The 144,179-nt window shown below is 37.1% G+C and overlaps 3 protein-coding genes across 4 annotated transcripts; 1 reads left to right on the plus strand and 2 right to left on the minus strand.

The window, feature by feature from the left end:
• Positions 1-12,531: 12,531 nt before the first annotated feature.
• On the minus strand, positions 12,532-13,284 carry LOC110716093. The gene has a single exon (XM_021894727.1). The coding sequence runs from the start codon at positions 13,282-13,284 to the stop codon at positions 12,532-12,534; it is 753 nt and encodes a 250-aa protein (XP_021750419.1).
• Positions 13,285-35,326: 22,042 nt separating this feature from the next.
• On the minus strand, positions 35,327-51,318 carry LOC110716013 (light-mediated development protein DET1-like). 2 transcript variants are annotated; one of them, XM_021894647.1, is made up of 11 exons: positions 50,861-51,318; positions 49,744-50,171; positions 49,327-49,555; positions 38,758-38,916; positions 38,461-38,568; positions 38,314-38,370; positions 37,995-38,075; positions 37,706-37,870; positions 37,488-37,583; positions 36,016-36,115; positions 35,327-35,876 (listed from the first exon to the last, which is right to left on the minus strand). In XM_021894647.1, exons 1-11 carry the CDS (start codon positions 50,930-50,932, stop codon positions 35,737-35,739), a joined length of 1,635 nt encoding a protein of 544 aa, XP_021750339.1. In that variant the 5' UTR covers positions 50,933-51,318; the 3' UTR covers positions 35,327-35,736. The 2 variants fall into 2 exon arrangements, with proteins under 2 accessions (XP_021750339.1, XP_021750340.1); XM_021894648.1 differs by having other exon boundaries at positions 35,328-35,876; positions 38,461-38,529; positions 50,861-51,317.
• A 29,099-nt stretch (positions 51,319-80,417) lies between these two features.
• On the plus strand, positions 80,418-81,545 carry LOC110716094. Its single transcript, XM_021894729.1, has one exon. The coding sequence runs from the start codon at positions 80,418-80,420 to the stop codon at positions 81,543-81,545; it is 1,128 nt and encodes a 375-aa protein (XP_021750421.1).
• The last annotated feature ends 62,634 nt before the right edge of the window (positions 81,546-144,179 follow it).

Consider the following 144,179-nt stretch of genomic DNA (forward strand, 5'->3'; position numbering starts at 1 on the left):
CAAGTATAGTCCACACACTTTTTTATTTTTAACTCGAGTTGTGCACCATGTCATTTATGATCGTACACTAGGTTCATGCATGTGTCTCTTTTTTCTGTCACAATAAAAAAGAGTGGAGTTTTTCTTACCGGTTTTCAAATGTCTATCTTTCCCTCCTCCGTCCCTATTTTGAACAGTGAGTCAGACCATTAAGTGAATTTGGTTTATATCGCAGTACTTGGTTAAGAAGCAAGGGTAGATTGGTACAATTCGAGTCACTGCCACAACAACCTCTTATACCTAAGAGGTGTACAAGGAAACCACCACAAGCGTCTTCACAAAGCTCATCTCCATCTCTAGTTTATTTTCAACTCATGGCCACTAAGAATATATTAAGGGAATCCACAAGTCCATTGAGGCTCTTATGGCCATGATGCAAAAGCTCACTACCCAAGTCAATACCATAGAGCAAACCAAGATCACAGTTGCTGCAATTGATAAGATAAAAGAGCAAGTGAGCAAGATTTCTGAAGAGTTCACCTACATAGAACAACCTTCCACTCCTTTAGATGTGAAGGATAAGCTCCTTGAAAAGTTCTTCACTTCTGACATACCCAAGTTCAAACACACTGACAATCCAATATTCCACTTGAAGGCGTTTTCTACAACCATGGTTCTCAAGGGATTGGATGTAACACTCTTCCCTACGGCGTTCCCTTTCTCCTTAGAGCATGCCCGCCAACAATGGTTTTATTCTCTAGATGCCAAGCACACTACAACTTGGCAAGATGTCACTGAAATTTTCATGAATCGTTACAAGTGTAACAGTCAAGCCAGAACTCCTAAACGTGAACTCTCCATTCTCAAACAGAAAGAGAATGAAGGCTTCACTGCTTACCTAAACAGGTGGAGGGAAACAGCTGCACTCTTGGTAGATCCCCCCAAATAAAGAGAGATGGTTCGCCTCTTCATACAAAACCTAACTTACAAGTACAAGCAACATCTTAGGTTCTTGCCTTTAAACACTTTTGAAGCTGTATATGATATCGAGATTTATGTCGAGGACGAGCTAATAATGACTGCTGGTAGTATCAATAATAACGCTTGGAAAAACAAGAAGAACGACCTTCCTTCTTCTTCGTCTTCTAAGCCCAAAAATACTACTAGCAATATTAGCTAAGTGGATCTCAATGAAGTTTTAGCTCTTAATGCTCCCCTTCAAAAGAAAAGGAGAACTTACAGTCCTTTGGGAATGACATATGACACCGCCTTTAATCGTCTTTACGGTCAAGGTTTGATTACACCAATTAGGCTATTTATAGAGCCAAAACCTGAACAAAGGAGTGCTAGGTGGGACCCCAATGCTCACGGTAAGTACCATCAAGGAAGGGGTCACTCCACCGAGCAGTGTTGGTACTTAAAAGACGCTATTCAAGATTTAGTGGATGCCAACAAACTTCTTGTCCCTCCAGGCGGCAAGAAGTGATAAGCAGCAATGAAGACAAGGTGCACGGCGAGCCCTTTATCCAAGTTTCATGATGTTTTCTTCCCTTTCCCCAATTCAAGTCTAGCATAGATTTCCATTTCTGTAATTTGATCATTTTGTTAGTTTATTCACCATTTTCATCGATAAAATGAGCATTATTCCTTTACATCTCGATCAGGTCTTGTAAAGGTACACCAATGATTAGAGGCACCTTTGTAACCTATTATTCCCATTAACCATTCAAGCACATATTCCATTTCTTCACTATTATGTTGAGCCTCGTCTAACGTTTGGCCTTCATTTCTTCAACCCACATTCACCTAACCCTGGGATGGGAAGGTGTGTAATTTGTGTAACAGTCAAAAGCAAGTTTAAAAAAGAAAAAAAAAATAAGAACAAAAATTCAAAAAAAAAAATGTGTGAAAAATAAAATTTGCAAATTCAAATTTCAAATACACAATTACACATTTTGGGGGGATTCTCTCGGGTCTTTAGCCTTTTACCCTTTTCTTCTTTAAACCATCAGCTTAACCACATTACAACCCTTGAAAGACCACTTTGTGGTGTACAAACACTTGTGCAAAGTTCGACTAGAGCTACGTTCGGCCTGATTCCTAACGGATACGTAGGCAACCTCACATCGAGGTACGACCACATTCACATTCATACATATATGATCGAGTCAAAACATTTCCAATGCTCATCCCTGTCCATCTAGACCTAGACTTGGGGGTTTAAACCCACATCACTTAGCTTACCTATCCTAAGGAGTCATCATCTTAGACTCTTCTCACATCTATTCCTATCACCATAACCTTCGCGGCCAGCCTTAGTATCACTTTCACACACTTCATTCACATATTCATGGTCATATTCTCCTTCCCTTTAGGAACCCCTTATCATGAAATCTTGTTCCCTCAGCACGCATGCTTCATGATAACATCCAGCAAAATCATCATCATTCGATAGCATTATCACAAATGTACTTAGCTTCTTGACCTAGGTACATTTATCAAGATTTTTGTAATACTATCGCTTCCAGACCAAAGCAATGTCCAAGATTGTACACTATAGCAACATACATAGACAATAAACTACGATTATACTGTGCTTAGCTTCATGACCTAAGTTCATTAATCGATCGTTGCACATGATGTAATTGTCCTTAGCCTCCTGGCTTACGAACATTCGTCATGTATACATTATTTGATAAGAAGAAAATCCAAGCGATTCATCTCTCTTTGCTCATCGAGGAAGTTCAAAGCTTCTTCCTTTTTTTTATTTTTTTTTATTTTTTATTTCTAATGTCTTTTCTTTTGGGGAAGTTCAAAAACTTTTTCAAAACTTTCTTGGAAAGGAAATACAATACTTCTTCTATTTTTCATCTTTTTTCTTTTGGGAAGTTCAAAAAATTTTCCAAAATATTTATCGAGGGAAGTTCGAAAACTCTGACTTCATTTTTCACGTGTTTCTTTTTCGGGAGAAAGTCAGTACCCTCCGCTCATGACAAAAAAAATGACGGAAATATTTTGAATTTTTAGTTGTTGGTGTCTACACACACTCAAATCATACATAAACACACACTGACACACAATGACAAGTCATGCACATGTCGTGTCAAGTCAAGCTTGGTCAAGTCAATCACAGTTTATGCGAGTCCTTTGGCAAATCCCATTTTGTAAATCTCATCTACAGCCTACGTTCGGGGACAATTGAACCCTTATCATCTATAGCCCACGTTCGGGGACAATCGAACCATCTACATCTAAAACCCACGTTCGTGGATAAGTTAACCATCAACCCACGTTCGGGGATAAGAGAACCATCTACAGCCCACGTTCGGGGTTAAGCGAACCATCTACAACCCACATTCTAGGATAATCAAACCATCTACAGCCCACATTCAGGGATAAGCGAACCATATACGGCCCACGTTCGGGGATAAGCGAACCATCTACGGCCTATGTTCGGGGATAATCAAACCATCATTCTTCAAACACCTAGTGATCATCCCGAGGTGTGGAAGATCGTCATTTAGTAGGCTGCTCGAGGCGTAGCAGTCTACGACATTTTTCCTAAGGCGCAAAAGCTTGTCATTTTTTATTTAGTGGATCGCTTGAGGCGCTTTGATTTACGATAGAATTCCCAAGGCACAGAAGCCCCTCATCCGATAGATTTCTCGAGGCGCAGAAACCTACCAAACATATTTGCTACTAGCCCATTGGTGTCAGATACGCATTCTACCCCTTTACTATTTTATCTGTGGAATTAACGTTTTTCTGCAGGTATCGGCGTATATAAAGTGATTTAGGATAGCAGAACGTCTTAAATCATTCTCCGCCCCTATCGACTACTTTGAATATCATTTTGGAAACTTACGTTTCTACAAACTCAGTCAAAGTGGGGGCTTTTGTAGACACTTAAAAATGTCTCCCCAAAACAAAACACGATGATGAACAACTTTTCACCGCCATTATTGGTCGGGTTGAGTATTTAATCTCAGGAGTGCTTAAAACCCATATTCAGTCAAACATATTCAACCAAACCATTTATTAAAACTCAGTCCAACTCATATCCTAGACCAAACCCTTTTAATTCATTTCGTGTTAGTTATTAATTAAGCCTGCTTAATAAATAATAAAAACCCTAAGCCTGAAATTAATCCGGAATAGCTGAAACGGCGTATAGTATATCACGTACTTAATTATTAAGCAAGGAATAAATGAATCTAGACTGTTTTCAGGAAAACATGTGCACCGTGTCACAGCAGACACACCGCGTCTTGGTATTCCTCCCCATGTCGTGGTATATTTCACCGTGTCACAGTATTCCGTGTCGCAGCACACATGCCGTGACGCGACATTTTTCTAGGGTTTCTCCGCGGCGCCTTATCATTTCTGGGGGTTCTGTGCTTCACCCCTCTTATTTTCTCTGTAAATACGAACCTGATTTCTCCAGTTTCAAGACACAACCAATCATTCTCTTCTTCATAGCCTAAACACTAGCCACCCTATTATCTCATAATACTTCCCGTAAGCACTCCAAGGAGTCCATACTTGACCCGAAGTTCTATACTTAAACCAAGGCGTGAAAGGTAGAATTAACTGAGGGTTTGGACCAAATCAACTCTACTTTTCATTTAGTTTAATTCAATTTGATTTATTATATATTGAAGTTACTAACAGCTTATTCATGATGTAGCAATTCAAGGAAACGCGAAATGTGAGTAGTTAATTCACTTAATTACTCTTTTTAGTATTCTTGTTGCTAGTATCATGATTAGGTTTATCATTATTTGATTTAGCTAACGTTATTATGGTTAAATTGCTTCCAATGTTGATGTTGATGTTGATTCTATTATATTTATTGATCACCGTATTGCATGTTTAAAGGGAATATGTAATTGAATATAACGCCTAATAACATAATTTGGACGATTTGTTTAAGTTCCTTTTTAATCTTGTTGTTTAATCAAGTGATCACAATATTTTAGAATTATGCTTTTACATTAGTATTCAACCAATTTAGCCTAATATTAGTTTGAATCTTTTTTTGCATGCCTTTGAAATCGCAGGAATTACTTTTCGCAATAAGAATCGAGTAGTGGCCACTACGGGCAAATGTGACTCCATGACTCACTTCGTACCATTATCCTCGATCCTCCTTTCGTGGTTCCGAACCATATGGAGTTAGTAATCACATGGATTATGAATGGGGTGTAACCTTCATGGGTCATCGTTGTTGCCTATCGTTGTCCCTTAATCGTGGTTGCCTTAAATGATCCGTGAACGGTTTATGAGCTACTTAAAAACTTGTTGGCGGCTCCCTAATTTCCTTATCCCCAATCGTTGTCCCTAATCGTATATGTCAATTCCCACTTCCTATGAGTGCCAAGCATATTCACAACATGCTTAAAGTAGGCGCGCTTCGAATAACGCCTACAGAATTCGTATTACAAGGATTTAAAAAAAAACAATCATTTTGACTTTGGTTGAGTGTTGAATGCTTGGTAGAAAAGGTATAAGTGTACGCGCTCAATTTCTCATGATACACATTACTAGATCATATTCCACATTCGCATCATAGTCCAATCACGATGAAAAAGCAACATTGGAGAAACTTAGAGAGGAACTCCAAAACCTAAAGGCCCTACGAGATGAAGAAGCCCAAATTAAGACTCACAAAAAAGCAGAAAAGGCTAAAATAAAAGTAGAAAAAGAAAAAGAAAACATTCTTCAAGAAAAAGTGATGTGTTTATTTTATATGGTATTTTATCCCCGTCCCGTGATCATAGTTAGGAGTATTTTTGGCTCTTTGGAGCCACTTTTATAACTAATATGCGTCTTCTAGTGTTTTCGTAGTTGTGGTATTATTTTACAGGAAATTGCAAATTTGGAGCATTTCCCCATACTTAGTTGAGCCACCGCAAGCATTGGAGCGGGAACACATTGCTATGATCGTATTCCGAAGCTCAGGACCGTATTTGAGAAGTCAATCAGGTGATTAAGGGCTCGGAAAAAAAGAAGAGTCTAGGGCAATGGACCATGTAATTAGAACCCAAAGATGAAATGCGAATTGGGCTAAGAAACGGCCCAATTGAAGAAGTCCAAGTCTGCCGGAGAGCTCGCTCGGAGGCTCGCCCGAAGGCGCGCCCGGCAGGGTGAGACCTCGCCCGACCAGAAGCGTGTTTTTATTAGGATTTTTAATTATTTTATCTTTTTCTTTTTAGGATTATTTGTTAGTATAAATACGTTTTTAGCTTAATTTTGACGATTACGCTTTCATTATCTAGAATTCCGTTTTCTTAATTCCATTTTTAGCTTTTGAGTATTTTCTTGTTAACATTGTTCTCTCTACTTCACTTCGTTAATGCAATTCATTTATTCCGTTTAATCTTGGTACGATTTCTTCCCTTGTTTTATTTTCAGCAATTTAATTCCTTTAGTTAATTATGTCTTGCTTAAATATTTTGTTTCGTTTAGATTTAATTATGTGTGAGTAGATTTATCTCTAGGGTTGTGGGGATCCATGAATAATATGATGGGGTAATTTATTATTATTGATTATTAATGATTGATTAATTTCCTATTGATTGATTTAATGCTATGCAATTAGATTAGGCCTGGTTTAATTGTATGAGTTATGCAATATTGATTCGAGATTCGAGAGATGAGAATTGATGTTTAGGCTTAGTTTCAATAGGCATGTTAATCTATAAATGGTTAGGTCAAGATTCGAGAGATGCGATTTAATACCGGTAGATTAATTATGTGATTATAATACGTAGCGACAGCCCTTTATAATCTAGTTAATTTATGCATTAATGATTGATTGTTATTTTTACCCTGAAGTATTATTTATTGGTGAACCTATACCCTAGATCTTTTATTATTGATTATTCCCTGGTTTAATTTGCTTAGTTTAATTATTAGTATAATTCACACATTACAAATTGGTTACTATATAATTTAGATTATAATAATTAATTAGGAGTAAAAGAACATTGTTTCCCTGTGGATTCGACCCTACTTCCCTATCTACTGTAGTTAGAGGACTTAGGAATTATTTTTGATTAGGTGATACGACTTTAGCTTGTCAAAATTTGGCGCCGTTGCCGGGGAAACGGTTTTTATTTTTATTTCTGATTATTTTTATAGTCTAAATTATTTTCTTTCGTCTCAGAGAACGCAAGTTCTTTGGGACAATTTCTCATACTTGTTTGTTTAGTTCTGTGTTTATGCCCAGGAGTTCTAGATCAGGTTACATTTCGTTTGACCTTGAGATTGAACGTTCTTTTCATAGACAGAAGAACCTTTTTAGACAGGTACGAGCTACTTCCGTGGGTACTATACCTTTAGAACCACCATCTAATTCTAGTGATACAAAAGTTTATTCAGAACTAGAAGCAGAGATGACGCACCAACCACCTCGCTAGCTCAGCGATTATTCGCAGCCGTCCCTGACAGATTTCCCACATCTTATTCCTCCACCTGATCTCGAAGGAGTACATTTTGAAATCAAACCCCAGTTCATTACTATGATCGAAAGGAAGAAATTTAGTGGAGCTAAGGGTGAAGATCCAAATCTTCATATTTTAGATTTCTGCCAATATTGCAATACTATTAGGCAAGCTGGGGTCACACAGGACCAAATCAGGGAGATCCTTTTTCCCTTTTCTTTATGTGGTAAAGCTAAATTGTGGTATAATGAATTGAATAGAACTGCTCTTGGTATTACTAACTGGGATATTCTTGCTTTGAATTTCTATAATAAATATTACCCTGCAGAGAAGACAGCTCTACTAAGGAGTTCAATCCAAAAATTTTCCCAAGAGGTTGATGAAAGTTTATATGAGTCTTGGGAAAGGTTTAAGGATTTTCAGAGAGAGTGTCCCCATCATGGTTTGGCGCAGTGGAAGATAATCCAAGCCTTTCTACAACGGGCATGGAAATACATCTAGATCAATACTTGACTCAGCAGCCAATCGAAGATTTATGAATCTCCAAGAAGACTTAGCAGGAACGGTTATTGAAGAGATGACAATTCATAATTCCCAATATGGGAATACTAGAGGTTTGCAAACAAGGGGAAACATAATGTTGATTCAGTATCCTTTGTGCAAGCTCAATTGACCTCTATTTCCCAAAAATTAGATAATATTAGTACTGCTATCCCTACTTCTGTAGCTAATGTTTCTGCTGTCAATAATACTAACGATGATTTTTGTGAAAATTGTGGAATTGTAGGTCATTGGGCACAAGATTGTAGGAGTTCCATGGAGCAAGTTAATGCCTTCCAAACCTATAGCCAAAATAACCCATACTCCAACACTTATAATCCTGGTCTCCGGAACCATCCAAATCTATCTTACCGGAGTACAAATGTTCAAAACCCTCCACCTCCACAACAACCACAACAACAACAGCAAAAATATTATCAACCACCCAACCAAAGGACCTAACTTCAAACTCCACCTCCATCTTCTGACCCTACCTTGTCAGACATTAAAACTATGTTGGCCAGTATGCAAAAACACATGCAGAGTAGGGATACACAAATTGATTCACTTTTATCCCATAATAAAATTATAGATAATCAAATTGCGCAACTTTCCGCCACTCTACAAACTCACCAGCAGGGAGCCCTACCATCGCAGCCGGTGCAACCTACGGATCACGTGAATGCAATTACACTGAGAAGTGGCTCAAATTACGATGGGGCTTCTATGCCCAAAGATGATGAACATATCATTACAAAAATTGCTAATCCTTATTCTGTTACACCAAATATTGTTGTTACTAACCCTGCAGGGCTCCAGAATAAAACTAACTCTTTTGCTAATAAATTACAGGGTAAAACTCAAGACAAGAGTGGAGATGTGCAGAAACCAGTTATCAAACTACCATTCCCAAATAGACATCTTAAGAGTAAGTTAGATAAGCAGTTTGGTAAGTTTCTGGAGGTTGTCAAGAATTTGCAGGTAACAGTTCCTTTCACAGAATTAATTACTTAAGTTCCTGCATACTCTAAATTTATGAAAGAGATCTTGACAAGAAAAAGATCTATTAGTGAGGTAGAGACAGTTGCTTTTAGTGAGGAATGTAGTGCTATACTACAAAATAAATCTCCACCTAAGCTAAAAGATCCGGGTAGTTTTTCTATTCCTTGTCACATTGGAAATTTGATGATCGATAAAGCTCTATGTGATTTGAGTGCTAGTGTAAGTGTTATGCCACTATCTGTGAGCTCTAAATTAAATATGGGTAAATTAAAAGCTACCAATATTACTCTACAAATGGTTGGTCGTTCTCTTAAATATCCTTTAGGTGTTTTAGAGGATGTACCTGTTAGAGTAGGTAAATTTTATATACCTGTTGATTTTTTTGTTCTTGATATGGAGGAAAATTTTCAAATTCCAATTATATTGGGTAGACCATTCCTTCATACTGCAGGGGCAATAATAGATGTGAAAAGTGGTAAACTTACGTTATGTGTAGGGGATGAACATATTATTTTTAATTTACATAATGCCCCCAAAAGCCCCATGTTGGAAGAAAAGTGCTATAGTATTGATGTGGTTGATGTATATAATTATTCTAATAAGCCCCAAGCTCTCGTTAGAGATCCCTTGGAGGCGATATTTTGTGTCACATCTTTCGCAGGAAAAGCCACTACATGGAAGGATGAAGTGGATGCTATAGAAAGGGCTCTAAATTGTGTAGGGCTTGGGTTTGAAGATGAGCAAGTGGAGAAAAAGGAACAAATTGAGAAAAATCGGACTCAAAGTGTTGTAGGGCGCCCGACCAGGAGAGCACTCGCTCGACCGGGCGCGAGAGGAAGTCCGTATACAAGCAATCTCCCCCGACCGGGCGCGAGAGAAAAGAGGATTTTTGCCAAAAATTCGCCCGACCGAGCGAACACTCGCCCGAACGCGAGCCCGGCCGGGCGGAGCCTCGCTCGACCGAGCGCGAGAGCACGATAGCAAAACAGGCCAACTTCAAAACGCCATAACTTTTGCATTTCTTAACGGAATTTTGCGTGTGACCTATTGTTGGAAAGCTCTTCAAGTCTAATTTCCAATGCAATTGAAATCACTTCATTATCATTTGTATAAAAAACGTTATGAAAGAAATAGTGAGCCTGATTCATTTTTACTTCTTTTCCTACTAACACTTTGTTTCTTTCTTGTCCAGAATTGTAACAAGGTGATGAATTGCAATGCTTGGGATGGTGGTGGATACAATTTTAATGATGAGTGGTAGTCTCCTGGGTTACTTTCTTCCCTTTGAGCCAATGAGGACATTGTCTGGTTTGGCTTAGGGGGAATTTCTTGTATATATAGGTTTTCTTTCTTTCCTTTTTCTTTTTATTTTCTTTGGTGTGCTTACTTTAGTCTTTTTTATTGCTTTATAGTTTAGATTTTATTGCTTTTAAAATAAAAAAAATACAAAAATACCATCCAATGAATGATAAATTATGCTTCCCTGTGCCCCATACATGTAAATTGTTTTGATTCTTGGTATATGATGATAAGTATTGTGGATAGGTTAGCCATGATTTGATGTTTGATTGCTTGGATGCCTTAACTATTAGGTTTTACAGTAAATGCAATCAAGAAAAATACTTAAATATGCGTGGGACAAAACCCAGATAATGTGATTACAATAACAAAGTAATGTAATTAAAACAAACACAACAAAGGTGTTACAATCAAGTATTAAAATGTCTAAGAAATTACAGAAATTTCTATATAAAACACTAATGTGAAGACTAACAAACTTGCCTTAACTCCAAGCCCATCAAAGCACACATGAACATGAGAATTGCTATGTCCCTTGAGACTACGACCTTGATACTCTGTCAAAGGCGTGTGAAACACTTTCCTAAAGAGGTTTATATTTAGAAGTAATCAAGTATGTCTAGTGTGAAGGAATTAACAACAAACTTTGTCAAACTCAAGAAGTTTGACGGTGTTGAATTTAGGAGGTGGAAGAAGAAAATGTATTATCTTCTTACATCTCTTAATGTTGCCTATATGATAAGTACTCCAAGGCCGGGTGAACATGAGAATGAGACCTTGGAGAACGTTCGGGAAAGATCGAAATGGGACAACGACGATTTCATTTGTCGTGGTCACATCTTGAATGGGATGGAGGATGACTTGTATGATGTTTACCAAATTAATCATTCTCATACGATTTCCCTATAAATATGCAATCCAAGCCCCTTTCACCGAGCTTTCTTTTCTTGTTGCCGGGCACTCTTACGATTGCCCTACAGCCCCAAACCTTGAGATACTTCAAGTTTGGTTTTCTTTTGTACCAAAGTTCATAAGGAGTAGATTCTTTTCCCTTAGTGGGAACCCGGTTAAGAATGTGACATGTTGTCAACATTGCTTCACCCCATAACCCTTCACTCAAACCAGAGTAAGATAACATGGAATTAACCATTTCTTCAAGAGTTCTGTTTTTCCTTTCAGCTACACCATTTGATTGTGGTGCATAACCCGCTGTTGTCTCATGAATTATACCCAAAAATTGGAAATAAGCAGGATCATAATCTTCCCCTCCCTTATCAGTTCTAATTCTCTTAATAAATGATTCTACTTGCAGTTCTACCTCTCTTTTATAAACATCAAACTTGGTTAAAGCTTCATCTTTGGAATGCAAAAGATACATGTAACAAAACCTAGAATAATCATCTATAAAAGTAACCATGTATCTTTTGTTCCCCAAAGAAGGAGTACTATGAAAATCACTAAAGTCACTATGGATTAGTTCTAAAATATTAGAACTTCTCTCAACTCTCTTAAAAGGAGTTCTAGTGATCTTGTTCAACATACAAGTAGAACACTTATTAGGAGATATATCACAAGAAGGAATTAATTCTTGTTTGGACATAAAAAGCATTTTATTGTAATTCACATGTCCTAATATTGAATGCCATAAATAAAACAAATTCAAATCAACATGATTAACATTGTCAACAACATTCAAACACATATCATCCAATACATACTTATCTCTCAAAGAGAGTTTAAACAAACCATTATCTAAGTAGCAACGACCTATAAATGTTACACCCCTAGTAATTATGTATCTATTAGCTTCAAATACAAGCTTATAGCCAAGACTATTCAGGGTAGGCCCGGATACAAGATTCCTACTAATTTCCGGAGCATACAAAACATTCCTAAGAATAATTGCAGTCCCCGAACTAAACACAAGCTCAACTTGCCCTCTTCCAAGGACCTTGATGGTAGAATTGTTCCCCATGTAGAGATCATCTCCATCAACAACCTTTTAAAAGGTTTTGAACCAATGTTTACACTTGCATATGTGCCTTGAAGCCCCCGAATCAATCCACCATGAGTCATCATCCTACACCATAAAAATGTTAGGATCCGTTGCATTTAAATCCAAACCAGAATTAAATTCAACCTCATGAATTGGATTACCTTTGGTGGGTGGGTCCTTGCTTTCATTAGCACGTCCCTCCTTGGCTTTCTCCATCCTTTTCTTAAAAGAAAAGCAGTCCTTCTTGCGGTGACCAACCTTACCGCATTCCTAACAAGAAAACTTGTTATTGTTTGCTTGCCTTTTGGACTTTCCTTTGGAAGAATTTTTATTCTTCCTTTTCCCACTAGTAGATGCACTAGCTCTCCCTTCATCTACCATATTCACGGTAGATGTGCTAGGATTTCCATCCTTAGCTCCTTCCATGGCACGAATCCCTTCTTCAATTTGAAGATGGGTGGCCAAACCGGACAATGTCATGTCCTCCTTCTTATGCTTAAGATCATGCTTAACATTTTTCCAACTAGGGGGTAACTTATCAATAATGCTAAAAACAACAAACAACTCATTCAAAGCTATACCATGTTGCTCTAAGCTACCATAGATACGTTGCAACTCATGAAATTGGTCCATTATGGACCGACCATCAACAAACTTATAATTATTAAAATTTCTAACTAAAAATTTCTTACTTGAAGCGTCTTCCATCATGTATTTGCTCTCCAAGGACTCCCAAAGCTCCTTGACCGATTCCACATTTTGGTAAACATCATACAAGTCATCCTCCATCCCATTCAAGATGTGACCACGACAAATGAAATCGTCGTTGTCCCATTTCGATCTTTCCCGAACGTTCTCCAAGGTCTCATTCTCATGTTCACCCGGCCTTGGAGTACTTATCATATAGGCAACATTAAGAGATGTAAGAAGATAATACATTTTCTTCTTCCACCTCCTAAATTCAACACCGTCAAACTTCTTGAGTTTGACAAAGTTTGTTGTTAATTCCTTCACACTAGACATACTTGATTACTTCTAAATATAAACCTCTTTAGAAAAGTGTTTCACACGCCTTTGACAGAGTATCAAGGTCGTAGTCTCAAGGGACATAGCAATTGTCATGTTCATGTGTGCTTTGATCGGCTTGGAGTTAAGGCAAGTTTGTTAGCCTTCACATTAGTGTTTTCTTTAGAAATTTCTGTAATTTCTTAGACATTTTAATACTTGATTGTAACACCTTTGTTGTGTTTGTTTTAATTACATTACTTTGTTATTGTAATCACATTATCTAGGTTTTGTCCCACACATATTTAAGTATTTTGCTTGATTGCATTTTCTGTAAAACCTAACATTAACATGAGTCAATTTTGTCCAACTGTTTGTGGATTGGTGCTTGACTAGTTGATTTGGTTAGGAATGTGTGTTAGTTCCTGGTATGTCAATGAATTTGAGTATTGGTTTATAACTTTTAGTAATGTTTGTATAACTCACTATTATGCACAATGAGGAGGACGAAGGCATTTGTTCTTTTAGGTAGCCTTCATAATTATTAGATACATTTGTTCCCTTCTTGCTACCCATGTTGTTGCTTGTGCCCTTTTATTGTTTATTAACCACATTACAAGCCTAATTTTCCCCATTGGTTACTAGTCCCAAGCTTGGCTTGGGGGAGCTATTAGTGAGTGAGGTGAGGGAGTTTGTAGTGTGCATTTTCATTTACACGATTTTGGGTGGATTTGAGAAGTTTTTTAGTTGTTCTTATTCTTGTGAATTGGAATAAATATTGAAAAAAAAATGTTCTAAAGTGAAAAAATTCCAAGTGAGATAGAAAAGAAAAAATTGTTTCATGTTCAAATGTTCTAATGAAGATTTCTTGAAAAAAAAGAATTCAAAGTTTGTTATCACTCAAGGTTATGATGTTATATATATATATGAGTGAGATTGTAAGTATGTTGGAATGAGAAATAAGAATTGGATGTTTGGTGAATTTTTAGTAGAGTTGAATTGTGTTGGAGATGATTTGGTCATTATTTAATTTTGACCTTGGTTTTATTTATTAGGATTTTGGCTCCCTTAAGCATGCTTTTACTCTCACATTTTCCCAAATTTATCCTACCTTTTACCCTAGCCTTACATTACAAGCTTTGAAGACCTTCCGACCTTTGTGCATAGAGTTGTGTGAATGTGAAATTAGTTGTTTATCAATGCGAAGAATGATTTGATATATTTCGAGTCGACTATTAGGTTAAGTGATTGTTTTCTTAAACACACGAGAGTTGTGAGTTTGGGAGGGCATTGTTCACAATGAAGGGGTTGGATGGAGAGCGATCGGATACATTCTATATCCGCCACAAAAAGAGTGCAGAGTGCGTGAGCACTAGTCTTGAATTCTATATACACTTGTGGTTTGCTCTATTTGACGATTGTTAGGGGGATAAGTAGTTAGATGGATTTGATTGGTTGATTTTGATGCATGCTTGTTGGATTTGCCTTGAATCGGTTGTGCTTGATTTTTATTGATATTTGGGGTGAAGTATGTTTTATTCATTCATTGATGAGCTCTTTGCTTTGAGATAAGCAAAGGTTTGTCTTGGGGGAGTTTGATGTGTTTATTTTATATGGTAATTTATCTCCGTCCCGTGATCATAGTTTGGAGTATTTTTGGCTCTTTGGAGCCACTTTTATTACTAATATGCGTCTTCTAGTGTTTTCGTAGTTGTGGTATTATTTTACAGGAAGTTGCAAATTTGGAGCATTTCCCCGTACTTAGTTGAGCCACCGCGAGCATTGGAGCGGGAACGCATTGCTATGATCGTATTCCGAAGCCCAGGACCGTATTTGAGAAGTCAATCCGGTGATTAAGGGCTCGGTGAAAAAGAAGAGTCTGGGGCAATGGACCATGTATGTAGAACCCAAAGAGGAAATGCGAATTAGGCTAAGAAACGGCCCAATTGAAGAAGTCCAAGTCTGCCCGAGAGCTCGCCGGGAGTCGCGCCCGGCAGGGCGAGACCTCGCCCGACCGGAAGCGTGTTTTTATTAGGACTTTTAATTATTTTATCTTTTTCTTTTTAGGATTATTTGTTAGTATAAATACGTTTTTAGCTTAATTTTGACGATTACGCTTTCATTATCTAGAATTCCGTTTTCTTAATTCCATTTTTAGCTTTTGAGTATTTTCTTGTTAACATTATTCTCTCTACTTCCCTTCGTTAATGCAATTCATTTATTCCGTTTAATCTTGGTACGATTTCTTCCCTTGTTTTATTTTCAGCAATTTAATTCCTTTAGTTAATTATGTCTTGCTTAAATATTTTGGTTAGTTTAGATTTAATTATGTATGAGTAGATTTATCTCTAGGGTTGTGGGGATCCATGAATAATATGAAGGGTTAATTTATTATTATTGATTATTAATGATTGATTAATTTCCTATTGATAGATTTAATGCTATGCAATTAGATTAGGCCTGGTTTAATTGTATGAGTTATGAAATATTGATTCGAGATTCGAGAGATGAGAATTGATGTTTAGGCTTAGTTTCAATAGGCATGTTAATCTATAAATGGTTAGGTCAAGATTCGAGAAATGCGATTTAATACCGGTAGATTAATTATGTGATTATAATACGTAGAGACAGCCCTTTATAATCTGGTTAATTTATACATTAATGATTGATTGTTATTTTTACCCTGGAGTATTATTTATTGGTGAACCTATACCCTAGATCTTTTATTATTGATTATTCCCTCGTTTAATTTTCTTAGTTTAATTATTAGTATAATTCACACATTACAAATTGGTTACTCTATAATTTAGATTATAATAATTAATTAGGAGTAAAAGAACATTGTTTCCCTGTGGATTCGACCCTACTTCCCTATCTACTGTAGTTAGAGGACTTAAGAATTATTTTTGATTAGGTGATACGACTTTAGCCTGTCAAAAAGCAAGAGCCAAAAGATTAGAGGCCTTGGAGAAACTTGTCCTTCGAGCTAGCTCAGGGACTAAGTTCTTGAATTATGAGCTTGCACCACAACCTAGTGGCAAGACTCTCCTAGATAAGTTCTTAACTACGGATTTATCAACCTTTAAGGTTACGGACAATCCTAGGACTCACTTAATGAACTTTCTTGGAATTATGGCATTGAAAGGGGTTGAGCATAGCTTCTATGCATGTACTTTTCCTCTTTCATAGGACCTAACTGCTAGATCATGGTTTTATAACCTTGATGCAAAACAAACTTCCACTTGGAGTGACGTTGTAAAAGCGTTTTTAGCCCAATATGAGATAACATCGAGCTCACGATTACCTTGCGTGATCTTGAATTACTCAAGCAAGGGGAAGAAAAAGGTTTTATTGACTTCTTTTTTAGGTGGCGATTAAAGGTTGCTCTTATTTCACAAAGACCTCTGGATCATGAACTTGTCCCAAAGTTCATAGAAAATATGTCTCCACCATACAAGTGCCATTTACAATACCTTGGTTTAGACACATTTCAAAAAATCTATACTGTGGGAACATTAATTGAAAGGGACTTGATAAATGAAACCATGAATCATATAGATAGACTAGATTTCTAGAGAGGATTTCACCTACATTGGAAACGGACAAAGCTCGAAGACGCAATCTCAAGAAGTTTTCAACAATTCAAGATGTAGCACTCTAGGTCTTGTTTTGTTTCTTTCCTTTTTTGTCTTCTTTATGATAGACTAAGAGATTCGTGTTGTCGAATCTACTTATTATGTACTCTCAAAATGAATAAAAATTATATTTTCTAGTACGTCTATCTTGTTTTCTTTTCAATCTCTTTTGTTGTTATTAGCTCGAATTAAATGAAACATACACATACAAACAAACAATTAAAAAAAAAAGGCATACATACTCAACACTTTAAGAATCTTGATGAGCTTTGACTTACTAGATGTATCGAATGAAAAGAGGCCCATCTTTAGCCCACAAATAAAGGATATGATGATTACACCAACACAGGAGGCAACTTGAAACTCCATGAAGATGATCCCATGTTTTTTTAACCTTAGAACAAATCCATCTTTTTGGCAGCCCTTTTGAGCCTCATCAATTGAGCCGTACTTATTCAACCTACATTATTCAAACCTTAGGATGAGAATGGTGCAAAGAAATAGAAATGAAAAATTAGGGAACAAAACATAAGAGGGAGACACAAATTTAGTCTAAACCCAAAAAGGACAGATCCAATGCAAAATAAAAAATCATTCTAAACCCAAAAACAAACTTGTCAAAAAAAAAAAAAAAAAAAAAAAGAAGGACAAGGAAAAAGGCACCCAATGTAGGAGTTGTTGTACAAAATAAAAAGGTTTTAATATGAGAGGTGAAAGGAATGGTGTCCTTCCAACAAGTGTATTATTCCGATAGAGGGTTCAAAATTATTAAAAAGCTGATTCTTCAGTAAGGTCAAGTGATCGGAATGCCTAGGTGGAGGCGCTTCCGATCAGTAATATTAATGTACAATTAATATTACAGCTTAATCTTGACTGAACCCTCCGGGTCGAACCCAATCGAACAACCGATCCGAGATGACGAATCAATCCAAAGGATTTGATGAATCGGTGAGAGTTTTACGAACAAAGACGTCGGATATCGAGCTTAGAGCGTCGAGACCGAGCGTCGCAAGTCGAGTCGAATTCGGAATTCAACGAGACGTGAAATCAATCAAGTTAAAAGTTCGAGTTAGGCCGTAGCCTCGCATTGGCCTAGCCATGCGAGGGCTAGGCTATCTCGAGCTAGCATGTGCATCACAATTCTAGTCGCAAGCCTAGCATGCTAGGCGTCCTAGGCCCATGCATGCTAGCTTGCCACCGCAAGCATCGGAGCCTTGCATGTGTGCTAGCATGCCATGCGCCCAGCCATCGCAAGGCTAGGCCTTGCTAGCATGCTAGGCGCTGGCAGCAGCAGGATGGCATAGCACCACGCACCAAGCAACAGCGAGGCATTGCGTGCTGGCTGGCCTTGTGTTGGCTGGGTGCGCATGCATGCCGGCTGTATACGTGTGTGTGTGTGTGCCTCGCATAGCAGCGCCCAGCACCACGCACCAAGCAGCACCGAAATAGTGCGTGCTGGCTGGCTGCGCATACATGCGGGCTGTGCGCGTGTGTGCTAGCTAGCTGGCCAGGCTGCCCAGCCTTGGTGCTAGGCACCAGCTGGCAGCCTTGGCAGCGAAGGCAGGCTGCCAGCCTGCCACTTGGATGGGGAGAGCCGGTTTGCTTATGGGGACCAAGGGTGTGAGCTTTGCCTTGTGGAGCAAGGCTATGGTCCCCCCCGGGAAATGGTCTTCATCTAATCTCTCATCCTCCTTGTGCCACTTATAACTTATTTATTGAATTGCAATTTTATTTTTGTTTTAATTAAAAAAATTGGGAAAATTGCAAGTCTCCCACATTGATTGAGAATGGGAATTCAAGGTTCATTTCCCTATAAATACCAAGGTTTTGGGATTTGGGAAGAACACTTGAGTGGAACTAAAAAGGCATCTCCTTAGAAAAGTGAGAAAATCTTAAACTCGTAAAACTCTAGTTTTTATTGGTCGGGTCCCGACTAACCTTCGGAATTTTGACCGTTTGGGTCGAGTTCGTGGGTACGAGCCATCGGAGACCTTCGCCTTTGCGGGGTTCGAGTTTTGAAGTATGAGCTCGGGATTCGAGCGAAGCACGCACCAAGGGTAAGAATGTCTTTTCTTCTCTCCCTTAATTGTTGTTTAATTTGTGATTGCATGCTTAGTCGCTTTAATTAGTGTGTGGGCCTTGGGTGGGTTTCTTCTTCCGCGTAGAGTCGGACTCTACGAAACCCAACAGCGGTATCGGAGCCACGCTCACTTTAATTATTGTGACTAATAATTAATTAAGGTGATTTAAAATGGATTCAAATTTTTTGTTATGCTTTCTAATTGGATTAGAAGCTCGTTTTAATTAATTTTAATCTTGTATTTTTACTAATTTGGCTGACGAACCCAGATTTCGACTCAAAAAAAGTAATTTTTGGGTGGAATCGATGTTCTAAATCGTTTCTGGTTCTTTTAGGGCTGTCCACAAGCCAAAATCCACCCAAAAATATGTTTTTTGAGGGTTATTTCGTTTTTTAACGAAAATTTTTAAATCTTTTAACCTTGATTAATTATTGCATGTTGAAGATAGATTAAATGTATGGTTCCATCCCTAATCTACTGCAATTATAAACCTCATTAAGCATGTTTATGAAGTCATAATTGGTGCTTAATTTGGTGTGTTCACTTTTCACATAAACTTGAATTTTTCACATTATTGCAAATAAATTGCCTCAAGTGTGAATGTTTATGGTGAACTTGCAATTTTGAAACCCCTAAAGTTTCAAAGATCCAATCTTTAATTGTTTATTTGGTTGGAACTTTGATTGCTAAATTCCATGTTGAACTAATTTTTGGATTTAATCATTTTTGTGTTGATTAAAGTCCTTAAAGTTCAAAACTTGTGATTGAATTTTGATTAATCTTCATATTGGAAGATGTAATTTTTCGATTTTACACAAGTTATTGTTGGGAAATTTTTCATTGGATGAAAGGGTTTATTTTCCAACCCCTTTAATTTTGTCAAATCTCATCATTAATTTTGATTAAATTAATTATGAGTGTAGCTCATCAATTTTTTTTTTCTTTTTTTTTTTTTTTTTTGTAGCATAAAGAAAGACCTAAATTGTTTTAAGAATGGTTCTTGAATAATTTAGGCTTGTGCACTATTAAAAATTGAATTTAATTAAATTAGACTTGTTTTAATTTCATATTTGGCCTAAATTAATCCCTCATTTATTTTTATCATAATAAAAAGTTGGAAATACACACAAAATTAATCCCTCATTTATTTTTATCATAATAAAAAGATGGAAAGACACACAAAATAATTAATCCTTCAATTATTTATAGGAAAATTTATCAAGAATAAGCCAACCTTTGTCTGATTAGCTCAAAATAAGTCAATCTTGTAATTAACTAAAAATAAGTCGTCCTTTATAGAGTATCTTCTCAAAATGAGTCATGACCTGTTGAATTATGGGATAACCGCTTGTTTCGATAAATTATGACACATGTCATTCTGTGATTGTCCCTTTTTTAAATAAAAAAAATAAGTAAGTTGTATTTTGATTAATTAATTAAATTTTTTTTTTCAATCAACAATAATATATAAAATAAAAAACATCCAAGCCATCCCATACCCATTGCAAGCCCCCTTCCCCACCAGCTCCCTGCCACCACCCGGTTGGTTACCATCCATCCCCGGCGCCGGCGACTCCCTTTCCCTCATCCCCGACGCCCCCATCCCTCCCTTTCAATTCCCTCACCCACGACGCCCCTATCCCTCCCTTTCCCCTTTTCCGCTTCCCCAAACCCCCACCGCGACATCAGCCGCGACATGCACCCCTCTTTCTCTCCTCTTTCACTCTCTAGTTTGCAAGGAATTTGCTGCACAAAATATGGCGATAAAGTCATCCATTAAGTCTCACTAGAATCCGACTTATGCTAATTTCTTCAGTTTTTGTCATCGTTTTTTGTTTTCAGTTTTCTATTTTTTTAAAAAACAAAAAACCAAAAACAGGAACTAAGAAAATAGTGTTTCCACTTTTTTGTTGACACCATTCTATTATCACGCTTGTCATCGCACTTTTTTAACAATTAATATCTCTAATTCTCGACATTGTAAAATTATAAAAAGTATACATTGAGACGATTCAGACAAGATCTCACTTGACTATATTTTATCGTAACTATAAATCACAAAAACTAGTCAAAGTGTAATTTGTGAATAGTGTGAAAGTCAAACAGTTTCAATTGAAAAAAAAACAGAGGAAGTATGATTTTGAAAAACAAACAACCAAAAAACAGAATACCACAATAACGCTAAACGAGCCATAATTATTATTGAATACTCGCAACAATATGAAATAATAAGATTTTTAATATTAACACTCACTGATATACCATTAAAAAAATGTACAAAATATTCAATTTCTTAATAGGAGCTTGCTAACGAGCGTCCCCGGACGTTATATAACAATTTAAATTTTTCCGAATATGGTAATTTGAGAATACATGTCAAAATCACTCGTCGGTTAGTAAATTAATATGTATTTCAATCTAATATTTATTCTTTTAGTTATCTTATCCAATCCCCCGAGTTGTTTGTTAATATTAAGTTTCTTATTAAGGATCATTATTTACTAGATTAAGCAATACTTTCAATACAATTTTGGGATGTCCAAAGCATTGTTTATAACATTAATCAATTTGTTTTTATGATAACTTTGATAGATACGAAGTGTCTTAAGATGATTTTACATCCGAATTAAAGATATTTTATTTGTTGACCCCACAATCTAGAACTTTGAGAAAATTCAACAATCGAATGGCTAAAAAATCAATGGTAAAAGACTAAAAGGATTACGTTGTCAATGGAGGATATTAGCGTTAATTTAACGAACTGAAGGACACCATAGGAGCCAAGAAAATTCAAGTAATATCTTATTGGGATCTAATTAAAGACAAATGGGGCCTATGACTCTACGAGGGTCTATATATCACAAGGCCAACTCCATGTGAATTCAATTTATGAATGAACAACTGAATTGTACTCTCACCTAGACTTTGGCAATCCTGATCTGACCCGGATGACTCGACTCGAATGATCCGACCCGCGACTCAAAAATTGACCCGAAATCATTGATCCGATAATGACCTGAACCCAAATTAACTCAATCTGACACGAACACGACTCGAAATAAAGTTGACCCAAACGTGACCCGATGCCCAAAATGACCTAACCTGAAATTGACCCGACTCGAAGTGACCCGAATTGATTGACCCAAACTGACACGACCTGAAGTGACCCGACGCGAAGTGACCCGACTCGATATGACCCGACCCGAAGTGACTCGATAGGTGGTCACAATTCCTTTTTTTTTTTTTTTTTCCTTTAAGAAATTTACTTTAGTTTCTAATTATTATATTATAGTTACTCTTATTATTGAAATAAGAGGGAATTTTTCCACAATTTCTTTAAGTGAATTTATTTTTGGCAATTTGACCCGAACTAACCCGACTCGATTTGACCCGATCTGAACTAACCCGACCCAAACTTGACCCGAAAACTAGTCCTGAAAATTAACTCGACCGGAACTGACACGAACCGAATTGACACGACCCGAACTAACCCGTCATGAACTTGACCCGACCCGAACTCAACCCAATGTGTTGACCCGAAACTTGAATTGACCCTACTCGACCCGAATATTTGCCAACCCTAAATCAACCCGATCTGAAATGACCCGAGCTGAACACGACCCAAACAACCCGTTTGCCAAGTCTACCTTCACCTCCCACGTACTTTTAAATAAAATAAAAACAAGTTATTAGTACGGACGATGTCCCCGGTCATTATAAATTTATTACTTCAATCAAAATATATTTTGGCTTGTTTGTTACTGAGGGCTCAAGTAGTGGTTTTTTTTTTTAAATACACAAATGAGAGTTTAAGTAGTTAGACCATATTCGCTTCACCTTATTTTTGCTGAAGTGAAACTGAACTAATATATTTGCTTAACTAAAATTAACTTTACTGAACTTAAATTATATTTATTAGTCTAAATATATTTTGTTGAACTGAAATTATTTTTAATGATTCTCTACTATATTCTTCTTTAAAGTTACTGAATTTTGCTGAACTTAAGTTATATTTACTCAACAAAAATTATTTTTACTGAAATGAACTTATTTTTATTGAATTGAAATTATTTTTACTTAATATTATTTTTGTAAGGTGAAGTGATTAGGCTCTTAGTTGTTTATATGAGCTGGTTTGACTATAAGAACAATTTTTTGCATTAATATATTATATAGGATAAATGATAAATCAAATAATCTTTATAATTTTGATGTCAATATATATACTAGTAAACATTACTCTATAATTACAATTTTATGGATTAATGCACAAAAAAAGGGGCATTTACGTTACTTTTTTTTGCCAATTCCGAGCTTAATTTGTATCCAAAAAGGATCAAAATGACCCCTAAACCCTTACCCCAGCAATTTTCACGATTAAAAACTTTACACGAGCAATTTTCATTACGAAAATCGAGAAAAAAAATGTTATTTTCATTACTTAAAATAAATTATTAAAGTAACCAATTATATCATGACACGTGTCATGATTAACCCTATAGACTTGCAGATTTAACGGTCGTTAGTCATTAAGGGCATTTGGTGAATTTTGTAAAAACTCGGTGCCATTTGGTAAATTTGTGAAAACATCGTGGCGTTAGGTGAATTTTTAAAAAACTTGGTGAAAATTTGTGAAATCACCGTAATTATTATATTAATTTCTTACAAATTATATCATTGTGCATTTATTAAGGAGTTACATTCCAAGGAAAATAGGGTGTTATACATATGAATAGTTTTCCAATTAAATTAAATATTAATATATGGAGATTAAACCAATGAACAGTTATACAAGAAGACTACACATTACTACCATTTGATTATGTGGCAAGTTTGAAATATGACTTAGCGAAATAACACAAAGAAAAGTGATACATGACAATATGACACTCCTTGCCTTGGAGTTTTAATAATAATATAGATCTCAATTCTCCTAATAGAGATGTCAATAGGGCGAGTCAAGTAGGAATCCCGCCCCATGAGTCTTGATTTGACGAGTGGTGGGGCGGGGTGAATTTAAGGTTGTACCAGCCTTATCCGCACCCTGTCTGATCACCTGCCCCACTTCGTACCATCCCATGCCCACATTTAGGAGTGTTCATATATATCTAGGTACCCAAAAAGGCAAGTACTCGAATCTTCTGGTGGTTTGAAAGTCACCTCATGACTCAACCCGAGAAAACCAGGCACCCGGGTTTCAGTACCCGATTTTCTCGGGTTAGATCATTAGGTACCCAAATTTTTTTTGATAGTAGTTTGCTATCCAAAATGTGAAAAATGATAAACAATCTATACTATCCAAACTTCTCACAATTAGGAAAAGTTAAGTAAAACCAAATCAATAACACAAAGGAAAAATTGGTAAAAATAAACTCAACTTTCGCCCGTTCGCTCAAAATAATCCCAATTTTGATTTATTTTTAAATAATCCGAACTTTAGGGGTCATTCACTCAAAATGGTCTCAACCGGTCACCTAACCTGTTATAACAGGTTTAGGTGACACATGTCACCACGTGATTGGCTGGAAAAAAAATCACGTGGTGACACGTGTCACCTAAACTTGTTAAAACAAGTTAGGGGACCGATTAGGACCATTTTGAGAGAATGACCCCTAAAGTTTGAATTATCGAAAAATAATCCAAATTTGGAATTATTTTGAGCGAACGTGCAAAAGTTGGGATTATTTTGACTAATTTTTCCTAACACAAATGGGTTAAAATTTACAAAGAATCGGAAGATATGAAAATATTAGCATCTACATTTTTATTTCATCAAACCCTAAAAAAATTCATAATCCTCACAAGACAAAAAAATTAAGACCAATAAACGAACCCAAATTAGTCGTTCAATGATTAAGCCTACCCACAAATTTATCCGGCCTCAATATTATAATAACAAATCGTTCGTCTACTAAAATAACGAACAAAAATAAATCCAAAAAATTCTAGGATAGAGAACAAAATGAAAATTAAAATTAAAAAATCAGTTACGGGTGGGCGGTGCATTGATCGATCGATGGCCAGTGGAGTGGAGTCGTGTCTGCGTGTTGTGAATGAGTAACCAAATAGAGAGAAGGGGCGGGTAGAGACTAAAATGTCTGAGAAAGTAGAAACTGAGAAAGAGAGAGGTGAGTAGAGAGTATAAACGAGGCATTTTCAATAACTTTTTTCAAATTTTGACTTCAAATCGAACCTTGTAAAAATGACTCCTAAAACCTGTAAAGAGTAAGTTTTGGCACTAAATTTAATGTTTTTATTTTTTAAAGTGAGATTTTAGTTAAGAGGTGGTGAAAACTAAGAGCATTTCGAATGGACCAATGGGCGATAGTAGAGACCTGATGCTTGCAATTTTCTAAGAATTTATATTAGTAGCCCAACCATTGGAGAGGAAGGGATTTGTTAAACATCGCCCACAAATTACTACATAAAGCCCACAAAATTCACTTGGTTTGCCAAAATTGCCCTTGACCTTAAAAAAAAAACACTCACACTCTCATCACTCACACTCTCATTGCTCATCTTCTTTCAACCTCTCTAAAAAAAAAATTCAAATAACGGCAATGTCGAGGCGGCAAGGCAAGGAATTGGCGGCGGCGGCGGAGGGAAGGATGTCCCAAGGAGGAAAGGTACATTTTGTTTAAAAAAAAAAAAAAAAAAAAAAGGGAAAAACCGCCGTGAACGCGGTGGGGCGCCCTGGCTGGACGCCCAGCCAGCGGTGGTGGCGCCAGATGCAGACGCCGCCACCAGTTGGCTGGCGCCTGGGCTGGACGCCACAGCCACGGTTGTGGCGTTTATTCTAGGCGCCGCAGCCGTGGCTGTGGCGTCCAGCCCAGGCGCCAGCCAACTGGTGGCGGCGTCTGCAGCTGGCGCCACCGCCGCTGGCTGGGCGTCCAGCCAAGGCGCCCCCCCCCCCCCATTTTTTTTTTAATTTTTTTTTTATTTTTTTGAAAAATTGTTTTTAATTTTTTTTTTTTTTTTTGTAATATAATTTTGAATTGTTTTTATATTTTGTTGTTTATTTTTATAAATTTTTTCAATTTCGTTGTATTTTTTCTACATTTATATTTTGTTTACAATTATTTTTATGTTTTTAGTTTATTTGATTTGCGATGATGATTATTTATCGTATAAATTTTTGTATGTTTATATATTTTAAAATTTTGTGTAGAATTCACTGGGTCGTCATGGTGCGGGGAAGAATATAGAGCTTCTTAGTAGAAGTTATTCAGTGGAGAGGTCGGGGCATAGACATGTCAGATCCCGTGGTATTTCGGCCTCAGTTCTTAGAGAACGGATCCACCGTCGGGATGAGGATGACGATGACGATGATGATGCTGAGGAGGGTGACCAGGAGGAGGAGCAGGAGGAGGGCGCAGATGAGGATGAGGATGTGGACGATGGCAGTGGACCGTATGATGATTACGGTCCATTCAGTCAGAGGGTTGATGACATGTACGAGACGCATATGGTGGAGGTGCGTAAGGGTAGGGGTGGTAGGTTTGTTAGTAGATCTGGCACATCATCTGCGTCCACTGTATCTGGGGCAAGCAGGAAACGGTCGAGGGCCGGTAATGATTCTTGGGTTGTTAGGAGTGAGGTGCCCGGTGGGCCTGTTGACGGGAGTGTGATTCCTAGCTTTCTAGGACACATAGCTGCCCGTATTTGGGAGGACCAGGCGAGGCCTTCAGTTACGGGGTTGTTGAAATGTCATACCCGGGAAAAGACTTGTAGCTTTTTGCGTACATAGGCTGAGGCCTGGCCGGCGGAGAGCGAGATGTTCGAGCGACTGGAGGGCACTGGGGTGAAGCACGTTCCTGCCACCATGCACGATAAGATTGACAGTACGCTGATCACGGCTTTCATTGAGCGATGGCAGCCGGATACAAACTCTTTCCACCTTCCGTTCGGTGAGATGACGATCATGTTACATGACGTCGAGGCCATTCTGGGGATTCGTGTTGAGGGTAAACGACTTTGTGCTGTGGCTGATGCGGATCAGGCAGATTCGCTGGCGGAGTTGTTGGCGGTGGACAGGGTTGCACTGTACACCGAGGCGCTAGGTGTTTGGGAACACGGAGGTGTGAAGATCGCATCCGTGTTGCAGCGGTGTTTGTACCCGAGTGCACGTAGGACGCCCGACGCACAGCTGAGTGCTTATGTTTTTCTACTCCTCGGATGTACCTTGTTTCCGGATAAGAGCGGCGGAAACAAGCTCAGGCCACGCGACATCGTAGAGGCGTGTGACCCCGACAGTGTAGGCCAGTTTTCCTAGGGATCGGCTACGTTGGCGTATTTGTATCGCCAACTAGGATTTGCGAGTCGGGCTAACGCGGCAGGTATCACTGGGTGTCTGACTCTATTGCAGACCTGGATATACGAGTACTTTCCTGCATTGCGACCACATCGTGACCCAGTTCCTATTGATGAGGGGATGTCGCGTGCTTGTGCGTGGAGTCCGCGCTCGGAGAAGAAGTCCGTTGACCGCCTCCGATCGATACGGTTATTGCTGGACAGGCTGTCCCCCTTAGAGGTAACGTTTATTTATAGAGTCTACATTTTATTATTTGCACATATTATATTCATGTTATTAAATTTTATATGTTGTTATTGTACAGGTGAACTGGATGCCTTTCGGCCCGAACCCTAGTGTTAGGGTACCCAGGACCCTGTACACAGGACTCATTCAGTATCGTGACATCGTCGAGGCGTACATGCCCCAGCGTTGTCTTCGCCAGCTTGGATTTGTCCAAGTTGTCCCTCCTCCCCCGGCGTGCCCGATGAAGGCGGTCCGACCTGCATCGTCGAGGGACTACGTCGTGGAATGGCCGGATATCATGACCGGGACGTGGAACCAGTTTCCGATGGTGGCCCGCTTATGGACTGCGGAGTTGCAGCGGCCGCCCTCTGGGGTTACTCCCATGTGTGACCATTACTACATGGAATGGTTCAACCGGTATTCGCACCCGAGGTTGATCGCTGATCTCGACCACAGCGATGATGATTATGTGCCACCGTCTACTGCCACGGAAGCGGTATGTCTTTTATTATATTTATCGTTGTCTTTTAATTAAGTTTTATTTGTTGTTATTGTATTTCATCTTCTGTTTTTTGTTGTATGCAGTGGATGGGAAAGATAATGCAAGACGTACAGAAACTCTCTCTTGAGAAGGACAGCATGAGTGCAACAGGGAGAGCTGTTGTTGATAGTCTGGAACAGACCCTTGCGCAGTGGGAGTCGTCGTCGAGGAGGGATTACTGATGGTTATTGTATTTTATTTATAGAGCATTATGTTGGACATTATGTTGTAAAATTGTAACATTTTAGATTGTTCTTTTAGCTTCCAACTTAAACATATTATCAGTGCTTTTTTAAATTTTGATATAACCGTTCGTGGATCCGCGCAACTTACCCATGCAACATATAGAATGCAGTAAACAATACGATATAAAATATTAATGTTCTCATTAAAAGAGCAACGTACAAATAAGATTACAAATAAAGAATGTAAACATGAAAAACTAAAATGCAGCTAGGGTGTTCCATTCGTGGATCCGGTCATTATATAGCGCATCCCAACCCTCTACGCTCGCTGTGCGAATGTTGTACCACCGAGGTATAATCAGTGGCACCGGAAAAATCGGTTGACATGTCTAGTCGGATGAAATGTCTGTATGACGACCCAAGAAACGCAATAGCTAGCTCTCTGACCGGTGTGGTGACAGTCTCACGCGACCGCCAAGGGAGAACCGTGGTACAAGGATAATAAGCTTGACTATGCACTCCCAGGCCGAAATGCATGACTGCGCATTTGTAAATGTTTGCAACGGCAAACAGATCTAGGGGCGCGTCAAAATAATGATTTTCGCCGCAAGGTCCACCTCCCCACCGGATACGCCGCAGAGCGCCATCCAAGTCATCCTGGTACACATGACGATAAACATTTCGGTTAGAGGCAATTTCGCTGTACATCAACTCACGCACCAAACCGTAGTTGTCTTCGCCCATTTGAAAAACATCAGCCACGACCCGGAATCCGCAGTTACCATCTCCGATTACATCATTCCACCCTTCCAAGTACGACATGATGATCGCAGGTATCCTTTCCTTGTACGGAAACTGATCAACATCGTTTCTTCCTATTCACCACATAATTAATTATAGACAGTTAAGAAGGCAGGAGTAACACTTTAAAACTATGTGCAATAAAAACAACCAAAACGTACCAATTCTCAGGGGCATATTCACAGACAATGAAGATTGACTACGACTAGATGACGATGTCCGACCACGAGAACGACCACGACCAAGACCACGGATATACTCAAACGCACTCCTGTTCCGCCGTTGTCGACCTCGAGGACGGTCAACTCCTTCGGGTTCCTCATAATCTAATTTAGACGGGTGGAACATGTCATGAAGTACATGAGTAGCGTCACGAATAATAGAAGGATGGCTGGAGGACACTCGGTCGTACATCGAACGGAACTGCTCCAACTCCTCCTGTTCACGGTCGGCCGTTTGATTGTCTGCATGCTCACCAATAACAAGCGTCCTCCAGAATGAATGACCAAGACTTGATCATATCAGCACAATCAGGATGCACAAGGAAAAGATGAGTCACCTCCGCTATATCTTCATCAGAATCAAACCAGAACAGGTAACCACGTGATTGTGCCTGGTGTAGCAGCTGTTGTATAGGGTTCCTTCCCTCTGACCGTTCAAACCTGAGTTGCTGTCTGACGTTGTAGATGTGTCTTCGGTTTGGATGGTCTTCTGGAAATTTCTCTAACACAGATGCTAATATTTTAGCAGGCTTCACTTGAGCATCACTCATTTCTTTCACAACTAGTTTCGCAGCAGGACTTAAGCCGCTCAGTTGTCGATGACCCTCTTCATATACTATCATCTCATGGTTGTGATACCCCCATTTAGAGTAACCTCTCACTTCCCAACCGTCACGACTCCGTAGTTGTCGAACCTTTACTCTGAACTCACACCCACAACCTTTCCGCTTTGTGTCAAACCGAGTGGCTGTACGAAAATCTCTTTCTTCTCTTTTGCGATAACGGTCACATCTCAAAATGCGATCCATTCTACCATCCCGTTGAGATTTATGAGTTGCTACTACCAAGCAAAATCCAGCTGCAATTGCAACCTGTTTTGCCCAATCAATCGCCTGTTGAGCTTCTTCGAATGGACCATCATGTCCAAATATCCCACTGTAATCATTTCCGTCTCCACCATATTCCTGCATCAATTATATATTACAATAAATACATTTAACGAATAATACATTTAATTTCTATATTTCCACAGAATTAACACAAAAAAAAACATAATTATATATAATCAAACTTAATTTTTATAAAAACCCAATTCGAATTTTCAAACTAAATTTAAAAATATACCATTTCGAATTTTCAAATTTAATTTTAAAAAAACCTATTTCGAATTTTCAAATTTAATTTACAAAAAACCCATTTCGAATTTTTTTTAAAAAATCATTTTCGATTTTTTTTTTTTACAAAAAAATTAAATAAAAAACAACAACAAAATCAAAAAAGAAAAAAAAATTAATTATTAAAGGTGGCGTCTGCCAGGGCTGCCACAGCCACTGGACTGGCGCCTGGCAGGGCCGCCTCACCCAGTGGAGTGGCGTCTGCCCAGGACGCCAGTCTAGTGGTCTGGGCGTCTGGGCTGGACGCCATTCTGGTGGTTCTGGCGTCCGGCTTGGACGTCCAGGCTACGGTTTGGGCGTCCACCCTAGGCGCCGGAGCCACTCCGACGGTAAACCGTGAATTTTAACGGTGACTTACCTCGTTTTCCGTCGACGACGACGTACCTCCGGCGTCCCCCGCATCTCCGGCCTGTCATCCGGTCTCCCCCGGCGAGCCAGTACGGCTCCACATTTTTTACACCGAGATTATTTCAATTTTAGAAAAAGGGCATAATGGTCAAATCATATCATATTTGTGGGCTTTATATGGTAAATTGCGGGCGATGTTTAGCGTTTCACAAAAATTAACCCTGCTTGCAAGCAGGGTGCTTAAAAAAAATATATCAATCTTAAAATGACACATGAAAGCTTATTATTATTTTATTTTTAATATTGATTATGCAAGTTAGATGGTGGTATTGTATTTAGAGTTATCAAAAGTTGACCTAACCCAAAAAATTTACCCGAACCCGATTATTAACCGACCTTTTTGAACCCGGAAAAATGGTAACCCGAACCCGATATGACCCGACCTAAAACTAACCCTAGATCCGAGTTAACCAGAGTATTTGAGACCCGAACCCAAACATGAACCGACCTGAATATAACCCGTAAAATATTGTCCTGAATCGAGATTGACCCAAACCTATTTTAATCCGTCAAAACCCGAATTTAACCCGACCTGTTACTAACCTGACCTATCAATTAACCGACCCGAATTCAACCTGACCTGTTACAAACCCGACCCGAAATTCAACCCGATCTGCTACTAACCCGACCCGAAATTAACACGACTTGTTATTGACCCAACCCAAATTCAACCCGAATTGTTCCTGACCCATTTCGAACTCAACCTAACCTATTATTGACCTGACCCGATTTCAAATCACCTAAATTCAATTTAGACCACCTTATTAATATATAGTTATATAGTTACATATTTCTTTCTAAATTATTTCTACTAAGAATATGATGTTCATCGCGCAAATCATATTATATCACTAATAAATAAGCCGATCTTGCAGCCAAGCCATGATACATCGACACTTAACATTCCAACTTTTTGCCAAGTGTCGCGCCACGTAGGCGACAAATAGGTATTATTGTGATATATATGAGGCTAAGTAAGCGATATTTGGATAGATTTTTTAAGAAAAAAATGTTGTATACAGCTTTATTATCACTATATTTTTAATATTTCATATATACAAAATTAATCATAACTTTTAATAAATATCCTATAACTCGATTTTATTTCAATCATAAAATTCGTTTCAAAATTTTCTTTAAAATAAGATCCATTTACAATATATTTAATTTAGTTACAAAAATTATAGAGAATCGGTAAAAATAAGTTTTAATTAGTAAAAATAATTTTGTTTTGGTAAAAATAATTTCAATTCAGTAAAAATAATTTAAGTTCATAAAAATAATTTCAAATCAATAATAACATAGATATCTGTTTACAAACAAAACTACAAAAAGTACATTATTCTATAAATAAGCGATAGAATATCATATGTCTAAATATCTTGCATTATCAAAAAGGATTACATGACCACATTTCAAGCCAAGAAGTCTATCCTAAAATTTTATCAACAATATACTACGTATAAAGCTAAACTTTTAGCTAGATCACGAGACATTGACACTTGGCATTTTAACTTTTCACCAAGTGTTGCGCCACATAGGAGACATATAAGGATAATTATTTTGACATGTATAATTTATTTGGATAGATTTTTAATAAAAAAATGTTGGATAGATTTTATAGGATAAAAAATTAAAGTTAGTTAAGAGTTTTATTTTCAATCAAATTTGGATAGAATTTTAGGATAAAATTATTGGTTTAGAGTTTTATTTTCGATAAAATACCAATATTTCATATGTACAAAATAAATTATAATTTTATTCAAAGAAAACTAGATTATAACTCTAACAAATTATCTTATAAATTTATTTTTATATATCATAATATTTGTGTTAAAGAGTACTTCAAAATAAATATATTTATGTTATATTTTATTAATAGACATAAAATATAATTTATTCATTTTTTAAAATATAAAGTTGTACAATTAATCAAATCACGCAATATAACAAAATTTAAGCGGTATGATTAGCTAGGACACGAGATATGACATTCCAACTTTTCCTAAGTATCGTGCCACGTAGGTAACAACTAACCATTAGATTGGCACGTATAATTTATTTTTATAGATAAAAATTTTATATTAATGATATGTTTTAAAATTCACAAATTCTTATTTGTGGCTAGACACACCGTGTGGCTAGCCATAATAAAATAAGGGTTACTCAGTCAGTGTTTTAGGGATTACTCAGTCAATGTTACATGGGTTAATCGGTCAGTGTTATAGGGGTTACTTTGTTCTTTTACAACCGGTCACACCGTGTGGCCAGCCACATACAAGACTGACTGTTTAAAATTTAGCATATAGATAAAATAAATAAATAAATAAAATAAAAATTAAAAAAAAATTATCTTAACATTTATTAAACAACTTAGGCATTGCACGGGGCACAAAACTAATAACTAATATATAAAGCTAACTTTTAGCCAGTTCACGAGACAGCGACACTTAGCGTTTCAACTTTTCGCCAAGTGTTGCGCCACATAAGCAACAATTAAATATTCATATGACATGTAAGATTTATTTGGATATATTTTTTATGAATAAACAAGTTGTATTTTTTAATTAGGATAGAAACTTGGATAGATTTTGTGGGATAAAAAAGTTAGTTTAGAGTTTAATTTTCAATAAAATTTGGATAGATTTATATAGGATGAAATTTTTGGTTTAGAGTTTTATTTCCAATGAAACACCAATATTTCACAGGTAAAAAAAATGATAAGTTTAGCCAGACCACGAGACAGCGACACTTGACGTTTCAACTTTTTACCAAACGTCGCACCATATAGACAACAATTAAATAATTTATCATATAAATTTATTTTTATATCATTTTTATTTTTGGAGCAAAAAAATGTGCTATATTCATTTATAATATATTCTAATCGATTGAAATAAAATACTTCACAATCTAATAAGACTTTATTACTATATGTAGACTTGACAATTGGGTCGAGTCACTTTAGGTCACGGGTCAAAAAATGTTCAACGCTAGCCTAAAGTTTTGGGTTTGGGTCAACCCAACGGGCTTAGAACAATTTTTTTTGTTTAATTTTTTTTGGCTAATTTTTAGAAATTTCTAATATTTTAAGTTTACTTTGCTATTTTTTTTTTTTTTTATATTTCTAAATCGAACATTTTCACCAATATTATTATTAGTCATTACATGCCTAATGCATAATTTAAATCGTCACAAAAATCACATTAATTCCTAACTAATTTTTTATTAATGATATATTTTAAAACTTGGTACGTACATAGATAAAAAGTTTATCTTAAAATTCAACAAACAACTCGGGCATCGCACGGGGCACCAAACTAGTAAGAATATAAGATTATATTATATGAAATTAATGAACTTATTATATATATCTTATCTAAACTTATTTGAACTTATTAACTCGAATTCAAACTAATCTGGAATTGTTTCCTAAAATGAGTGGAACCAGTGAAAAATAGATCAGAATAGGGTCAGAACTTATCTTCCAAAAATATTATCTAAACCTATCTTACCGGAATTAATATGAACTTATTATATCTTAATATCTTATCTTAAATTTATATGAGCTCATTACTTCGAATTTGAACTTATATGAAATTATTTATCCTAAAATAAGTGAAAAAATGTAGTTTAAACTTATTAGCTCGAATATGAACTTATCTGAAATTATTTCTCTTACAATAAATGAAGAAATTGATAATGATTAAACGTGAACGTCAATACATGAATTGTTAACAAATCGACCCAAAAAATGTACCCGAACCCGATATGAATCGACCTGAAATCAACCTGAGACCCAGATTAACCCAGTAATTGAGATCTGAACCTGGACCCGACTTGGAAATGACCCGACTTAATTATCACCCGCAAATTATTGACTTGAACCGAACCCGACTCGAACCCGAAAATGACTCGACTTGGAAATGTCCCGTCCTGATTATAACCCGCAAATTATTGACTTGAACCGAACCCGACTCGAATCCGAGAATGACCCTAGCTCGTTTTAACCCGTTAAAACCCGAATTAAACTCAACATATTATTCACCCGACCCAAATATAACCGACATGTTATTGACCTGACCTAAACCCGACCAAAACCCGACAAGATGATGACCCGACGTGACCCGACTCAAACATGACCTAACCCAACCCCCACCCACCTAGATTACGACATTAACCCGAACTGACCCGACTTGAGTTGACCTAACCCACACTAACCAAACCCAAACCCGACTCGTTTACCCGAATTGACAACTCTAATTGTAGTTAACTGATGGGGCAACTTGTAGCATGAAATTGATGTTGCTTGAAAAAGTGATGTGGCATGGCCAGCTACAATATTTTGTAGCCCGCCATTAGAGTTGCTCTAACGCTTTTGAATAATAATAATAAAAAAATAAAAAAAATAAAAAAATAAAAAAATAAAAAAATAAAAAGTGGTATTTGATAATATTGAAAAAAAATGGTGGTTATTTCTAAATATGATGTATTAAGGGGTGGTTATATACAAAATTTACTTTCTTTTTTTATGCATATAGAAATTTTTTTTTAATTTTTTTTTTAAGGAATGGAAAAAATATATTACAACTTTATATGTATAAGCATTTCAATATAATAAAATCACAACAGAAAATAGTTAGTCATTGATATTTTATGATTTAAAATATTAGATATTATAATAATTGGTCGATTAGTTATTTCAAAACATTTACATCAGAGAGGTTCTGTCAATTCTTATGCAGACAAAAACACACAAAAGAGAATTGAGGAAGAACCATAGATACAAAATTCAGCTCTTGGACACGATTTTCCCGCCAAAATTGTTAACTGCTAAATTATACAGTACCAAAAGAGAATATTTAGAGATACAACCACAAGAACTAATCATTTCCGAAAGTGAATATTCACAACGGAAGACTGTGAGAACATAGTTTGTTGAACGGAAATGACAAGAGGTAGAATAGGATGGAACAAGAACGAGGATATCTTCTTTGCCCGAGCATCTGAATTCCCAGCTTCAGGGCCTATGATACAAGTAAGCATTGTTTGTTAATTACTAAATTTCATACTAAATCAAAATGATGACGAGTATAGCGGTCCATTACGGACACCAAAATTTAAGGACGGATGTTTGATTATCCAATAATCACACAGGACACATACCTGGTTTAATCTTGAACTTTGGAATTTTGGGTTGCCTCCTTGAGATAAATTTAATGGGATGGTCTGTAGATTGTCTATGCCGATCAGTAGCCGAAATCAGCTGTATTAGTGACATTTAATTAGAAAAGGTAAGAAATAATCAGCTGTATTAGTGACATAATTAGAAAAGGTAAGAAACAAGGTTGTACCACCAATCACGTGAAAAACTAATACGTAGTATGATGAAACACTGAAACTGAAAATTTGTTCCAATACTTAAAAGTGTGTTAGCAAAGGCATAAAAGCCAAATCTAGCACACTCCATCCAAATAATTAGATCATTTAAACAATCAAACTAGTTCTAAAATATGACAAAACCGAGAGAAAATTTAACCACGCATATTAAAGTTTTACTACTCAATGTATAAAAAGCTCAAGGCACGTTGAAGCAAGAGGGGTTTTGCTGCGCCTAGGTGTGCCTAGGCGTGCCAAGTGAGGCACACTATATGAACAGTTCTTCGGGTGGGCACACCTCATGCGCCTAACCAAAAACGCCTCGCCCAGACCAAATTAAGTGCTTACCCCCTATCGCCTTGCACCTTTTCAAACAGTGTTCCTACTTCAAAGCTATCTATAAAATGACAATATTTTTCATTGCAATAACAGATCTTGTAGCAGAGGTTAGCTATCGAATGAAACTGGCATGAAGCATATATAAATCATGCACTTGGACATTCAGAACTGACCATCAACAATGTCGTGATAGACAGGAACCAGACAAATGAGGATTATCGTACTACTTCTCTAGCATGTTTTATTTAGTTCTTGGTCAACCCTCTACATATCTGATGTTGGTTCAATAGTAATGCTTCTTATGGTTATTTTGGACATTTTAGTTATAGAAAATGGGTGGAAGAAACACTTTTCTCTTTTCAGAATTCAAATAGAATAAATAAGACCAAGGTAATCACTGTAATCCCTCCCTTCGTTGTAATACTTGTATATAATCCTTTATCTTACTAGAGAAGGTACCCTTGCAATGAACATAGAATTAATTAGGTTCGAAAGTTCCAAAAGGTATTTTGATTGATGGAAAGGTCGGAGACATTTCATTTGGTTCAACATTTTGCATTAATCATGCACCAGGTGTCTTGTTTTAATACATAGTTTTTTTTAAACTAATTTTCAGCTTTAAAGTAAACAATCAGAAGAGTTAAACCCAAATTGTTTCCTCAGCATGGCACATGCATCAACAAACTTCTTTAGGACAATGATTGCATGCATGATCTTATGTTATACATCTTAATATTTCATACAGCAAGTTTCTGATAAAATTTGTTATGGTTGAAGCAAGTTTCAATAATCTATTAGTTAAAGTAGATTTTGACAACAATAATAGGCAGTAAGCCACAGCAAGCAACTCCAGGCAAGGTCAAATCCTGCTTTAACAGCTAATACGATCAGACTTGTTAGGCAAAGGATAAGAGACAAACCTTCTCATCAAACCGAAAGAGCGACTGATCAAAATAGGGTGATGGACTCTGTGACTGACAAGTGAAAGGTAAAGATCCCAATGTTTTCTTCACAAACTGCAATTACTGGCCATATGTTAAAAAGAACGCTAACTTTTCTAAGCATTTGTAAAGTCATAACTACAACAGCCAAAAAAAACCAGAAAATGGCAAAGATTAAAAAAAAAAAAACAACTTGCCTGTGAAAAGCTGCCAGACTTATTTTTCAAGCAAATCAATTGTTCAAAGGCGTGGAGGTTATTTGAATGAGATGAGATAAATTTCATATGCAATGAATTGTTTGGAGATGTATGGAAATGGTCAGCAAACTTCTCGAGCAAAAAATAAAGCTCATCTGCTGAATTCTGAATCATGGGGACAAGTGATAAGCAAATTACAATCACGTCAAAAGTAAGTAATTTTCTGTGTAACAATCATAGTGGGGAAAACTGTTGAGCTTACATAAATGTAATTTCAGCAAAGACAGACCTGGTAAAATGCTACAAATTCCGCAGCCTCCATGCTATATATAGCGAAGAAGGCTGGATGGTGGTCAGCATTTCGGGAGACCTGTAATTATATTTCAATCAGCAACTCATGTCCTATCAAAATCTTTCTTAGGCGAAGGCAGATGGATGTTTCTCGAGATTACAGAAATCCCCTTTCTGCATATCATATCAATCCTCACACACACACACAGAAAAGGAAAAACACCAGGTCCATATTACAGTATAGGCACATACAGGTTTGCCTGTAAGGAAAAAATAAGGGGGGTGGGGGGGGGGGGGGGTGGGAGAGATCGCCTTACCCCTCCATCGACACTACCAAATTTGATCAACAAGTGATGTCTGTCCAAGAATTGAACCTAGACAACAAAAGAGTTTGCATTTAGATTTTAAATTTTTGCGAGGATAACTAAAGAATACATTGAGAATTCTCTAACAAATCAATTTACCTTCCACATTATCAAGTCAACGTAAACTTGGAAATATAAATAGAATTTCTTTTTCAACCGTTGGACCCGCTGAATACAATACGACAAGAGGAATAAACAAGCTGCTTTCTAAGAAGAGATGAAATGCAAACAGATAATATGAAAATAAAATAGAATAAAGAATAAATACTGAATTAACAATGCATATACTATATCACATTGATAGAATATTATAATCCATCCATGATTTAATAGCTGCATCAATTAATATTTTTAAAACATCATTGATGAGAAATTTAAACAGGTAAAATGACTCACATTTGCTTCATCTGCTTCTTCATTCCATATCCCTCTAAATATGAATGAAAGTAACCGCTGTTTGATTCCACTTAGCATAGAATGCTCACTGCTGGGAACACCTTCATTGTTGTTCACAAGAGCTTGTCTCTGGTTATTATTGTCGTTTATTGTTCCATACTGTAGAAAGCAACTCTTGGAAGTTAGATAATAACTCTCAACTGCACAGAAGCATCAATCTCTGAGATTGCTAATGAAATGCATTATTAAGAAGATGCAAGAGAGTAAGAGATAGAAATAGAAGTAAAAAGCTTGACAAAACCTAGGTCAAGAGTGCTGCATCTCAGCAAACCCTTATTTCTTCTTGATCATCAGATCTCTGAAAACCATACATCCAAATTTCAAGGTCTTCAAAGTTTAATCAGGTTTTACTCGATAGCTCTACATACGTTGCTTCATTATACAAAACCTCAAGACAAGAGTAATCAAAGATATAACGTTATGTGATCCTGCCCCCTTATTTAGCTATTTGTTTACTAGTTTCAGAAAAGCGATAATCTCCAAGCTCCAATGAGAAAAGAAAAAATCCCAGAAGTATATCAAGTTGGCTAAAAGATCTCTCAAAAAGTATGCCCTACATCTATGAGAAGAAGACATGTATAATTCAATCTTTTTATTTGTCCCATACTCTGTTATGGGTCTTGGCCTATTTCCTCAATTTAGCTTAAGTTTGCGAGATGTTAAGATTTAAGAGTCTGTTTGTTACAACTTATTTTATCGTATTTATCTTATTTCAAACAAGATAAGTTCGGAAAATATAAGTTAGGAAATATAAATTTTGAGATAGCAGAGATTTTCAGACAAAAGCCTGCACCTCAATCTATTCCTTTTGTAGGGTTTAAATGAGAATATTTTGGTAATTTCCATATTAATGAATGTGGGCCCACAAGGAGTCCAAACATTAGCCCCACGACAAATTCGTGAAGCGCGCTCCGCAGTTCGGGAGTTTGTCGGAAAAATATCGATTGAATGAAATCAACCGTCTTGGAAATATGAAGTTTGCACAAGTCGCGTCAATAAAACACTTTTTATTTTTTACTATACTTTTTTTTTTATTACTGTTAGTCGTCGAGCACACAGAGGTGCAGTCGAAACCTTGTGCTAGGGCGACCTGGGCGATGCTGCTGCTTAGCGATGATGTGATGTGATTGCCTGGGCGATGTTGTGTTGCATGCTGCTGGGCGATGATGTGCTGCGTGCTGGCGGTGATATGCTATGCACCAGCGCGTACCAGCTCCTCGGCCTGGGCGATGACTTACTATGCACTGCATCCCCTTGGTCTCTTGGCGATGACTTGCTATGCCATTGCAACCCCTTGGCCTCATGGGCGATGACTTACCCCTCGGCCAATGGCTTCAAACCTTTTTGATCGCGTTTATGACTTGGAAACAGAGGTATTTTTGGCACTCATGTGTCTTGTGAGCGATGAAGTGTCATAAACACTTTCCTTTACTATCAACAATGCTTAAAAATGACCCCACTTCGTCTTTAGTTGGAAGCAATCTCGCCCGTTGCTTTGTAATTCTGACAAAAACTTCGGGAGGTCATAACTTGGCCCTCGGGTGTCCGAATTGAGCAATTTTTTTTTTCAACTTGTGTATTTTTTCGAGCTCTACACGGTAAAAAATATCCACAGGGAATTAGGCCAACGAAAATGCGAAAAAAGGCCTCTAGCATGGTGAAAATGCCATTTTTCTAATTACGATCTTACTTTAAGACATGGAATTGGAGGGTGATGTGCACGGGTGGCCCCTTAACGAGCCCCTAGGATGGGCGATGATATGATTGGCACCCTTTGGGGTTAAGAGCCCCTTGGATGGACGATGATATGTATGATGCCTCTTAGGGATAAAAATCCCTTGGACATGCGGTGAAAAAGAGTTTACTTTATGTATGCAATTTCATATAATTATACTTATTCTCCGTACTCTTTTGCATTAGTGACAAGTGTCTATGACACACTCTTTCTGCATGAGTGACAAGTGTCTTGTGGTTCACTTTTCAAAGCAAATATTTTTCTAAATATGGCCAACTTCTTATTCATTTCTCATACACAATTTCAATCTTAAAAGATTTGTAGTGAGAGAAAGCGTTTGTAAGGCGAGGTGGTAAAAGAAGGCTAGCAAGCTCTTATCCGGAGGTAAACAAAGAGGTGTTCGTGATTTAACATTAGCAGAAGCTCACTTTAGTTGGAAGACGCTATCTTTTAAGGTACACCTTTGTTCCTCTCTGCTTTCTTTCTTGTTAATGGCTTCATATTCAAGTTCTTCTAGTATTAGACTGCTAAGGTGGACCTCCTTAGGCGAGCCCGCGGTGGAAGTAGCGGAGGATTGCTGCGTTACCTCCAACATCCCTTATGCCGACGTGTTGTCGGATTTTCATAGCGAGTCTCCATACTCGTATTATGAAGAAGATTGGATCCCCGGTAACTACGACCTTCCTTCGTGAAGACGATTTATTTGTTAGGCACTGTTACCTTGCAAATGGTGTAGTTACAATAATGTCACGGGAGACCGGGGAAGATCGAGGCAACGAAGGCCAACATCACCCGACAGCGTACAACATTACCCATTGATTAGAGGAGGCCTGTCGGCTTATGGATTAAGGGCGGTATTTAGACGCAACTTAGACCACTATTAACAATCAATGGCCGTTAAATAAGGAGTACCTAGCCAATATATGGGGTATGCCCCCGATGAATACGACACTCCGACAACTCCACCTCCTATGTGTACCACCGTGTATTGGGTTTATTAAAGCAAGAAATGCGCTTTCCTCTCCATCCATTTGTGAGGACCTTGCTGTGTGAGTACAACCTAGCCATTTACAACTTAACGCCCAACTCTTGGCTCAAAGTGTACTCTTTTTTAGTCGTGCGCTGCATGCTAGGACAATCTCTGACTCACAAGCTTTGGAGAAACTTGTTCACATTTATCGCCTTTACGGATAATTTTGGACCCGGTTGGTCACGTTCGCATGGGTTTTAGAGTGGTGATGAAGGAACCTTCAAACGTGAAAAACTGGCAGGGTCAATTTATGTATGTTTATTATCGTAATTGGTACATCCCATTGGTTCCGAACTTGGGCGAACCCAACTTGAGTTTGAATTATGACATTCCTCCGCGATGATTGAGGAGGAGGTTGTAGTTTCTCTTTGTCTAGAGACCGAGGGTCGCATGATCAAGGGTGACCTACATGCACTACCCTCGACCTAGATACCCGACCGGGCCTTTCTAGAGGATGAGAGAAAGGGGGGTTTTCCACATATACTATTGTAGTTACCTTTGTTAACTTCTAAATTTCTTTTAACTTGTATACAGTCCCGAAATAAATGGATTCGGAAGCACTAAAGAACCAAAAAGTCATGGCCCTACAAGCCGCTATGGTGAGGAAGAAGCTGAAAGAGGTGACTAAGAAAGTACCTCTCCCGCCTTGGGTAAGTTTTCTCGGTTGATTTTGAATACATCTTGTGTTCTGAATCTCACTACTTGATATTTTGTGCAGAAGACCCAATGACATTAGCTACTTGGTCGTGGTTGATGATCATGGCCAGAGTTCCTCAATGGCTCGTGAAGACAAGGAGCTTCAGCAAACTCAAACTCAGATTTCTCTCACGACGCAATAAGGTTATGACCACTCGGTGCCAATACCATTCCCTAAACGCCCGCAAGTCCTAGGAGAAAGAGGGGCGATGACGGCAGTTGTTCATCTAGCTTGACCTCCTTTTGGGATCTCGATAGTTGGGTTAGAGAGGCGCGTGCCGAATCGACGTTGAGTTACCTTTACTCGAGTGTTGACGCCGACCACTACAAGGTTTTAAATCACGAGAATGAATTTAAAGCCATGCAACAATCGTGGGCGGAGGTTAGTGGCTCTTTTTCTTTTATGCTATCTTCCTTTTGTGTTATGACTGACATGCCCTTGTTATAGTTTTCCGTAGGGCCACCGTATTTGCAAGACATGGGCTTGATGTGCAACATTTGACCCATGAAAGGGATCAGGCCCACCGTAATTGCTTATAGTTATGACTGACATGCCCTTGTTATAGTTTTCGGTAGGGCCACCGTAATTGCTTAGACATCAGATTGTCGACATGGAGTTGAAACTCAAATAGGTAAGGAACCTTCGGGAAAAGGACGCTTCAAAGTTACACCGGCAGAAAAGAAGGCTGCCAAGGAAAAGTTGGAGTAAACTCTTGTAGATTTGGAATCTACGAAGGAAAAGTTGGCCTGAGGGGCAATTTTCCCGGCACTCGGCAAGAGATGGCGAAGGCATGGCTCCAGACGGCAGACGGAAAGGCCCATCATGCTGACGAGAGTGTGGAGGCTAACGAATTGAGACAAGAAATGGGCGTTCGTCGTCTTCAGCCCTTGAAATTGTTCACCCTATGCTTAAGTTTGATCTTATCTTTGAGAAATATGAGAAGATCCGTCAAAGAGAGCTCAACGAGTTGATGCAAAATGTTACGATTGGCGACCCTTTGACGAAATTGGGGCTTGAAGCGGATTCCGATGATTCCTAACCTAATGGGAAGGCCTTTTGAGGTAATATCTTTTTTGAAGAAAAAGCGAACTAAGAATATCTTCCTGTGAAAAAGATTGAAATGGCACCATGAAGACAACCCACCGCTGGAACTTGCTTTGCTCTCGCTCCGCTCGTTCCCACCTGTCTTCTTCCCGCTAGAGTGAAAGAGGTGAAAAAGAAAAAGTTATGTAGTTGGACCATCCGCTCTATCCCCCCCGTCCGACTTGCATGTGTGTGTTAAGAATCTAGCTAGCGTTCCTTCTCCATTCCATTTCCCGGTTGGGAAGAGAAGTCCCGTCTCTTTATTTTTTCGATAGGGAAGGAAGGGTCTCCAGAACTGGGTGGTCATGGCCAAGTGGGCGGTTACCATTACTAAGTGGGCGGTGACTAGTCACTCATTGATGATGGACAAATAGGGCATTAGCTATGAGAAGGATGCCTCGAGCTCGTACCATGCTTAGTTTCCTTGTTTTGTTGCCTTCTTTATGTTCTTGTATCTCTATGTTTTTATGTTGGCTTGTAGATTGTATTTGAAGTGATATCAATAAGAAAAAATATTTGATTTGAAAGTTGTAAAAAATTGTTGAAACATCGATGGATATTGTTATGGCAAAATTACATTTATTTTTGTCTTACGCCCTTTGGGACTAATAAGACCCTTGGATAGGCGACAATATGTCTTACGCCCCTTAGGGATAATGAACCCCTTGGTTGATGAAAGGGCATTGAAACTAACCCTGACAAAATTAAAGCCATTCTAGATGTGCAGTCCCCTAGAAGCGTAAAGGAGGTGCAAAGGCTAATAGGATGCATAGCCACCTTGGGCTGATTTCTATCAAAGTCAACAGACAAAAGCTTATCTTGTTTACGAAAGCGAGGCGGTGCTACCTCTCGAAGTAGGAATTCTATCGCCTAGGGTCACATTCTACGATTATGACATAAATGAAGCAAACAAAATCATGGATCTAGATCAATTGCCTGAAATAAGGGGCAACGCCCGACTCCGAGCTCACACAGAAGTAGAAAATGACTCGTCACTTCAATAGGAGGGTCAAGGAGAAGCAGATCGGGGTAGGAGATTGGATGTTGCGCAATGTAGGGGCCTTAGTTCATATATTTCATTATTCTGTTTACTTTATATTCTAAACTCTTAAATGATGTAATAGGGTGTAAGACATATTGTCGCCATCCAAGGGGCTTATTAGCCCCAAGGGGCCTAAGACATAAAAATAAACACAATTTTGCCATAATAATATCCATCAATGTTTCAACAATTTTTTGCAATTTTCCAAATCAAATAGTTTTTCCATTGATATCACTTGAAATACAAACTACAAGCCAACATAAAAACATAGAGATACAAGAACATAAAGAAGGCAACAAAACAAGGAAACTAAGTATGGTGCGAGCTCGTGGCATCCTTCTCATAGCCAGTGCCCAGTTGCCCATCATCAATGAGGTATCGGTCACCGCCCACTTAGCCATGACCTTCCAGTTCATGGTCGCCAATCGCCATCGTAACATTTTGTATCAACTCGTTGAGCTCTTTTTGACAGATTTCCTCGTATTTCTCAAAGATAGGATCAAACTTGAGCACAGGGTGAACAATTTCAAGGGCAGTCCGTTGCCATCTAGAGCCATGCCTCCGCCATCTCTTGCTGAGTGTCGGGATGGCCAACTTTTCCTTCGTTGATTCCAAATCCACAAGAGTTTACTCCAACTTTTCTAACTTCGAAGCATCCTTTACTTGAAGGTCCCTTACCTCTTTGAGTTTCGACTCCATGTCGGCAATCTAACATCTCAGCAATTCAGCCTCTTTGCAATCCCTTTCATGGGTCAAATATTGCACATCAAGCCCATATCTCGCAAATGCAATGGCCCATACGGAAAACTGTAATAAGGGCATGTCAATCATAACACAAAAGGAAGACTTCATAAAAGAAAAAGAGACACTAACCTCAGCCCAACAATTGTTGCATGGCTTTGAATTCATTCTCGTGATCTAAAACCTTAGTGGTCGGCATCAACACTCAAGTAAAGGTGACTCAACGCCGATTCAGCACGCGCCTCTCTACCCATACTGGCGAAATCCCAAAAGGAGGCCCTGCTAGACGAACTACTGCCGTCATCGCGCCTTTTTATCTTAGGACTTGGTGGGCGTTGAGGGAATGGTAGTGGTCATAACCTTCTTGCATCATGAGAGGAAACTGAGTTTGTGTATGCCGAACCTCCTGGCCTTCATGAGCCACCGAGGAGCTTTAACCATGAACATCGAACACGGGCCGAGTAGCTAATGTTCCCTTAGTCTTCTGCAAAAAATATCAAGTAGTGAGATTCAGGACACAAGATGCATTCAAAATCAACTAAGAAAACTTCCTCGAGGCAGGAGAGGTATTGCTTAGTCCCATCTTTCAACTTCTTCCTCCCCATGGCGGCTTGTAGGGCCATGACTTTTTGGTTCTTTAGTGCTTCTAAATCCATGTATTTGGGGACTGTATACAAGTTAGAAGAAATTTAGAAGTTAATATAGGTAACAACAATAATATATGTGGAAAACCCCCACCATCATACCCGACGAGTAGCAGAAGCCTCCTACTGTACACCAGCTTCCTCTCATCCTCTAGAAAGGCCCGGTCGGGTATCCAGGTCGAGGGCAATGCGTGTGGGTTGCCCTTGATCATGCGACCCTCAATCTCTAAACAAAGAGCAACTACAGCCTCCTCCTTAGTCGAAGGAATGTCATAATTCAAACTCAAGTTAAGTTCGCCCAAGTTCGAAACCAATGGGATGTCCCAATTACGACGATAAATATACATAAATTAACCCCGCCGGTATTTCACGTTCGAAGATTCCTTCATCACCGAGCAGAGAGGAACAAAGGCGTACCTTAAAAGATAGCGTCTTCCAACTAAAGTGAGATCCCACTAATGCTGAATAAGGAACACCTCTTCGTCTACCTCGAGACAAGAGCTTGCTAGCCTTCTTCTACCATCTCGCCTTACAAACGCTCTCTCTCACTACTTTCTCTCACTAAAAATCTTTTAAGATTGAAATTGTGAATAAGAAATGAATAAGTTGGCCATATATAGAGAAATATTCGCTTCGAAAAGTGAGCAACAAGACACTTGTCACTCATGTAGAAAGAGTGTGTCATAGACACTTGTAACTCATGCAAAAGAGTACGGAGAATACGTGTAATTATACGAAATTGTATACATAAAGTACAACTCTTTTCATCGCCTATCCAAGGGGTTCTCATCCCCAAGAGGCATCATATATATCATCGCCCATCTTAGGGGCTCTTAGCCCCAAGGGGCGCCAATCATATCATCGCCCATCCTAGGGGCTTGTTAAGGGGCGACCCGAGCACATCACCCTCTAATTCCATGCCTTAAAGTAAGAATGTAATCAGAAAATGGCATTTTCACCATGCTAGAGGCCTTTTTCCGCAATTATGTTGGGCCGAAGCCCCTACGGATATTCGAAGCCGCATAGAGCTCGAAAAAATACACAAGTTGAAAATAAATTTTGCTCAATTCGGACACCCGAGTGCCAAGTTATGATATCCTGAAGTTTTTGTTAAAATTTACTAAGCAATAGGCGAGATTGCTTTCAACAAAAGAGGAAGTGGTCATTTTTAAGCATTCTTGATAGTAAAGGAAACTGCCCATGACACTTCATCGCCCACAAGACACATAAGTGCCAAAAACACCTCTGTTTCCAAGTCACAAGGATGTTTAAACGCGATTAAAAAGGTCTGAAACCATTGGCCGAGGGGCAAGTCATCACCAGGAGGCCAATGGGCTGCAATGCATAGCAAATCATCGCCGAGGAGACCATGGGGCTGTAGTGCATAGCAAGTCGTCGCCCTAAGGAGCGAGGGTTGGTGCATGCTGGTGCATAGCATATCACCACCAAGCACGCAGCACATCATCGCCCATTAAGCTTAGATGTTTGCTAGCGCGCAGCATGCCCAGGCGTCACCCAGTAGCTCTCGCCATGCAAAGCATCGCGCTTGACAACTAACAGGAATAAAAAAAAAATAAAAAAAAAAAGAATAAAAAAATAAAAAAGGTGTTGTTGACACGACTCGAGCATACTTATATTTCCAAGACGGTTGATTTCATTCAATCGATATTTTTCCGAAAAACTCCCGAACAGCGGAGCGCGCTTCACGAATTTGTCATGGGGCTAATGTTTTGACCCCCTTGTGGGCCCACATTCATTAAATACGGAAATTACCAAAATACCCTCATTTAAACCCTAGACAGGAATATTTCGAAACCGTGCTTAGCACGCATCCCGAGAAACCCTAACACGGTCAAACAGGCCTAAAACAGCCAGAAACCCTAATTCGAACCCTAGTCAGTTAATCCACTCCTATAAATACTAATCTACACATATTAGCCAGGTAATTAATTTTCTCCACTCTCTCTCTACAAATTCTCTCTCTAAACATATTTGCCTGACTTAACTATCGGAGGGGCTTTCTCGAGAACACCCCCCGAGTTGACTTTCTTTGTTTTGCAGGACTCTGTTTCACCAGACGAACAGGCTCCCCCACAGCTCAAATCCCGAATTTCTTTTGCAGAAACAATAGTGAATGTCAATAATAATGATAGGAAAGCATTTAGAAGGATGACAGGAAATCAGAGTTAACTCTTGTTGAGTAAATATTTAGAATGTCCAATTACTGACATAAGAGTTAAATTTTTATATAATTCAATTTTGTAGCTCAAAAGTATATAGGCATTCAAAGTTTCTAAATCTATTAATTTTAGGGCTGAGGGTGGTGTTGAACTTGGTCACTTGGATTTTGGATTTATTTTGAAATAAAAGAAAAACCATCCAAAATCTAGTTTAATTACTTCTTAAAACACTTATAAGAATTTTCAACCAAAGGCCTATGGTGGTCTAGGAAATAAGAAAGCAAATGCAATGAAATAAAGAATTTCTAAATTGTATTTCAGATCCTCTAAGCCTTTGGATAAATTAGTTTGGAAATAAAAAAAATATATGGAAAAAATACCTCCATGCACAAAAAATCTTGATGAGGTCAAAAAGATGGTTTAGGAAAATTAATTTAATTTGGCGTATGAGGTGTTTAGAATCATGATTATTATCAACAATGAAGCTTTTTTACTACATTATTAGTAGGTTGATTAGCAAATTCCATTGCATACCCATATTGAGAGGTAAAAACCTCTCCTAGGCTTTTGTAACATAAATTTTGATGGTTCTAAATGTTCCCGTGTGAAAGCTGCTATAGGCTGTCATTATAGACTAGAGAGAAAAAATAGTCATGGAAGGGCTAAAGCAATGGGCAAAGCAGAAGCATTGGCATCAAGGCAAACTATCAATTCCGCTATTCGTAAGAGATTTTGTTTAGTTATACAGGGAGATAATAGTTTGTTTATTGAGACCCAAAAGAGCTTTAATGTCCTGTGACTATTCAAAATTACCTTTAATAATTGTTGTTCAAATCTTCAGAGATTCAATTATTTCTTAATTTCCAATTGCTTTAGGGAAGCTACCTGTGATAGCCGGGCCTTAGTTTGCATCTTTGAAGTGAGGCGCACAATATAAAACAATTAAAGAAATTTGCCTAGGTGCGCCTCAAGTGCATCTTAGGTGTGCCTCGCCTGGACCAAAAAAGGCGCTCTACCCTAATCACCTAACGCCTAGGCGCGCCTTTTTATACACTGCCCGTGTTTTTAGCCAATTATTGGCACAACTGCCCATCTTTGACAGCTGATTTCCGCTATCAACCGCAAGGATGTGTAGTGTGTTAGGTTAGTCCTATCCAGAGGGGTAGACTTAAGTTAATTTTACCAATCAAAAAGAAAAAAAAAAAAAAAAGTCTGCAGAAAAGCAATTCCCTAAGATTGATAATACAAGGGTAATCACATTATCTCACATGTCATTTGTATCAATGCACAATTTCCCTAAATCACGGCGATCAACAAAATTTGATTAAGGAATCCAGCTTTCAAGAGAATGACTTACTTGAGCACTTGAATGCAGGAAGAGTTCATCATCTTCTCGACAAAATTCTCCAATGACACGCACATCAACAAGATTTCCAGATTCCCTAACTTGGAGTATATGTATAATCTGATAGCGGAGTGAGACAACAGCGAGCAGATCATCATATAGATATACACCCACATTATGTGTTAAGTTAATGAAATCATTGTGAAAGATCCTCTTGTCCAACATAATGCCATCTTCCAATCTAAAAGATCAATAGATGACAGTTAAATAAAGCCAGCTCCTAGTAATCACATAGGGAGGAGAGGGAAAATAAAAACAAGAAAAAAAAAAAAAAAAAAAGAAGCTTATTTGGTCAAAATGAATGTCAGACTAAAGTACTAACCAATACAAGACCAAAACTATTGAAAAACCCAAGATCAAACTGCACACCTTAGTAGGTGAAATGTAATCTTTTCTATGGATGGAACACCTTGTACAGCACCTTCTGTGGACGCAGCATTGTTAAGTTGTGAAGTAGAAGTTGCAAAGAGTCCAAATTGGTTACTTTCCTTGTAAATAAAAAAGTCTTTGCAAATAACTTCATCTGTTGATGCAAGTGATACGCAATATAACTGAGTGAAGAAGCTGTCAAACTTGTTTGCTCTCGAAGGGAGATCATGAGCATCACACTCTTCTCCAGAATATGAAAATGATAGCCATGATGGTCTATAAACAATTAGCTCCTGGTAATTTTTACTAAAGCTGATCAGGTACTGACCATCTTCAGTGAATTTACGAAAAGAATAGTCGGGGCAATCAACGTCATATATGGTATAACTTGGCACAATATTCTCATAAAGCTGCCTAGCACGATGAATCTGGATATATAACGTCACAGTTAGATTCATAAAACAAAAACCCAAATGATTGAATATGACAAATTTGCAGCCAACATATTAGCAAACAGCTATTTCTAGAATAACACAGATCAAAGACTAGGCTACTTAACAAATATTAAGAAAACCTTTGGACATGTCTGTGTTGCCCTGTTGGAGGAGAGTCCGATCACATACAAGATATCAAGACCATCAATTTTCCATCCTAAAGCAATTATTCATTGAGGCGGGAAACTAATCCAAACTCACAGGTGGGTTATTCTCTCAAACACTAACCCAAAGAACTCCAACCTCTGCTCCACTTCCATAATTTAATTTGAAGTCTCACACGTTACATACCCACATAAAAAAATTCACCAAGTTCATCATCAATCAAATTCTATATCACTCAAATTCTTCATTTTACGTCTAGATCACAATCCACGAACTTACACATGAACAATTGACATTCAAATAAGTACCAAAAAACACAATTTCTCACTCAAAGGCCAAGATTAACACATGGGTAGTCACACAATCACATATGTATCATAAACAAGAATGCTATAAACAAGAATAATATGCTAGTAATCAAAATAAATCAGTCAGTAAGAAATTCCAAGATAATCCCTAAAACAATCAAAACTAAAATGGTTCAAAAAATGTAATTAAAAAAAGCGAGAAAAACATACATTGGTGCCAGGAGTAGAAGCACGAGTCTGGCGTTCAAACAATCTAGCAACAAGATTGTTGCTTCTAAACATGAGAACTGCGAGCAAGAAGAGATACAGCAACTCGAAGCACCAGTTAAAGACAAGATATGCAATTGCATACCTTAATTGAACAAGAAATGGAAGAGAAGAGGAGGCACCACAGTCAGTTGCTGGTTGTTCGCGTGGTCGGCGTTGGGTGTTGTTGGGGAGGAGAGAGAAATGAAGGAGTGAGTTCGGTGGACAAGGTGTAAGGATGGGAGAGATACAGCAGGGCTACGAGATTGGGGGCGAGGGGATGCTGTTGGACTTTGATATTTTTTTATTTAATTTTTTTTTTTTAAATGTTGCTGTGATCTGAAATAATTAGTGAAAATCAAATAATTAGGGTGGGTTTCTTTCACTTAATTGAACTTTTTAAAAAAAAAAAAAAAAAAAAAAAAAAAAAAAAAAAAAAAAAAAAAAACTCGAGGTAGCACCTTTACTGAGAGGAGGAAATAGTAATGGGGTAATGTATTGTATTTGTTGGTACATAACATAATAATTCGTAAATATTTTAAAAATTAACATTGGTACCACTGAGATGTACAATGTATCATTATTAATACAATAGTATTGTAAATGGTCTAAATTATGTTAAAAATTGTTACAATGGTATGCTTTTGAAGCTAATATATGTACCACTAGGTTTTAAAATCATACTATTGGACTGTAATAATATAATAATTAGTTGTAATGGTACTAAAATGACTATAATGGTACAATTAAAACTCCTCGACTAAGAGATACATAACGATACTCCCTGAAAACTCCTCGTGTAATAGACAACTTGTCCATGATTACATAAGATGAAACAACGTGAGGGCAATGTCTCTTCCAAACTTGTTCGTTTCCAAAAGATTGGATCACTTAATTGAACTTGAACTTATTAAATCTGATAAATCTTATTAGAGTTAATAAATCTAATATATATCATATCACTAATAAATAAAGTTGGTCTCGCAGCCAGACCACGAGATAGCGACACTTGGCATTCTAGATTTTCGCCAAGTGTCGAGCCACCTAAGGAAGAGAATTTTGGATAGATTTTTTAAGATAAAATGTTGTATAGTGTTTTATTATTGATATATTTCACATATACAAAATTAATCATAACTTTTAATAAATATCTTATAACTCAGTTCTAATTCCATCATAAAATTTGTTTTAAAAAGTTTTTTAAAATAAGATCCATTTATAATATATTTAATTTATTTTTAAAAATAATAAAAAATCAATAAAAATAATTTTTAATTAATAAAAATAATTTTAGTTTGATAAAAATTAAACCGATCTCACAGGCAGGCCACGAGACAACGACACTTGGCATTCCTGTTTTTTGCCAAGTGTCGAGCCACGTAAGGAAGAGAATTTTGGATAGATTTTTTAAGATAAAAATGTTGTATAGAGTTTTATTATTGATATATTTCTAATATTTCACATATACAAAATTATTCATAACTTTTAATAAATATCCTATGACTCAGTTCTAATTCCATCATAAAATTTGTTTTAAAAAGTTCTTTAAAATAAGATCCATTTATAATATATTTAATATATTTTTAAGAAAATAAAAAATCAACAAAAATAAAACTAATTAGTAAAAATAATTTTAGTTTGATAAAAATTAAATATTTTCAGTTCAGTAAATATAACTAAAGTTCAATTATAATAACATAGATATCTATTTACAAACAAAACTATAAAAAGTACAATTATAATATAAATAAGCGACATGATATTGTTTGTCTAAATATCTAGCATTATCAAAAGGGATTATAAGACCGATTTTAACATTCAAACCAAAAAATTTATCAACAATCTGGGCATCGCCCGGGCACAAAACTAAGTATTATTTATCAACAATCAAGACACACCCGGCCAGACCACGAGACATCGACACTTGGCATTTCAGTTTTTCGCCAAGTGTCGAGCCACGTACGCGACAAATAGGTATTATTATGACACATAGGATGCTAGGTAAGCGAATTTTGGATAGATTTTTTTAGGATAAAAATATTGTATAATGTTTTATTATAGATATACTTCTAATATTTCATATATACAAAATTAATTATAACTTTTAATAAATATCTTATAACTTGTTAATATTTCCATCATATAATTCGTTATAAGAAATTCTTTAAAATGAGATCCATCTATAATATATTTTAATAAAAAATAGAATATCAGTAAAAAAAAAAAAGTTTTAATCAGAAAAAATAATTTTAGTTTGGTAAAAATATATTCAGTTCATTAAAAATAATTTAAGTGCAATAAAAAAATATCAAGTTAATAATAATATAGATATCTATTTACAAATAAAACTACAAAAAGTACACTATTATATAAATAACCAAAATGATATCGTTTGTCTAAATATTTTACATTATCAAAAGGGGTTACATGATCGAATTTAACATTCAAGCTTAAAAGTTTAGGACAATCCAGGCATCGCCCGGGCATAAAATTAGTATATATATAAAGGGGAGTTTTTTCCTGTGTTTTTAGAGCACCACTTAAGATTTTATTTTTCTTAAAAATTATTAGAGCACCACTTAGGATTAATATTTTTAAAACGCTACAATCTGATTATGCCACGTAAGATTAGTTTTTTAAAGCACTGCGTAGGATTATAATAATAATAAAAAAATCGCCACGTAGGATTAATAATTTTAAAACGCTACCATAGGATTATGCCACGTAAGATAAATTATGTTTTTAAAAGTGCTACGTAGGATTATATTACAAAATAAAAAAATTATCAGTGCGACACATAAGGCCACGTTCACTTCACCTTATTTTTGCTGAACTGAAATTAATTTTACTGAACTAAAATTATTTTTAATGATTCTCTTTTATAATTCTTCTTTAGAGTTACTAATTTATACTGAACTGAAATTATTTTTACTTATACTGAACTGAAATTATTTTTACTGAACTAAAATTATTTTTGCTGAACTGAACTCATTTTTATTGAACTAAAAGTATTTTTACTGAATATTATTATTTTAAGGTGAAGTGAACAGGGCCTAAGATTATTATTTGTAAGAAATTATCATGAATAAAATTAATTGATTTAGTTGGGTGATTAATGGAACCAATATTATGATAAATTTTTACAAAAATAAAATAAAGAAAAGTTTTTTCAAGATATTTTAGAGCGTCACATAGGAAAATGTTATATTTTAGCTAATGAAAAAAAGAATTGCAATTTTTATATATTACAAATTTTATCTAAATATGAGAAACAAAATTAATAATTCATTTTATAATAAAAATTCAAGTAGTAAGCAACTAAGCAAGCGAATATCACAAAGTTTATAAGATAAATACTATATATTATGTAAAATATTTTGTTTGAAAAAATACAAACAAACCGTGCATCGCAATGGTTTCATCTAGTAAATATATATACCGAAAGTATTGGGTAAGCCTCACCCAACAATTGGTGAGACGCTAAAGTCACAATTAAAATAACAAAATTCTAACGGAGCTTGCGCATGTGAGTTAATAGTTGTTTTCGCCATTAAGATGGTCCGCTTCTTTGGTTTTGTAAACAGTAGAAACAAATGCTACAATGGAAAATTTCACAATATTTTCAGCAATTTATTTATTAAAAATTCTGATCTAAAATTATTTAGAGAAGAAATTGGAGAATATTCTAGATTTTTTATTTGAACATTAATGGAGGATATTATCATGTGTAGACATCTAAAAATGTCTCCCCAAAACCAAACCTGATGATAAACAACCTTTCACCGCCATTATTGGTTGGGTCGAGTATTTAATCTCGGGAGTGCTTAAAATCCAACACAGTTTACAAATCAGTTTACAAATCAGTCCACATTTCAGTCCAAGTATTTAGTCAAGCCTTGTCCAATCCTCATTTTAGCCCAAACCATCTTTAATCCATTTCATTTATTTATTAATTAAGCCCTATTAATAAATATTATAAAACCCTAAACCTAAAATGAGTCCGGAATAGCTTAAACGCCGCCCAATTATCACGTGCTTTATGTAAAATATAAGATAAAAATGAATTTTATACAGATTTCTAGATAACAAAATTGCCATGCCACGGTACATTTTTACCTATTTTTATCTTTCTCCACGCGTTTTTATGAGTACCACGCTACGGTACATTACCGTGCCACAGTACGTACATCTGCCGTGCCACGGTGCCCAATGTCGTGGTGCGGTGCTCATTTCTTCTACTGCGCTTCATTTCTAGGGTTCCAAACCTCATTTCTCATTTCCCCTCTACAAATACAAGGCTCATTTCGCAGTTTTAGGGCACCAATTCAGATACTCTCTTTCTCTCTTATGCTCTAGCCTAAATACTTGCCTTCCCTATTTCACAATTCATCCATTAAGCACTTCCTGGAGTCCGTACTTTACATGAAATTCCATACTTAAGCCAAGGCGTGAAAGGTTGAACTGTTTGAGGGTTTGACCCTAAATCAACTTTATTTCCATTTGAATTAATTTCCATTTTATTATTTATTCTCCTTGAAGTTACTAATGTGTTTATTGTCTTATAGTTGCAATGTAAGCAAACGCAATCAAAGTAAGGAATCATTTTTCTTTTGTTCCTGTTATATTTCTAACAATTTTTATTATATTTGTCTTATATTAATTGTTAGATATATTATGGTTAAATTGCTTCCAATGTTATTTGGTAGGCGTGTCGCGTACCTATAAAAAATAACTTAACAGACCAATACTAATGTAGACTGGCAAGTAAGGGTCGGATCCCTAGAGACTAAGGTTCAAAAATAATTAAATAGACTGGAATTTCTACTAAGCAAGAATCAATTATAATCAATTATCTACGGAACTAAGTATGAGAAGAATTCGAAAATAAACTTAAATGAGATGATTAAATCAAGTACTTAAAACATCCAAGATCTAGTTTCACCACAATTATTATCGATGCAATTGTAATTCTACCCTTAACATACGATTTCAATCGAACGGGGAAAAGTAAACCCTAATAAATACCAAGGATCTCTCTCGAGTATCAATGGCTTCCCTAACATACAATCAGTCCTATTCTCATGGTATCATGCATATTTAAGACATTAAACACATTACTCCGACTTCCCAATTATCAAACATAACTACTCTCGTGATATGAATCAAACCCTAAATTAATTTACTAAAATCCATTTATACCCAACTCTCGCTGTGATAAAAACAATGGAATAATCGCAATACTATAGTTACGTCTAACCTAGCATTGGCATAATCACAATCATGTTAGCAATTCAATTGTTAAAGTTATTAAAGAATTTAAAGATTTAATTCATGCATCAATAATAATAGGGCTACACTAGACCTTGAATTAAAGAATCTACTCACACATGATTAAAGAAACAAAAACATCAATAAATAATGAAAACATAATTAAATAACAAGGGATGAAAAATAAATACCAAATCTTGAATAATATTGAAAGTAGAAAGCTTGAATCTTGAATTACAAAAAACTTGGAAAATAATAATGGAGAACTAATTCTTAAGGAGAGAATAATAAAAAAAATAAAAACAAGGCTTAATTAATTAATTGTCCTCAAAACACGGCTAAAAGGTTTATAAACAAACCTAAAAAGATAAGATTTAACTCCTAAGTTTGGCGCACTGAAATTCCAGGAGGCACGGACGTGCCTCTCTAAAATTAAAAACGCTGCTGAGTCTGTCTTCCAAGCACGGACGTGCCTGTCTCCTGGGCACGGACGTGCCTGTCTCCTGGGCACGGACGTGCCTTCTTCTTTACCTGGGCACGGACGTGCCTAGGGTCTTCAGTAAGGCGCTTCTGTATACTCAGAAGCACGGACGTGCCTCATAGTAGGCACGGCCGTGCCTACCTCTAAAAGGGCCTTTTCTTCAATTCTTCAACTTCATGGGCCTTGGCTTACTTCATGGATCCATAACTCATCCAAATTAGTTCCATTATTCCTGAAATTCATCAAAAACAACACAACTACCCATAAAAGCATCGAATTATCCAAACTAAAGCAAAATACGCCAAAACAAACTCAAATACTCAACTAAACTAACAAAACTAACTAAAAATAAGCCAAATAATATACACAAAACACGACATATCAAACTCCCCCAAGCTAAACTAATGCTTGTCCTCAAGCATTTAACCATGAATCACAAGGGAGGAGAATGACAACTCCTCAAACAATCACAATGTGCCATCAAGTTCAAAACCACGATAAAAAACGAAATCAAGAGTCAACATGCACAAAAACCACCATTCATCTCATATACTTGGACTTGACAACCAATCTTACCACAAATCTCCCCATACCTACTCACACAAACATGAATAGTTCTCACTTAGTTGTGAAAAATAAGAACAATAACGCTCATGTGTTTTCGGGGTGAAAAATGAAGCCACTCAACCTAAGCATAGCATGCATATCAACTTCACACAACTGGCCTCTTTAGGCTTGCAATGTGACTTTCTCCACTTTTAGTGATTGATGCAAACATGAAAATCATGAAATCCATATTAGGTAAGCTCGGTAAATCAGGGTTAGACGACGTATTTTGGGAATGTGGTGCTCAAAATAAAACAAATCCTAATCCTACTACACATTCAAATGTCGGGTTCAATCCAACCTTATTTCCTCCAACTCCATACAATTATAAACATAGCCCTTTATTCTTTCCTTCCCTTTTTTTTTTCTCTTCACACAAAGAGGAAGGGATTAAATAAAAATAAAATGGAAGACTTCTCTATTTTTTCAAAGGCCTTTAAGACCATATTTCTTTTCTTTTTTTTTTTCTTTCTTCTTTTTTTTTCTTTTTTTTCCCTCATAATCTCCCTTCTTTTCTCTTTGTTTTCTTTGTTTTCTCTTTTTTTTTTCTTTTCTTTTTTTCCATTTTTTTCCATTTTTTTCAACATCATTCACACTCATAGGGCTTAACAAATGTAAAACACCTTCAAAATAAACCTAGAAAAATAGCTCTAAAGCTTTAAATGTAGGGTATCAAGAAGGGGTTAATATGGCTCAAATTGGTTCAACCTACGGGTGAATGTAAAATAAAAATAAATAAAAACAAAAAGAAAAAACATGAAGGCCTAAAATGTGGAGGCTCTAATTTCTACAAGGAAATTTCAATCATCTTTTCGCGACATGCATCATATAGTCTCAAATAGTCAAAAAGCAAGACCAAGAATTCGATTATATGAAGGACAATCTAATCACACAAGAAGAAACATGACTGAGGTAGAGTGAAATTAGTCAAATAAGGCTCAAGACTCTCATCGGGTACACAAACTATTCACATAAGTAGAGCGGGGAGACCATCCTGGCCACAACCTAGCTCAAATCCAAGCACATCAATGAATTGGTTTTCAAAAACTCTTTTTTTTTCTTTTCAAAAAGCACACATATGTGATTATAAATATAGAAGCATAATCATGCAATGGCATATTATTTGACACTAGAAAGAAATAAACTACCCAAAAACTGGAATAAATCTAATATATACAAGGTGAAAAGCATATCCTCCCCCAAGCTAAACCATACATTGTCCTCAATGTATGCATAGAACAAAGCAAATAAACAAGGGGAAGGGAAAGCAAACTACTGATCGGGAGGGGTGGGGGGACCATACCTTGGGCCGGTGCTAGGACCGCCCTGGAAATGCTGTCTCATTATGCCCCCTATATCAAAGAACTCGGCCTGGAAGGTGGCGAGCTGATCCCGCAGGTTGCCGAAGGTGGTCGCCATGCTATCATGGGACATCGACAGGTTTGTGACCGCCTTCTGCGTGTCACTGACGTCCCTCCTCAAGTCTCCCATGCCAAGCATGACATGGTTCATGTCGGCCCTCATGGAGGCAATCTGCTCCTCCAAGCTAGGTGGGCCTTGCAGCCCTGGAACTGGGATATCCTCCTCCATGTGCGCATGACCCTCTCCTGCGTGCAGCTGGGCTCCCTCCCCCACAGGCAATGGGACACCCTCAATATGCTGTGGTGGCCAAACGAAATCAGGAGGGATAATCCAAGTATCCCTCCCAGCCACCGGAGGAATCCCGAGCTTCGGGAGGAAAGCATAGGGAACCGGTCGTGGTAGAGTAGGACGACCGACTAGCCACTCGTAGCCTTGGTTCCGAAGGCGTCTCTTCACCCAGCTCATCTGCTGGAAGCTCTGAAAACTCAGTGTGGTGGGGCCTCCGACCCTGTACTGGTCCAAACCTGCCCAATCCTGCACATAGCCAACAACCAACAAAGAAAGCATACCACCTATAGCAATGTCCCCGGACCCCATGGCTACGTTATATAGGTGATCTAAAAACCATGCCCCTGGGTTAATCATGTCATCATACTCAGTGGGGTCGGGGTGAGCTAACAAATGCCATAGAAAATAGAGCTCCTTGGCCGAGCAAACTCCCCCTGTGTTACATCTAGCAAATAGGGTCCAGGAAAAGAGTCGACAGATAAGTCTCATGGCTGGGTGGATGATGCATGAGGTCTTAGAGTGGCTAGGGTTGTAGTCATCTAGCCCAGTCAAATCCCGCCATGTGTTAAGGTCACTGTAGCCAGTCAACCTACTGTAGTTTGGTCTACCTATTTGGCCAAAGGTGGGGAAGCCTAGCAAGACATTAACTTCCCTCACCGTAAGGGTGTGATGTTCACCAAGACAATTGAACGAAACGTCTTTAGGGGTGTTGCCGTCGGGTCTACGACGGACTTCTAAGGTAGATAGAAACTCTTATGTAATGTTGGAGTAGGTGTTGGCATGTTTGGCTAAGAAACCACTCCATCCTAACCGGCTAAGTATGCATTGGACCTCACCTCCCATACCCAAGGTTTCCATAGACTTTTGGTCAAATAACCGTGTAGGCACTAAGGGTCGGGATCTAAGGCGAAGAAAGTTCTTCATGTATTCCTCATTTCCCTTGAAATCAATCCCGAATGTCTCAATGGGTGGAATATGGGCAAGTGGTACGGGAGGAGGTTGTGGAATGGGAGGGGTTCTAAGGTTTTTGGAAGAGGTGCTCCTAGGCCTATTTCTTATTTGGTTGTATGAGGAGGCCATGGTTTCAAATTTTTTTCAAGCAATGTATATCAATCAAGCACACAAAGAAACAATCAATTAATCAACCACAAACTCACAAAAATCCACAATACTTCAACAATGCTTCAAAATCAATATTAGTTTCTCAATCACACTACACAAACTTATAATCACAAATTGAACAAACAAATTGAACAAACCAAACACAATCAACAATCTCTAACAATGTTTTATGAGCAACTTATAAGAAAATTATTTATGAAAACCTAGAGAGAGAAAGTATGAGAAAAGGGGTTACCCAAGGTGTGGTGGGTGTTAGATACCCGCAAATGATCCACAAACGTTGCGATAATCACCTAGAATCCCTTTCTTGCTTCCCAATTGCTTCAAAAAGTCTCAAATCAAAAAGCCCCAAATTGATTTTTAAATCTAGGGTTCTTTGAAAAACTGCACAAATTGGGTTTTGGGTTGAATTTTGTTGTTAATGGAGTGTGAGAATTGAGTAGAAAGATGAAAATGTTGAAGATTGATGCAAAAAAATTGAGAAATTGAGTGAGTAATTGAAGGAGGAGGGGCGAATGTTGTGAGGAAAGGAGGAGAGAGAAAGCTTTGAAGGTTTAGTTTGAGAATGAAAAAGAAAGAGAAAAAAAAAGATAAAGCAGCCGTGCCTTTTGATCGGGGGAGGCACGGACGTGCCTCTCTAGAAATTAAAGTCCTGATCTCTCTGCCTCAGAGGCACGGGCATGCCTCAGAGGCACGGACATGCCTCTGAGTAGGCACGGACGTGCCTAATTTTTTTTTAAAAAAAAAAATTAAAAATAAAAATAATTAAAAAAACTGAAATACGGAAAACCTGAGGCACGGACGTGCCTAATGGGGGGGGGGCACAAACGTGCCTCTCTAGAAATTCAACCCCCAAACATTCTGCCTCAGGGGCACGGACGTGCCTCTGCAGATTTTGATTTTTTCTCCTTTTTCCTTCTTCTTAGAGCTTTTCCTCCTTGTTTCTTCTTCTTTTTGCTTACTTTTCACCTAATTTAACACCACAAACAAAACAAAAACTAGACATAAGAATCAAATAAAAAAAAAACAAGATAAATTAATGAAAATAATAAAGAAAGATTAACGAAATAAGAGTAAAAACTCAAGAATGGGTTGCCTCCCATTTAGCGCTTGTTTATAAGGTCTTTAGCTGGACCGTATGGCTTCTCAGGATCTTAGTGATGGGGACGAGAGTGTGATATCCACCCCCTCATCGATGGGATCACCGACTCGGTAGTGCTTCACTCGCTGTCCTTTAACTTTGAAAGGTTCCCTCTTGTGTTTTCCAACTCAATAGTGCCATAGGGGAAGACTTTCCTAATCTTGAACGGTCTCGACCACCTAGACCGAAGCTTACCAGGGAATAATTTCAACCTAGAGTTGAAAAGAAGGACTTGATCCCCTTCTTTGAACTCCTTTCTCACAAGACCCTTATCATGCCACCTTTTAGTCTTTTCTTTGTACAACTTTGAACTTTCATAGGCTTCAAGGCGGAGCTCATCTAGCTCATTTAATTGTAATAATCTCTTTTCTCCTGCCGCTTGAGCATCGAAATTTAAACTTTTAATAACCCAAAAAGCTCGGTGTTCTAGCTCGACTGGTAAGTGGCACGCCTTTCCATACACAAGTCTATATGGGGTTGTACCAATAGGCGTTTTGAATGCCGTTCGGTATGCCCATAGCGCATCATCAATCTTAACTGACCAATCCTTCCTTGTCCTTGCAACCGTTTTCTCCAAGATAGATTTGATTTCTTGGTTTGACACTTCAACTTAGCCACTAGTTTGTGGGTGATAGCCAATGCCAAGTCTGTGTTGTACTCCATATTTCTTCAACATTGCTTCAAACCGATACTCCGTGAAATGTGTTCCCCTGTCACTGATCAAAACACGTGGTAAACCAAAATGAGGGAAAATGACTCTCTTGAAAAACTTACTTACCGCCCAAGCATCATTGGTTGGAGTGGCTATTGCTTCCACCCACTTTGAAACATAATCAACAGCTAGCAATATGTAACGGTTGCCATGAGAAGAGGGAAACGGACCCATGAAATCTATCCCCCACACATCAAACAACTCGACCTCGAGTATGTTGTTAAGTGGCATCTCGTTCTTCTTAGAAATTGTGCCAGTCCGTTGACATCTATCACATGCTTTGACATAGGCATAGGTATCCTTGAACATAGCAGGCCAATAAAATCCGCATTGCAAGATCTTCGCAATTGTCTTCGAGGGGCCTGCATGTCCACCACAGGGTAAGTCATGGCAAAGTGAAATAATGTTGCTTACCTCACTTTCTAGAACACATCTTCGGATCATGGCATCCGTGCATTGCTTGTATAGGAATGGATCGTCCCAAAAATATCTCTTTACCTCATAAAGAAATTTCTTCCTTTGTTGAGAAGAGTAGCCATGAGGCATTGTACCTGTTGAGAGAAAATTAGCTAAGTCAGAAAACCAAGGGGATTCAGTCTGTAATAAAGCTAATAAATGTTCAGCAGGAAAAGAATCATCAAAAGGAGTATCATCTCCATCCTCGAGGTCAAGGAGAAGACGAGAAAGATGGACTGCAACAACGTTCTCTATCCCTTTGGTATCCCTAATTTCGATGTCATAATCCTGTAGCTGTAGAATCCATCGAATCAACCTAGGCTTGGCATGTGTTTTGGTCATCAAGAACCTCAATGCTGCATGATCTGTATGTATGATGACTTTAGAACCTACCAAATAAGAATGAAACTTGTCAATAGCATATATAACTGCTAGCATTTCTTTTTCAGTTGTGGCATAATTCATTTGAGCAGAGCTCAAAGTCTTGCTAGCATAGTATATGGCATGGAGCTTCTTCTCCTTCCTTTGCCCCAACACGGCTCCTACCGCATAATCACTAGCATCGCACATGATTTCAAACGGCAGACTCCAAACTGGGGGTTGCATGACTGGAGCAGTGATGAAAGCTTCCTTCAACCTGTTAAAAGCTTCAAGACAAGCATTAGAAAAGACAAAAGGGACATCCTTGGCTAATAGCTCAGTTAAAGGTCTAGCAATTTTCGAAAAATCCTTAATAAAACGCCGATAAAAACCTGTGTGACCAAGGAAACTTCGAACTCCTTTTACAGAGTTAGGAGGTGGTAAGCGCTCTATGACCTCTATTTTAGCTCTATCAACCTCAATACCCTTATTAGACACGACGTGACCTAAGACAATTCCCTGTTGTACCATAAAATGGCATTTCTCCCAGTTTAAGATTAAATTAACTTCTTTACATCTTTGGAGCACCTTTTTCAAATTTTCAAGACATACATCGAAAGATGTTTCATAGACAGAGAAATCATCCATAAATACTTCCATAGAGTTTTCTATGAGTCCTGAGAAAATTGCCATCATACATCGCTGAAAGGTGGCAGGAGCATTACATAATCCAAATGGCATCCTGCGATATGCGAAGGTGCCATATGGACATGTGAAAGTAGTCTTTTCCTGGTCACAGGGACGGATGGGAATTTGAAAGAAACCTGAATATCCATCCAAGTAACCAGAAAAGGAATGCTTTTCCAATCTTTCAAGCATCTGATCAATAAAAGGTAAGGGGAAGTGATCCTTCAGGGTGGCCTTATTCAACTTTCTATAATCTATACACATCCGCCATCCTGTGACAGTTCTAGTGGCGACTAGCTCACCCTTGTCATTCTTGACAACGGTCATACCTCCCTTCTTTGGTACTACTTGTACAGGGCTAACCCACTTACTATCAAAGAAAGGGTAGATTATACCTGCAGCAAGTAATTTCAGAACCTCTTTTTTAACTACCTCCATCATATTAGGATTAAGTCTTCTCTGAGGTTCTACAAAAGAGGCATGATCGTTTTCAAGAATGATCTTATGCATACAGAAAGAAGGATTAATGCCCTTGATATCATCAATGGTGTACCCAATGACACTTTTATATGTTTCCAGAACGTTGAGCAATTGCTCCAATTCTGTGTCCTTGAGTTCATCATTGACAATAACAGGATATGAATTATTTGGACCAAGATATTCATATTTTAAGTTAGAGGGGAGGGGTTTTAACTCTACCTCGGGAGGCTTAGAACTCTCCCCAATACTCATTACTTCCAATGTCTCTCTGATCGGGTTCTGATTTGGATCGGCCTTTGCTACATCAAGTAACCTGGTATACTCCTTAGACTGCCAATCTCCATTATCATCTTCCTTCCCTAATAGCACTTGTTCAAGAGCATCATCATTCTGATTCAAGGGAAGTTGCTTATTCTGCAGCTCATCGAGCATATCTACCTGACAAACAGTGTCTCCCATAGAAAGAGCACCCATAACATTCAAAAGTGAGTATTCCAATTTCTCATCACCTACTTCAAAAGTAATCTTACCTTTCTTCATGTCTATAATTGCACCTGCAGTAGCTAAGAAAGGTCTACCTAGTATGATAGGAACATTCACATCCTCATCCATCTCCATCACAACAAAATCACATGGAATGAAAAACTTACCTACTCGGAGGGGTACATCCTCAAGTACACCCAAAGGAAACTTCACTGACCTGTCTGCAAGTTGCAGAGATATGCGTGAGGGTTCGAGTTCACCCATCTGCAGCTTCTTGCATATAGACAGTGGCATGAGGCTCACACTTGCACCTAGATCACATAGTGCCCTGTTGATCTCAATATCTCCAAGTTTCACTGGAATTGAATAGCTACCCAGATCTCCTAATTTCTTAGGGAGAGTGTTCTGCAAAATAGCACTGCACTCTGCATTCAAAGCAACTGTAGTATTCTCTTCTAATTTCCTCTTGTTAGATAGCATATCTTTTAAAAATTTTGCATAAGAAGGCATCTCAGATATGGCATCTAGGAATGGAATATTAATATGAAGCTTTTTAAGAACATCGAGGAACTTACTGAACCTTTTCTCAAGTTTAGCTTGTGCTAATCTTTGAGGAAAAGGAACCTTAGGCATATATGGAGCAGGTGGCTTTGGTGGTGCTTCCTTTGATGCTTCCTCGACCCTAGCATCCTCTACTTCCTTCTCACTTGCACTCACTTCTTCAATGACCTCTCTTGATGGCTCCTTGGTAGGAGGATCTTCCAACTGCTTTCCACTCCTCAGGGTGACGACATTTATTTGGCCTTTTTGAGATTATTCAGTTTGGCCCGGGAAGGTTCCTGGAGTCTTTAGGGCTTGGCTAAATTGGTTGGCCAATTGGCTTATCTGATTCTCCATAAGTTTACCCTGAGCCTGCAACTGTTGGATAGAGCTATTTTGATGTTGGATGACACTGTTTGTTGCGGTTATAAAGCTCTCTAATGTTACCTCTAGGCTTGATTTCTAAGGTTGTTGTTGCATTGGTTGGTGGGCATTGGGTGTTTTCTGTTGGAAACCAGGTGGTGGTTGGTTGTAGGTGTTGGGTGGAGGTGGTGGTGGAGGGTTTTGTTGTGCTTGGGAATTTTTGTATGAGAAGTTAGGATGGTGTTTCCATCCTTCATTGTAGGTGTTGGAATAAGGGTCATAAGGTCTCTTTGGGTTAGAGGAGTAGAAAGCATTGGCTTTCTCGATTGAAATCTCTTCCGTATTCTGCGAAATCTGTGGGCAATCTGGAGCAACATGACCCTGCACATTACATAACTGACACAACTCCTGTGGGGTGTTAGAAGTTCATGCTTGGAACTTATCAAACCTGCTTGTTAGTGCCTGCACAGAACTAGTTAACATAGTTAAAGCATCAACATCAAGTTTACCTCCTTTTTTCACAGTGTTTCGGCCTCCAGGATGATAGTTATCATTGGCCGCCATCTTCTCTATGAGCTCCCTAGCTTCAGTGGGGTTCTTTGTCAAGAGAGAACCTCCTGACGCAGCATCTATGTAAATACGGAACTCATGAGTCATGCCATTGTAAAAGGTCTGCATCAAAATCCAATCTGGAATGCCATGGTGAGGGCATTGTCTCTGCAATCTTTTAAATCTCCTCCAAGCCTCATAGAGAGACTCATCATCTGACTGCAGTCTTCTCATTCCCTAAAAACTTCACTAGGAAGGCCTTCACTAACTTGTCCCATGTATCGAACGAGCCAGTGCCTTCATCTCTTAACCACTCCTTTGCCCTGTCTCGAAGTGAGAAGGGGAAAAGGCGTAGTCTGATTGCATCATCTGTAACACCATTCAACTTCATAGTATCACATTTCTCCAAAAAGCTATCTATATGACTTACGGGGAAATCATGTGGTAGCCTTGCGAATGAATCATTGGAGATGAACTGTATGAACTGTGGCTTGAGCTCGAAGTGCTGGGCCGTGACTGGTGGTCTTATGATGCTTGAAAGGACTCCGGTAGTCGTATCAGGAATACCGTACTCCAAGAGGGATTTCGTTGGTTAGTTTACCATGTTTCTCCTACGTCTGTTCCCTATTCTCCTTCTTCTTAAAGTTGCCTCGATCTCAGAATCAAATGGTTCAAGATCTTCTGAACCTGAGCGTCGTGTGGGCATGCACAAGAAAAACTAGAGAAAAGTATCAAACACACAAGGGGAAATAGCCGAAGCAACGAAATAAACTTAGTGAAGATGAATCACAAATAATTCTAATGAAACGTTAGTCCCCGGCAACGGCGCCAAAATTTGGTAGGCGTGTCGCGTACCTATCAAAAATAACCTAACAGACCAATACTAATGTAGACTGGCAAGTAAGGGTCGGATCCCAAGAGACTAAGGTTCAAAAATAATTAAATAGACTCGAATTTCTACTAAGCAAGAATCAATTATAATCAATTATCTACGGAACTAAGTATGAGAAGAATTCGAAAATAAACTAAATGAGATGATTAAATCAAGTACTTAAAACATCCAAGAGCTAGTTTCACCACAATTATTATCGATGCAATTGTAATTCTACCCTTAACATACGATTTCAATCGAACGGGGAAAAGTAAACCCTAATAAATACCAAGGATCTCTCTCGAGTATCAATGGCTTCCCTAACATACAATCAATCCTATTCTCATGGTATCATGCATATTTAAGACATTAAACACATTTCTCTGACTTCCCAATTATCAAACATAACTACTCTCGTGATATGAATCAAACCCTAAATTAATTTACTAAAATCCGTTTATACCCAACTCTCGCTGTGATAAAAACAATGGAATAATCGCAATACTATTGTTACGTCTAACCTAGCATTGGCATAACCACAATCAATTTAGCAATTCAATTGTTAAAGTTATTAAAGAATTTAAAGATTTAATTCATGCATCAATAATAATAGGGCTACACTAGACCTTGAATTAAAGAATCTACTCACACATGATTAAAGAAAACAAAAACAATAATAAATAATGAAAACATAATTAAATAACAAGGGATGAAAAATAAATACCAAATCTTGAATAAAATTGAAAGTAGAAAGCTTGAATCTTGAATTACAAAAAACTTGGAAAATAATAATGGAGAACTAGTTCTTAAGGAGAGAATAATAAAAAAAATAAAAACAAGGCTTAATTAATTAATTGTCCTCAAAACACGGCTAAAAGGTTTATAAACAAACCTAAAAAGATAAGATTTAACTCCTAAGTTTGGCACACTGAAATTCCAGGAGGCACGGACGTGCCTAGTTTGAGGCACGGACGTGCCGCTCTAAAAATAAAAACGCTGTTGAGTCTGTCTTCCAGGCACGGACGTGCCTGCTTCTTTACCTGGGCATGGACGTGCCTAAGGTCTTCAGTAAGGCGCTGCTGTATACTCAGAAGCACGGACGTGCCTCATAGTAGGCACGGCCGTGCCTACCTCTAAAAGGGCCTTTTCTTCAATTCTTCAACTTCATGGGCCTTGGCTTACTTCATGGATCCATAACTCATCCAAATTAGTTCCATTATTCCTGAAATTCATCAAAAACAACACAACTACCCATAAAAGCATCGAATTATCCAAACTAAAGCAAAATACGCCAAAACAAACTCAAATACTCAACTAAACTAACTAAACTAACTAAAAATAAGCCAAATAATACACACAAAACACGACATATCATTATTGTTATTCTATTGTTATTGTTGATCACCATATTGCATGATTAAAAGGAATATGTAATTGAATATATTGACTAATAAGATAATTTGGATGATCGGTTAGGATCCTTTTTAATCTTGTTATTAATTCAAGTGATTACTAATAATTAGAATTATGTGTTGCATTAACATTCAACCAATTTACCCTAATTTAGTTTGGAGCAAATTGGATCTTTGTTTGTATGCCTTTGAGATCACAGGAAATACTTTTCGCTATATGAATCGAGTAGAGGCCAATACGGGCGAATGTGACTCCATATCTCACTTCGTACCATCATCCCTAATCCTCCTTTCATGGTTCCGAAGAATCCGAACCATATGGAGTTAGTAATCTCATGGATTATAAATGGGGTGTAACCTTCACAGGTCAATCGTTGTTGCCTATCGTTGTAATCCCCCGTATTTTTAAATATTTTATAAATGATTTTATTTTATTTATAATATGTATTTGTATTTTTCAAGAATTTAATTTTCAAATTATTAACTTGGGTTCAAAATTATTTAGGCTAAATTATTTTATGAACCTATATCCTACAATCCATTATTATAAAAACAAAAATTAACCCATTTGTTTATTTAATTGGCCCAATATTTTCATGAGGCCCAATTCTACCCTACAATTTTCTCCTATAAATACCCCATAAATCCCCAAATTTTCCCCAGACAAAAAGGTTAGTCTTATTTTCTTCCTCCTTTATCTCTTATTATTTTCATAAAGCTTATGTAATTGATTTTTGGGTTTTGGTTTTTATTGCTATAAATTAGTTTATTTAGTATCAAAATCATGTTTTTGATGTTTTAAACTAATAATTTCAGATTATAATTATTGTTTTAATTTTTAGATTTCGTAATTTTAAACCTAGGGTTTTAATTTAGTTAAATTGGGATTTTAGGGTTCTAATGATTAATTAATTTGGGGCTTTTGTTCCTATTGAATTTCTATGATTAATTAAGCATGAAAACAGCTTTTTAGTTTTCCGTAATCAACTTATGATCTCCGTTAATTTTTTTTAATCACGTCTTAATGACGTATAGATTCTAACTCGTTTGTTTTTTACAAAAAATTATAGTGTTTGTCGTGTGTAAACAACGTTTTAATCAAAACTCACTACCTTTGGTATTGAGCCCACCCTCTCGTGGCCAAATTCAGCCTCCAAACATGGTTTTCGGGCAGTTTATGATTTTTAACGAAGGTTTAATGTTTAAAATAAATTTTTAGATTATTAAAGTTTTAATCTTAGGTTTAAATTGTATTGATTTCATGTGTTTCGAGTCTCTAATTTAATTAAACAAAGGTTGTGGTTATTTTACGATTATAAAGTTTGAAACTTTAAAGTTTAATTGCAAGAATAAATTTTCAGATTTTTGGTTATTGTTTTTGGAGTCTTTAATTACTTTGAATTGATGAATTTTTGGGTTTAAAGTCTACTAACTTTCTATATAATGTATGTAGTGATAAAGATTTCTATAATTTCAAGATTTCATGTATAAAATAAATTTTCAGATTTTTATAAAGCACCAAACTAGCTGTAATTTCATAAATAAGTATGTATTTTAAGGTTTTTATGTAGGAAACTTAAAGAACTATATATATAAGCTTTTGATTTTAATTAAAGAGAAGGTTTTAAAGAGTTGTTTAATTGAATTTTGAAGGTTTTAAAGTAAGTTAGTATTGCTGTAAATTATATTGCTTGGGTATTGATTGAATTATTATTGTTTGGTTTAGGAGAGGACTTTGTAGAAGGCGATTTCTAGTTCCTGAAGTGGCTAACCAACTCGTTTACTCAAAGTACGTACAAGGATACAAAAACCTTGACTTTAGGAGCATGTTTAAGGACTGGGAAAACTTAGAATCATGTTAGAAAACTTGTAGATTGGATGAAATTGTTTGGTAGTGAATTTGATTGATGATTAATGTGATGAATGGTTTGATTCATGTATGAGAAATGCGTATTAATTTTTTTCTTGTAAGTATTATGTATGCTATAATTTGTAAGGTGAGCTTAGACACAAAGGTACAAGAATATATGGAATGAAATATTATATTACTCTTTCATGATTATTGAAATGGAATGAATAAAGGGAGATTTAAAGTCTTATGAGACGAGGTTGAGGATTGAGATGCCTTATGCACTTAAGTTGTTTATACACCGAAGTAGTTAAGGGATTCAATACTAAATGTTGTTTGTCACTAATAAATCAAGAATTGAGCTGAAAATTTAAATTGTTTGAATGATGGATGTATGATTGGTTGTATTGTTTTGTATTTGAGTCATCACCAAGTTTATACTTGTAAGTCACGTAAAGTGCAAGATGGATGAGCAATAAAGCTCTGGATTCGTGCACATGTAGAGTATTGACAATCAGGGGTTGGGGTTCACGAGGTATTAGCCGTGTACTTTTTAGAGACCGTCTAATCTACGAGTCTCTTGTTTCAAATACTTTTTAAAACTATAAGGAGTTAGATGGGATCTCATACTAGCTATGGCCACGGAGTCGCGCCCGTCTGCCATTGGATGTTTATTGATGTTTCCGAAAGGAGACATGGGGTTTTTCTTTTATTGATGTTCCGAAATGGAGGATGGGGAGACGACCTTGTCTATTGCTTAATCCAATCAACAAATGGAATGAAATTAATTATTGTTAGTAATAAGTGAAGTCTTAGTAATGGTAACAGTTGAGGCGTGTGTTTGAGTCAATAATTAGATTGTGTGTGCTGATTGATTTTTAGTAACATGTTAGGGATTCTTTGTTATAATTTGTAGCTTGTATATACTCAGCGTTGCTGATTGCGTGCTTTTGTGTGTCTCTTTGCTGGTCATGGCCTTCGCCTTTTCAATGACCCTGTAATAATCCAATTTTTACACTTGTAATATTGGGGAGCAGATTAATCACAAGTTTATACATAATCAGAACTTGCATCAAGGTGGTGGGATTTTGAGTGGAGTGTTGGATAGTTTCACAGTATTTTTCATTTCATAAGTTTGGATTTATTTTAACTCTAGTTTAATGTATTTACTACTTTTATTGGGTTTTGAATAAGGGCCTTAATGGTTCCAACTTTTAAGACTAAATTTGGTTTTGATTATTGGTTTTGGAAACTTATTTATAATTGAGTTAGTTTTTCTGCTGTTAAATTTTGAACTAGCCTTAACGTTTGAACACGTGGCGGTAGCACGTTAGTAATTCTCGTGCAGATTGTTAAAGGTAATTATAGGTTTTTAAAGAGAGATTTATTGGGGTGTTACAAAGTGGTATTAGAGCTTAGGTTAGATTTAATTACCACTAAAGCCAATTTAGTATGTCTTAGGCGCCTAACTAATCGATTAAGGATTTTGTATTTAAAAGTTAAAAATGATTTTAAATTTTACTGTGTTTGAACTAATTGTTTTAAATGTTTATAAAATAACTTTGAAGCTTGAATTATTTATTTGGTGAGATTTAGGTAGAATTAGAAAGGGCATGCATGCATATTGATTACCTTGCATTTATTTAATTATTTTGCAAGTTGCTTAGTTGATAAATTGTGTGATGGTGTTCTAATTGAATTTCTTTTATGATGTGTTCGTGTTATGCTTTTCGAATGCTTGTTGCATTGGGATGACGTAGAGAGGAGATAAGTGACGCAGTAATCATGTCTAAGGATGAGAGAGACACTAGCAATGAAGATACTCTAGAAACTATGGAAATGATTCTAACTCCGAAGCTAGACCAATCTGAGAAAGGTTATTAGGACTTGCATGAGTTTAAAACGGCTAGAACAAAAAGAATAAGATCAAAACTTACAAGAGAATTTTTGATGAGATGACTCTTATTTCATTCTCGGACGATGAAGATGACCTTGAATGGATGATAAAAGAACATGCGGATCCAAATGTTGGAAAGAGAACTACTAGGAATCCGAATCCGCTCTACAATGCTATAATTATTAAGGACTCGGAGGATGAGAATGACCCTGATTTTGACATTAACACTTATAATGAGAAGAAAGACAAGAACTCTAATGTGGTCCCTAAAAAATTATGCTTATTATAATAGAGTTAGTATTAGTAAGGTATTTGCTATGAATAATGGTTATTAGAATCTCATTTTAATTTTGGCATTGACTATTGGATTTTAATAAGTAGCTAGAGCTACAGAGTTATGGATTGGGATTAATATTTTTATTTGAGTTATAATAAGAGTTGTTATTTTATTTTAAGGATTCCATTTTGATTATATTTTTGATTCAAGGCCAATATAAGTTTTTGTGATTACATATAATTTTGAGGAAAACTTCTTTGTTTATGATTAAGTTGAGTAAAAGTGGCGCGAGATGGGAATTAATTTCTTAACTTTATTTAATCCTGCGTGTGGATTGTGCTTATATTCGTTTGATTTTGCTTGGGACAAGGGGGTGCAAAGACCAAAGTACCCTTTTGAACCAATTTATGTGATAAAATGTAATATTGTGATTGAATGAATATATGTGCACGATGTTTGAATTCTATTTAAGTTGGAGTGAATGTTTACCTTCTTTTAGGCGTAGAACTAGAATGGCGAATAATGCTGCTTTAGCTGAAGCCATCCGCATGTTGGCTGAGAACTTGAATCAGAACCGGGCAGACTAACCCGATCCCCAAGCTGAAATGTGTAAGAAGTTGGCTCAAGTTAGGCCACCAGTTTTCAAGGGAGGTGCCGATCCTACTTTCTTGGAAAACTGGATTCAAGAGTTCGATAAGTTATTTGTGGCACTGAATTGTCCTAAGGGTATGAAAGTTGACCAAGCTGCTATATACCTTAAGGATGAGGCTGATATCTGGTAGAGAGATAATGCTGAAATAGTTAAGGCTAAACCAAATTTTGGGTGGGAAGATTTTAAGACTGCATTGAGAGACAAGTTTTACCCCCCATTTCTGAAAAAGCAGAAGGCTCAGGAGTTTATAAACTTAGAGATGGGCCGAATGTCAATTTCAGAGTACTATAATAAGTTTATGACCCTTGCTAGGTTTGCCCCTGAGGTTGTCCCGACTGAAGAACTAAAGGCTCTGAGGTTTGAACAAGGATTGACCAACAGTTACATAATAGTTTTTAAGACCTTAGATAAGGTATATGAGAGAGCTGCACACATGTATCATCTGAGCTCTAGGGATGTGGGAAAGAGTGCTAAGGTTGGGGAGAAAAGGAAGGACTGTGGGAATTCTGAAAACCAAGGTAACTTCAAGAGGTTTAGGAGTGGGAACTCATCTGAGATGGGTAACCAGAATGTTAGTAATTATTCTAATGATAACAATGGGGAGAGAAAATTAGTTTACAAGTGGGTAGTAAGAACCACCCTGGGAGAGACTATGATGGAATTTAATGACTTGCAAGTTCTGTAATAAGAAAGGGCATAGGGAGTATGAGTGTTACACCAAGCTGAACCAACAAGGAAATGGAGGGAATGGTGGAAACAACCAACAGAGGTCTAGTAATTCCTATAACTAGGGAGAAAAGAGTAATGGGCAGAGTGGTCAGAATGGGAAGACTGGGATTGGTAACAATAATGACAACAATAATACTGGTAATGGCAAATATGGTAATCAGGGAAGAAACAACACTCCTGGGCGTTCGTCTGTAATGGGTAAATGTAATACCCCGTATTTTTGAAAGGTATTTTCTAAATTATAGAGTATTTAGTCTCGTATTTTCGACGTATTTTTTAACTTAAGAGTATCTTAGTTTTGGAGCCAAAATGATATTTGAATTTTGGCGCCTAAACCATTTATTTTAATTAAATGGATAAACTAAAAATTTTATAAATAGTATTTTGATTAAATAAATAATAAAACAAAACTATATTAATTAATAAAATTAGAGGCATTTTCGAATTTAAAAATCTGATTTTTATAAATATATTTTCGGATTTTCCCAATAAAATCCAATTTTACTTAATATCTTGCTAAACTAATTATTTTCATGAAATAAATTTCCTAAAACTAAATAAATATCATTTTCGCATTTTTAAAATTAAAAATCTGATTTTCACTCTAAGTAAAAGTATTTTCATAAAATAAAAATCAATTCCTAAACTAATGAAACACATTTTTGGATTTTATATATTAAAAAATCTGATTTTTATTAATTATTTGCTAAATTAATTATTTTTTTGAAATAAAATGATTTCCAAAATTTATCAAATAATATTTTAAACTTTATATAATAAAAATATGATTTTTATACCTTAGTATAGTCCAAATTCGGCCACCCTAATAATCTAGCAAGAAAAATTGATTTTATTCTTTCAAATACCTATAAACTTATTAATTTTTGACAAATAAATTATTTTATAAAATCCCTAAACTAACATGATAGGTCCGAAAATATTGAGTAATATCTTGCTCAATATTTTCGGCCATTCATGGTTTTTCTACAAAGATTTTAAATAATTTTATTAAAAATAAAATCTTTTAAATTCCTTTACTTCCATTCTTAAACCTAAAAATATTTGATTCTATGTCATCCTTGCACCCCAAGCTTAAAAACTACCAAATGGAATTTCATGATAAAAAACTTCCATAATTTATAAACCCTAAAATGCCATAAACCCATCCCCTAAATACCTATAAATACCCCTTTCATACACCCCAAAAATCACACCAAAAACCTCAAGAATTCTCTTCTTCTTTCCCCCTCTTTCTCACGGTTTTCCTCCTCTCCCTCCTTCAATTTTTTCGGCCACCGGCGACCACCCTCACCGGCGACCACCTGCAGCCGCCAGCAGCCACCAGCAGCCGCCACTCCAGCCGGCCACAGCTACCCTTGCTCCTCCCTTGCATTGGTTCCTCCACCTTCCTTCAATCCCTCATTTTCTCTTAAACTTATTTTATTAACCATTTTCTAAATATTATTTCTTATACAAATTAATTTTATAAAAAAAAAAAAACAGAAAATTCTTTAAATTATAAACATAAAATTATTTTATATAATGATAATTAATTCATGCACATATATGGTAGTTTAATTAAATTGTTGTGTTTATTTGATAACCTTATATTAATTAAGGTTATAATTATGTGTAGGGTGCTCGTGATTTAGAGAAGTAGTTGTGAAATCGCTCGTGATTGATCAAGGTACGTTATGTGGTTTGATACCTTCGAAAGTTGATTATGAAACTACATTTTATGATCGTATGAAATTATAATTTATTCCGTACGAAATTTTATTTGTGAAACTATAATTCATGTTCCGTATAAAACTATGATTTATTATGAGACTATAAATTATTATGTTCCGTATCAAATCATATTTTATTACATTCCGTATTAAATCATGTTTTATGTTTCGTATGAATTTATGATATTATGTTCCGTATTAAATTATGAAATTATGTCGGATTGAATTAAATGATTTGGATTTAAATCAAAAGGGCCTTAAATTGTGATTGGAAATTATTGGAAATGATTTGCAAGTTATGTAAGTGTGATGGATTTTTTTTTAAAGAAGAGTTTTTAAACAAATCAATCGATATGTTGAATCCCACTTAGGGAATGGTTTAGAGAAGACTATGGACTTTGCATGACCTAGTCTTTCCTCAAGTTTGGCCTTTGATTATAAAATAAACCACTTGGGGGGTGTGCACACTTAGTGAGGAATTGGTTTGTTATGAATCGATTGAGTTTTACTTGAATTAAAAGAATTGGATTGAAAAAGTTCTATTTGAATACGGCATTGGTATTTCTTTTATTAATTAAACGTAAATGATTTAAATTACGTTTTACTTATCTTACACATGACTTACTTAGCATATTTGCTAATACGTGCTTTTGTTTTGGCTTTGCCCTGTTTATCATTTATGGTAAACAGGTGAATTTTTCAGGTGGAAATTGATTGATGCATACGGGAGTCCACGGGAAATTTCACCTAGCCAGAAAAAGTTTGAGTCATTTTTGTGTCACGAATTATGAATGAATTTTTATTATGGTTATTTAATAAAGAATAAAGTTTTCCGCTGCAAAAGTATTTTTGTATAAGCCTTGCGTTATACGCGGCAGTAATACGCCCAAATCTATCTCTACGCTATTTATACGTATTTTTTTCTACAATCTACGTAGAGGGAGATTTGGGGGTGTTACAGCAAAGGAGAGGCTGAGAGGTCCTCAGATGTGATTACTGGTACCTTTTCTTTTCACTTAAATCTTTTCTTAAGGTGAGTTACGAGGTCGTAACTCTTTTCTTTAAGTGGGGTAGAATACGATATAACTTCACGCTTTTTAACCACATTTATGCCATTTATTACTTAAGTTTGCATGATTTTGCTTATAATTGAACAATATTGTTGTTTTTACATGCTTTTAAAGTATGTAAACTTTGGCCAAGTACGAATTTATCGAGTATAATTTCAGTTTGTTGAGTATACATGTTGAGAAGCAAGTAATTTACGGCAATACAAAACACAAAAGTTTGAATAACTTTAAGAAATTACGGATTTGGGTTAAGTTTCGGGGACGAAACTTCTTTTAAGAGGGGTAGATTGTAATCCCCCGTATTTTTAAATATTTTATAAATGAAATTTTATTTTATTTATAATATTTATTTGTATTTTTCCAGAATTTAATTTTCAAATTATTAACTTGGGTCAAAAATTATTTTAGGCTAAATTATTTTAGGATATTTTTTATTTTAACACCTGACAAAAACCCGAAAATGGTTTTTAACAGCCCCCCCAAAAAAACTTTTATTTTAACACCAGACATAAACTATAAAAATAGTTTTTACCACCACTTAACGGTTTCCGTCCAAAAAATTCGTTAAGTGGGGTCATGAGCCACGTGTCGCTTTATTATTGGTCAAAAAAGAAAAAAGAAAAGAAGAAAAAAAAAACTAAAACTACCCAGCCACCCTAGCCCCACCACTGCCACCTTCTTCTTCACCTTGACCCACAGCCGTCGATGCAACCACTGGCGCACCACCTCCCCCTCCCTCACTGGCCGACCTAAACCCATCTCCACCCTTTTCTCGCAGCCCTAAACCACCCTAGCCCAACCACCACCATCACCAGCCACGAATTTATGGCCGTTGATTCGGCCACGAATTCAGCCGTTGATGGCCGAAATCGGCCGGTTAAGGCCACTCGGCCCCAAAACCGGTCGATTTCAGCTGTTAATGGCCAAATTCGTCGCCGTTTTTGGGGAAGGAAGGTTGCTCAGCCCCAAAACCACCACCCCTGAAATTCGTCGCCGTTTTCTGGGCATGATTTTCGGTGGCGGTTCCCGATTTTTCGGCTGCGGAAAGCGAGGGTACACTAATTTCCGGTGTAGGGCAGGTTCGGTCAAGTTCGATGGCGAAACCTGATGGCGGGGGCCTGGGAGAGGGTCGTTCGGGAGTTGGCCGGGGTGAAGGGCCACCGTTGGTGGCTACCTTCTGGTTGTTTGAGTTTTTTTTTTAAAAAAATCTTTTTTTTCTTTTTGTTTTATTTTTTTAAAAACAAGTAAAATGGTGACACGTGTCACTGTAGACCCCACTTAACGGAATTTTTGGACGAAAATCGTTAAGTGGTGGTAAAAACTATTTTATAGTTTTTGTGTGGTGTTAAAATAAATTTTTTTTTGGGGGTGTTAAAAACCATTTTCGGGTTTTTATCAGGTGTTAAAATAAAAAATATCCATTTTTTTATGAACCTATATCCTACAATTCATTATTATAAAAACAAAGCCTAACCCATTTGTTTATTTAATTGGCCCATTATTTTCATGAGGCCCAATTCTACCCTACAATTCTCTCCTATAAATACCCCATGAATCTCTAAATTTCCCCCCAAACAAAAAGTTTAGTCTTATTTTCTTTCCTCCTTTATCTCTTATTATTTTCATAAAGCTTATGTAATTGATTTTTGAGTTTTGGTTTTTATTGCTTGAAATTATTTTATTTAGTATCAAAATCATGTTTTTGATGTTTTAAACTAATAGTTTCAGATTATAATTGTTGTTTTAATTTTCAGATTTTGTAATTTTTAAACCTAAGGTTTTAATTTAGTTAAATTGGAATTTTAGGGTTCTAATGATCAATTAATTTGGGGCTTTTGTTCCTATTGAATTTCTAATGATTAATTAAGCATGAAAACAACTTTTCAGTTTTCCTTAATCAACTTATGATCTCCGTTCTTAATTTTTTTAATCACGTTTTAATGACGATAGATTTTAACTCGTCTGTTTTTTACAAAAATACAGTGTGTGTCGTGTGTAAAAAACGTTTTAATCAAAACTCACTACCTTTGGTATTGAGCACCACCGTCTCGTGGCCAAATTCAGCCTCCAAACATGGTTTTCGGGCAGTTTTTGATTTTTAACGAAGGTTTAATGTTTAAAGTAAACCACTTGGGGGGTGTGCACACTTAGTGAGGAATTGGTTTGTTATGAATCGATTGAGTTTTACTTGAATTAAAAGAATTGGATTGAAAAAGTTCTATTTGAATACGACATTGGTATTTCTTTTATTAATTAAACGTAAATGATTTAAATTACGTTTTACTTATCTTACACATGACTTAATTAGCATACTTGCTAATACGTGCTTTTGTTTTGGCTTTGCCCTGTTTATCATTTATGGTAAACAGGTGAATTTTTCAGGTGGAAATTGATTGATGCATACGGGAGTCCACGGGAAATTTCACCTAGCCAGGAAAAGTTTGAGTCATTTTTGTGTCACGAATTATGAATGAATTTTTATTATGATTATTTAATAAAGAATAAAGTTTTCCACTGCAAAATTATTTTTGTATAAGCCTTGCGTTATACGCGGCAGTAATACGCCCAAATCTATCTCTACGCTATTTATACGTATTTTTTTCTACAATCTACGTAGAGGGAGATTTGGGGGTGTTACAAAGTGGTATCAGTTTGTCTGGTCTTAAAACAAGATTAAAAGTGGAATAAATAAATTGGATGGGTAGACTTAAGTTGGGCATATAGGATAGAGTTTCGCATTTCTTCTTTTTTTTTTTAAAAAAAAAAAAACCATTTTCATAATAACTATTTTCTTCTTTGGAAAGATGATTGAGAAAAGGATGCTCAGGTTCTCATAATGAGGCCCTAAAATGGGTACGCCTCTCTATCTAGGCAAGGCTGTCCCCGACGCTGTGGGTAACTTACCTGGGAGACGCGGGCTCGACCATCCTATATCATGAGTCAAGTACATTATTAATTTCAAAAGAAAATGAATTGAAATTTTTTTTAAGTTTCAAAGACTATGTGTGCATATAAGATAAGTATATTATGAATTTTTGAAGAAGTCCATGGACATGATCTTTGAGTATATATGTGGCCCATATATGTTAAACTTATATGTTTGTGAACATTGGTATGTTTATATGGATACTTATTGAATTATTGTTTTCTAAACAGATGTTGGATGATATTAGGAAGAAGTACTTTAACATTCACTACTTGAAAACTGATGCAATCAGTGTTAGCGACTTTGTGACTGGAATAACAGTATTAGCTCTACACTACTATGAGAAGTATAATCTTGAAGTCTTCACCCAACCCCCTTGGCTAGTTCTTTTGGCATTAGCCCACTTACCCAAGCTTAAGAAGTACTACCCTTTACTTGAGAAGTATGGGGATGTGATTAAGGAGGATGGGCTTTGGAATGAGAGGCATCACCATGAAGGAAAATGGCTAGCCACCTTGACCCATTTTAAGAATGACTTACACTATTTGGAGCGTAACTATGAACCTAAGAGGAAGTCCGTCAAGCCACCTAAACTTACCCCTCACCACACATTAAGAGAGGTTGACCAACTCCGCTATCTAAATGCTCAACTTCCTTTCTCTTACCCAAAGTATGAGGGAGACTTTGACTCCTCTGATGATGAATCCATTCCACCACTTGGACGGCGTAAGAACTACCCTCATCCTTCCCACTTTTTTCAGTACAATGTACCTATACCACGTGAACATCCAAAACCTCAAACAAAATCCCGAATTCTAAAAAGGCCTAGAGTCCATGACTTCTCATCATCTTCTAGCTCCAACTCTTCACCTCCTCCACAACCCAACAACCCAAACCCTCAAGGAAACCCAAATCCAAAGTCAGGCCAAACCCCAAACTACAGTGACTATGTACCAACCTACTTGAAGGAGCCCAATGGTAACAAGAAGACTAACAATGAAGATCAAGAGTTTGACCCAGTAGAAGAGGAGTGATTAATCAAATGATTCATGTTATGATTGTTTCGATAAATTATATGCATAATAAAGTGTACTCGAATATTAATTAATAATAATAAAGTATTTGCTTGATTTCCTCTATGTTTATGTATATGAATGAATTTTAATTTTTTTTCTTTCTTCTTTCTCTCAAATGTGAACATCAGGAAAATATGTCTTTAAAGTTAAAGAATAAGAAAGCTGGTTCCAATATGGGCAAGGTCCTTAAGAAACTAACCGATCTTGCTAAAAACATTAGCCAAGTAGCAAACCAAGGGAAGGGTTCAGGAAAGGGGGATAATTTTGGTGAAGTCTTTAAGGGTGTAGCTGCAGCCAAACCACCCTTTTTCTTAGGAAAAGAGGACCCAACTAGTCTTGAAAACTGGATCCGAGAATTTGATAAGTTGTTTGATGTAATCAACTGTCTAGACAATATGAAGGTTAATAATGATGTATACTACTTAAAGGAAGAAGCTGACTTATGGTGGACCCAAAAGAAAGAAGAATTGATGGTAGACCCTAATTTTGGCTGGGAGGATTTCAAGGTAGCTTTGAGGAAAAAGTTCTATCCTGATCATTTGAGGAAACAGAAATGTTTGGAGTTCACTAACTTAAGGATGGGAACTATGACTGTGAGTGAGTACTATTCTAAGTTCTTAGAGTTTATGAGGTTTGCACCAGAAGTAGTACCAACAGAGGCTATCAAAGCACAAAGGTTCGAGCAGGGGTTAACTTGGAATCTGCAAGGAAAACTGGGTGGGGCAACCTTTGAGAGTCTAGATGAGGTGTATGGCCGAGCCGCCCATTTGTATGGGATCAAGGGAAGAGAGCTAGGGAGCATGTCTGGGGAGAAAAGAAAGTCCAATGATCAACCCCAAGGGAGCGATAAGAGGCCCAAGAACCATGCGAGTTTTGGGAATGGGAATCATGGGGATAAGAGGGACTTTAAGGGGAATTTTCGGAGAATTTCAAACCATGGTGGTGAGAATAGAGAGAACAAGGAGAGAAATAAGAGAAGTTACTTCTGTAAGAGATGTGAGAAGGACCACCAGGGGAAGGACTGTGCAGGCAATAAAGTGACATGCCGATACTGCCAAAAATTGGGACTCCGAGAGTACAAGTGTTTCAAGAAGGAAGCAGATTTGAAGAATGGAAAGGCTCAGGATGGACGGAATCCCCCAAAACCCCCACAAACTAGCGGACCTGCCCAGAACACTAGAATCAGCAATGGTGGAAACACTTCTAAGGGACGGATTTTCGTAATGAATAGCCGTGAAGCTAAGACTTCCATAATGTGGTAATTGGCACTTTTCTTATACGTTCTTTATCTGTGAAAGTTTTATTTGATTCGGGTGCATCGCACTCTTTTATTTCTAAGACAATAATAGAAAGTCTCCAGTTAGAAAGTCCAGAGTCAGTCTCCTTGGATGTAGCTATTCCAACGGGGGAAGTTAGGGAGTGTTCTAGACTTTTTAGGAATGTACCCCTAACTATTTCTGAAGTAGAGTTTCCATCGGACCTAATTGAGTTCGATCTCAAAGACCTTGATGTGATTGTGGGAATGGACTGGTTGGGGAAGTACAAAGCCCAGATAAATTGTTCAGCACAAAAGGTCACGCTCTATGGCCCAGCAAAGACCAGAGTGACTTATAGGAAGGAAGGGAAAAGTCAAGGAATAAGGATTATTTCGGCTTTACAACTTCAGAAGTGCCTCAAGAAAGGGTATCCGTTATTTATGTGTAGCCTCCAAGAGATAAGGGGTGAAGAAGGGAAGAGTGATACAAAGTTACCTGTTGTGGAAGAATTTCCCGATGTATTTCCCGATGAAATACCAGGCATGCCACCAGAAAGAGATGTGGAATTCACGATTGACTTGGTTCCTAGAACTGGACCTATTTCCAAGGCTCCATATAGAATGGCCCCAGCTGAAATGAAAGAGCTAAAGGCCCAATTGGAAGATTTGCTTGAAAAGGGATACATTAGACCCAGTTCCTCACCCTGGGGAGCTCCAGTATTGTTTGTGAAGAAAAAGGATGGGAGTTTACGGTTATGTATTGATTACCGTGAGTTGAATAATGTCACTGTTAAGAACAAATACCCATTACCCCGGATCGATGATTTGTTTGACCAGTTAAAGGGAGCAGGAACATTCTCGAAAATAGATTTGAGGTCGGGTTATCACCAGTTAAGGATTGCAGAGCAAGATATTCCTAAGACGGCCTTCAGGACCAGTTATGGCCATTATGAGTTCACAGTAATGCCGTTTGGGTTGACAAACGCGCCGGCAGTATTCATGGATCTGATGCATCGAATCTTCCGACCCTATTTGGACAAGTTTGTAGTGGTATTTATTGATGACATTCTGGTTTACTCGAGTAGTAAGGAGGACCATGAAGACCATTTGAGAAAAGTGTTACAATTGTTAAAGGAGCACCAGTTATATGCCAAACTCTCTAAGTGTGAGTTCTGGTTAGAGGAAGTTGCCTTTTTGGGGCATGTAATCTCTAAGGAAGGAGTCTCGGTTGACCCAGCTAAGGTCCAAGCTGTACAGGAGTGGCCAACCCCAAAGAATGTGTCAGAGGTAAGGAATTTCCTGGGATTGGCCGGGTATTATCGGAGCTTTATAAAGGACTTTTCGAAGATAGAAAGACCGATGACCAACTTGATGAAAAAGGAATGTAAGTTCATTTAGTCTCCTGAGTGTGAAGAGGCATTTCAAACCCTAAAAGAAAAATTAACAACAGCCCCTGTGTTAGCATTACCTAATGAAAGCAAGGAGTATGAAGTGTACAGCGATGCGTCAAAGTTTGGGTTAGGATGTGTTTTGATGCAAGCTAGAAGAGTTATTGCTTATGCCTCAAGACAGCTGAAGACATATGAACAGAATTACCCAACGCATGACTTGGAACTTGCTGCCATAGTGTTTGCTTTGAAGATTTGGAGGCATTACTTGTATGGAGTGACTTGTAAAATTTTCACCGATCACAAGAGCCTAAAATATATCTTCACCCAAAAGGAATTGAACAATAGACAGAGAAGGTGGTTAGAATTCATTAAGGATTATGAGCTGCTAATCCAGTACCATGAGGGTAAGGCTAATGTAGTGGTCGACGCCTTAAGTAGGAAGTCAAGACACTCGATATATGCGATGATATTGCCGGACCAACTGTGTATCGAGTTCCAAAAGATGAGTTTGGAGGTGGTAGATCAAGGAGAAGTCAGTCGGATGTTGAACGCTTTGATTATCCGACCGTCGATTTTCGAGGAAATTAAGAACAGTCAGTCGGAGGATGAAAAGTTGAAAAATATAAAAGAGAAAATGAGTGAAGGGCAGGTATCGGATTTCACCATTGATGAAGATGGTGGACTTCGTTTTAAGGGAAGATGGTGCGTCCCACAGCACCGTGGAGACATCAAGCAAAGGTTGATGGAAGAAGCTCATAGTTCTCCTTATTCAATGCATCCCGAAGGGGACAAATTGTATAAGGACATGAAGAAAATTTTTTGGTGGCCCAATATGAAAAGAGAGGTTGCAGAATTTGTGACTAAATGTCTGACATGTCAAAAAGTAAAGATTAAACATCGCAGACCACAAGGGAAGGTCCAATCATTAGAAGTGCCTAGTTGGAAGTGGGATTCCATCTCTATGGATTTTGTTGGGGCATTACCCAAAACTCGGGCAGGAAATGACACCATTTGGGTAATTGTGGATTGATTAACGAAAACACCGGTCTTTATACCCATGAAAAATACTTGGTCCATGGAGCAATTGGGAAAAGCCTATGTTAAGTATGTAGTCAAGTACCATGGGGTGCCAAGTGACATTGTTTCAGACAGGGATTCGATATTTCTATCCAACTTTTGGCAAAGTGTGCAAAAAACAATGGGGACTAAACTACTAATGAGCACGGCTTTCCACCCTGCCACTGACGGACAGACCGAGAGGACCATCCAAACATTGGAAGATATGTTAAGGGCATGTGTAATGGAATATCAAGGGTCGTGGGAAGACCACCTGGATTTGATTGAGTTCTCCTACAACAATGGTTACCATGCAAGTATTGGGATGGCACCATTTGAAGCCCTATACGGGAGGAAATGTAGAAGCCCAGTCTGTTGGAGTGATATCAGTGAAACGATGGTACTTGGACCAGATATGATTGAAGACATGGTTAAACAAGTCAAATTGATACAAGAGAAGATGAAAGCAGCCCAAGATAGGCAAAGAAGCTATGTTGATTCAAAGAGAAGAGAAGAAGAATATCAAGTGGGAGAGAAAGTGTTGTTGAAAGTGTCACCTATGAAAGGGGTTATGAGATTTGGAAAAAGAGGAAAATTAAGTCCAAAGTACATCGGACCATACGAAATTACCCAACGGATCAGAAAGGTGGCATACAGGTTGAACTTACCCAGTGAGCTAGAAAAGGTTCATAACGTATTTCATGTGAGCCAACTCCGGAAGTATGTACCTGATGCGACTCATGTACTACAACCCGAGAACATAGAAATAGACGAGAATCTGACTTATGAAGAAAGACCTGTCAAAATCTTGGATACTAAAGTCAAGAGCACAAGAAACAAAGATGTGAGAATTGTGAAAGTGTTATGGACCAATCACAAGGTTGAGGAAGCAACATGGGAAGCTGAAGCCGAAATGCGGAAACGCTACCCAGATCTGTTTCTGGAGGTTAGTAGTCGAGTTACGGGGGCGTAACTCTTTTAAGGGGGGTAGAATGCGATAGAGTTTCGCGCGCATCTTTTCCCAACCCTCTAAGTTAGAAATAGGCTGTGTCTAGTTAGAATGTTTAGCATGTGCATGAAATTAATTAACTAAAAGCTATTTTCAAAGAAGAAATTCTTTTTACTTTCCTCATCACTCTGCATAGTTTCGGGTCGAAACTTCTTTTAAGGGGGGTAGACTGTAATACCCCGTATTTTTGAAAGGTATTTTCTAAATTATAGAGTATTTAGTCTCGTATTTTCGACGTATTTTTTAACTTAAGAGTATCTTAGTTTTGGAGCCAAAATGATATTTGAATTTTGGCGCCTAAACCATTTATTTTAATTAAATGGATAAACTAAAAATTTTATAAATAGTATTTTGATTAAATAAATAATAAAACAAAACTATATTAATTAATAAAATTAGAGGCATTTTCGAATTTAAAAATCTGATTTTTATAAATATATTTTCGGATTTTCCCAATAAAATCCAATTTTACTTAATATCTTGCTAAACTAATTATTTTCATGAAATAAATTTCCTAAAACTAAATAAATATCATTTTCGCATTTTTAAAATTAAAAATCTGATTTTCACTCTAAGTAAAAGTATTTTCATAAAATAAAAATCAATTCCTAAACTAATGAAACACATTTTTGGATTTTATATATTAAAAAATCTGATTTTTATTAATTATTTGCTAAATTAATTATTTTTATGAAATAAAATGATTTCCAAAATTTATCAAATAATATTTTAAACTTTATATAATAAAAATATGATTTTTATACCTTAGTATAGTCCAAATTCGGCCACCCTAATAATCTAGCAAGAAAAATTGATTTTATTCTTCCAAATACCTATAAACTTATTAATTTTTGACAAATAAATTATTTTATAAAATCCCTAAACTAACATGATAGGTCCGAAAATATTGAGTAATATCTTGCTCAATATTTTCGGCCATTCATGGTTTTTCTACAAAGATTTTAAATAATTTTATTAAAAATAAAATCTTTTAAATTCCTTTACTTCCATTCTTAAACCTAAAAATATTTGATTCTATGTCATCCTTGCACCCCAAGCTTAAAAACTACCAAATGGAATTTCATGATAAAAAACTTCCATAATTTATAAACCCTAAAATGCCATAAACCCATCCCCTAAATACCTATAAATACCCCTTTCATACACCCCAAAAATCACACCAAAAACCTCAAGAATTCTCTTCTTCTTTCCCCCTCTTTCTCACGGTTTTCCTCCTCTCCCTCCTTCCATTTTTCCGGCCACCGGCGACCACCCTCACCGGCGACCACCTGCTGCCGCCAGCAACCACCAGCAGCCGCCACTCCAGCCGGCCACAGCCACCCTTGCTCCTCCCTTGCATTGGTTCCTCCACCTTCCTTCAATCCCTCATTTTCTCTTAAACTTATTTTATTAACCATTTTCTAAATATTATTTCTTATACAAATTAATTTTATAAAAAAAAAAAAAACAGAAAATTCTTTAAATTATAAACATAAAATTATTTTATATAATGATAATTAATTCATGCACATATATGGTAGTTTAATTAAATTGTTGTGTTTATTTGATAACCTTATATTAATTAAGGTTATAATTATGTGTAGGGTGCTCGTGATTTAGAGAAGTAGTTGTGAAATCGCTCGTGATTGATCAAGGTACGTTATGTGGTTTGATACCTTCGAAAGTTGATTATGAAACTACATTTTATGATCGTATGAAATTATAATTTATTCCGTACGAAATTTTATTTGTGAAACTATAATTCATGTTCCGTATAAAACTATGATTTATTATGAGACTATAAATTATTATGTTCCGTATCAAATCATATTTTATTACATTCCGTATTAAATCATGTTTTATGTTTCGTATGAATTTATGATATTATGTTCCGTATTAAATTATGAAATTATGTCGGATTGAATTAAATGATTTGGATTTAAATCAAAAGGGCCTTAAATTGTGATTGGAAATTATTGGAAATGATTTGCAAGTTATGTAAGTGTGATGGATTTTTTTTTAAAGAAGAGTTTTTAAACAAATCAATCGATATGTTGAATCCCACTTAGGGAATGGTTTAGAGAAGACTATGGACTTTGCATGACCTAGTCTTTCCTCAAGTTTGGCCTTTGATTATAAAGTAAACCACTTGGGGGGTGTGCACACTTAGTGAGGAATTGGTTTGTTATGAATCGATTGAGTTTTACTTGAATTAAAAGAATTGGATTGAAAAAGTTCTATTTGAATACGGCATTGGTATTTCTTTTATTAATTAAACGTAAATGATTTAAATTACGTTTTACTTATCTTACACATGACTTACTTAGCATATTTGCTAATACGTGCTTTTGTTTTGGCTTTGCCCTGTTTATCATTTATGGTAAACAGGTGAATTTTTCAGGTGGAAATTGATTGATGCATACGGGAGTCCACGGGAAATTTCACCTAGCCAGAAAAAGTTTGAGTCATTTTTGTGTCACGAATTATGAATGAATTTTTATTATGGTTATTTAATAAAGAATAAAGTTTTCCGCTGCAAAAGTATTTTTGTATAAGCCTTGCGTTATACGCGGCAGTAATACGCCCAAATCTATCTCTACGCTATTTATACGTATTTTTTTCTACAATCTACGTAGAGGGAGATTTGGGGGTGTTACAGCAAAGGAGAGGCTGAGAGGTCCTCAGATGTGATTACTGGTACCTTTTCTTTTCACTTAAATCTTTTCTTAAGGTGAGTTACGAGGTCGTAACTCTTTTCTTTAAGTGGGGTAGAATACGATATAACTTCACGCTTTTTAACCACATTTATGCCATTTATTAATTAAGTTTGCATGATTTTGCTTATAATTGAACAATATTGTTGTTTTTACATGCTTTTAAAGTATGTAAACTTTGGCCAAGTACGAATTTATCGAGTATAAGTTCAGTTTGTTGAGTATACATGTTGAGAAGCAAGTAATTTACGGCAATACAAAACACAAAAGTTTGAATAACTTTAAGAAATTACGGATTTGGGTTAAGTTTCGGGGACGAAACTTCTTTTAAGAGGGGTAGATTGTAATCCCCCGTATTTTTAAATATTTTATAAATGAAATTTTATTTTATTTATAATATTTATTTGTATTTTTCCAGAATTTAATTTTCAAATTATTAACTTGGGTCAAAAATTATTTTAGGCTAAATTATTTTAGGATATTTTTGATTTTAACACCTGACAAAAACCCGAAAATGGTTTTTAACAGCCCCCCAAAAAAAACTTTTATTTTAACACCAGACATAAACTATAAAAATAGTTTTTACCACCACTTAACGGTTTCCGTCCAAAAAATTCGTTAAGTGGGGTCATGAGCCACATGTCGCTTTATTATTGGTCAAAAAAGAAAAAAGAAAAGAAGAAAAAAAAACTAAAACTACCCAGCCACCCTAGCCCCACCACTGCCACCTTCTTCTTCACCTTGACCCACAGCCGTCGATGCAACCACTGGCGCACCACCTCCCCCTCCCTCACTGGCCGACCTAAACCCATCTCCACCCTTTTCTCGCAGCCCTAAACCACCCTAGCCCAACCACCACCATCACCAGCCACGAATTTATGGCCGTTGATTCGGCCACGAATTCGGCCTTTGACGGCCGAAATCGGCCGGTTAAGGCCACTCGGCCCCAAAACCGGTCGTTTTTGGGGAAGGAAGGTTGCTCAGCCCCAAAACCACCACCCCTGAAATTCGTCGCCGTTTTCTGGGCATGATTTTCGGTGGCGGTTCCCGATTTTTCGGCTGCGGAAAGCGAGGGTACACTAATTTCCGGTGTAGGGCAGGTTCGGTCAAGTTCAATGGCGAAACCTGATGGCGGGGGCCTGGGAGAGGGTCGTTCGGGAGTTGGACGGGGTGAAGGGCCACCGTTGGATGCTGCCTTCTGGTTTTTTGAGTTTTTTTTTTAAAAAAATCTTTTTTTTCTTTTTGTTTTATTTTTTTTAAAACAAGTAAAATGGTGACACGTGTCACTGTAGACCCCACTTAACGGAATTTTTGGACGGAAATCGTTAAGTGGTGGTAAAAACTATTTTATAGTTTTTGTGTGGTGTTAAAATAAATTTTTTTTTTGGGGGTGTTAAAAACCATTTTCGGGTTTTTATCAGGTGTTAAAATAAAAAATATCCACTTTTTTATGAACCTATATCCTACAATTCATTATTATAAAAACAAAGCCTAACCCATTTGTTTATTTAATTGGCCCATTATTTTCATGAGGCCCAATTCTACCCTACAATTCTCTCCTATAAATACCCCATGAATCTCTAAATTTCCCCCCAAACAAAAAGTTTAGTCTTATTTTCTTTCCTCCTTTATCTCTTATTATTTTCATAAAGCTTATGTAATTGATTTTTGAGTTTTGGTTTTTATTGCTTGAAATTATTTTATTTAGTATCAAAATCATGTTTTTGATGTTTTAAACTAATAGTTTCAGATTATAATTGTTGTTTTAATTTTCAGATTTTGTAATTTTTAAACCTAAGGTTTTAATTTAGTTAAATTGGAATTTTAGGGTTCTAATGATCAATTAATTTGGGGCTTTTGTTCCTATTGAATTTCTAATGATTAATTAAGCATGAAAACAACTTTTCAGTTTTCCGTAATCAACTTATGATCTCCGTTCTTAATTTTTTTAATCACGTTTTAATGACGTATAGATTTTAACAATCTCGTCTGTTTTTTACAAAAATATAGTGTTTGTCGTGTGTAAAAAACGTTTTAATCAAAACTCACTACCTTTGGTATTGAGCACCACCGTCTCGTGGCCAAATTCAGCCTCCAAACATGGTTTTCGGGCAGTTTTTGATTTTTAACGAAGGTTTAATGTTTAAATTAAAATTTTAGATTATTAAAGTTTTAATCTTAGGTTTAAATTGTATTGATTTCATGTGTTTCGAGTCTCTAATTTAATTAAACAAAGGTTGTGGTTATTTTACGATTATAAAGTTTGAAACTTTAAAGTTTAATTGCAAGAATAAATTTTCAGATTTTTGGTTATTGTTTTTGGAGTCTTTAATTACATTGAATTGATGAATTTTTGGGTTTAAAGTCTACTAACTTTCTATATAATGTATGTAGTGATAAAGATTTCTATAATTTCAAGATTTCATGTGTAAAATAAATTTTCAGATTTTTATAAAGCTCCAAACTAGCTGTAATTTCATGAATAAGTATGTATTTTAAGGATTTTATGTAGGAAACTTAAACAACTATATATATAAGCTTTTGATTTTAATTAAAGAGAAGGTTTTAAAGAGTTGTTTAATTGAATTTTGAAGGTTTTAAAGTAAGTTAGTATTGCTGTAAATTATATTGCTTGGGTATTGATTGAATTATTATTGTTTGGTTTAGGAGAGGACTTTGTAGAAGGCGATTTCTAGTTCCTGAAGTGGCTAACCAACTCGTTTACTCAAAGTACGTACAAGGATACAAAAACCTTGACTTTAGGAGCATGTTTAAGGACTGGGAAAACTTAGAATCATGTTAGAAAACTTGTAGATTGGATGAAATTGTTTGGTAGTGAATTTGATTGATGATTAATGTGATGAATGGTTTGATTCATGTATGAGAAATGCGTATTAATTTTTTTCTTGTAAGTATTATGTATGCTATAACTTGTAAGGTGAGCTTAGACACAAAGGTACAAGAATATATGGAATGAAATATTATATTACTCTTTCATGATTATTGAAATGGAATGAATAAAGGGAGATTTAAAGTCTTATGAGACGAGGTTGAGGATTGAGATGCCTTATGCACTTAAGGTGTTTATACACCGAGGTAGTTAAGGGATTCAATACTAAATGTTGTTTGTCACTAATAAATCAAGAATTGAACTGGAAATTTAAATTGTTTGAATGATGGATGTATGATTGGTTGTGTTGTTTTGCATTTGAGTCATCACCAAGTTTATACTTGTAAATCACGTAAAGTGCAAGATGGATGAGCAATAAAATTCTGGATTCGTGCACATGTAGAGTATTGACAATCAGGGGTTGGGGTTCACGGGGTAGTAGCCATGTACTTTTTAGAGACCGTCTGATCTACGAGTCTCTTGTTTCAAATTCTTTTTAAAACTATAAAGATTTAGATGGGATCTCATACTAGCTATGGCCACGGAGTCGCGCCCGTCTGCCATTGGATGTTTCCCAAAGGAGGCATGGGGTTTTTCTTTTATTGATGTTCTGAAATGGAGCATGGGGAGACAACCTTGTCTATTGCTTAATCCAATCAACAAATGGAATGAAATGAATTATTGTTAGTAATAAGTGAAGTCTTAGTAATGGTAACAGTTGAGGCGTGTGTTTGAGTCAATAATTAGATTGTGTATGCTGATTGATTTTTAGTAACATGTTAGGGATTCTTTTTTATAATTCCTAGCTTGTATGTAATCAGCGTTGCTGATTGCGTGCTTTTGCGTGTCTCTTTCCTGGTCATTGCCTTCGCCTTTTCAACGACCCTGTAATAATCCAATTTTTACACTTGTAATATTGGGGAGCAGATTAATCACAGGTTTATACATAATCAGAACTTGCATCAAGGTGGTGGAATTTTTAGTGGAGTGTTGGATAGTTCCACAGTATATTTCATTTCATAAGTTTGGATTTATTTTAACTCTGGTTTAATGTATCTACTACTTTTATTGGGTTTTGAATAACGGCCTTAATGGTTCCAACTTGTAAGCCTAAAATTGGTTTTGATTATTGATTTTTGAAACTTATTTATAACTGAGTTAGTTTTTCCGCTGTTAAATTTTGAACTAGTCTTAACGTTTGAACACGTGGCGGTAGCACGTCAGTAATTCTCGTGCAGATTGTTAAAGGTAATTATAGGTTTTTAAAGAGAGAATTATTGGGGTGTTACAATCGTTGTCTCTTATTCATGGTTGCCTTCAATGATCCATAAACGTTTACAAGTTTCTTAAAAACTTGTTGGCGGCTCCCTAATTTCCTTGTCCCTAATCGTATAATGTCAATTCTCACTTCGTATGATTGCCAAGCATTTTCACACTTGTTAAAGTAGACGTACTTCAATCGACGCCTACACTATGCCGTGAGTGTAATAGGCTTCGACATTTCTGGCATTGGAGCAATATTTTAAGGAAACGATGAGTACTAGTACGTTGGAGCAATATTCATACCAATGCTAGCTTATTAATGGCGAAAGTTTCTGGCCAAGCCTTCTATAAAACCATTGAATTAAGAGCGCTAATCCTTTTAATATCCGGCAACTGTTTCAAAATTAAAATAAATTTCAGATCAGAAAACTTAAATTCCTTTTTGTTAGAAAGATATAAAAAGTGACAAGAGAGAGAATCAAGAACATATGGCATACTTATTTATTATTAGTAGTACCGGTACGTTGACGGAATCGGCAAGACAAGATGTTGTAGAACTAAGCTTACTTAAAAACTGCTGCAACTGTTACAAATCAAAGCAATTTGAGATAAATAAAACTTAAAAATAATTTTCTTTAGATGATATAAGTTATTGTTTAGATGATATGATTAACTGTATGGATAATATCTTTTAGTGTCTAGGCTGAATAATAGGTTAAATGATATCATTCATTGTTTTGGTGATACAATTCATTGTTTGGATGATATGATTGATTGGACAGATGATATCATTCATTGTTTGGATGATATGATTAATTGGATAGATTATATCATTTATTGTTTGGATGATATGATTAATTGTTTGGATGATATCTTTAAGTTCTAGGTTGGATGATATCATTTGTTGTTTTGATGATATGATTAATTGTTTCGATGATATCATAAAAACAATAAATAATATCATCCATTGTCTGAATGATATCATCTATTGTGTTTATAATATCATTCATTGCCTGGATGATATCTTCTTTATACTGGATATCCTTTATTGGTTTTATGATATCATCCATAGGTCGGATGATATCATCTATTGTGTCTATGATATTATTCATTGTCTGCAATTTTGCGGTTTGGTGCGGTTTTCGGTTTGAAATTTGCGGTGCGGTTTCCGAAAATGACCAAATCGCGGTTTTGTGGTTTGGTGCGGTTTTAAAAAAAAATTAGACCAAACCGCACTTTGATGTAATTTGCGGTTTACACCGCTAAATCGCAAACCTTTAAACCATTTTTATCAAAAAATATATAAAAAAAACTTAAAAATATGACCTAATCACCCTTGAATAATGACAGTTAATTTCCTTATCCTTTAAATGAATACCCTCAACCAAACAACCTATAAGTATTAATGATAAAAATGAATTGGAGTTCATGTAGTCATATGAATAAGTAAAACTACTCTTATTACATAAATGTGGCCACGTACACACGTAAGTGAAAGTTCAGAGATGGGATTAAACTTTCAAAGATAGAGGAACTTAATGTTCAAAATCATCTAATAATTAATTATACATATCCCTTACTAATTGGATCGTGGATAAAGTCATCATGTTGTGACAATGGTAATCAAGTTTGAAGATATTGTGGCAAATACTATATGAATGTTTATTATTTTAACTAGTCGTATTACTAGTATTTTAAATTAATATACTTGTAATTAACTTGTAGTAGTTCGTTGCATGATTTCCGATCCCACTAGGCCACTTAGCTTGGAAATTAAGTTGATCACGTTTCCGGCCGTTCAATGGGATAATAATAATAATAATAATAATAATAATAATAATAATAATAATAATAATAATAATAATAATAATAATAATACTCTTCGGCCAGCAGATGTGTTGTTTTACTCCTGGGATAGAGGCCTAGATGTATGTGTTGACTTGACGGGGTTTTCTCCATTGACTCAATCTGGGTTGTCTGACTTCGTTCCTGGTCGTGTTGTGGCGGCTGCGGCTCAGCGAAAGCGAGACAAGTATGGGGCGCGTTGCAGGGCTATTGGCTATGGTTTTCTCCCTTTCTCCTTTTCTTCATTGGGAATTAGAGAAAGATGTTGTTGCATTACTGAAACGGGTTTAGGCATTCGCTAGGACTCGGGATATTGGTGCTCGTGCGGCTGCTCACATTTTTAACAGGATTGGACTCGTTATAGCTAGAGGGGTGGGGGCCCAGATTGTATCTCGGCTCCCCACTAATTTCTTGTAAATCGTTTGACTTTATAGGTGTTTATAATAATAATAATAATAATTCCTAGAAAGCACAAGGGAGGCATGAGCAATATACGGAGTATATTATTACGACTTTAAATTATATGACAGTATGTAAAAAATCGTCTCCAAGTCGTACTCATTTATTATATAACCATTTCTCACATAAATTTTCCACTACAAAAAAATCTCTAGAATTCGATAAATATTTTGTTAATACATACAATGTTGATGATGTTAATGTTTCTGGTGTTAATGAGCTCTGCTGTTGCTAAAAGAATCATCGTCAAAACCGATCAGATAGAAGCATTACCACCTCTACCAGCAGATATGTGTAGCGAGGAATGAATTTGCTCAAGTGATCATAAAGATGCTGGAAAACGACGACCTTAACATTGCGAAGCTCCCTGCATCGACGTAAAAAGGAAAATGCTTAAAGATAGCTGCTCAAGTCGTGAATATACTTTTTGTCCAACATGAAGGTGAAATTCCCCAAGCAGATCGGGAAGCCGTTGATTTTTTTAGACACGAGTTTGGGAGCTGCCTCAGAATACCTTGCATTAGATTTTAAGTCTACTTATTGTAAGTAAAGATTGATGTTCTCTAGCTAGCTATGTATGTGTTTGCAAGTTTGACTAGGGAGCCTCTGATCTCTTAGGTTTGTACCATTTAATTATGTTTGTTATGCAATCATCTTCATGGAATGTAATGCAAAATTATACGAAGCATGTATTAATATCTTTCATTTTATTACAATAGTGAGAACATGTTTGGCATAGTTCTATTTTTTTGAATGTGAAGGAAATGTGTACTCGACTCTAGTTAGAGATGGGTACCGTGCCGTGCCAGGTCACCGCGGGTCGTGCCCGGTGGTGGTTCGTGCCGGGCCACATTTTGACACACCCCAGCCCATGGCACGGCCCGGCCCACGTGCCTGCCGTGCCGGGGAGCGGGCCGTCATTTTTTTTAATTTAATTATTTTTTTAAAAAAAAGAAAAAATTGATATATATTTTTTTTGAACAACTTGTAAAAGTATATTTAAATAATTTTATTAATTTATGTTTATGTTTTTGTAATATTATATTATTAATGTGCTTTTTATTATTAATAATTTATTACAACTCTTTTACTCTTTATTATTTATGTTATTTTTTTATATATTATTATACATATTTATTATTATTTAGCAAAAAGTAACAATGCACATATTTTAAAAATTTACGAGTGCGATAACACAAAATTGATGAATAACTTATTTAATTTTATTATAAGTCGGTACGATAAATCGATAATACAATAATTTATAATGATAAAATCGTACAATAATTGATGAATAACTTAACTTTATAGCTTATTTTATTATATAGGGTGCAATAATACAAAAATTAGCTATAATTAATAGTATGTAATAATCTAATTATTCTTGTTGTTCTTCTTCGTCTTCGTTTTCTTCTTCTTGTTCATCGGTCAATTGCATTGATTGAGAACTAGTAGAACCCGACGTTCCTTCATCGCCGTCGTTTCGTGCATAAGTATGATCTTGGCAACGAATTTCGGCATCCAACCAATCCTTGAAACAAACACACATTTCAAGTGTTTCGGGTTTTAGTCTTGTTCTTCTATCGTCTAAAACCCTCCCTGATGCACTAAAAGCTCGTTCGGTGGCAACGGAGGAGACTTGGATAGCATAAATATCTTGTACCATTGCCGTCAAAATTGGATGCTTCAAGTTTTGTGATTTCCACCATTCAAGGATGTCGAGGCCGTACTTCTCTTCGTCATCCATGCCTTTCATGAAGTCGTAGCTTAAGTACATTTGCAACTCTGAAACATCGCTTTGTGTTCTCCTAGATGATGATTCAGTACCTGAAAACTTAGACATCATGTTCGCAGCTTGTGCAAATAAACCTATGGCCCTTTTACTTACATTTTTGGATGATTGAGAAGGAGCAAATCGAGTCACGGTTCCATACAAAGATTCATACACTCTATATAAGGAAAAAAATTGTTCGGTTACATTTCTTTTATAAGAATCAACATCATCTGTAACATTCATGCATTGAAAATAAATATCAATTAACAAAAATGTGCCATCATACTTTTGCCTAGGATCTATTATAGAAGCAAAAATATAAATCATAGGAATAGTAGTGTAATATTTATGCCATTTTACCTCCATTGATGGAAGATATCCATCATAATTGTGTTGTGATCGGTGTTCATCGAAAAGTTGTGCAAGTAAACATGCATTACTAAGAAAAGAATGAGCACAAGGATTATAAACATAAGATAAACAATGTGTCATACTATACAATAATTGTAAAAACTACATATATTTTTCATAATTAGACCAATCATCATCTAGTAAAGCAAATTGTGGAAATTTTTTATTATAAAAAATTGTCAATGGACCCTTGTACTCGATTGCCCTAGTCAACATTTCATAGGTGGAGTTCCACCTAGTTACGCAATCCGTTGATACTTTAATAGCCTTTGTTTCGGGGTTTTTTGATGTGTTCTGCGGGAGAGTTACAACACCGAGACTGACCTACAGCTGCATGTACCTGCAAAACAACGGAGACACCCAAGGGTGGGAGTTCCGCCTCCGACGATCAAGTTAGAACGTGTTTGAGGAGTAATGTGCGGAAAGTGATAACCCCTCCTGAGTCAGGAGGGTTCTGCAATGGAGTTTGCTCAATAACCCCTCCTGCGTCAGGAGGGTATTATAAGTAATAACCCCTCCTGAGTCAGGAGGGTATTATAAGTAATAACCCCTCCTGAGTCAGGAGGGTTCTGCAATGAAGATTGCTCAATAACCCCTCCTGAGTCAGGAGGGTACTATAAGTAATAACCCCTCCTGAATCAGGAGGGTTCTGCAATGAAGATTGCTCAGATTTTGGGTTGATTGAATGTGTATTCAATGTATTTTATGTTGGTCCCCCTATAAATGAGGATGGTTCCTCTATTAGTAGAGAAGGATATCAATCCCCTTTTAGGGTTTGGTGACGCGTGTCAGCAGGCTATTGGGACACATGTTGCGTTAACAGTGGTCCGTTTTTTGGGGGGATTTTACCCCCAAACATTAGCCCCTCGGAAGGAGTAGTCTCTCTTGTTTAAGAGGGATTGCTCCTTTTGAATACGAGACCGCTTGAGCCTCTTTGGTCAGCATCTGTCTAGTTCAATTAGGGAGAGATTTGATTGACTTGGAAATTTGATACCTTGAATGGTATGACATTTTCCGAGTTAATCAAATCATAATAATGATTGCCGCTGAACTAGACGGATGTCGACGATTATAGCTTTTAGCCCCACTATGCTGATAGCCCCAGCCTAGGCGGGCTGTCAACCCTCAAATGGAAGTTTACATGTAATATTATCTGGTCGTTGGCCTTTATTTGATCATTTGGGCCATTGGTCGTTGCTTGATCATTCGAGTGCATAACCGTTTGGGGTGCTTTAAGCAACTCTGGTTATGACCAAGATTTCATGTGCCGCTTGTACCATCTGGTAGTATAGGCGGCTGTAATTTTCTACGGGGAGTACTGGCTGTATTACCTTAAGGTAAAGCCTGGGGGTACCGCATTGCAGAAAATACCGGTTGTATTGTTTTACAGTGAAAACCGGTTGTATCTTGGTTACAATGGATCATTTAAACAGCCGTGAGGTATCTTTAACCTTAGCCGGTTAAAGCCGTTTGAGTTATGACCGCTAGAACAATGTACCACCCGGAAGGGAGATGTTCTCTGCGACAAATTCACCCGTATGGGCGTCGCCGGACGCCTGCTGGGGCAGACAGATTGTTTTATTTTAATAAGATCATCCGGCCTTTGGCCTTCGTTTGATCATTCCGGCCATTGGCCTCAATTTGGTTGTTCTTAAAAGAAACAACACAGCTGCTAAGTTAGACTTAGCTTTTATCCACTTATGTTAAAGCAGATGGCTGATTTAAATTTTGCCGCCTGCACATTGCACAGGCGGTGGTTCTAATTAAAGCATGTTCAACATACTTTTAGACCTTTTTCGGTCGGTATGCTGCCTTGGAGGGAGGCTTGAACCAATATTAAATGTTTTCGAAAAACCAAGTAAGATGCGGTATTGAAAAACAAATAATAACAAGGATGAACACAATACTCGTACTGAGTTTGCTAGAATGGTACCTTCCGATGGAGGATGCCAATATGCTGGACGGCATTGAAATGCCTCCTGCTAACTCATGATACCGAGCCTTTCAAAGGGTGACAGGCGGCCATGAGGCGACGCGCATTGGAGCTCAAGAAACGAATTTGCTCTCAGACTATACAGACGGCTCTCCATTGATATGCCTCCTGCTTTAGACAATACTTAGTGCTGGGGGGCTACACCAGGCGGTCATTCTATCATGCCGCTTGATTTAGATTCAACTCCTGCTAGGAGGTTGCCAACCCATATACATGCAGCAAGGCTCCAAGCAACTTACACTCGGAAAAAGAGCAAGAATTTGTTGAGGTACCCAGGCATTCTTCTGAAGCTCCACTTGATGATACCCCAGACGGTTAGATTTGAGTAGCTTAACTTCGACCTATATATAGAAACAGTTTTATTGAAGTATGATTATGCCGCTGTAGTGTGTGACCACAGGCGGTTGGAGTGGTGAGACTCAAGCGACCTTCATCCAACCTTTCCTTGGGTCGGTTTGATGAATACTTGTGCGGATAACCCATACAGGATGCAACACTTATACATGAGGCAAGATGTATACAGGAGGCAATGCTTCACAGGAGGCAGGGCTTCACAGGAGGCAATGCTTTACACCGTACCTACGCAGAAAAGCGTCCAGCCCCACACTTCTCATGAGGTTGCACTGACCCCTGTACCCTCAGCCGGTTTCCATGGTGTGACAGGAGTGCCACCCAACCGGTAAGCTCATTGCTCAGGCTTCATACATACAGGAGGCTTAGCAAAGTTGTACCAATTACCGGCTTCAATAGCGTAATGAATACATGCACCATTCATCCGGAATTTTCAAGGCTCACCTCGCATATATACAGCCGGTTACTCTTTTTTTTTTTTTTTTTTTAAATAATCATAATAATGATTAATCAATGATACGGATAACTATAATAATGACCAACCATTTTTAAATAATGATTTGAACATTATAAAAGTGATCATAATGATGATCAATGATTTTTGAATAATGATTTGATCCACTCACTATGCTAACCAAGCTATAAACGCATCATGAGCGTCATGATGCCCAAGCACTCGTAGCTCGCAACATGCTATGCAGCCGGACTTATGATGTAACACAAGCGTCGCCCAACCGAATACTAACTTGCTTACGTATAGACCCACAACCGGTTTATACACAGTCGGAAGATAAGGCTAGATGCCTGGCTGGTTGCGCTTGCTAGGAGCATTACTTTGCTCGCACATACATCCGTATTATTTGTGCCGCATGCATGGTGAGCTTAGTGTTTGGTTAGAGCTGTTGCTTGATATGCCGTCTGGGACTTGCGACAATGGCAAGGGGCCATAGTAGCTGCTATATATACAGCCGATTATAGCTGGTACGCATCCACAACCAATGCTGGATGCATGGTGAGGACTGCTTGGCTGCTCATTTTCATTCGGCTTTGAACCAAGGAACTCATTCGGCCATCTTGAGGCTCATCTCATATGTAAACAGCCGGTGCTAGCGTCAACACTCACAACCGACCTTCCACGCAAGTTGCACAGCCGGGGTGTGATACTCATGCTTGATGCCCAACCGCGCCTTTATGCAAGTACACACAGCCGGTTGCTCTTACACAACTACCTCGGCCAGGCACTCGTTGTGCCGCTTGTATATGCTGCCTCTCTTATCTACTTGTGATTTTAGTCGATGGTATTCAAACATTTACACAACCGTGCTCTGGTTGCTGGGCATACAGCCGGTTCTCAGAGGTGTAACACAAGCGTGCTTGATTGCTAAAGCTTGCTGGCTGCATGACTTACTAGAGCTTTCTATGGCAGTTACACACACCTCCTCGTATACATGCAGTCGGCGATAATGCCGGTTGTATTGTTGGAGCTGGCCAGACACTAGGAGCATTATATTGCTCAAGTAGACATAGCCGGTTTTGCTCACATCATGAGAGGGTTGGCTGCCTGGCTGTGTGCGTGAGTTATTTGCTGAGGACAAGCAACCATGCACATACAGGCGGCTTGCACACAAACGGAATTGCCGCATGTGTGTCCTCGAAATAAGCCTATTGCAAGCATGCTTAAGCTTCCGAATGATCACGTTGATTTCTTATCCAAATGCCGGCTGGCCAATGGATCACATTCATTGCAATGATGAATAAAGAAGACGAGCGCAGCACAAGCATTACATGCGGGCTGCTCTTACGCAGTATCACAGCCATTCTACCATAATGCTGAGCAGACTTGAGTGCAAATAACATGCTCCGGCTGGGTTAATGCCCGATGCATGGTTGGAGGTGGTGTGTATATAATATATACATAGTGGGAGTTAGGCGGCCTGACTTTTGCAATTGCCATTTTTTTTTTATTTTTTTTATTTTTTATGAATCATTATTTCAACCATAATAATGATATACAATAGTAATCATAACAATGATACTCAACACCATTACGGATGCTCATCAACCTTTCGGCTTCTATGGCTGTTTGTGTATATTCTCGGCAAATATATGTCGTTTGTATATATGGAGTTGAAAGCTTGTTGGATGTACATACAACGCAAGCACTCAAAGCCGGCTACTCGGTTGGTAGCTGCGTGGTGTTGCAAACATGCAACCACAGCCGGAGTATTGAGACGGATGGGGGTCGCTTGACTCGCTAGAGCTGGCTAGCATTGTTACACACACAACCTCGCATACTTGCAGCCGGTGAGAATGCCGGTTGTGTTGTTAGAGCTTGTTGATTGCTTGGTTTGCATATACAAAGCCGGCTAATATACTCAAAACGCTTGAACCCAAAAGCCACCGTTTGGGTGGTGGAAATGGAGGCCACCTGCACCTCCGAGCTTATTTTTGCAAGCACGTCTTCCCCATCCGGCATAATGTCGCTAGATGTTACAATCACTAAGATTGATTTGCTGAGCATTGGCTTATTCATGGCCTCATGCACGTACAACCGGTTTGATCATGGCCTTATGTACTCGAACTTCGGCATTTGTATGACCGAATGCTCATGCGTGAATGGGGTAGGTGGCTGCTCTCCTGCTTGCCGCCTGACCTATTCTCTTCGTAGCACCGTATGGGTGTTTAACTGACAATGCTTAAACAATCACTCATGGTCGGTTTCAATATTTTAAACATGTGCAACTCAACCGGTGATCACTAAGTGCTGCTTGTGTGTGCTAGAAATAACGAACATGTTGTAACAAACCGTTGAGTTTGCGCCTGACCATGCTGATTTCAACCGAATGCTAGCTTACTCCGGTTTTGCTGGGGTGCCGATTGTAAGCTGCCTATACAAAGCACACACAACCGGTTTTGCTTGAGTGTCTCGGGGAATGCTGGCTGCCCATATGGTGCAAATAGCTTAAGACGGAGCCGCATACTTATGCCGTTTGTAGTTGCTTGTCGTAACAAACTACTCAAGAATGCATGGCTTTATTTCTCTCATGCATGAGAGTAACCTTCGTGCAATTTATAGCAGTGGATTGCCATGAGATGCTTTGTTGTCAAAGTGCCGGATGTGCATGTGTTGTGGGGTTCATGCATGGCCACCATGCACTACTCTTGTAATGCATATCAATATGCACGTGGAGGCTCCAACGTTGTATAATTATATACATAGTGGGAGTTAGGCGGCCTAACCCTTGTAATTAATTAATATTTTTTTTTTACAAGATAAAAATCATAATAATGATTATGTAAAAATCATATTAATGAATTTAAAAATAATAATGATATGAAAATTATAATAATGATTAGGTATCAAAATCATAATAATGATGGTCAGCTTACAAATAAAAATATCTTACAAGCTTGACCGCCTAACCCTTGACCTTCGGTCATATGACACCTCCTGTACTAGACAGTCGGCCCCACGACGCCTGTGGCACTTGGTATTCTAGTGTTTTAGCATTGGAGAACACACAAGCTTGTTTTGCCGCCTGACTCCTGAAAAGGAGCCGGCTGTATGCATGACTGTCCACACGGCATGTATGGCTGCTGGAGCGCTTACTGTGCCGAATGGATTCTGAGGCCCAGAAGGGACGACCAAACCGCCTTACTAACCCCCTCAATTTGATTGTGAATGCCTCATTTGGGGTACTCTAGAAGCTGTCTGGGTAGGGCGGCGTTTAAGCCGGCTCAGACACTTAAGATAGGGAGGAGGCACTCGGTTTTTTAACTCAACCGTAGGCCGCCTCCTGTCAAGAGGTGGTACAGACTGCTGTGAAGCCATCTCAGTGGTACTCTCCCCACAGACGGCGCCAAATGTTTCGGGGTTTTTTGATGTCCTGCGGGAGAGTTACAACACCGAGACTGACCTACAGCTGCCTGTACCTGCAAAACAACAGAGACACCCAAGGGTGAGAGTTCCGCCTCCGACGATCAAGTTAGAACGTGTTTGAGGAGTAATGTGTGGAAAGTGATAACCCCTCCTGAGTCAGGAGGGTTCTGCAATGGAGATTGCTCAATAACCCCTCCTGAGTAAGGAGGGTGCTATAAGTAATAACCCCTCCTGAGTCAGGAGGGTTCTGCAATGAAGATTACTCAATAACCCCTCCTGAGTCAGGAGGGTACTATAAGTAATAACCCCTCCTGAATCAGGAGTGTTCTGCAATGAAGATTGCTCAGATTTTGGGTTGATTGAATGTGTATTCAATGTATGTTATGCTGGTCCCCCTATAAATGAGGATGGTTCCTCTATTAATAGAGAAGGATATCAATCCCCTTTTAGGGTTTGGTGACGCGTGTCAGCAGGCTATTGGGACACATGTTGCGTTAACAGTGGTCCGTTTTTTGGGGGGATTTTACCCCCAAACAGCCTTTATCTTTTGTTGCCTGCAAAAAGCTTTCCATTCCTGAAATCTCATGTTAGAACTGTTAATAGACAAAATAGCATTTCTAATTTTGTGATAAAATGGACCAATTGCTTGTGTTCCATCCTTCACACACAAGTTAAGAACATGACAAATGCATCTAATATGAAGTGCATCTCCATCTAATATGAAGTCGGTCAATTGTGCTTTAACTAAATTTGCACAAAATGTCATAGAAGTTGCATTATCAAAAGTCATAGATATGATTTTGGACTTAAGATTATATGCATCAATAGCTTGCATTAAATGATGAGAAATATTAAGACCGGTGTGGGGGTATTCAAGCATTTTAAAATGAATAATGTGTTTTTGTAATAACCAATCACTATCCAACCAATGACAAGTCACACACAAATAGTGATATCCGTAACCTCTATCCCATGCATCAGCAGTCAAAGAAACTCTACAAGTAAGATTACTTAATTCATCATGTAACTTCATTTTGTACTCTAGAAAAGATTTCATGGCAGCCGAACGAACAGTTTTTCTATAGATTTTTTTTTTGTGTTGGGGTTGTAGTGCTCGGTTAATGTAATTGTTGAAGGGATCATTTTTGGCAAAAAGAAAAGGTTGTTCGGATGTACTAACATTCTCCAAGTTCATCTATATCTCTCTCATAACTGTAACTGAAACCTTGTGGGTGGAATTGAGAAATTTTGGGTTGAATTGGATCACTAGATGGATCACCACATTTTTTTACATGTCTACCAAGGTGTCCTGTCCCTCCCTTGGTATCGGCCAAGTAAACTCTATTACATGTCTTACACTTGGCACTGGTTCCATCTCTACTTAATAGGAAAAATCCCCAAACATTACTCTTTCGCTTGCTATTAGCAAGTTCCTCTTCGGTACACCATTCTAATTGTGTTTGGAATTTGGGTGTTTGGAATTTGGGTGTTTGGAATTTCGGGGGATTGTTCACTTGACCCGGTGGCATTTGTTTGGCTATTTTGGGTAGTTTGATAAGAAAATTCATGTCGTGAGCTGTATAAATGAGGTGAGAATTGGTTTACTTGAAATCCCGAACTAGACATATTCCAAGGAGACATATCGTTAAATTGTTGAAATCCTCCCATGGTTTGGGGATGGAAGAAGGGGGTGGAAGTATTCGGATTGGACATGGTAGGAGGGGGCATTGAAGTGTTTGGATTTGTTGATTCCTTACTAGTACTAGTACGTTTTGACTTGGCTTTCCTAGAGGAGGAAGAAGGGTTCAGGTTTGATGCCATGGTTAATAATAATAACAATAATAATATCAATAATAATAATAATAATACAAATAACAATATAATAACAATAATAAATAATAATAATACAAATAATAATAACTATAACAATAATAATAAGGATTAATACCGTTTTTTAATCCCAACTTTCACCAATTTAGTTTCATTAATCCCAACTTTGGATTATTCCTCAATAATCCTAACTTTAAGGTGGCCTATCATTCTTCATACCCAACCGGCAACTAAACCTGTTATATCAGGTCACTTGACACGTGTCAAGTCCTAATTGGTCTAAAAATTAAAAAAAAAACAAAACAAAACAAAAACAAAAACAAAAATCAAAAATAAAAGTAAACAAAAAAAAACCAAGCCCCACCCACGACCACCCTCCCCACCACCAGCCACGACCCCCTTTCGAAACCCCTTCCCCGCCACCGACTGGACACCCCTCCCCCACGCCGGCACCTATGACTCCCCTCCCCCTACCTCCTGAACCACCGGTAATGTTTTAAAACACAGGCTGAGTAATCACAACTTAGTACCAGGAATGATTTAATGCTCAGGCAAAAAGAAACCTTAACAATAGATTATAGTATGAAAGTTGGAATCATGGGTGCTCACAAACAACATAATTTCATTAATCAATATCTACAACTAAAAATCAATACACTAATACCCAAAAATATTTCATAATCAAATTAATAAAAGTTGGAACAAGATAAAATCAAATACTACCAAGGACGTGGTTGAGGGAAATACTGGTGGAGGAAAGGGCGTGCTGAATGGTGGAAGAAATACGGTGTCGCCGTAACCACCGTAGTTCAATTTAAGGAGGGTTGCTTGAAATGGAAAGGGGAAGAGAAGAGGGGGGTGGGGTCGGAAACACGGACCGGAAGGGAGGGGGCACCAAAAACATGGACGGGAAGGGGAATAGGTGAGAAACAAGGATACGGGTTGGGAAGGGGTTTCCGATGGGGGTAGTCTGGTGGAGGGGGGTAGGTGGTTTCCGGTGAAAGGGGGCTGGGTAAAGGGATTTTTTTATTTTAATCTAGCGATTTTTGTTTGAATTAAAATCATCATTTATTTAAAAAAATTTTAAAACAAAAAAATAAAATCTTAACAAATTTTGGTTTTTTTTAAATATTTTTTTAACCAATTAATTTGTGACACGTGTCACTTTAACAAAAAAAAAACCAATTCAACCGGTAACCGGTTATTGGGATTGAAGAATGATAGGCCGCCTTAAAGTTGGGATTATTGAGGAATAATCCAAAGTTGGGATTAATGAAACTAAATTGGTAAAAGTTGGGATTAAAAAACAGTATTAATCCTAATAATAATTTAACAACAGTAATAATAACAATAACTATAATAATAGTGACAAGAAAAATAATTATAATAATAATAATAAACTAATCTAATATATATAAATAATAAAGTAGGCATTTTTCGAGAGCATTTGGCGTGCCACATAAGTAAAGACATTATTTCGACAAATTAAAAATTAGATTTCTATTTTATTTTAGAATTAAAAAATTTGTTTTCCACCTAAGTAAAAGTGACGAATGAGATTTAAGAGTTTTGCCACGTAAGTAAAAACAACAAATATTGATTTATTAGGATTTAATTTATTTAAAAAACTAAAAGTTATCTTTTAAACTAATCATCTTTAGATATAGGGTTTATATACCTACTATTATAAGATAAATTTTGATAGTGTTTATGATAAGAAATAAAAATTATTCCTTAATTATAATTAAATTAAAATTTGTGATATTTACCATTGTAAATTGATGTATCATATCACACCAACAAAATTTCGTATCAATACAATACCAAACCAAGCAAATTTTGTGTCATTAATTTGTGTCAGTTTTATTAGGTCATCAATAACTGGGTAATTCTTAGCCTAATTTTTAAAACCCATGTTTAAATGTATGTTTGTGATTATTGATTAAATTATGTTTATTTAGGATACTTAATGATTATATGTTTATGTTTTGTTTACTGAATTTTGTTTTTACATGCATATCTAATTTAATCAAAGAATTAAATTCGAGAAAAAATCTTTGGAATATCAAAGTACGAGTTTCTCGCTTGATAATCTTATTGGATGAGAAGGTATTATATCTTTCTAAACCGTTTACATTTATTAAATCTTGTAATGAACCTTTAAGTTTTTATCAATTAATTTTATGATTAAAACAATTTTTTGTGATTTAGGTAGCTTAATTAAGTCATAAAATTAACTTAATTTTTTATTTTTAATTACAGGGTGATTACGTTCCCTCAATTAAAGTCAACTTTGTTCTACAATTTTTTTCAAAATTGATTATTATAATTTTATTTTTATTTTTGATTTTGTTCTACGAATAATGATTTAGGATTTAAATTATTTTAAAAATAAAAAATTATTATCTTTTCACATTAAAAATTTTATGCTAATATGTAATCAATGAAATATCATATTTACATTTTTTTTAAAGATAGCATATTATTGTCATATAACCAACAACAACGAATAAAATACAAAACAACAATAAATTAAGTGGCATTATAAATTACATTAAAAAAAATATACTTTTGTAATTGGCAATATCATTTTAATTAAATTATTTTTTGTTTTTTTTTTGTCTGAAATTATTAAATTGTAAGTAAATCAAATAATTATTAAAAAAAAAACAAAAACTTAGAGTATATAGGAAAATATCTTTTCTTGAGATATATTTATGACAATTCGTGCATCGCATGGTATTATTTTAACCAATTAAAAGTTAGATTTGTATTTTATTTTAGAAATAAAAAATTCACTCGCCACATAAGCAAAAGTGACGAATGAAATTTAAATATATTGCCACGTAGGTAAAAACGACGAATAATGATTTATTATTTAAATTATTTTAAAACTAAAATTATCTTTTTTAAAAGATGATCTTTTGATATTAGGATTTAAATTAAAAAAAAAAACTATAAATTACACAATTATTATATACAAACACTTTAAAATTAAATATTTGAAAAAGGAAAATAAATGTTCATTTTGTTTTTAAGAAAACGTTCAATCAATTTTTTTAAAAAAAATTTAAAATAAATATAAATTATTAATAATTAACTAATATTCTTCAATTTTTTTCAAAAAAATCAATATTCTTCAAAAAAAAAATAACAATAATGTTCAGTCTTTATCAATATTCTTAAAAAGAAAAAAAAAACAATAATGTTCAATTTTTATCTTATCTAGCAACCCATTTCATGATTAGATAAAATTTTTTATAAGAGATTTATTTGCTACTCCACAAATATATAAGATAGGATGATATTAAAGATTTGTATACATCCTCTCAAAAATATAATTTTGATTTTTTTTTCAATTGTAAATAGACAATATATATATACTATACAAAAACACAAACATGTGAATATTATTTATCTACACTTTTTCATGGTGTGAATTTTTTTCAGGTCTAATTCGTTGATTAACAAAAAATATTGGAAATAATGTAAGTATATCAAGGCTTTCTGATGGTAAACAAAATAAATTGATTGTTATTCATTATTTTATAAGATGTATGTTTTGTTTTATTTTACCTAATCTAATTATGTTACTTATCGTATTAAATTTTGTTAAACAACTTAATTGTAACTTAATATTAATTATTCTGTATTTGAAGGGATTATGTCCATGTGCCAATTGAAAGAAATTATTGGAAAAGTAAGGGTCTGTTCTCTTCAGCTTATTCTCAGTTCAGTTCTGTTCAGTTCCTAATTTCCTTCTCTCATAAAATATTCAGTTCATTTCACCTCAGCTCAGTTCAGTAAATCAGAACAGACCCTAAGTCAACTATAATGTTACAGTAGTAGGGAAAAAAAATTAAAGATTGTAAGTGATGTCTCTGATAATTTTTATTTTTTGTGTATTATAGTTTCTGGTAGAATATCTATATTATTATTGTAAAAATCATTGTAGTAGTGTATACATATAACTCTATTATTAAGACATATGATAATGAAATTTCATTATAAAGATTTAATTTTATTCAATTAGATTAATTTTAGTAATGCAACACTCTTGGTAGTATATACTTCCTCCGTTCTTTTTTTGTCGCATCACTTACTACTTTAGGAAGTTTACTGATTATTGCATCATTTCCTTTTTAGGATAAAAAATATCTATGTTCACACTGCAAATACCCAACATACCCTTACTTTTTCACACTTACTTTTTATTTTATCTTACATTACATGGACAATTTTGTTTTTTTTACGTTTCTCTCTCTTACTTTTTCTCACTACCAAATTTTGCCTCCAAAACCCCTATGATGCAATAAAAAAAAACGGAGGAAGTATATATTTCATTTAACTATTTAAAAATTTATAAAGTCATATATTTTACTATTACTCCACCGTCTTTATTCTAACCCTATAGTTTTGGGTTTACTTTATTAATTTTTCATTGTATAAAGTTCATACTTATAATTTTCATATAACTAATATTAGTAAATTAAGGTCGCGTTATAAGTTGCATAAAAATAAAACAAATTATCCGTTTTCTAACAAGCAAAATAATAAAAAAATTATAGGGTTTAATTAAGAAAAAAAATCTATTTCATAAGATTTATGTATAAAAAACCGTGCATCGCACGGGCTTCCATCTAGTTATAACAATAATAATAAATTAATATAAACAATTGTTTCGGGGTTTTCTGATGTCCTGCGGGAGAGTTACAATTCCGAGACTGGAACCGGACGCCTGTACCTGCAAAATAACGGAGACTCCTGAGAGCTCCGCCTCCAACGGTCAAGTTAGTACCTGATTAAGGAGTAATTAATACGGAAATTAAAGTAATAAGACCTCTCTAGGTGAGAGTGTTTAATGTTGGTAATCTGCTTTGTTAGCGAGATTAGCCGGTTATTAGTGTTCAGTAATGTTTCTGTTCTTCTCTGTTCTTCAGGTGAGATTAATTGCCTCTCAATTGCTTGATTTCTTCCTCCCTTAATTAATGAGGATTAATTAAGTATTTATAGTCTTGAGAAGCGTGCCACTCTCTAGGTTTAGGGTAAACCTAGGGCTGACCGGGCCTCTAGACAGGATTGGGCCTTGTTGGCCGGTTTTCCCATTTGGCATGGGTGGACACGTGGCGTGCCTCGATTGGTCCGTAGAGGACGTATCTGTGATTGACACGTGGCAGGCTCCTATTGGCCTTCGTGAAGGACACGTGGCGGAACCTGGTTGGTCCACTTGTCAGACGGTGATTGGTGGATAAAAATCCCCTAATCATTTGCCCCTCACAGGTGGCACGTGACTGGTCACGTGTCGCCTGTGACAGGTGTCGCACGGTGACAGGCGACGGCCTGCTACAGGTGTCACCTTGCAAACGGCCGAGAGATTTTCCCGCCCAAATTTTGAATTTGGAAGCGACCCTTCGCCTTCTCACTTTGCCTATATAAGGAAGTGCTGACTTCGGTCATTTTCACTTTTGAGAACTTTGCGAGAACATTCGGACCCCTGAACTTGCTCTGACATTTCGGACCTTTTCTGCCTACCGCCTGTTCTGACAAGCCGACTGCACCGGATTTCCAGAACTTCATCAACCGTCACTCGTTCAGGTAACTCAGTTCTCTTACTCTTAATTTTCTTTTTATTTTTTGAAATGGCACCACGGAAGCACACGACACGACCTAAGTTAGTGATCAGCCGGTCACCGGGGACGGCTGAATCTAGGACTAGGAGTGCCGCCTGCCCTTTTCTGGACCCATCTTTGCCCTTTATACAAAGTCCGACTGTATGTGTCTATGCAGAACGTGATGGCCAGAACAAAAAAGACTGCTATGATATCAAACTCAGACGGCTCCTCCCAAAGGGTGCTCATTAGTGAAACATCTGACCAGGCGCCAGATGTAGAATTGAAACGAGGCGGCTGCCAAGCCGACAGTTCTGAGAGAGGGGCCAAGGTGGTCCCTTCCCATCTTACCGTTGAAATGTCTAATTTTCCTCCTGCTCCTTCTTAGGGAGAGGAGGCGGGCCCCTCTGGGAGAAGGGAGGAGTCGTCCTCTTCGGACTCGTCAGAGGACGAGTCCGAGTCCAGCTCTTCTAGCCACAGTTCTCCAGGCTCAGAGGAAAGACATAGCCGCCTACAAGAGGCGAGACTTTCTCATGCAGTTGAGAAGGGGGACAATTGGGCGGAGCCGTCCGCCTCTTACAGAGAGGAAAACGCCCCCTACTACTGCATGGTACCCCGGGGCCGGATCGCAACCATGCAAGACAAAGTGGAGAGCTTTATTGCTAACCACAGAATGGGCCCGGAATTTTTACTGTTCGTGCCGGATCCAGAAGACACTGTCGTCTGGCCGGCTGGTACCAGCTATGATGACGGCTGCTTTGGCTACTATGTGGCGGCCATCAAAGCTGGACTGCGCTTCCCATTACATCCGGCCGTTCAGCGGATTTTAGATGGGTATGATTTGGGGTTATGGCAGTTAGCCCCCAACTCTTGGGTAAACGTACTCGGCTATGTGGCCGGGTGCGAAATGTACGGGGTGGAGCCAAGCTTTGAGGCTTTCGCCCACATGAACTATCTCAGCCGGACCCCTAAGTCGGGAGGTACCGGCTGGTATCAATTAACAAGCCATAGGGGTTACCTCATGACGAGAGGTAAGGCGAACAAATGGAAGGATTGGCGGAACACCTTCCTTATCATTGAGGGTTCAGACACGGAGCTGAACCAACGTTTTAACAAGTGGAATAGGGATCCGCCTCTTCTCGCAGGCGGCCGCAGCATGCCGCCTGTTCCCCCAAAGGCTAAAAGAGAGATCCTAGACAAAGGACTCTTCAAAGTAGAGACTAGGGTGAACTCTACTTCAGGGGTACGAGAGCAAGTACCCCTACACTGCGTCCCGAGCTTCAAGTGGCTCTATGACGAGTACTTTTTGGCCGCCTGTGGCCTCAGCAGTCGGTGCTCTAGAGGTAGCCGGCCTGACAAATACTCTGTTTTTTTTTTCACGCCTTGTTTACTTGGGATCTTTACTAACTTTGCTGTTTATTTTTTGCAGCTGACGCCATGAGTAAAATAACAGCATCCAAGACTGCGGCGGCCATGTTGCGGGCCTCTCTCATGCAACAGTCTTGTGCCTCTCGCCCTTGAACTGGCTTCCTCTTCAGTGAAGTGGAAGGTTTTTTGGCCAACTGCTCTTTGACTGAAGAAGGCGGCTTTTTGTTGATCAACTCTTGAATCTCTCCCTTAAAGTCCCTCATGAAGGTCATGAGTTCGTTCCTTGTGATGGGAGCAGACCCATCAGTCGGCTGTTGCCGAGCAGGCGGTGCGCCTGCTGGCTCGCTTCCTGTTTGAAGATGCTCCCGTTCCCTCCTTTCGGTATGACGGGTACGTCGGGCCCTTAGGGTCCCGTCTGGAGCTGTATGAGTTTCCACTTCAAATTCACTTTCGGTGTCATGGTCCGACTGAACTTGAGGGTCGTTTAGGGGACGCCTCTCTTCAGGAGTCGGTACAGACTTGGATGCCATCTCTGAAGTACTCTCCCCACAGACGGCGCCAAATGTTTCGGGGTTTTCTGATGTCCTGCGGGAGAGTTACAATTCCGAGACTAGAACCGGACGCCTGTACCTGCAAAATAACGGAGACTCCTGAGAGCTCCGCCTCCAACGGTCAAGTTAGTACCTGATTAAGGAGTAATTAATACGGAAATTAAAGTAATAAGACCTCTCTAGGTGAGAGTGTTTAATGTTGGTAATCTGCTTTGTTAGCGAGATTAGCCGGTTATTAGTGTTCTGTAATGTTTCTGTTCTTCTCTGTTCTTCAGGTGAGATTAATTGCCTCTCAATTGCTTGATTTCTTCCTCCCTTAATTAATGAGGATTAATTAAGTATTTATAGTCTTGAGAAGCGTGCCACTCTCTAGGTTTAGGGTAAACCTAGGGCTGACCGGGCCTCTAGACAGGATTGGGCCTTGTTGGCCGGTTTTCCCATTTGGCATGGGTGGACACGTGGCGTGCCTCGATTGGTCCGTAGAGGACGTATCTGTGATTGACACGTGGCAGGCTCCTATTGGCCTTCGTGAAGGACACGTGGCGGAACCTGGTTGGTCCACTTGTTGCTAACCACAGAATGGGCCCAGAATTTTTTCTGTTCGTGCCGGATCCAGAAGACACTGTCGTCTGGCCGGCTGGTACCAGCTATGATGACGGCTGCTTTGGCTGCTATGTGGCGGCCATCAAAGCTGGACTGCGCTTCCCATTACATCCGGCCGTTCAGCGGATTTTAGATGGGTATGATTTGGGGTTATGGCAGTTAGCCCCCAACTCTTGGGTAAACGTACTCGGCTATGTGGCTGGGTGCGAAATGTACGGGGTGGAGCTAAGCTTTGAGGCTTTCGCCCACATGAACTATCTCAGCCGGACCCCTAAGTCGGGAGGTACCGGCTGGTATCAATTAACAAGCCATAGGGGTTACCTCATGACGAGAGGTAAGGCGAACAAATGGAAGGATTGGCGGAACACCTTCCTTATCATTGAGGGTTCAGACACGGAGCTGAACCAACGTTTTAACAAGTGGAATAGGGATCCGCCTCTTCTCGCAGGCGGCCGCAGCATGCCGCCTGTTCCCCAAAAGGCTAAAAGAGAGATCCTAGACAAAGGACTCTTCAAAGTAGAGACTAGGGTGAACTCTACTTCAGGGGTACGAGAGCAAGTACCCCTACACTGCGTCCCGAGCTTCAAGTGGCTCTATGACGAGTACTTTTTGGCCGCCTGTGGCCTCAGCAGTCGGTGCTCTAGAGGTAGCCGGCCTGACAAATACTCTGTTTTTTTTTTCACGCCTTGTTTACTTGGGATCTTTACTAACTTTGCTGTTTATTTTTTGCAGCTGACGCCATGAGTAAAATAACAGCATCCAAGACTGCGGCGACCATGTTGCGGGCCTCTCTCATGCAACAGTCTTGTGCCTCTCGCCCTTGAACTGGCTTCCTCTTCAGTGAAGTGGAAGGTTTTTTTGGCCGACTGCTCTTTGACTGAAGCAGGCGGCTTTTTGTTGATCAACTCTTGAATCTCTCCCTTGAAGTCCCTCATGAAGGTCATGAGTTCGTTCCTTGTGATGGGAGCAGACCCATCAGTCGGTTGTTGCCGAGCAGGCGGTGCGCCTGCTGGCTCGCTTCCTGTTTGAAGATGCTCCCGTTCCCTCCTTTCGGTATGACGGGTACGTCGGGCCCTTAGGGTCCCGTCTGGAGCTGTATGAGTTTCCACTTCAAATTCACTTTCGGTGTCATGGTCCGACTGAACTTGAGGGTCGTTTAGGGGACGCCTCTCTTCAGGAGTCGGTACAGACTTGGATGCCATCTCTGAAGTACTCTCCCCACAGACGGCGCCAAATGTTTCGGGGTTTTCTGATGTCCTGCGGGAGAGTTACAATTCCGAGACTGGAACCGGACGCCTGTACCTGCAAAATAACGGAGACTCCTGAGAGCTCCGCCTCCAACGGTCAAGTTAGTACCTGATTAAGGAGTAATTAATACGGAAATTAAAGTAATAAGACCTCTCTAGGTGAGAGTGTTTAATGTTGGTAATCTTCTTTGTTAGCGAGATTAGCCGGTTATTAGTGTTCCGTAATGTTTCTGTTCTTCTCTGTTCTTCAGGTGAGATTAATTGCCTCTCAATTGCTTGATTTCTTCCTCCCTTAATTAATGAGGATTAATTAAGTATTTATAGTCTTGAGAAGCGTGCCACTCTCTAGGTTTAGGGTAAACCTAGGGCTGACCGGGCCTCTAGACAAGATTGGGCCTTGTTGGCCGGTTTTCCCATTTGGCATGGGTGGACACGTGGCGTGCCTCGATTGGCCCGTAGAGGACGTATCTGTGATTGACACGTGGCAGGCTCCTATTGGCCTTCGTGAAGGACACGTGGCGGAACCTGGTTGGTCCACTTGTCAGACGGTGATTGGTGGATAAAAATCCCCTAATCAACAATGATAATAAATTAATATAAACAATAACAATAATAATAATAATAATAATTACAAATTAAAATAACCATGAGTTAGATCTTACAACGACGCTTCGATTGGTTTCCGCTAATTAATTTCCCGAACTTATAATTTTTTTTATATTAACTTTTATAATTGAGAGAATTAAAGATTATATGAGATTTTTTTTTTTTTTGAGAAGTAGAGATTATAAAAGAGTAGGAATTAGAGAATAAGATAATAGATGAGTTGTGGAAAAAAATGGAGGAAGAAGTGAAGTATTTATAGGAATTAGGAAGCAAAGTAGCCATTAATAATGGTCGTTTATAGCCGTTTTTTACTGTTGGAGAAATCAGAAATGTGGACGTTGTGCACGGGTCGTGCCTCGTGCCGTGCTTGTGGTCCGGCCTGCGGCCCAAAGTCGTGCCGCCCACCCGTGTCGTGCCGTGCCGATTTCCAAAATTATTGTTCACGGCCCACGACCCACGGCTGGGCCACTGTGCCGTGACGTGCCTAAGGCGGGCTCGTACCGGGCCGTGCCGCAGCCGTGCCGTGCCCGTGTCGCCCTCATGCCGGCGCGTCCCATGCCCACCATTAACTCTAGTGCAATTACTAAGTATAATATGGAATGTATTATGGAGATAATAATTCGCTTATTTGGGTGGTCTTTACGTCTTGCTAAAGAATGCTATAGACCTTCGGGTTAGAGTGAAATAAACCCAAAGCCCACCTAAACGGAACCTACAAGGTCACACATTAGGTTTGGATCAATAAAGAAACCCGGAGCCCAAAGTGGGCCTTAGGGTGACCGACCAAGAAGGGAAAAGGGGAGAGGAAACCCTAACCTAATGAATGATAATGTGATTATATTAATTGGGATTTTTAGAGAATAAAATACAGTATTCAGTTTTCTAAAACAACGTAATATTTTTTCTCTCAAAATTCTCTCTCTCATAAACCGGTTCTAAAACTCCAAGAAAGGTGAAAGGTTTTCCCGTCCAACTAGCATTGGTGGAGCATTGATTCAAGCCAGTGGACCGAATAGAGGAATCATGCTTGAGGCTCTTTATTTCCGATTAGAGAAGAAGATTGCTAAGAGGATTCACGCTTCAAAGGTTAATTCTAAACTATTATGTGATCCTTATTTGTATATGTACGAGATCCTGTTTAGGTGCGTATGAATGAGATTCATGAAATTCCGCTTAGACTACCTAAAACCCTACAAAATGGTGGCATTGGAATCAAATTTTCAATTTCATTACTTTTTGTTGGGTATGATGAGAGTTGTGGTAACACATTTTATAGGGATAAACATTACCCCAATTTGTATATTTTTTTCCCAATCTCCTGTTAACAAAAATTTTTCTCACCTTAATCCCCAATTTGATATGAGGGATTCATTTTCATGTATCTACTAAACAAAGTTACTTTCTTGTGGTAGTTATACTTCCCTCTTCGCTCTAATCAATTAATTATTAAATAAAATAGATGAAAAAACTAATACGTATCATGTATCTACTAAACAAAGTTACTTTCTTGTGGTAGTTATACTTCCCTCTTTGCTCTAATCAATTAATTATTAAATAAAATAGATGAAAAAACTAAATACGCAGTACAAGTACAATTAAAGCTATCTTGTGAGTTGGTGATTGGAATTGAAGTATGTAATCCAATTGACGAACAAAGAAATGCCACATAGAAACTCTACGCTCGTAGGTTTTGAAGCAACAAAAACTTGAGACATGTAGAAAAATCGATAAATTGAAAATATAAGTTTCTCAACTTGAGAAATATTTCAAATATCTCATAGGGGCACGCAAATTCATCATTTCTAGTCAATTTGTTAAGTTAATGTTGTAATTTTGTCTAAAAAGTTCTTTAGTTTCAATAATAATAATAATAATTAAAAAAAAAACAGAAGCCTTTAATGGAGAACTAAAGAACTTCAATCGAAAATGGAAGAATTTCAATGGAGAAATCGAAGACATCAAGGGGCTTCAATGGATAAGGACGCAACCCTTCCTCGTAAGGGTTAACGTATGCCTTAATTTTCATTTCTCCCTTCTTTTGTTCGGGTATTCCTCTGCCGAAAATATGGTGGTGAAAGTAGTGATTCACGAGCCACTTCAATGGAGGAGGAGAACAGCATGAAGAAGATGGAGTTGGAAGAAGAAGAAAAAAAACAACAAAAGTAATTAGTACGAAAAAATATTAAATATTTCCAAAAATTTCTCTTATTTACAAATATGTCATTTTGAGAAACACGGGTATTTCTCAACTCTCTCAAGTTGAAAAAGTGGGCTCCCTCAAGAAAAATGTGCTTAAGGAATTGTTTATACTTGTATATATTACCGTATAGCTCTTTTACCTTCTTACTCTTTTAACCCTGCAGCTAAAGGTGGGAATCGTGCCGGGTCGTGCCTGGCAGGCCACGGGCTCCGGCGTGCCGTGCCGATCGTGCTGCCGTGCCCAAGATCTCGTGCCGTGCCGTGCCTGCCACGTGTCGGCCTGCGTGCTAGCCTGGCGGGCTGGCTGCGAACTGGGCAATTTCCAGAATTTTTTTTTATTTTTTTATTTTTTATAATTAAATAATAACTTATAAAATTATAACTTATATTATAATGTATGTAATTTATACTTATTAACTTATAAGTTATAAAATTATAATTATAAGTTTTATAAGTTATAAGTTATAAAATTACAAGGTATAAAATAAATTAAGTTGAATATTTATGTTTTATAATTTTGTATATTCAATATTTATATTTATATATTTACTTTATACTATTACTTTAAAATTTAATGTTTATGATTTATTAAATATAATTTTGTATTAGTAATTGCCTAATTGGTATAATTTTTTTTTTTTATATGAATTTACAAATTATAACAAAACGGGGAAAAAAGGCAAATTGGACTTTGAATGTGAATAATGTGTACTTCATATTATTATTACTTGAGTTGAGAAAATTGTACAATGATAACAATGATAAAAATCGTACAATGATGGTATTAAACAAAAATTGGAAAATGATAATATTGATAATGATTAAAATCATACAATATTCCAAAATTGTCTATTCTTCTTGTTGCTCGTTTTCGTCTTTGTCGTCGGCTTCGGCTTCGGCTTCATCGGCTAGTTGGATAGATTGGGAACTAGCCGAACCCAAACGGTCGGAAGCGGAGGTTCCTTCATCGTTGTCGTTGTCCTCGTAAGAACGGTCTTGTGAGCGATTTTCCGCATCCAACCAATCTTTGAAACACACGCACATTTCTAGTGTTTCGGTTTTAGACTTGTTCTTCTATCGTCCAAAACCCTTCCGAATGCGCTGAAAGCTCGTTCGGAGGCAATAGAGGAGACTTGGATACCAAGAATGTCTCATGCCATTGCCGCCAAAGTTGGATGCTTCGTGCTTTGTTGTTTCCACCATGCAAGGAGGTCGAGGCTGTTTATCTCATCGTCGTCCATGCCTTTGGTGAAGTCGTAACTCAGGTACATCCGCAACTCCGAGACGTCGCTTTGCGTTTTCCTGATTGATGAATCGCCTGAAAACCTTGAAATCAAGTTAGTAGCTTGTGAAAATAAATGTTTGGCCTTCTTACTTACGTTTTTGGATGGTTGGGAAAGGCCTGTGCGAGGAACGGTGCCATATTTGATTTCATAGACTCTATATAAAGCAAAAAAACTGATCCTTCATATGAGTCTTATAGGTTTCTACATCATCGTCAAGATTCATGCATTGAAAATAAATGTCAACTAACATAAAGGTGTTTTCATACTTTTGCCTAGGATCTAATATGGATGCAAAAATATAAATCAAAGGAATTTCACTATAATATTTACGCCGCTTTGTTTCCATTGCTGGAAGATACTGATCATAATCACTTTGGTTGCGATGATCAGCGAAAAGTTGGGCGAGTAAACATGCATTAGAAAGAAAGTTTTGAGCACAAGGATTGTAAACAAAAGAAAAACAATACGTCATGTTATATAATAACTGTAAAAATTGCATATATCTTTCACAGCTATACCAATCATCATCATATAAAGCAGTTTGTGGAAATTTTTGGTTGTAAAATAGTGTTAACGGGCCCTTGTACTCAATTGCCTTGGTTAATATGTCATAGGTGGAATTCCACCTAGTTGGGCAATCGGTTTTGATTTTTATTGCCCTTATCTTTTGTTGTCTTAAAAAACTCTTCCATTCTTGGTACCGCATGTTTGAGCTATTAATAAACATAATAGCATCTCTGATTTTGTTGTAGTATGGGCCAATTGCCTGAACTCCATCCTGTACACGTAGGTTAAGTACATGGAAAACACATCTAGTATGAAGAGCATCACCGTCTAATATTTACATCGGTTAAGTTTTGTTTGACAAGATTAGTTGTGTATGTCATAGAGGTTGCATTGTCAAAAGTCATAGAAATCATTTTATCTCGAAGTTTGTATTCGTCTATTGCTTGCATTAAATGGTGAGCAATGTTAATGCCGGTGTGTGGATATTCAAGCATTTTGAAATGTATTATTCTTTTTTGTAACAACCATTGATCATCTACCCAATGGCAAGTCACACATAAATAGTGAAATTTATAACCACTATCCCAAGCATCGGCTGTCAAAGACACTCTACAGTTAAGGTCCCTCAATTCGGCTTGTAACCGCAATTTGAACTCTAGGAAGTTTTTCTTGGCGGCGGAACGAACGGTTTTCCTAGAGATTCTTTTATGTTGGGGTTGTAGTGCTTTGTTAATGTAAGTGTTAAATGGGTCACTTTCCGAGAAAAGAAAAGGTTGTTCGGCGTGTACTATCATTTTTCCTAGTTCATCCCTATCCCTCTCATAGTTGTAGGTAAAGCTGTATGGATGGAACTGGGAAATTTTTGGCTGGCTTGGATCACTAGCTAGTTGTGCACAAGCTTTCATGTGTCTAGTTAAGTGTCCCGTCCCGGATTTGGATATTGCCGAGAATACACCATTACATGTTTTACATTTTTCATGTGTTTGGTGGGGTTTATTTAGGAGGAAATGACGCCATACCTCACTCCTTCGGTTTTTCAAAAGTACCATCTCACTTTCGGTTAACCATTCATAATGTGTGTTTGGGTTAGTAGTAGTAGTAGAAGGGGTAGAACCGGAGGGAATTTGGGTACTTTCTTGGCTACTTTGGCTAGAATAATAGTTTTGTTGATCACCAAAATAATTAGGTGGGAATTGACCGAATTGTGGGAATTGTTATGGATTTTGAAATTGGTTTGATGGTGAAAATTGGTTTTGTGGTGGAAATTGGTTTGGTGGTGGTGGTGGAAATCCCGACATATTATAGGGTTGAAAATTTGAAGTACCATCGTGCCTAAATGGCTCATAGCCGGGGGGGGGGGAAGTAACCGGGGTCATTAGTTGGACTCGGAATTTGGGGGCTCATTGTATTAGGTGGTTCCCTAGAACTACTACTACGGCCAAGTTGGCCTTTCCCCCTAGATGATGGGTTGTTCGATGCCATAATTAACAATTAAATTTTAAATAAAAAGTGATTAACTATAATAATAATTAATAACAACAATTTTAACAATAAAAATAACAATAACAATAATTAATAACAACAACTATAACAATAACAATAACAACAAAAATAAATAATAACAATAATTGTAACAATAATAATAATTAATAACAACAATTATAACAACAACAATAATAATTAAACAAGATTATTCTAATAATAACAATAAAACAATAATAAATTAAAGATTAGTTTAGATCTTACAGCCGTGCTTCAACGCTCCACTAATTACGATTACGAACTTTTTAATTTTTTCCGATATTAGGAAAATAATTAGAGAATTTAAGAGAATAATTAGAGAATTTAAGAGAATAAGGATTATTAAGAGAATTTAAGAGATTTAGAGAATATAAGAGATTAAGAGATAAGAAGAAGAGATTGTGATTTTGTGATTTGGGAATGAAATGGAGGTGGGTATTTATAGAATTTTTGGGGAGCTAATTGCCCAAAAACTAGCCGTTAACTAGTCATTAATGGCAGTTTTAAAACGGTAATATTACCGTTTTTTGGTCTGGGCACGCGGGTCGTGCCGGGCCGACACGAACGCCGTGCCTGCGTGCCTGGTCGCGTGCTGGGCTGGGTGTTCGTGCCACGTGCCGGGCCGACTGCCAGCACGGCGGGCCAGCACGCCGGGCCCTGGCCGTGCTGCGAATCCCAGAACCCTGTCCGTGGCACGGCCCGTGGCACAAATCTCGAATGGCGTGCCGGGCCGGGCTGGGGATCGGGCCGTGCCGTGCTCCGTCGAAGGGCGGGCCGTTCCGGGCGGCACGCGGGCCACCCCGGCCCGTGCCCAGGTTTACCTGCAGCAATAACATCTTTCCATACTCTCTCTCTTACTTTATCCACCTCTTTACGTTCTCTCTATTACTTTATCCTACATCCACTCACATTTTCTTCAACAATTTCTTAAATTGCGTATCTATAGTAATCGGTTAGTATTTGAATCCGACCCGAATTGTACTCATGCCTTATAGTGGGTAAGTCTCCTAACAAGAATTTTCTGCATGCGGTGAGACTCAAACTCGAGACCTCCTTTAAGCGATGTCAAGTTGCTTACCACTTAAGTCAACCATTACACAAAGTCCTAAATTACCAACATCTGAAGTGAATTGCATGTATAGTTGTATACAGTCACATCTTAAGCCACAAAACCAAACACAATGCCCAACAATCTGCATGTTTTGGGTTTAGGATCTGGGGGCATCAGGCCTTTCGGCAATTTTGGATTGGGCACTTGGGGACTGGCATTAGGCCTTTCGGCAATTTTGGGTTGGGCTTTGTTTCGTAAAATTTTGCCGTCTTTCATTTATTTGGTTACTCCATTTTACTGTACTCCGTAACTCCGTTGTCTTTACATATCTTTCATTTTTGGCCGCTTTGAATAAACTCGTAGAAGTTTTCTTTGTTTTGCAACTGCTTGACTTTTATATTATTCATGTATTTCAGTTTTAATTCTCTATAATGATTTATACTTTAAGGAAATTTTATTGTGAGGCCTTATCAAATTCGTATCAATTTAAACTTTTACAACGTCAAATTTATATAATTTTAACATACTTATATTTATAATTATAGATATAAGTGGTTGAAATAATGTATTAGCAAGTGAAATACAAAGTATGTAAATCGTTATTGTGAATTTGTGATTATTAAATACAGTGAATGTATTATATTTTGTCCCATTAATTTATTTTTTCTTATCAAGTACATTCAATCACAAGTTAACAAAGTAAAATTGACTCCAGGGTAAACAATTGAGTGTGCCAATAATAGTTATATGACTTATATCAATTGTTTTTATTTATTTATTTTTTCTCTATTTCAACCTAAAATGTCTCATCTTGTATTGGGTGGATACAAGTCATTCAAGTCAAAAAGTACTTTAACCACCAAATTTTTTGATCAATTTGATGGGTTTTTTTGTAACTTTATTTACAAGTCTTTTGTTATTTCATCCTAAATTGTCTGCTCACAAGTATGGGTGGCTTTTGATCTTTAATTTCAAAAAATGTCATCAATTACGAAAGTATCAAAATACTTGTTATTGTGATTGCATATAATCCGAGGAGCAGGGGCCAATTTTAAGTTTATAAAACTTCAATTTAAATTGTCAAGTTCTCACTTGGTTAAGTTGAATCCTTTCTTTATTATAATAATGTATATTTTCTTACTTTTACGCACCCAAATATTATATTATTCACGATATTCAAGACAAACCTAGTTACGTGCCAACACTTACAGAGGAACGAGAGCTAAACTTGAGACGAGCATTATTTATTTAGTAACACCCTAATAAACAATAACTTTCTCGTTATAAGTAAGTCTAGTACAGAATTACAGTCCTTGATTAGTTGTTTTATTCTTTTTGAATATGGGAACTGAGGAATAGACCTATGACTAAATGAATAAAAATGTTAATTAAGTACAAAAATTGATAAAAAAAAAAAAAAAAAAAAAAAAAAAAAAAAAAAAAAAGAGTACAAGTAATAGAAGTCAAGAGATGGGAAATAATTAATAATGAAATAATAGTGGGGATTTATCGAAGGGAATTTTGTGGAAATCAAAGCAAAAAAATTCAAAGGCGCAAAATCCAAGGAAGAGTAGCAGGTGCAGGTGAAGGGTGAATCACATGCGTAAGCACTAGCTTTTCAACGGTGAAAATATCCTATTGATGATACCAGGCGACATATGTACAGTACCAATGCGGATATCATATACGGGTGCACCACGTGACCATCGACATTTCACGTTGATAACTCCCTTCGTTAATTTTTATTTGCAACTTTGTGGAGTTTGCGGTTCATGAGGCAAAATTTAAGGGGCAAACATTAGTGGGAGTAAATGAAAGTGATTAAAGTATTTGGAGAGAGAAAGTTGGCCCACCCACTAACAAATGAAAGTGATTAAAGTGTTTGGAGAGAGAAAGTTGGCCCACCCACTAGTAAAATTATTAAAATCAGAATTTTTAATTAAGGGTAAATTTGTAATTTTCAGGGTTTTTGTGTACTAAAAAAAAATAATAAAAAGTTGCACATAATGGTTAGCGGACTAAAATGGCAAAAGTTGCAAATAAAAATTAACGGAGGGAGTATTTTTTTTATTATTTTTTTTAATTTTTTTTTTGTTTTTGTTGATGTTGTTAATTATTTGTCGAATATATAAATTAACGAGAAAAGTAAGTTATTTCGGGGTGAATGTGATTGCGAAGATCTTTACTTAGAAAGACAATAAAACATTTTAAATCACTATTTAAGTCTAATTTGAGGCAGTGAATTATTGGATATGAGATGCGCTGAAAATGCAAAGCACTAATTGTTATGGTTTTCTATAAATTTTTACCTTACATATAGATATTTACTGTGAATTTTAATGACCATATTGTTTTTACTAAAAAGTATAAAATGTTAATTTTAAATTGCATTAAGCTAGCTGAGAATTATTGACAAGAGCCTTGTTATTGTTGATCAATTGAGTGTTTTCAGTTTTTCACTATATCTACTTCAAGTAAAAAACCTAATCAACAAATGTTAAGGTTAGATAATAAGAGAGTTACTTTAATTAATATAAAAGAATATTTAAACCGTTAATACAAAAATTAATTTTAAACGGAGGGAACATAATATCGTTGAGAGTTGCGTTGTATGTATCCATGTAAGTTCATGAATCACACAACCACACTTCATGAAACATGGCTACAGTTAAATGATGGTCCCATATTTTACCTTATCATCAAACAATGAACACTCTCACAACATATGCCAGCCTAATAGATTTGAAATACTTCTTTATCCTTTACTCGTGATATACTGATATGATTGTTGTATTTCATAAATTTACAAAAATATAACTTGTCCTCGGCTAATAATGTGCGATCGTATGGTGTCTCTTCAAATTGACAAACCAGGCAAAGTTACTTTTCAATGGACCCCCAATTTCCAAAGTATAATTGGTAAATTATTTATACTGATTTTGCCCGTGTCTTTCATATAGTCTTATTCGACAAACGAATAATCACTAATCGGTTAATATATAGTCCAAACCGCTATTTTATCAGTGGCTAGCACTTGCAGGGCGCCATAGATGTTAGATAGGCCTTCGACGTGTTAGCTAATCATGAGACTTCAATCACCAGTTTAATCTTTTGATTTATTTTATCAGTTAACAGTATGAATTATCAAATATTACTTGTATGGGAGCACGAGCTCTTTTATTTTAACAATTATAACTTATGAGTTGTGAACTGGATGAATGATTAATGACTAATCTAATAATTATTTTGAATTGTGAATTGGATAATCTTAAAGTAGCACAGGTAGTTTTTATCATGGAGCAATGTCGTAGGGTAGAGGACAAGTGCAAATGTTGCCACTCCTCAAATCTTTTCTCGAGTCATAGCCCATAACTTGTTTATTTGCATTGTCTAAGTTGATGATAAGGATGGATTGAATTGATTTATTTTTGCTCATCCTGTCTATACCTAAACTAGTGACTACAACAAATCTCATCTTCCTCATCATCTGAAGAACTTGATTTGGATTGGTTATTACCACAATCTTGAATGTGGTCGAACCTAAAGATTTGCCTAATCTCTAGTTGTGTGTAAAACTTCTTTGTTTCCCCTTTTTTTTTTTTTTGACAAAATGCATTTGTTTCAAAAAATTAGATCAAACATAGCTTTTATACTTACAAAAAAAAAACAAAAAAAAAAAAAAATTCTTATTATACAAGATTGAAGAAAGGAAGAATTTTCATTAGATACAAGCTTGCATTGGGAAAGTATAAATTGGATCATCTATAAATCAAAACGAAAAAAGATTGAAGAAGAGTTACAGGGATCTTACCCAAATGCTAGATACATAAATCCGTTGGTAGGGATGCCTTCCGTTTTGGGTTTGAATTGACATAATACGATTAGGGACAAAGCAAATAAAATTCATTTTTTAATTTTCAATCTAATCCGATCCAAAATAAAATTCGGTTTTAAATTTTTAAATCTTATCAGATTCAAATTTCTCATTAAATCCAATTTGAATTAAAATTCGGTTATTTAGAACCAATCCAAAAATCAGAATTAAAATACGTTGCAAAATTTTAGGGCCTAATACGATTATCAATTAATTATCAATATGTAAAAATTAAAATACGTTGATATCCGAAAAATATATCTAATAAGTATCAACATGATCGACTATGTTTATTCTTATATATAAAGCACAAATATTGATTAAAGTGGTGTATGAGTAGTGTACAAGCTAAGTCAAATTGAGATAGTATCAACATGATGACTATGTTTACTTTTATATATAAAGCACAAATATTGATTAAAGTGGTGCATATATAGTGTAAAAGTCAAATTGAGACACTTATTATGAGAAGAGAGGAAATAGCTAAGAAGACATTAAAATTGGGTACTATACTACTATGTATATCCTTGGTTTTTTCCCGCACTACATGTTTTTCATTATTTCTTATACTTTTTAAATAGGAAAATTTGTTAAAAATAATCCCAACTTTTGCCCGTTCGTTGAAAATAATCCCAATTTTGGATTATTTTTAAATAATCTGAACTTTAGGGGTTATTCGCTCAAAATGGTCCTAAGTGACTGGTAACATTGTAAAGAGGTACTTTTTTTCATTTAAGTGACACGTGTCACCATGTAAATGGTTGAAAATAAATAAAAAAAATTACAAAAAAAAAACTAAAAAAATAAATCAAAAAACCCAGCCCCTACCCACGACAACCCCACCACCACCCACGTCCGATGTCCCTCCTCCCGCCAGCCAACCCAAGTCCCAGACCTTCACCCACCTGCGCCAAGACCCCCTCCCCCACCGCCGACACCACCCTTTTTCCCAAAACAACCAATCCCGCAACCTTCAAACCCTCCTGAAATCCCTAAATTTCCTTAACCATCCCATAAAAACCCCAAACGCCCCTCCTCCACCATCGGAACCCTAGCTATAGACATCTAAAAATGTCTCTCCAGAACCAAACCCGGTGATGAACAACCTTTCACTGTCATTATTGGTTGGGTCGAGTATTTAATATCGGGAGTGCTTAAAATCCATATTTAGTCAAACATATTCAGTCCACAAATCAGTCCAAGCATTTATTCAAACTTAATCCAACTTACATTTCAACCCTAACCATTTTTAATCCATTTCGTTATATTTATTAATTAAGCCCGATTAATAAATATTAAAACCCTAAGTCTAAAATAAGTCTGAAACACTAAAACCGCGCCTAATTTATCACAGATAAAAATGAATTTAGACGGAATTCCAGAACAGGAATTTGTCGTGTCACGACAGAATTGCCGTGCCATGGTAGGCTTTGCCGTGTCACGGCAAATTGCACCATGTCACGGCAATTTGCGCCGTGACACGACAATTTCTAGGGTTTGTTTTTTCTCAGCGCTTCACTTCTAGGGTTCCGTAGCTCACCCCTCACATTTTCTCTATAAATAAGAGGCTGATTTCATCAGTTTCGGGGCACCAAATCATTCTCTCTTTCTCTTGTATGCTTTAGCCTAAACACTAGCCTTCCCTATTCTTTCACAATACATCCCTTAAGCACTCCCCGAAGTCCGTACTTTACCCGAAATCCCACACTTAAACCAAGGCATGAAAGTTGCAAGCAAACGCAATCATAGGAATATGTAATTGAATATAACGCCTAATAAGATAATCTGGATGTCCGGTTTAGGTTCCTTTTTAATCTTGTTGTTTGATCAAGTGATCACGATATTTTAGATTTATGTGTTGCATTAACATTAAACCAATTTAGCCTAATAATAGTTTGGAGCAAATTGAATCTTTGTTTGCATGCCTTTGAGATCGCAGGAATACTTTTTACAATAAGAATCGAGTAAAGGCCAATACGGGCGAATGTGACTCCATGACTCACTTTGTACTATCATCCTTGATCCTCCTTTTGTGGTTTCAAACCATATGGAGTTAGTAATCTCATGGATTATGAATGGGGTGTAACCTTCACGGGTCAATCATTGTTGCCTTCGTTGTCCCTTATTCGTGGTTGCCTTATAATGATTCGTGAACGGTTTACATGTTCCTTAAAAACTTGTTGGCGGCTCCCTACTTTGCTTTGTCCCTAATCGTATTATGTCAATTCCCACTTCCTATGATTTCCAAGCATATTCACAACATGCTTAAGTAGGCGCACTTCAAATGACGCCTACAATTTGGCAACTCCACTAGGGAGGATTCTTGGTTATTTATCGATTTGAGTGATCGGTATTTAATTGAGATGGATGGATGAGAATTGAAATATTCTTGAATTGTATTCCTGCGATTAGCATTGTCACATATGCATATGCATTTTAGCTTACCTATTTTGCCACAATAGTACGTTTTCTAATGTATGTGGCTAGCCTGGGGGATTTAAGCTCTATCGACTCGGAAACGCTCATGGAAATAAGGGTTCATCCGAGTTTTTTAATCCACCCAAACCATGGAGTCGAGTTCGATTTCATCACGAACTTGCGGAGTCGCCCGTTGGCATACACCCTCAAGGGAGTCTGCCTTGCTAACGCGTCCAAACTCTTAACCATGGTACCCTTTTGACACCCAAATAAGCTTGACCATAGTCGAACATAGAACAAGACTTTAAGCTGCGAACTTAATTGCATCCACGTGTGACAATGTGCTTATATGTGCATATTTTTATTGATTTATTTTTTTTTTTTTTTATTATCTAACCCTGATTTTTTATTAGAGTCGAGTCATAGTTCTTTTTTTTTTATTATTATTTTTATTTTGAGTTAACCGGATTTTTATTCCAGTATCCTGAACAAGCGTCAACTTGTTTTGTCCATAGCCGGAGTTGTAGATTTTATTGTATTTTATTTTATTTTTAATTTTTTCTCATGAGTCCTACCTCTTGTAGAGTTCGAGTCCTTTTCCTTGTTTCTTGTGATTATTGTGCTAACCTTAACATGTGTTCTTTGTCTTTAATTGTGGTTGATCTTATTTATGACTAACGATTGTCAATGGACCATTTTCACCTAGTAAATAGCATAAACATTAAAATTAGACAAAATTAATCAAGTTAGTTTGTCTTTTAGTTTTCCGTGCTATTTGGTCCTTAGGCCCTTTGTTTTCTTACAACGTCCTCATGTCTAGCCATACGATCATATCACGAGTCTTAATAAACTCACTTAATCACACTTGTTGAGTCGTTGCACACACTTTGTCTTCAAGTCATGCACTATATTGTTTATGATCGTATACTAGGTTCATGTATGTGTCATTTCCTGTCATAATAAAAAATGAGTGGAGTTTCTCTCACTTGTTTTCAAAATTCTGTCTTTTCCCCTTTCTTTCTAATTTTGAGCAATGAGTCAAACCATTAAGTGAATTCGTTTTATTTCACAATACTTAGTCAAGGAGCAGGGGTAGATTGGTGCGGTTCGAGTCACTACCACAACCTCTTAGACTTAAGAGGCGTTCAAAAGAAAACTTCACCATCTCCACATTAACTATCACCTTCAAACTACTTTCAATTCATTCCAATGGCCACCAAAGAAGATATTGAGGGCATTCACAAGTCCATCGAGGCACTTTCCGCCATGATGCAAACCCTTACCACCAAGGTCAATACCATGGAACTAACCAATGTCACTGTTGCTACAGTTGACAAGATAAAAAAAAACAAGTGAGAAAAATTTCTAAAGAGTTCACCTACGTGGAACAAACTTCCACTGCTTTGGCTGTGAAGGACAAGCTCCCTGAAAAATTCTCTACTTCTGACATACCCAAGTTCAAACCTACCGACAATCCAATATTCCATTTGAAGGCCTTCTCTGCAACCATGGCTTTCAAGGGATTGGACGTAGCACTCTTCCCTACGGTGTTCCCTTTCTCCTTAGAGCATGCTTGCCAACAATGGTTTTATTTTCTAGATGCCAAGTACACTGCAACTTGGCAAGATGTCACTGCAAGTTTCATGAATCGTTACAAGTGTAACATTTAAACCAGGACTTCAGAACGTGAGCTTTCTATCCTTAAGCAGAAAGAAAATGAAGGGTTCACTGCCTATCTAAGTAGGTGGAGAGAAACAGCTGCACAAATGGTTGAGCCACCCAGGGAAAAGGAGATGGTTCATCTCTGTATCAAAAATTTGAACCACAAGTACAGGCAACATCTCAAATTCCTACCATTGAACACTTTCGAAGCTGTATATGATATTGGAATCAATATTGAGGACGAGCTAATAAAGACTGCTGGTAGTAATAACAACAATAATACTTGGAAAAACAAGAAGAACGACCTTCCTTCTTCTTCGTCTTCTAAGCCCGAAAATATTACCAACAATGTTAGCCAGGTTGATCTTAATGAAGTCTTAGCTCTGGATGCTCCATTGCCCAAGAAAAGGAGAGCTTACACTCCTTTGGGAATGACATATGATGTTGCTTTTGATTGCCTTTACAATCAAGGTTTGATAACACCTATTGGGACATTTTTCAGAGCTGAAACTTGAAGAAAGGAGTGCCAAATGGAACCCTAATGCTCACTCCAAGTTCCACCAAGGAAGAGGTCACTCTACTGAACAGTGCTGGAATTCGCAAGATGCCATTCAATATTTGGCTGATGCTAACAAACTTCTTGTCCCTCCAAGCGGCAAGAAGTAGTGAAGACAAGGCGCATGACGAGTCCTTCTGCAAGATCTCATGATTTCTTTCTTTTATTCATTTCCCTTTTCCCTATTTTTGTCTAGCATAGGTTTCCATTCTGAATTTCTATATGTTTATTCACCTTTTCCATTAATAAAATGAGCATATTTCCTTTACATCTCGATCATGTCATTTTTGCATTAATAAAAAAAAAAACAATTGCGAACCAAACACAAGGTACACCACTAATTTGAGGCACCCTTTGCAACCCATTATTCCCTTTTTTACCATTCAAACACATATTCCATTCTTTCATTAACCACTTTGAGCCTCGTAAAACGTTTGGCCTCATTTATTCAACCCACATTCACTTAACTTTGGGATGGGAAGGTGTGTGATTTGTGTAACATTCAAAAGCAAGTTCAAAAGAGAAAAAAGAAAATAAAACAATGTCTAAGGGCAAGTGTTCCAATGTATTTGATATGAACACGTCTCAAATTGCGTCTCTCATCGAGTGCTTGGTACCGTGACTGAGAAACATGAATGCTAAGTGAGTATGGACCGCATGATCCGAGATTGCCCACATTGATTCAAAAGAATGAAAAAGAAAAAAAAAAATTCAAAGCAAAAAAAAAAAAATGTGAAAAATAAACTTGCAAAATTCAATTTTTTTCAAATACACAATTACACATCTTGGGGGGCTTCTCTCGGGTCTCGAGCCTTTCACCCTTTCTTCTTCAAATCACTAGCTTAACCACGTTACAACCCTCGAAAGACCTCTTTGAGGTATACATATATTTGTGCAAAGTTCGGCTAGAGCTACGTTTGGCCTGATTCCTAATAGATACGTAGGCAACTTCACATCGAGGTGTAGCCACATTCATATTCATACATGATCGAGCCAAAACATTTCCAATGCTTATCCATACCCAAATAGAGCTAGACTTGGGGGCTTGAACCCATATCACTTAGCTTACCTAGCCTAAGGAGTCATCATTTTTTACTCTTCTCACATCTATTCCCATTGCCATAGCCTTCGCAGCCAACCTCTAGTATCACTTTCACACACTTCATTCACACATATATTGCCATATCACCCTTCCCTTAGAAACCCCTTATCATGAAATCTTGTTTCATCAACGCGCATGCTTCATCATCCTTCACAACAACATCCAGCAAACATCATCATGGTTATATATCATTGTACACTTGCTTAGCTCCCTGACCTAAGCAACATTCATCGAGATATATTATCACACTTACTTAGCTCCCTGACATACGTGCTTAGCTTCCAGACCTAAGCAACGTTCAAGATTGTACACTATATATGATGCTTAGCTTCCTGACCTAAGCAACATACATCGACAATAAAGTACGATTATATTGTGCTTAGCTTCTTGACTTAAGTGCATTCATTAATTGTGTCACATGATGTAATTGTCCTTACCCTCCTGCCTAAGAACATTCATCATGCATACATTAGTTTCAAGACGAGCGATTCAATTTGACAAGAAGAAAATCCATGCGATTCACTGCGCTTTTGCTCAACGAGAAGTTTAAGACTTCTTCCCATTTTTCATCATTTTTTTTTAGGAAATTCAAAAACTTTTCTAAAATTTTTTTCTTTTGGGAAAGTTCAAAAACTTTTTCTTTTCGGGAGAAAGTCGGTACCCTCCACTCATGACAAAAAATGACGAGCACATACTCAAATTGTACACATACACACAATCACAAGTCATATACATGTCATGTCGTGTCAAGTCAAGTTTGGTATTAAGTCAATCACTGTCTATACGAGTCCTTTAGCAAATCCTATTTTGCAGGTCTCAAGTACAACCTCTGTTCGTTGATAATCGAACAAATCATCATTTACAGCCCACGTTCGGGGACAATCGAACCATTATCATTTATCAAACACCTAATGATCATCCCGAAGCGCGGACGGTGATTGTGATTTCTCATCATCAGAAAAGTTTTTCCTGAGGCGTGAAAAATTGTCAATCGCTGCACACTTCTCAAGGCGTAGAAGTCGGTGATTGTGTCCCAAGGTGTGGACACTTAGTGTTATTCCCGGAGTATGGAACTTCACTTGTGAGCTACTCAAGGCGTAGGAGCTCACGATAGGGTTCTCGAGGCGTGGAAACTATCTCATATTAGTCTTCCCGAGGCGTAGAAGATCATCATTCAGTAGGCTGCTCGAGGCGTAAGAGTCTACGACATGTTGCCCGAGGCGTGGAAACTTTTCACCTTTCACTTGTGAGTTGTTTAAGGCGTAGGAGCTCACGATAGGGTTTCCGAGGCGTGGAAACTATCTCATATCAGTCTTCCCGAGGCGCTGAAGATCATCATTCAGTAGGCTGCTCGAGGAGTAGGAGTCTACGACATGTTTCCCGAGGCGTGGAAGCTTGTCACCTTTTATCTAATGGATTACTTGAGGCGTAGTGGTTCACTATAGAATACCCGAGGCGTAGAAATTATCATACGGTGGATTTCTGGAGGCGTAGAAAACTACCAAACGTGTTGTTGCCATGCACTAGTGTCAGATACGTATTCTATACCCTTTGCTCTTTTATTTGTTAAACTAACGCTTTTCTGCAGGTTTCGGTGTACACAGAGTGATTTAGGATCGCCAAACGTCTTAAATCATTCCTCGTCCCAATCGACTACTTTGGCTATCGTTTTCCAAACTCACGTTTCTACAAACTCAGTCAAAGTGGGGGCTTCTGTAGACATCTAAAAATTTCTCCCCAAAACATAATGATAATGAACAACCTTTCACTTCCATTATTGATCGGGTCGAGTATTTAATCTCGAGAATGCTTAAAATCCATATTTAGTTAAACATATTCAGTCCACAAATCAGTCCAAGCATTTATTCAAACTCAGTCCAACTCACATTTTCAACCAAACCCTTTTTAATCCATTTTGTTTTATTAATTAAGCCCAATTAATAAATATTAAAACCCTAAGCCTAAAATAAGTTCGTAACACTGAAACGACGCCTAATTTATCACGTGCTTAATGCTTAATAAAAAGTTAAAAATAAGACGGAATTTCATAACAGGAATTAGCCGTGTCACGGCAGAAATGCCGTGCCACGGCAATTTCTAGGGTTTCTTTTTCCGCAGCGCTTCACTTCTAGGGTTCCGTAGCTCACCCTTCACATTTTCTCTATAAATACGAGGCTGATTTCATTAGTTTCGAAACCAATAGAAAACAGGTCATTTCTAACGGATTTTTTCCGTCGAAAACACCCTGAATTCCGTCGGAAAACCCGTTTCCGACGGAATTTTCATCGGAACAGGTTGTCGTAAACATGTTTTTAGGAAAAACGGTCTTTTCCGTCGGAACAGAGTTTTCCGACGGAATTTTCTCATCGGAAGAGGTGTTCCGGCCACCGGAAAGTCCGTCGGAAATTCCGACATAATTCAAATCCGCCGGAAAATTCCGACGGAATTCAAATCCGCCGGAAACTTCCGACGGAATTTCCGTCGGAATCTGCTAAAAAAATAATAATAAAAAACGCCCTGCCACCTCCGGCAGGGCGTGTCACCACCTCGTAACATCAAACACCTCCACCTCGTAACATCAACCACTACCACCGTAAACCACCACCTTAACCCACCATCGTTACCCGCCACCTTAAACCACCTAACCTTAACCCACCAGACCCCACTTCACCACCAACCAAAACCCTCTAACCCAAACCATAACCCCCCACGCCTAACCACATCCAGAACCCCCCCACCCACACCCAGACCCCCCTCCCCACCCAGATCAGACCCCCCACCCCACCCACCCACCCTGACCAAAACTAACAAAATCGAAAAAAACCCCCAAATCGAAAATTAACAAAAACCAAATTGAAAATTACAAAAAAAATCCATAACACCCAAATCGTACAATAAATTCAGAGATCCGAAAAAAATACACAAAAAAATTTAAATCAAACAAAATAAATATATAAAATTGTATTCTGAAATTAATAAAAAAATTACAATGTGTCGTCGTTGTTGGTTGTCGTTGCTGCTGGTGTCGTTGCGGTGGTAGGTGGTGTTGTCGTTGTTGCTGCTGGTCTTGTGGTGGTCGAAGAGGATGAAGAGGCTGAATAATTGACTTTGGAAGCACTTCAAGTCTGTCGTTCCATGAGAGATCTAAATACCTCAAATATAACAGTTCACCGAATACAAAGAAGGAGAAAGAAGGAGAAGAAAGGAGAAGGAAGGAGAAGAAAGGAGAACGAAAATAAAGGAGAAAGAGAAAGGAAAGAGGAAGGAAAGAAAAGGAGATGGAGCGTGAGATGAAAACAAAAGAGGAAATAGAAGAGAGGGAAAGAGAAGAGGAAAGAGGAGAAGAGAGAGAAAGAGAAATGAGGAAAGAGTGGCAGACAGAAGAAGATGAGAGGAGAGAGAAATTTATTAGGGTTTTTTGGGTTTTTAGGTTTTTTTTATTATTATTTAATTATATTCCGACTGAAAATTAATATTCCATCGGAAATTTCCGACGGATTTTATTTCCGTCGGAATTTACGACGGAAAAACATGTCCGTCGAAACTGGTCCGTCGTATCGGCTTATTTCTAGTAGTGATTCGGGGCACCAAATCATTCTCTATTTCTCTCTTATGCTTTAGCTTAAACACTAGCCTTCCCTATTCTTTCACAATACATCCCTTAAGCACTCCCCGAAGTCCGTACTTTACCCGAAATCCCACACTTAAACCAAGGCGTGAAAGTTGCAAGCAAACCCAATCATAGGAAAATGTAATTGAATATAACACCTAATAAGATAATTTGGATGTCCGGTTTAGGTTCCTTTTTAATCTTGTTGTTTGATCAAGTGATCACGATATTTTAGATTTATGTGTTGCAGTAACATTAAACCAATTTAGCCTAATAATATTTTGGAGCAAACTGAATCTTTGTTTGCATGCCTTTGAGATCGCAGGAATACTTTTCACAATAAGAATCGAGTAGAGGCCAATACGGGCGAATGTGACTCCATGACTCACTTCGTACTATTATCCTCGATCCTCCTTTCGTGGTTCCGAACCATATGGAGTTAGTAATCTCATGGATTATGAATGGGGTGTAACATTCACGGGTCAATCGTTGTTGCCTTCGTTGTCCCTTATTCGTGGTTGCCTTATAATGATTCGTGAACGGTTTACATGTTCCTTAAAAACTTGTTGGCGGCTCCCTACTTTGCTTTGTCCCTAATCGTATTATGTCAATTCACACTTCCTATGATTTCCAAGCATATTCACAACGTGCTTAAGTAGGCGCGCTTCGAATGACGCCTACACTAGTGCTAGGGATCCGATGGTGGGGGAGGGGCGTTTGGGGTTTTTTATGCGGTGGTTAAGGAAATTTAGGGATTTCGGTTGTTGCGAGCTTGTGGGGCTGCTGGGTTGCAATTGTTGGTGGGCGTGGCTGTTGCTGCTTTGGTTGTTGGTTTTTGTTGGAGTTGCGCCATTGCAATGTTGGTTGTTGTTGGGGTTGTGCCGCTGTGCGTGCTGTTGCGGTGTGAAGAGATGGATGATTTTCGTGGTTGGGCGGCGATGGTGGTTGTTTGTTGGAGATGCGGGCTGCGATGTTTGGTGGAGATGGTGGTTTTTTGATGGAGATGGTGGTTGTTTGGTGGAGATGCGGGCACCGACGGGATGGGGGGTTCCGGGACAGTCAGTGGCTGGTGGTGGGGAGGTTGGTCGTGGGTGGGGCTAGGTTTATGATCTTTTAAAAAAAAAATTGAAGTTTTTTTTTTTTATATTTTTTAAGTTTTTTTTTCCAACCAATTACGCGGTGACACGTGCACCTTAACGTGTTATAATAGGTTGGGTGATCGGTAGGGACCATTTTGAGCGAGCGACCCCCAAAGTCCGGATTATTTAAAAATAATCCAAAGTTGGGATTATTTTGAGCGAACGGGCAACAGTTGGGATTATTTTTTACAATTTTTCCTTTTGAATAAGGTCATTTCACTTTGCACCAAGAGTAACTTAGACTTGATACTCCCCTTTTGGATATTTGATCCTTTTAAGTAAATTTCAACTTATCAATTGCCAATATACAAGTCCATATATTCCATGATGAGTTGAAGTATACAATAAATTGCCACTCTAAAGAATATTTTCCTTTTCAAACCATTGAAAATCCAACTCCTCTTCCAAAATACAATTGACTCATGAACTTTTTTAATCATAGATCCACTCTTATCTCTCTATTACCTTATTAGGGTTCCTACAATGATACGATTTTTACCTTAACCCATTTCTTCCCTTAATTAACTTGCCAAGGCAACCTTTAATATGTTGGGTTCGTTGAGTAATGTTTTGATGTATGAATTGAGAAGTTAAATAATGTTGTTTTCAAAGAGAAATAATGGTTATATACATACTTCGTAGAAAATATTTGTTCGGCACTAAAGACTACGAAGTCTCAGTGAAAGATTTGTTTGTAACTTAGTGATTATCAAGATTAAATTACTTACCAACATTTTGTAAATCAAAGAATTATTCACAACAAATACTCAAAACAAGTTTCATGACTCAATTCTCTTTAATTAATTTTTTTCATCCCCTTACAAAAATATTAAAGAAAATTGAGATCATATACAAGAGTACTTACAAAGAAGTTTGAAAATTTTGTACATTAAATTTATAACTCCTTTTCATAATTCACAAACAAGATTGGTTACATGATTTCTTCATTAACAAATTAACTATTGAAATGATTTTTATTGTGTTTCTATTGATAGAGTTAAATGAATGCATGTAATAATGTGCCAATAATTACACGCTTTCATCTTTGATTGGGTGCAAAGGTAATGAAAATTACTTTTATTTATTGAAATTGATTGTAAGTAATTAAAACTAATTTTTATGAAAGAAAATAACTTTTACTAATTTACTAGTGTTTGGGCTGGATGAAGTTATTGGTTTTTGTCTAATGAAACTATTCTACAAAATGCTTTGTATCTTTTTGTTTCTTGACATAGATTTTTTTTTCCACTCAACCCGGCCCACATGTGAGGTGGACTCTTTCACTCACTCTCTTTAACTCATACACTCATCTTTACCCTACTTAGATCTTAACATGCGTGCCAAAGTCTAACAAGAAAATTACATGTATTTGTAGATGGAAAAAGCATATTGATATATTGTGTTACATGCATGTTTTTAGAGTTTGGTTTAGTTACGATAATTTTATGCTTTTATAGGTAATTTCGTTATTTTTGATGTATTTCAGGATAAACGAGGCTAATTGGAGATTTCATGATGTTGCGTATTTAAACCAAGGCTAATGAAAATCAACGATCGAAGCTAAGTTCATTTGCAGCAGTGCTCAAGTCTAACACATCCATTTTGGGCAAGGCATGGACGTGCCTAGTCGAGAAAAAAAGTCAAGAAGCCAAGACAAGGAGAAAAATGCCCAGGCACGTCCTTGCCCATTAGAGACATGTCTGTGCTCGAGCAGGGTGTCCATGCCTTGTACTGTTGTGCGGGCATGGACATGCTGATGCGAGTGTTGCGCAGGCACGTCCATGCCAATTGTAGGCACGTCCGTGATGTGCAGTAAGATTGGTTGTCAATTTTGAGTACTTTTATTTTATGGTGGTTTTACAATTGATGGTTTGCATTTCTCATTTTTTCACTTGGTTTTGATTGGTAGCACAGGTATTCTTGGTTGAGAGGCTTTCTTGCTTCCCTTCGTGTTTCGTGGTCGAATGCTTGAGGACAAGCATTAGGCTAGCTTGGGGGAGTTTGGTATATCGTGTTATATGCATGTTTTTAGAGTTTTTTTAGTTTATTTTCGAGTCTAGTTTATCTTGGTTCATTTTGGCTTGATTTGGTTTAGTTGCGATGATTTTGTGCTTTTATGGGTAGTTTTGTTATTTTGATGTATTTTAGGATAAACGAGGCTAATTTGGATATTTCATGATGTTGTGTATCTAAATCAAGGCTCACGAAGATCAACAATCAAAGCTAAGTTCATTTGAAGCAGTTTTCAGGTGAAGAAGGCATGGGCGTGCCTAGTCGAGAAAAGAAGTCAAAAATCTAAGGCAAGGAGAAAAATGCCCAGGCACGTCCGTGCCCAATGGAGACATGTCTTTGCTCGAGCAGAGTGTCCATGCCTTGTGCGAGCATGGACGTGCTGATGCGAGTGTTACGCAGGCACGTACGTGCCTCACTGCTGAACAAGTTTATAAAAGTTACTACTTTAATCTTTGGAAGAGACACGTCCGTGCCTTCAGAAAAGCACGTTCGTGTGTGAGCGAGGGCGAAGAGGCATGTCTGTGCCCTTGAGAAGACACGCCCATGCTATTGCGAATGATGTCATGAAGCTGCTATGCAAGCACGTCTGTGCCTATATGCGAGCACGTCCGTGCCATAGCGGAGGAATTCTAGACGCTTGCGGCCAGGCAACTTCGTGCCTTATTTTGGCATGTCCTTGCCTGGATGCGCATTTTAGGAGGTTTAGGCTAGTTATATCTTTCATTGAGCTTTTCTATTTTAGTATAAATACATCTTTAATTCCTTTGTTTATTTTTTTATGAACTCTTAGACCTAGATTTCTCTCTAAAAATTATTTCCATTGCAATCCAAGATTCGGTACTTTCTTATTCTCTTTAATTATTGATTATGTTTTCTTTAATTCTTGTTATTGTTTTTACTATCATGAGTGAGTAGTTTCCTTATTCTAAGGTCTAGCGGTACCCCGAATATGATTGCATGAATTATTTCTTTAAATTCTCTAATGATAATTGCAATTGACATGCTTTATTGATTGTGCTTATGCAAATACTAGATTAGAGATAATTAGTATTGTTATTAATCCATTGTTTTTATTGCAATGAGAGTTTGGTCTTAACGGGTTTGAATAGATCAATTAAGGTTTTGAAGTTCATCACGAGAGTAGTTGAATGAATGGTTAGGAAGCTAAGTAATGTGCTTAATGTCTCTAATTTCCATGATTCCACGAGAGTATGTAGGCTTGATTGTGATTAGGGAAGCCATTTCGAGAGAGACCTTGGTATTATCTAGGGATTATTTTTCCTCTTGTTGATTGAATTATATATTAGGGATAGAACGACTATGCATTGATTATATTCGTGGTGATGCATGATCTTGGATATTTTTATTATCAAATTTCTCTTATTATTTAGAATAATTGTGCTATTTATTTAATTAGTTTAGAATTCTTATTATTCGAATTAGTTTCTTCTTTAGTAATTGCTTGAGCTGTTATAATTAGTTAAACCATAGTCTTTTGGGATCTGACCCTTACTTTCCTGTCTACATGGTTAGTGGTCTAGGTAGGTTTATTTTTGAGAGGTACGCGACAAGCCTGTCACATATAATTAAAACTATTAAATGTTATTTAGATTAAATGCTAGTCACTTTTTGCGAAATTAAAAGAAACTTAACGCAATTAGAGAAATACTGCAAGAGAGATTTTACGAGGAAAACTTCCTAGGCTTATAGGAAGTGAAAAACCTCGACCCCAAGGGATTTTGACTCAAAACTTTCCATTAAAATAGGTTCAACAACTCTGTTACAACCTATAAGGAACTCGAGCCTCTATCGAGTTCCTCAATGAACTCATACTCCCAACAACTATTCCCTCTAATAGTTGCAGCTCGAGATCTTCCCTCAAAGCTCTCTCTTCTCACTCAAGACTTCACTCAAAGCCTTACTATTTCTCTTTCTCTTAAGCTTCACTCGCTCAAAGATTTAATTCTCTTTCTCAGCTCACAAGCTTCACTCAAAGCTTTCTCATACATACAAAGAACTCACTCAAGTTCTCACCCCAATACAAGAATTCACTCAAACCCTTATAAATTCTCCATTACAAGATTTCACTCAAACCCTTGAACAATTCTCAAATACATGTAAAAGATAAATTGTATGAAACTAATATGTTGGACACTTTGAGACATGTAAGGAATTGACTCAAAACGTGGAGAGAAAATATATTTCTTTAATTTTCTACTGCTCTTCCACTTGAGACATACTCTATTTTTTAATTTATGACAAAGTCAGACAGTTTGGAAAGAATTAAAACGTTCCTTATGATCAGGAGTGGTCTGAATCCTTAGGCCCACGAATAGCCAACTAACCTTGATTATAAGCAACAATAATTGGTCAATCAATTAGTTGCTCCACGACTTTCTCAAGAACCTCCTTTTTCTTAGGAAAGCAATCAACACGTTTTACAAATATCATCCACAAGTTCCTTGAAGACCAAGCCCTTATGCTAAAAGATTGGAGTTTAAAACAGACCTCCTTAAGAAGATAAGTTAAATAATAAACTTGTTTATTAATTTAACTTAACATATAGACCTATTCATTTCGTTCCTTAATAAACAGAATCTCAACTAAACCCCTACTTTTAAGGAAATCTCTTTGGAATTCTTTTTCCCATGATTTTGACTAAAATTAAACCAAATTTTTATTTTTAAAACTTTGTTTTATAAAATAAAATCATTTTAGAAAATAGTTTATGTCAAAACTAAATCCCTAGAAACTAGGTAAATAAGTTATCTTTTTTTACTAATAGATAATCATATTTCATTTTAAAAACTTATCTTTTATAAAATAAAATCTATTAAGAAATAATGATACCAAGTCAAAACTAACTCCCTAGAAAGTAGGCAAACATAATGCAATGATTATTAACGTGGAAAACTGACTTCTAGTGAAACGAATTTTAGACTGACCAGTAAGTTCCTTACTGACTAAAGTTCCAATGTAGTTCCTTAGGCTTGTTCCAAACAATTTCTCTTACCCTACATACTTACATGACTCCTAGAAAAATATACTCCTATTTTTCTGTCTTCACGTTTCTCTGATGAAGCTTCTACTCTAAAGCTTTTGTTCGTTAAAAGGAAATTCTCTTTACTTGTTCCCACTAAGGAACTGCTGCTTATTCCTTGCAAAGAACAGCTTCTCATTCTTCTTAGGAACTGCATATAAAGTTTAACAATACGTTTGTACGTTTAGACTTCTTCTCTTTATGTTCTCCCTTAAGAACTCTTCTTCTCGTTGTGTTCCCCCTTAGCAACTCAAGCACGATCCATACATTGTACGTTAGGAACCATCTTCAACGATGATCTAATCTGTACTCAACAATCTTCATGCTTCATGGCTTGTTTATGCACATTTCAATATACATATTAGTTAGACTATCATCATTTGTTCACAATCATCAAAACCTTACAACATTAAAGGTTGAAATTTAATATTGGAAAACGTAAAAAGATAAAGTGTAAAGAACACAAATAAACGAAGATTGCACGTATAATAAATGATATTTGTGTCAACTCCTTCCCTTTTTTTAAGTATCAATTTGATCAACACTAAGTTTTAGATAGTGGGATAATAATTTATTAAAATGTAAATTATGAGAGGAGAAATAATAATAATAATAATAATAATAATAATAATAATAATAATAATAATAATAATAATAATAATAATAATAATGATGATGATGATGATGATGATGATGATGATGATGATGATGATGATGATGATGATAATGTCTTCAGGCATGGTATTTGGATGACGACACTATTATTGGTGACACTTTGGTGGTGGGGAAGGTTCTGCAATTGATTATGGAGGAAGGGCCTCGATTTGGGTTACATCTTAATGTGGAAAAAACTGAAGTTTTCTGGCCTACAGAATACCCTCGAAGCAGGCTTGTGGGTGTCTTTCCCCCTAATATTGCTCGACCTTTGCATGATGTTAAGTTGCTTGGAGGTCCTGCTAGTTTCGATACCGGTTTCAGTGGTGAGCTTGTGATGTAGAGGGTGACTAAGACCATTGCGCTTATGGATAAGGTTGTTATGCTTGATGATCCTTAGTGTGAATTGTTGTTACTTAGGGCATGTACTGGAGTTTCTAAACTCTACTTTGCTTTACGTACTTGTCTGCCTAGTACTTTTGAGGCGACTCAGCGCACATTCGACGGGGCTCTTTGATCTTCTTTGGAGCGTATTGTTACTGCTTCGGGGCCTGGGTTTGGCGATTGGCAATGACGGCTTACCACCTTACCATTTGCATTTGGAGGGCTTGGTGTTTATTCTACAGGTGATGTTCGTCATTATGCTTTTCTTGCTTCTCGGTTACAGTGTGCTGGGTTGCAAACAAAGCTCCTTCGGCATGTTGGCATTGTTGGGTCTTGGTTGAGCCTTCAAAGATGTCTTAAGTCTGTTTAATGGAACGGTGGAGTCTAACATTTTAGCGAGGTCGCTGCCCCTAAACTCATGAAGAAATTGGCAGATATATATTTCACAAAGGTTACTGCTTCTGCAGAATCCGCTTTTTCTTTATCTCCTCGACAATTGAAATTGTGGAAATAACAACAGGGAGATCACACCTCTGCTTAGCTTCGAGTAATCCCTATTTCAGGCCTGGGTTAGACGATGAACGCAAAGATTTACCGATCTGTGTTGTGCTATCGGTTGGGTGTTCCATTGTTCTCAGTCTCGACGTCGTGCTCTGCTTGTTCAAGGGTTTTACCGGGGAAATTTTCGGTGACCATGCGGTGTTGTGTGCTGGAATTGTGGGTATAAAATATCAGCATAATGTTGTTCGAGATACCTTTGTTGATATTTGCTACCGATCTGGGATTTTAGCAAGAAAGGAGGTTGACATTGGGTTGTCTGGAATGAACGACGGGGCCCTTAGACAAGCAGATGTATTACTTTATTCATGGGATCGTGGTCGTGATGTCTATATTGACTTGATTGGGTGTTCTCCTTTGACACGGTCAAGGCTATCTGACTTTGTTCCTGGACCGGTTGTGGCGGATGTAGCTCACCGAAAGCGGGTCAAGTACGAATCTAGTTGTCGGGCAATCGGATATGGTTTCCTTCCCTTCTCTTTTTCTTCGCTTGGGGAATTAAAGAAGGAGGCGGTTACGTTGGTGAAGCGGGTTCAAAAGTTCTCGACGATTTAGGACATTGGGGCTCGTGATGCTGCTCATATTTTCACTAGGATAGGCTTTGCTATATCTAGAGGAGTGGGGGCCCAGATTGTTTCTCGGCTTCGCACTAATTTTTTATAGGTTGTATGACTTTTTCTGTTTTTGAAAATAATAATAATAATAATAACAATAATAATAACAATAATAATAATAATAATAATAATAATAAGGAACAGAATAGGATAGAGTTGTATTGAAGAAAATTAAATGATGTCTAAATAAAAAAGTGATGCACAAAAAAAAATTTAAAAAATAAAAAAAATGACTGCAAAACGAAAGTATGCACTTAAAAAAAAAAACAAATGGCCGAATTATAAATTTAATTTTTATATATTTTTAAAAATTCAATCTGTATATAAGTCTTATGATGAAGACAACTTTACAATCAAGAAATTAGGAATAACTTTAAAACACAAAATATTCAATCAAAATAGATTTTGTAATTTAATGTTTGTATAACTAAATCGATGAGAAAGGTATTGATATTGACTTTAAAATAGACCCTTTTGAATTTCGTTTATAAATTAGTCAACATGTGGACCTTGTGGGATTGTTTGTTATTAAAACTAACCTAAAGTTGCATGGTTTTTGTCTATTGAAGTTTTGAATGATTAAATTTGAATAAATAATTTTTAAATTGAAAGAATGATTGATAGTGAAATTAAACTTTTTATGAAGGAGAGAGGGAATTTATATGATACTTTTTTTAGGGCTTGTTTAGTTTTTTTTTTTTTTTTTTTTTTGTTGGTGTTAAGAGAGCCACAAGGGCGAGTGATGAAAATTGATCCCAGGATCACCTGGAACCGGGAGGGGAACTCTAACCAGGCCACTTGAGCTATCCTTCAATCTCAAATTTTGACCTTATGTGTATGATAATATATAGAGAGAAAATATATGATCAAGTGGAGTCTTGTTAGATTTGTATTAATGTGTATTTTATTAATATGTAGTTTTTATAATTTTTTTATTACGAAATTAATGATATTTAGCGATAAAAAAACCGCACATAAAACGATAAAGTGTGTCAGAATTTTATTTTTCTAATCTGATTTGATCTGAACTTTTTATTTTTCTGAAATAAGTAACATAAGGTGAACTAAATATGACCTTAATTTATCCTATTATACTTTTAAAAACTGTGAAAAGTTATATTGAACAATCTTGAAGAGGAAGAGGATTAATTGTACACAGTTTTGGGAAGAAACATATGATGGGGACCAAATTAAGGAGTTTAGAGTTTATAATAATAATAATAATAAAAAAAAGTGTAGTTGGTGGGGACATATTTAGTTAGTAGTGTGTGAGAAATAATATAAAAATAGTAGGAAAAATACACTTTAATAATCTCAACTATTGGCGGTTTACTTTTAATAATCTCAACTAAGTTTTTATTTTCTAATAATCCCAACTATAGGGTCAGTTTGCTTGTTGTAGTCCCAACCGGTCAACAACCTTTTATAACAGGTTACCAAGCCACGTGTCAACACGTGATTGGTCCATAAAAAATTAAAAAAAAAATTTAAAAATTGAAAAAAAACTTAAAAAAAAAAAAACACCCACGCCAGCCACCCCACTGCCACCACTCCCAGCCTGACCACCCTGCCCCCGGCGCCTAGAACCCCCTTCCCTCGGTCA

Source organism: Chenopodium quinoa, unplaced genomic scaffold (genome assembly GCF_001683475.1).
Source record: "Chenopodium quinoa cultivar QQ74 unplaced genomic scaffold, ASM168347v1, whole genome shotgun sequence".
NCBI classification, from domain to species: Eukaryota; Viridiplantae; Streptophyta; class Magnoliopsida; order Caryophyllales; family Amaranthaceae; genus Chenopodium; species Chenopodium quinoa.

Excerpts from the sequence above, each read along its gene's own strand:
- LOC110716093 (XM_021894727.1), bottom strand. The coding sequence starts at position 13,284 with ATGTCTAGTGTGAAGGAATTAACAACAAACTTTGTCAAACTCAAGAAG.
- LOC110716013 (XM_021894647.1), bottom strand. The coding sequence starts at position 50,932 with ATGTTTAGAAGCAACAATCTTGTTGCTAGATTGTTTGAACGCCAGACT. Across the intron at positions 37,584-37,705 it reads AGTCTGGCAGCTTTTCACAG|TTTGTGAAGAAAACATTGGG; the intron begins GCAAGTTGTTTT and ends CAGTAATTGCAG. Across the intron at positions 36,116-37,487 it reads TCTTTCGGTTTGATGAGAAG|CTGATTTCGGCTACTGATCG; the intron begins GTTTGTCTCTTA and ends TCACTAATACAG.
- LOC110716094 (XM_021894729.1), top strand. The coding sequence starts at position 80,418 with ATGTCTTTAAAGTTAAAGAATAAGAAAGCTGGTTCCAATATGGGCAAG.